This window comes from Eleutherodactylus coqui, chromosome 6 (genome assembly GCF_035609145.1).
Source record: "Eleutherodactylus coqui strain aEleCoq1 chromosome 6, aEleCoq1.hap1, whole genome shotgun sequence".
NCBI lineage: Eukaryota > Metazoa > Chordata > Amphibia > Anura > Eleutherodactylidae > Eleutherodactylus > Eleutherodactylus coqui.
This window is the reverse complement of record NC_089842.1, coordinates 50,113,289-50,235,184: the sequence shown is the minus strand read 5'-3', so window position 1 is coordinate 50,235,184 and position 121,896 is coordinate 50,113,289. Positions and strand designations below refer to the sequence as shown.

The following is a 121,896-nucleotide window of genomic DNA, read 5'->3' as shown; positions in this document are numbered from 1 at the left end:
GCAAGAATGGAAATCGTTATCAGAGGCGAGCCCAAGATTAATGTCCATGTCACGCAGGGTACACAACTGCTAGTCTGTTTGGTCATAATGCCAAGGGTTGGAAGCTGCCTCTTTACATGCTGCACCGCGCTAGTCTGTTTGGTCATAAGGCCAAGGGTTGGAAGCTGTCCCTTTACCACTCCACTTTCTGATTTATCTGACTTCTTGAACTCGCAGTCTCAGGTCACCGTCCATTTTTAAAAACGGCTTTTTGCTGATATTTGGCCTGTAGTATATAAGTTGTGATCAGACAGGTACAGAACAGGGTTTTGTGGTAAATATGGAGACGTGTGCTAGCAATACACAAGTGAAAAATAACAATCCATCATCCGGCTTAGAGTACATTTCCAATTTATTACCTATTATTTTACAGATATTAATATTCATATTTGTAGATCTGGCATCCAAACCATATTAGGTCAGCATTAACCCTCGTACTGACAAGCGGGTCCATCAATGTCTTTCTTTCCCTTCTGACAGCGAAGGGTTACAAAGCAATTAGAACCACAAACAGAAACTCCTCATTTGGAAAGAATATACCGTATATATAAAAAGATTAAAATAATACTCAGCCAGCACAAATTTTAGGCAATCATGATTTTTTTTTTGTAATAGAACTCTCTCATAGTCTATCATATCTCCCATATATACACAACAGTTTGTACATCCCTGTCCTTTAGGACAAAATACCTGAAGAAGGGAAAACACTTTAAAAAAAGAAAAAAAAAAAAGAAAAAATATTAAAAAAAAAAAAAAATCTGGGAAATGCGGCGTCATAAGATAATCATAAGGCCTGAGTGGGTTTGCGTCAATAGAAGCAGACAGTGTGAAGAAAGGTCCGACCACTTTTGTCTTCAAACTCCTGTAGTAGTTCATCTATCTCATTCTCCATGTCGTCTGTGTGTTGTATCTGCAAGAGAGACAGACATTGTTACAGGGGGCGCATGCACATGGCCGCAGGAAGGAACTTAGCAAGTTACTACACGTGTCTGCGCTGAAAGGCTATTAGAGACACTGGCAAATTTTTAATTTGAGCTTCCCCTACGGCCAGGCTCACACGAAAGGGGCGGATTCCGCATGCGGTAGGCCCGCAGTAGATTCCGGCTGTGAGCCTGGCTGGCAACCCCACAAACCTGAATTTTCCTGCATTACGGATGACCCTGGCAGCTCACTGTTGGTCATGCGTGTTTCTCATACAATGGTAGAGAGAGTATATCGAAAATTGAGAAAAAAAACATCCAGCGTCCAACTCATTGATGAAAGAGGTTGGAGGAGGATGTTAGGAATCATTCTAATGAACAAGCGGTGCAGTGTCAGGCAAATTGCAGCTGAATACAATGCAAGTGCTCTGACTAACATAGTTCCTTACACAGATGGGCTACAACAGCAGACAACCAGTTCCAGAGAAACAAAGGTGAGATCCAGTGAGCAAAGGAGCATGAAAACTGAATTAATAAGCAGTGAGAAAAAACACAAAAAAAAAAAAAAAAACATTGCTTGGTCACTGAATCTAGATTTCTGCTGCACTGTACTGATGGGAGGTCAGAATTTGCACAAGCAGCATGAATCGTTGAACCCTGCTTGTCAGGTGTCAACAGTTCCAGCTGGTGGAGGTGGACTAATGCTGTGGGGATGTTGTCTTTGCACACCCTGGGGCTCCTCTGATACCTGTAGATGGATGCCAAGTCCAACTGCTAAAGGCCAAAGCAATACTAGAAGAGTGTCCGATAATGTGGCCATTCAGAGTATACTACTGCCTGGGGGTACACATTTATACACAGAGGACCCACAAAACAGTTTTCCTGATTTTTAAGTAATTCACTTTATGTTAATTAATGGACTGAAAGCAAACATGTAAATGGGTCAGGCAATGACTGAGTGTTTCTACGCAGCCGGCAGATTAGGTTTTTTGTAATTTAATCAAAAGACAATTGCATCCACTAGAATATCATTACTACGACAGTCGTTAGGAACGAGATGATCGGCCCCGGTGACCAGTGAAGTTGTCTTATTAACACAATCATTGTTCTATTGAAGCTATCCGAGTGTATAGCCCAATTTACACGCAACCATTATCGCTCAATGTCTTTTGAGCGATCATCGTTGTGTATAAATGCTACCACAGTTTGCTTCTCAGCCCAACGATGATTTTTAGTTGAGTTCAAAATCAATTGTTCGCCAGCCAGCTGATAGCAGGAACCGCACACTGTTTCACCACTGGAGCGCTGATAACATTGTATTCAGCTGCAGTCTCTCCAGAGAACAAAGGAGCTGTATGCAGATAACAGACCACCTGCTGTTATCTGCCTACAGCAGATGGAGGCAAATGAAGGTGATAGCTACCAATGGGCAATAGTGGCCATTAGCAGCTTATGCAAAATGATCGCTCAAACAGCCAATTATCTATCTTTTGAACTAATTTTGAGTGACCATCTTTGTGTGTGAAGAAGGCTTAGGAAACCTGCAAAATCAGCTGTGATCGTAGGGAAAGCAATAAGTTGGCCAAACATTGAAGTATTAATAGGACTCCAAGAGGTGGGTCCTAAAAGGAGAAGCCTCCGCTATTGCATTCCTATGCAGAATAAAGTATTTGGATAAGGCTGGCTTAATGAAAACACCACATTAATTATCTGCAGCAACGCTCGGATCTAAAGCTGGGTTCACTTTTTTTTTTTTTTCTTTTTGCAATTTTTTAACTGGTTGGTCTTAATGCTATAAAGCTTTGTCTGGCCCTTAAACAAGAGCCTCTGGTAGAGAGATTGTGTCCTTGAGGGATGCCAGTAGAGGACAGAAAATTAATAGACTGTCCCAGTTCATAAATTAAGACAGGAAGGAGTTTTGGAAAGAATAGTTGTCCAGGATGCCAAGTCTACTGCCGGCCGTCTCGCGGTGCGCTCAGTAAAGTTGGGCTAATATACAATGTGATTTCTATCTAGCGGTAGAATAAGAGCATACAGACAGGGGGACTACGGTATTGATGGTCCTACCCCTGACTACATCTGCAGATGGCCAGACAGGCTGCCATATTCCACATTTACATACCAGCCATAGGTGAAATACAAACAAATGGAAATGTATGGATCTCCCCACAGGGGTTGTAGTGAACTGAGGGCGCATTCACACGAGCGCAGCATACTCAGGAACGACTCGCACCGTACAGCACATGGACATTCAGTCCGTGTGCCGAGCGGGGGAAGCACATCTACATGTTCTATTCTCGTACGAGACACGCGCGACAATAGAACATGCTGCAATTTTTTGTTCTCACACCTGTAAATACAAATAATGGGTTGTATTTGTGTGTGTCCTGTCAGTCTCACGTGATTTTCTCGCCTGTGTGAACACACTTTGTGTTTTTCATCTGCAGCCTACATAAACCACTCCCCTCCCCTGTAAGGGCTATAAACAAAGGTAAAAGCTACTAAAATAAGACTTTTGGTTTTTTTTTGTAATAACTGAAGAAAACCCCATTATCCCAGTTGTCGCATAAAAAAAATAAAATAAAAAATTCCGGTCTCAAACGACTGGATATGAATTGCAGATTCCACAATCAGCATCCGCACGGACGAACTGGGGTAAAATGCGGGTAGTGAAAGGCATGCATTTTCGAGTTTTGCTTGGTCAATAGAAAAAAAACCTGTTCTGTTCACGAGTGCCTGCAAGCCTCCACAGTCATACACAATAGAGTAAAGTGCCGATCGCAGGTCACCAGCCGGGCTCACAGCTGGTAAATGCAGTCAGGAAAAAAAGTGTAATCCCAGAACTTTTTTTTTTTTTTCGGAGATAGGGGGGCCAAAAAAAACGTGGACTAAAATCAAATTTAAAAAGAGTCATATGAACCACAAAAAGGTACTAATGCAAACTACAGGCTGCTCCACAAAAAGAGCTCTCACATAGCCCTATCGATGAAAAAAATAAAAAAAAATAAAATAAAAAAGTTGTGATTTTTTGAAAGCGGGAATGCCAAAACATCTGAGTGACCTAGACAGGGGAACCTCACCGACCCTCGGTCATGAAGGGATTATAATCATCTGAACATTTTTTGTTCACTTCAACTGGCGAACACAATAGAATATTTCTCAGCTGCGCTCAGTCTTATAGAGAGTAAACTTGCTGCGAGGGCTCATGCACACGCCGGATCGCTGCTCACTTCTGTAGTAGGGATGCAGGAAGCCTCTGCTGTACCTCCATATGCCTCAGGTTTCCTAAATGGTGACACGCTCGTCCCGAGGGATTCTGCTCTACAAGCACTGCTTCTAATCCCTGATGGAGGCCGCACCGCTCCGTACTAACGAGCCGTACAGACTGTGTGCACACGATTCTGCTGTGTATGTGCCCTAGGAGAGTACTGCGTAATATCTGAACGGCGGTCCGCCGGCCCACCACTTACATCACAGACTGAAAGAATTACGCTCAATTCCCATCTTTGTTTGGCTGTCAGTTACTCTTTCCTGTTTTTGGACTGGAAAAGAATAGAATAGATCAGTGTGATTCCCCATAGACAGCAATAATATAAAAGGGCTTCAGTTCGCTTCCGTTCCGTTTTTTTGAATGGGAAAATAAAGGACCCCTTACAGCAACATTTTTCCGCCCTAAAAAACTGAGCCCCGGCAGATTAATCCGTTCTATGCTTTTTTATCATTTCAACATTGGTGTCAATGGGAAAAGTAAACTGATCGGATTCCGTTTCCTTCCATTATATTTTGATAAAGCAGATCCGATTTTCTCTACGGAGAATGTGCACACGGAAAAAATAAATTAAATGGCAAAATAGACAGATCCGTCAAAAAAAAAAAAAGACGTTTAAAGGATGCATGGCAGGAAAGAAATAGATGGCTGTCAGTTTTAACCCATTAAGGACCAAGCATTTTAAAATTACAGTGGGGATTAAAGCTTCCTGCTTCTGAAATCAATCAGAATCAGGAGGGGTTGTCAGCTGTTAGTCACAGCTGATAACCCAGAGGAGGAGGGAGAAGTGAGTTTTAACCCTTTCTGCCTCCTCCTTTATTTAGTATACATTGCTCAATGAGCGCATTGTGAGAGAGAACGTGGAATTCTTTCACTACGCGAGCCGGCAGTCTGTGACAGTCAAGTGACCTCTGGCACAGCAGAGCTACAGGATCCCAAGACCACCCTGATCAACCTTGCTAGTGACTATTGTCACTACCAGGGGTGTTTTCCCCCGTAACTAAGGGTCCTATGGATGCCCCAGATACAGTGGAAATATGTAAAAAAAAAAGCAAAAGAAAAAAACAAAACATGTTAATGTCCCCCAGAGGTGTCATTTGACGTAATGCGGGACATAGATAGTAAAAAGAATTACATAAAGTAAAACAAAATTGCAGAATAAAATATACATAAAGAACATAACCTAAAGCAGATGCCAACCAAAACCGTCGCTATATCCGCCCTGTAATCCAAAACCATAAATATTATACATCCGAACGGCCGAAACAAAATGAGGAACCCGTTCCTATACTATGTTTTTTAAAATTAGTGTATTTACGCTAAAATAAACTAAAATGTTAAAAAATAAAAATATTATTTTTAGCTTTTTACCCCCAATAAAATGAAAAATCTGAAAAAAAACACAAAAAAACAAAAACAAATCGCCCTATATGTCACGGGGGAAAAAAACTGCAGTAAAAATAATTTTGATAGCTAAAGGAAAAAAAATAGGGCACTAAAACTACCACATGGGTGAAATCCCTAAAAAGTGTCTGGTCCTTAAGGGGATAATAATGGATCTGTCAAAAGGGGGGCGGGGGAATAGACACTTGGTGATCAGTTTTCTTACATTTTGTTAAAGCAAATTGATGCATAATGGATTAAAAATAGAATAAAAAATGTAAATCTGATAGTATCCGGCTGGTTTGAACGTAACCTAAAACTCACACAATAAACAAAACTTAATGAAAATGCATCTAGTTGCAGAATCACAAGTTGTGATATCCTTTTAAGCCAGCAGGTGGCTCACGTTTCAGCGAGCTTTACTGAACAGTTCTACTTATCAGGCCTCTTGTAAAGTTTTTGAAGAAAAGTATGAAAAGCATCAGAAGCCAAATTAAGGAGGTTTTCCCCCCGAGAAGCTCTGATACAATAAGCATTTCCTGGTCAACAAGCAAAACAGGTTACAGTCTGCAAACCGTATCATATTATTCTTGCAACAGCGTAACATGGCTTCAGGCTAAGGTGAACCCTTTGTAATTCCCGGATAGCTACATTGATTACCAATAAAACGTGATCTGGTTGTTATCCAAGTCACAAGTATAAGAAACCGTTGGACTGTCCATGTGTTGTATGGAGCACAGCGAGTCATCATCCACAGTGTATGAAGCAAAAGGGAATTCAATATTTCTTTATTGTATACATTTATATAGCACACACGTATTCCACAGCGCTGTACATCACCTATCCTCAATGGGGCTCAAAGTCCAAGTTCACCTAATAGTATGTGCTTGGGGTGTAGGGGGTAAACTAGATGACCCGGAGGAAACCCATGCAGATGTTGTCCTTGCTGGGGTTTGAAACTGGGATTCCTGCACTACAAGGCAATAGTGTTAACCACTGAGCCAATGTGAAGCCCCATAACCTGCAGATCCACCTTCAGCAGCAATGAAGTGACGCTGTAAGAGGTTTTAATACACCTTAGAGTAGGTTTCCATGGGGTGAAAATACTACGGATTGTCCACATTGGAGAATGTCCAGCAGATCTTCACCTATAGGTGCGGATTTAAACACGCACTGCATGTCCATTCTGCTGGCAATTTTACAATCTCGCCCATATATCTTATAATGTAAACGATGCAGCATTTCCACCGTATGGGGACATTATCGTTCCTTCAGTGACCAGAAGGCATCTGAGAAAGCAAAGTGGCCCAAACTATGAAGCGCCCTCCACCGTGCTTCACAGAGGGTCTTTCTCCTCCAAGCCCACCGTTCTACACATGAACAGTCCACCATCATCTCATCTGAATAGGGAACATTTCCCCAGAAGTCTTGTGAAACAGCCAGATGTCTCAGAAAACTTGATGGGTAGCAATGCTTTGCTGCTGTCTAAAAACAAAACAAACTTTCTTTGTGGAGCCCCTCCATGAACACCATTCTTATTCAGCAGTCTTCTAATAGTGGACATGTTTACAGAGGGTTTTGTAGTCTTCCATAGGTCTTTTGCTGCTTCGTGTGTTCTTTCTCACCTCTTTTAGGATTGCCTTGGGAGGGTTTAAGTTCTGAATTTTTTCCACTTGTAGTTATGTCTAAACCTACATTGATGTACATCCAGCTCTTTAACAATGCTCTTGCAGGCTTTTTCAGCCTTAATGGTCTCTACAGCACATCTTCTGAAAGAGGTTTGCATCGAGACATGGTTCTTGAGAAAAGATTTGTCAGTAACCAGGCTTTATGCGCCTTTATTTAATGGGCAAAGCACCTCTAAAACCTGCACTTGCAATCTCTTCTCCTTAACTGAAACACTTTTTGCCTGTTCGCACTTAGTCATTCTTAGAGGTTCCCTTGCTTTTTCTTCCTGCACTGCGGACTCAGTTTGCTCAATAAAAGATATGAAAGGTACAATAATTGTGTATTAGATTGTTTGTCTAGAATAAGGACTTTGATAACAGTTAGACCACATTTTATTAGCAATTAATGAAGAAATTCAGGTAAGGGTTCCTAAGGGTTCACTTTCTTTTTCTTGCAACTGTATAAGGAGACGTCTTCTGCTTATCCTTTCAGAATATTCGGTTCTAAAACCCCACAGTTTAGAAAAACTTACACATTGGCAAAGTTCACAAATTAAGAAAGCTCCTAGTGTGGCCTCTTCATGATTATCCTGGATGTCGACATTAATGACATGTACGGGTTGACAGGTTTCCTGTTCTCTAGAGTTCAAGTCTGTGGAACAAACAGCCCATAATGATACAATTGGCATTTCGTGGTCAACAAGCAAAACAGGTTACAATCTGCAAACTTGTCATATCATTCTGCAACAAATATCATGTAACCAATGCATGCAAATTACTGATAGGTTTACTGTCTGCAGGGGAACTGCTAAAATCAGACAATCCAGAAATACTGTCCAACTTCATTTCAGCAGCACGATCTTCAGGTGCAGTTTGTGTCTCATATACAGGACAATACGGAGCTGTAATGTGGAGGGTCACCCCATAAAAAAATAAATAAAATTGAAATTTTGCAATGCTCCAATGACCATTTTAAAAAGTCAATAGGCCATGAAAAACTGCATTCCTGTATACTGATCCGGGCAAAAATCTTTATACACTTACGGATTTTCTTCCCTAAACTGCCAGCAAGGATGTCCGCTGTTTAAAAGGGTTTTCTGGTCAAATATTGTTGCTGCTGCAGAAGTGTAATAGGAGGCTTTTCAGCACCCATTGATTTCAATGCAAGTGCAGCCTTTTAGGACACTTCCACCTCCAACTTAGATGACGACATCCGGCCCCGCTGTCAGATCAGCTAACTGCCAGAGATGTCAAGCCATGGGCCCCTATTGATCATCTACTGATGCTCTATTCTGAGGACAGGGCATCAGTAGTATTTGACCTGAAAGCACCTTTAAGAAAAAAACCAAAAACCCTCAATTATAACACTATGCAAAAAACAAAACCCCGTTGAGTGGCAGCTGCGAGGCTACACTGAGGATTTGGAGCTCTGTATCAGAAAAATTGAGCACTAACTGCTAAACATAAAGCAAGAAATCAATCAGCGCACCATTTTGGACCTAAAAACGTGGTATTAGTGGGGGGACCTTCACTTCAAAGGGCACATTGATTTAAAAAAAATGTAGACAAAAAATTGGATAAACTAAGTTTCCCCTTGGTAACTCAGTTAAGCAAGGACATCAGATTTGAAAGTCTTCACAATGAAGGAAGAGACATTCCTATTTTGAAGGGCGACTGGGTCACTTGTCTCCAAGATAATAATCTAAGATGCTGTGAGCAGCAATGTGTTCTTACCTTCAACTACTTGATCATAGACTCGCTCCTCGCAGGTGATCACCAGGTCAAAGTGGTCTTTACAGTTCTGAAACCTCTCTGGTCGTGGTTTGATCCTTTTGTTTCTGTCCAACATGTGTAAAATACCATTCTGTGTATATCTGAATTGTCTTCAATTAAGGAACCTTGTCGGTAATAACATACATGTGTAAACACTCATAGAAACCATATGTTACACATAAGGGCTACAGTATATGTAACATATGAGGAGCATATGTAGGATTTATAATGCGGTCATTGTGTGAGACCGCTCACTCTGGCAGGGGGACACTGGTCACATATTTCAAGGTTTGGACAAATCTAAAGTTGTGAAAATCAATGTATGGGTCCTCCTTATAAGAGTGCTATCAGACAAGTACACAGCAGTGTTTTCCCCTGCAAAACACAGATGGAGAAGCGCTGACTGCGGCTTGCACCTGCACTCGTCAAGATTCATTAAACTGACAAGCAAGGTGCCAGATGCAATTAGCGCAGCTCTACCTGTGTTTTGTAGGGGAGGAACACTGCCATATAATAGTATCTTAAGGAGCAGCCCAGCAATTAGCGCTATTGGAAAGCAGTGTTTTTACCCTGTTTTTTGCATGGGGATCAGAAACACTATATTTTCCCCTTAGGGAGATCACCTAGATGGTGAGTGAGGAGACTCAAATGGCCATGCACGCTCCTCTGGGTAATATGCAAATAAGGGAGATAGAATAAAACCTCTACAGTGCCACCTATGGGAAGGCAGCATTCCTTCAAGCTAAAGTCAGACTTTTTATACAAGCCTTTTAACAATGACTAGGAGTTTTAAAGCAAAGCCAGACTCCATGTCTCTGGGTTGAGGGGACTTTCCAGGGGTTACTTTCATCACCCCGAGGCTTCCCCCCTTTCCCGCGGAGACTAAGAGGAGTTTACAGCAGGACATTTTAAACTTGCTGTTCAGCTGTCCCTGAACGCCCAACAGCAGCGGAGAATGAGGAATTCCCCATAGCGGGGAGAGAAGGAATTCCCCTGCAGAGGAGAACGAGGGAATCCACATATCAGGAGAAGAAAGGGCTGCAGGGCTAGAGGGCTTCCCTGAGATCAGGGGGAAAGATGGTGGGGCTAGAAGATATCACCCTCTAGCCTCACCATCTCTCTTTTCTTGCTATGGGGGAATTCCTGGGAGAACCCCTCTACCCCCGCTATGGGGAAATCCCTCAGGGATTCCCTCTAGCCCCGATCTCTCCCCCACCCCACAATGGGGAAATCCTAAAGTGCAGAGGGGCTTCATCTGTCTCTCCTCCCAGAGCAGCAGCGCTTTTTTAAAGCTCCCAATCGTGAATGTGTGATTTTCACGCAAATTAAGCTCGAGATTTCTACGTGGAAAAATTCAGGCGATTTTTTTAGCGCAGTTAGACGCAATTTGCACACCCATGTGAACGAGCCCTTAGAGTGCATTAACTATTACCAGCTGAAAAGAGCCAATCCAGTGAATTGCAGTTCTCAATAGTAGAATTGCTTCCAGCAAGATATGTGTTACTCTGCTGGTATATCAAGCACTGCCCAAGCCTGGTTTGCATTTAAATTTTATGTGCTAATTTTATCAACTAAGGGGAAACACGGTCATGACCATCACTCATTGATTCATTCACTAAAGGCCCATTTAGACAACAATTATCACTTAAAAAGCAGTTATTTGCATATACAAAACAGCTGCTTTGTTCTCAGAGCCATCTCAGTGGTATCCTGCTCCGCCTGCATTAACTCTTAAGTAGCTAATTAGCTACTTAGAGTTATGTAAAAGATGATAGCTCAAAACAGTCACTCAAACTGTTTGAGCGATTATCTTTCAGTGTAAACGGGCCTTTAGACGGGTGAAGGGGACTTAAGGCAAAGCATGCAATCTGTGACTTAATTTGGTCTTTATTGTTACAGGGTAGGTCTACCTACAACCAAAGACATACAACTGTCCCTGACTTGTATTCTTCAGTCAAGTTGATAAAAATTACATTTAAACTAATTCTTAAATTGTATTTTCAAAGGGGGATTTCTGGGCACAAAATGGAAATTCTGAAAATGCTGAAATCTAGGAGGTACAGCTAAGTACCTTTTATCTGCCGCTCTGGACCCTCCTCTTCATTCCGTGCAGCCACTGTTCTGTCTCCGTGTTTACCTGAATCACTTCTGCAGTAAACACAGCAACAGACTGCTACCTACAACTTCCAGCATGCATAGAGCTCATCTCCAAACATGACCTTCCAGCACTCAACTGCACATGAGCAATACAGCACAGTGCTGCAGCTCCTGTCCTCCCATCATGCACTGCACAGCGCCAGCTGTTGGAGGCATTTTTCAGGCAGAGGGTCACATGACAGATGAAAATTAAGAAAGTCGTTTGACCGGGTACAGGGGACCTATTACAAAATGACTTACTGTAATGATGTACATTCGATTTTAAAATGTTAGTCTGTGCCCAGAATACCCCTCTAATTGAGAAAGCAGCATCCCATAGGGATAGTCACCCCTTCCAAAGAGATCTTCACACTTTGATTAAAAGCACAGGCTGATCCTTCAATTTTTGCAGTGAATGTGCAGTTTGCACTACTAGGAAAATGTACTAGGATTGATCCACAGATTTTATGTGCGTAATCTATTGAAATAAGTAGCAAGAGAGATTCTGATAAGCCATTACCATGTCCTAAAGTTTGTTAAAAAGGTTTTTGGCTTGCATGGAAAGAGTTTCCTGTGCCATCGCTAGGTGATGACGTGAGTACCTGCGACCTATCTGCAATGTCAACTGCCAATGGGGCATGGGTCGAATGGCTTCCATTGACTTCAATGGAAGCCGTCCGTGCGGAATCTGCACAAGAATAGAACATGCTGTGATTTTATTTCAGCAAGCAGAAGTCACAATCTCATGTGAGCGAACGTGTGAATGTTCTGTTCTTGTAATGGATGTGGAATACGGAGGATCGTCCACACGGGTGACGATAACAGATTCTGCAATTCAAATCCGGTCGTGTGAGACCGGCCCAAGTGCGAATTTTAAGCCATTTACAATCCACATCAAAATCGGCAGGAAGCTCGTTCATTTTGGCACAGAATTTACAGCGGCTTGCGATGCGAGATGCAGCCTATTCCGTCCTGTGTGGAAGGTCCCTTAGCAATATCATGAAGTGCCGCATGCTGCTGCATAGCTAGAAGATATTGCATGTGCTGAATAGGCCAAAGCAGGATCGGCATTCTCCACGTGTAACAACTAGGCAGTTCCAAGTTATTAGAACTGCCCAACATTTCCAGATGCCATGACCTGCGTGATGTCCAGTTAATGGATAAAACAGGTCGTGTATAAGGAACACAGAAGAGATTTCATGTAATGAAAGCCTAAAAATAGGTTTAGCCATGAATTCATTTATCACAACGTTTTCTGACTTTGAATGTAGCTGTAATGCACGGGATCAACCGCCGCTTCACTGAAATTGCTCCTCACCAAGGTCTAGTGGTGATAAATATAACGTGTTTCCATGAAAATAAGTACTACCCCAATAATAAGCCACACACTGATTTTCGGGGGCGTGGTCCTGAAATATAAGCCTTACCACAAAAATAAGCCCTAGCTACGCTACAAAACCCACACACAATATACTCACCTAGCAGGTTCCGCTTGGGTCCCTCCGGCAGGGCTGTGACAGGCTTCTGTGCAATCCTCAACGCCGATGGAGCAGCTCTTGTTGGTGATGAAGTTTGAATACCCCGCCTCCAGCAAGCGATTGTTCTGATTAGTTCAGGAGTCAATCAGAGCTGGTGCTCAATGAACCAATCACAGCCATTCATTGAATGACATTGAATGGCTATGATTGGTTCATCAAGTGCCGACTTAGATTGGCTGAGGCGGCGTTCCTGAACCAATCACAGCAATCACTTGCTGGAGGCAGGGTATTCAAGCCCCGTCACCAGCAAGAGATACTCTGTACACATTGAGGACTAGACAGAAGCCTGTCGGAGCGCTACTGCCTAGCGGGAGGGACCCCTACTGGCGCCTACTAGGTAAACATAAGACAGCCCTTGAAAATAAGACCCCATGCCTCTTTTGGGGCAAAAATTAATAAAAGACAGGGTCTTATTTTCAGGGAAACGCGGTACGTCATTAAAAAAATAATTAAAAAAGACCAAACAAACAATCATTATCAGGAAGAGTTCTCTAACTTTTGTAACAAAAAACAACACCCTCTGGGGGTCATTTATCAAGGGATCCGCACAACCCTTTTTGACATTTTTACATTTTAAGTCACCCATGCCAATTTTTAACAAAGTGAGACAAGCAGAAGGGTTAGCCCAAACATTTACTATAAATTTACATTACACACCAGCAGACATACATTTGAATTTGTGGCACAAAGGATAAGCAAAGATATGCTAAATTTATAAAGAGGCATGTCTCAATACTTTTAGTGCATCTTACTCCCCTGTACCCGGATTCAAGACTGATTGCAGGGAGTGACAGTTTTAGTAAATTCTCTGCTTTGTGTTTCAGTTTCACAATTCCACATTTTCAAGATCTCTGCTTGCTGTTTGCGAATGGGATCAGTCTTACTTACATACAGAAGTTGATATCCTTTCCTCTTGATGTCCAATTGACAGAGGTGTGTGGTTTGTCCTACAGCTTATTTCAGTGTGAGTGAAAAGTAACTGAAGTTCTTACTATTTAGGACTGATCAGGCAGGGTTCATTGCAAACAGCCAATTGCAGCTCTGATACATTAAGGCTCTGTTCACACTTGTGTCACGGCTTCCATTATGGGTTTTTTTTGCAGACAACGATTTTACTGGAAAGATCAGCACTGAATACCACAGCATGTACAGACTGCTATGGGCCCATACTGCCTCCAATCTTATGCAGAGGAAGTTTTTTTTTTGTATGAATCAGTAACAGAATGAAAGGCTGAAAAAAAAAGAAAAAAAGACATACATGTCCATCCAGGTCAGCCCATTACCCCCCAATGTTGATCCAGGGGAAGGCAAAAAAAAAAAAAAAAAAACCTCCGATGAGGTAGATGCCAATGTTCCCCAGTTAAGGGGGGGGGGGGGGGATCATTTGTTTAAACACACACTGCGTTCTGCAAACTCCTAGAGGTCCTTTTACATGGAATGAAGATGATAAAGTGTTAATGGCCATTAACACTTTATGCATATAGATCTCTGAATCTTTCAGTCGTTTAAAGGTTATCTTTGCGTGTAAAAGAAACAATCACCGATAGTCCCACTGAAATTAACTGGGCAAGGATTGCGCATCTGTGATCACCACTCCTTTCATTTGGGAGGCTTCAAGGGATTTTGTCATAAAATAAATAAATTTACTCACCTATTCCTCATTCCTCCCCTGTCAGTCTCCTTACCACATCTTCTCCTAGCTGAGCTTCTGCTGTGCTCAGGGTCACCTCACCGCACTCCGAATGACTTGTTATGAAGCTGGCATTCCTCACATTCCTTCCGGTCGGGTCAGTGAAAGTCAGGTCCCTGTGCTGTAGCCTTCACTGCCTAGGAAGGAGCTCTAATCTATTTCAGAGAATGCGTGCATAAGCAATATCTAAAATAGATCAGCACTCCCTCCACTGTCCTGTGAACTGTGACGTAAATGTACATTGGCTGGCAGGAAGAAGACTGCCAGCAATGTATGTAACTTCACAGGAAGGAGAAGAATCAGCCAGCTGGAGGTAAGGTGAACCCCCTCCTCTCCAAAGTGCAGGAGACAGGAGAAGATCAGTGAGGTGAAGATCTGGTAAGTAGACTGACTGGGCAAGAATAGGCAAGTATAGATTTTTTTTTTTTTATGACAGAACCCCTTTAAGTCCCCCTGTTCTCATGATCAGTGGAGATGTAAGTTTGTGGGATGAGTTGTATTATTCAATGTCACCATTTTGGGATACATATAAAACTTAACTTTTTTCTGGGAGATAGGAAATTAAACACAATTCTACCAATTTTTTGTGTGTTTTAAGGGTTCATCCAGTGGCATAAATATTTTTTTTTATTTTAAGAGTCAATAAGATGACAATAATATGGAAATATTTTATGTTTTACTACTTTTGCACAATAGCAGCATATTACATAAAAATAAAATGTAAAGGCTACCCTACACATGGCCGAGCACGATATCCCGCTCATGAACGTGCGATGTATCCATAGATGTGAGGCGTTTTTCTGTCAAAATGCCTCCCATCACTTCTGTAAGGTTGCAAAAGCCGGGCTGGAGGAACGTCAAGTGTATGGCGTGCAGTGCGTATTCCTGTTCTATTGTGAACAATGGGCGATGCATTACGATGACCGTGCAAAGATAGATCATGCCACAATTTTTTCCTGCACTGCATCAAACATGTATATGACTTAATTCAAAGGAATGGGGTTCATAAACGTGGGAGATGTGTGTGTCTCGCAATGCAAAAGACTTGCACGATTTTCTCGGTTGTGTGAAAGCACCCCAAGACTTATACATGTACGTTAATTTAGACAATGGGGCTTTTTTGTGACAAGTCCATTTTTAATTCAACCATATTGGAGTACACAAATTATTGATAATGTGAGAATACACATTATAGTGTGTGTTTATGTAATTCTCTTATTTTTATTGGTATGTTTATATGGCGGATTTTTTTTTGTGTGCATTTGCAGTAGAATTTCAGACTGTACAGGCTGGTTTAGACAATGATTCTCGCTCAAAAATCGCTCAAAGCAGTCTTAAGAGTGATAATCGTTGGGTCTACCTGCACTGACATCGTGCCGTTTTCGTTAACAAGTTTCTGATTGTTTTCTTTCAGAATGCTGAAAGACAATGATCAGCCTCAGCAGGAGTTCACAGCAGGATACCGCTGATACTATTGTTTCAGCTGGTATCCCGCTCTGAGAACACAGCCGGGGTATGAAGAACACAGCTGAGTTCTTTATACCCCACTCGAAGCGCTCAGCTGTATAACAGCTGGATGCAGAAGACAAGTGGCCCCGCTTGTCTTTTGCACATCTCGCTCGGAGCGCTGTGTGCTCTGTAGACACAGCAGGAGTATACAGAAGACAGCGCTCCAGCTATCTTCTGTATACCCCACTCAGAGCACAAAGTGATCGCTCAAAACTGTCAAACTGCCGTTTGATTGATCACCTTGACCTGTAAATGCACACAACGATTACTGCTCAAAAGGTCTTTTGAGCGAGAATTGTATCTAAACCAGGCATAAACCTGCAGTATAAATCCAAGAGTCAATTGGATTAGCCAAATTCAGTGGGGCTAATCTGCATGTGGCTACTTGACGCAGTTTCCATGGAGAAACAAGTGACAATCCTGGACACTGCAGTGGGATGCCAGGCATACAGTGCAGACGGCTCCCGTTCCCGACTCCTATACTGAATTATTTTAAATAAAAAAAGTTTAAATATATATTTGCTGGTAATTGAAGTAGCATATTTAAGGGACAGACTGATTTTTGAGGCCACTAGCAACTGCGTACTAAAAACAGATTTATTATAGTGTTCAAAGGAAGCTATACAAATCCATCTTCAGTGAGCTCCCCCTGGTGGTGGTTGCAGGCAGCCAGAATTTTGTAGTTCAGCTCTATTGATGATGGAAGAGCAGCAGGGGATTGGAGCTCTGAGACAAAAGTAATGAAGCTTCGCACATGATCTCGGACCGAAAAATGAGATAGCTTTCAAAAGTCGAACTTACTTTTAAGTTTATAAGATCCCACTCTTGTAATGCTGTATGCTACACTGAAGTCGGTGTAATCCTTTTTGAGCTAACCAGTGTGAACTCCAGGACAGCTTTCTCAGTCTGCAGATGTAAACAAGAATGTTTTCATTTACTGACAGCAATCAGAGATCATGAAAATTGAAGGTTTGAAAAAGACAAAAGTACATTATAAAATAGCGCAACTTTTCATTTTATTTATAGACTCCACAGAGCAGCGATATACGGCATGAATCCTCACCCTGACAGTATTTTAAAGTTGTACGGCAGACCCTCACCTCATCTGGCTGTCAATCAACTTGAAGTTGTAAGTTTTTCTTCTACAAGACGCAATAAATCGATGCGCTGTATAAAGTACATCTTAACTCCACACACAGAAATCTGTATATTTATGAACTACTTGAGTGGCTGAAGTAAACAGTTGTAGGATTGTTAACCCTTTCCAAGCCAACTTGTATCCTGGTTTTCCTAGGGGGCTTACTCTTTCTGCCGTTCTACAACGGCGCTATATGCTGGCTAAAGCCAGTACTGCATGACGTGACACGTTGGATAGGCTTCGACAGAAGAGAGGCTGGCAATAACATCGGAGCTGTGCAGCCTTAAATCATAATGTCTTTAGACGTCAGACAATGGATTGGAAAGGGTTAAAGGACATCTGCCAATGTATCTTTAACTACTAAGCCAGTAGCATGGCAAGAGCATCGAATGGGGTTTTGCTATTATGCGATCCTCAAGCCCTCCTCATGACTTTTGTAGGCACTACCTTCATACTTGAGCAGCCAATCAAAAGTTACACGTGCCAGGTTAAAGGGGTATCCCCATTTTAGCAAGTTAGCCCCTGTCCCAAAGGATAGGGAATAACTTGCTGACGGTTGAGGTACTGACATTTGTAACCCCCACCCATCCAGAGATACTGCCCCCGACACGTCCCTTAATTTTGACAGCGGTGCACATGCATTTGTGCTACCTTGCCATTTACGTCAATGGGAACTGCCGGAAATTACCAAGCGTTTGAACTCTATCTGCAGAGGTCCTATTGAAGAGAGTAGTGCTACAGCATGCATGACCAGCCACAGCTGTCAAAATCCAAGGGATGTGCCAGGATCTTTGGTTTGCTGGGGGTCTTAGTGGTTGGCCTCACATCGATCACCAAGTTATCCCCTATAACTTTCTGGGAATGGGAATACCCCTTTAAGGATTGCATAATGAAGAAGCCCGGGACCTCTCACTGACAGAGGACTGGAGCTTTAACCTAATTTACATATGCTGCGCAGCCGAAATCAGGCGCTGATTTAGTGTTTACTGCCGAGGGAGGTATGTTTAGGCTGTCGTCAATGTTTTTGCCTCGCTAACAGTTTAGTAGCTGAAGATAAGCTGACAGATGTCCTTTAAATTTATAGATTTGTGGGAGAATCTTGTGGTTAGAGGAGGACACGAACTTCAATTTCACAAAGAATTATTGCTAATTAAAGTACGCTGGCAGCTCCTTAGGTTGTATCAGTATGAATGACAGTCTCAAGTAGCAGCGATTGTAATAAAACAAGGCATCGTCCTCAGGATATAAGCAATATATATACTGCAGTCTATATTATGGAAGGGCTATTCACACATTGCTGTTATGTGTTTTACAGCAGCTTGAGATGTGAATATCCCCTAAATGGCAGAAGTCTGCTCAATGGTATTCTCACAGGGGATGTTGTGTGGTAAGTCCTTAACCCAATAAGGACCAAGAGCTGTAAATATATGGCGCTTGGTCCTGGGCTTTAATCCCACATCATCATAAATATACAATGTGGGTTAACCCCTTAGTGACGGAGCTTTTTTGCTTTTTTCCCCATTTTTGTTTTTTCCTACTCCCTTTTAAAAAATCGTAGCTCCTTAATTTAGCCATCGACGTCGCTGTATGAGGGCTTGTTTTTTGCGGGTTGAGTTGTATTTTTCAATGGCACTATTTATTGTACCATATAATTTACTGAAAAACTTGTAAAAAATTCTTAGCGGAGAGAAATGGAAAAAAAACGACATTCCACCATCTTTCGGTGCGTCCTGTTTCTACAGCACACAAATTGCAACAAAAACGACCTGATATTTTTATTCTATGGGTCAGTAAGATTGCTACGATACCAAACTTGTATAGTATTTTTTTTGCTGTAGTACTTTTATTTATTTTTTTAAGATATTTAATTTTTTTCAATTATTTTCTGCGGTCATTTTGTGCGCGTAATACCTTTTTTATTTTTTCGTCGACGTAGTTGAACAAGGGCTCATTTTTTGCGGGATGTCCTGAAGTTTCCGATAGTATCAATTTGGAATACATACGACTTTTTGATCACTTTTTATTGTGTTTTTTCTGGGAGACAGGGTAACTAAAAAAGTGTATTTCTGGCGTTCTTTATTTTTTTTTTTTCACACGACGTTCACCGTGCGGGAAAAATAATGCACTACTTTGATAGATTGGACTTTTACGGACGCGGCGATATCAAATACATTTTTATTTTATGATTTTGATTTTTTAATAATGGATATGGCAAAAGGGGGGTGATTTAAACTTTTATAACTTTTTTTTTTTTAACAATTGAAAAAAACTTTATTGATCTTTTTTTTTACTTTACTTTGAAGTCCCCCTGGGGGACTTTAACATGCGATGCCTTGATCGCTCCTGCAGTATGACGTAATGCTATAGCATTACGTCATACTGCTTTTTTACAGGCAGTCTATGAAGCCACCCTGTGTGGATGGCTTGATAGGCAGTCTGCTAAGGCAGCCCTGGGGCCATTCATTAGGCCCCCGGCTGCCATGACACCTGCACGGATCCCCCGATCTCACCGCGGGGGGGCCGTGTGGGACCCCCGAACAGCATTCGGGGCATTTAAAGGGTTAATAGCCGCGATCGGCCGAGCGCAGCTATTGCCCGCGGGTGTCAGCTGTAATAAACAGCTGATGCCCGCGCTGTATGGAGGGAGATAGCGGCGCTACCTCCCTCCATACACGTCCTGCAACAGCAGGACGTAGTTTCCCGATGGGGCGGTCGTTAAGGGGTTAAAAGCTCCTGAAATCTAAGAGAGGACCCAAAGGAGGAGATAGAAGAGGTTTATTTACTACATAGCGCTTAATGAGTGCTATGTAGTGAATAGTGGAAGCGGTAGTGCCGCTTCCTCTACTGGACCTGGTGATCAAATGATCGCTGGGTGCCCCTCCGGCTGGGCAGGACCCAGGGCCAGCTCTGCCAGTGACTGACAATATAGGGGTCTGTTTTTCCCTGTAACTGGGGCTCCTATGGATGCTTCAATTACAGTGGAAAATTAGTGTGAATGTCCCTCCCAGAGGTCTTCCATGATGTCATGGTGAACATAGATAGATTTCTATCTAGCATGTTTCCCCCCAAATAAGACCCTGTCTTCTATTAATTTTTGCCCCCAAAAAGGCACTAAGTCTTAGTTTTGGGGAAGGTCTTATTATACTTACCTAGCAGGCTCGGTCCAGGTCCCTCCTGCTGCTCCACAGCACTTCCTGCAGTCCTCAGCTGCTCATGCATCACTTCCTGGTTACGGGATTCATAAATCCCACCTCCAGGAAGCGATAGCTGGGATTAGTTCTTTGAACGCTGCTCAGCCAATCAATGCAGTCCTGGATAAACCCATGTGATGGCTGCGATTTGTTTATCCAGCGCTGCATTGATTGGCTGAGCCATCACTTCCTGGGGTGGGATTTATGAATCCTGTAACCAGGAAGTGATGTTGTATGAGCAGTTGAGGACTGCGGGAACCGCGCGGAACCGCTAGAGAGCAGCGGGAGGGACCTGGACCAAGCCTGCTAGGTAATGTATTCATTTTTTTAAATGTAGTGTAACTAGGGCTTATATTTTAAGCCTCCCCGAAAAGGAGGCTAGTGCCCAATTCCGGGCTAGGTCTTATTTTCGGGTAAACAGGGTATGTACACATGAGTTAATCATAGAAAATAAAATATATAAATAAATTTTAAAAACTCACTGCTAATGCCAACCCGAGCCAGTGCCATAGTCACCCTGTTGTCAAGAGTCTATACAACTTATATATTAAAACTACTAAAACAAAAAGAACCCATTCCTATACTTAATCTTAACATTAACGTACGCCTTTTAAAAACAAAAACTATGAAATTTTATAAAATTTCAGCAAAAAAAGGGTATTAAACATTCCTGTGTGTCACAGAAAAAGCACTAAAAATAGTTAATCAGCCCAAGAAAAATTTTAGAAAAATTTGGCATAAAACCACATCATGCAAAAAATTGCTAAAAAGAATCTGATCCTCTAAGACTGAAACATTCTGATCCTTAAAGGGGTTAAAGAAACAAGGCACTACAGGCAAAACATACACTATATTGTGTCCAGTTCCACTCTCTTATGTCATGCTACAGGCAGGAGGATACAGTATAGGCTTTTTTGCTCAGAGTGTTTGTTTCCAAGACCTCATCTAGAAGGAATTTCACGAGAGGCACGCTGTAGCAAGTGGTGCGCTGACTCTACTGGTGACGGGAAGCAGTGGATATTAGTTTCCCCACCGTGGGCTGCTGAAGTACTAGAATAGATCCTGCTTGTAAAGGGAACGAATCCAAGCAGATTATAGATTTACTAATATGCAGTTTAATACGATCCCCTAATATGTGTAATGATGCCAAACCGGGCCCGAGGGGAGCACAGTATGGCGACATTTCAGTCTGTCACTTATGCCGAAAAGTCTAGTGGTTTTGCAAACCCTAATTTTGTAGGCCAGACAGGAAAGGAGCCCTTATGTATACTCAGATGCACGCTCCCCCACCCTGCACATACTGATTGACTGGTCTCTCCCTGTGCACAGTAACACAGAAGGTATGTCTGTTACTATATCCTTCTACTACCCTTTGCCCGGGCAGCTTAGGGGACCTGACAGATTTTCTTTAGAGGGGTTTGCCCATTACTTAAAATTGCTTCACAATCCCTTTGTACTTCCTGGTTGCAACTGACTAGGACATGTGACTGCTGCAGCCAATTGCTGGCTATAGAAGGTCACTAATGTGACTGCTGCAGCCAATCGGTGACCTTCTATAGCCAGTGATTGGCTGCAGCAGTCATATGTCCTGGTCAGCTGCAACCAGGAAGTATAAAGGGATTGTGAAGCAATTTTAAGTAATGGGAATGCCCCTTTAAGCTACTAGTACAGTACCTGTAGACAAATCAGCTACACAGGTACAGGACAAATGTAAATCCCACATTTAAAAGAAAGAAAAAAAAAAAATAAAAAAAATCAGTCTTTAATGCAGATCTGGGATTTTGTAGAGAACCAGATGTTAGGATACAAGACGTAAAGTTAAAAGGGCATTCTGACCTGAATGAATTATCATCTAGCCATTATGAATAGGCAGAGGAGCCGTCAGTCTGCATTCACCGGGCAGGGAGAGACCGCAGCGGCCCTACCCTGTGACTCAGAGCTCAGCTCTGACTTCAAAGTGCATTTATTCTGAAATGCTGCGTTTCAGAAAAAAAGCACTTCTGTGGGCATTACACATCTCTGCCTCAGAATCATACTTCCAATGGCTCGGGTAGTATGAATCTGATGCTTTAAAAGTTCTCTTCCAGGAGTGGTTATATTGGACGATTCAACATTTCTCTGAACTCGCTACATAGTCGCAAATTTGTCTGCCCTATTGCTTTTTGTAAAGCACTAGTAAATTTCAATTGAGAAGTATAATCAGCTAAGAAAATTGCGCGAGACTTGGGTGTTGCGAGACGCATAAATCTCACACATATGAACCCCATTCTTTGGGCGTTCCCTTGGAACACATCGACCATCGTTTTCAATGGGGCTGAAAAACACACTGCACGGTGTGCAATGTGCATGCGAGGTTTCCCACTGAAAGTGATGGGAGGAGTTTTTGACACAAACACCTCACATCCTCAGAGGACATCGCATGTGTACAAGTGTGATATTTCACAGCCCAATATCGTGCTTGGCTGTGTGAAGTATAAGCAGCTGTGGATGATGCACGTACCTCAGATGTCCAGCTGTTACCCAGGGTGGAAGAGGGCAGCAGTTACAGGCAATTTACATAATGAGGCTCTGTTCCCATTGACATTAGGGGTCTGGTTTCCGTTGACATATGATGGCCAGATTAGCACTGTCAGATCTGCCATTCTTTCCTGTCAGGAAAACAAAAGGGGAAATCCGCCAAACACAAAGCAAGTGGGTTTTTTTTTTTGTTTTTTTTTAAACTATGAACGTATTCCTCATAAAACCATCATGATTCCAAAGTGCCATTGGGAACAGAGCCTTCGTAACCATCATTACAGGAGATCTGATACAAAGTGCCAGAAGTCGCCTCTCACTAGTCTAGTCTAGATTACATGCTGTTCCTTGGTCTTTGGGAATGTTATCCAATGAAAGTGACACCGATAACCAGGCGTTTGTAATGGGGCATTTTATTGGCCCAAAGTAATGTTGTACAGACATAGTGAGGTTATTTAGTAGCCACTACTGTAGAACGGCACACAATGCAGAAGTAGTAACACTTTACACAGCTGGAGATACTTTTCAATAGACCTACAGAGTTTATAAAACATTATATGCAAAAAGGCTGCGGGGTAAAGTAGAGATCAGTGATAGATCAGTAACACTAGATATTGCCGATAGGTCTATGAACTCTGCAAACTAGTAACCTCCCTTCCTCCACAGCGAAATGCAAGAAAGTGAAGTATATATGTCTCATCGTGCATCAATTGTACAATATTACAGTTCATCTTTTATAGCTATACGAGGGGGCGGCCAAAAGAAACAGGGATTCGATTAAAAAGAAACAAATTGTACATTTTGACACTTCAGTCTCCTTCACAGTACTCTGAATTTGAAGCTATACATTTGGCCAAACGTTTTTTTCTGCTACCCAAAGCATTTTTCCTTTTCTTTTTAAACTTGCTATTGACGCCTTGTAGTACTTATGTTTTTTTGTTCAAAACTAAAATCACTAAACACAAACTTCCACCTTTAGGGCTAAAACAGGCGTAGGTGTCCCATGTATTACGCATGTAAAATATGCAGTATTTTAAATCCCGGTATGCACCAAAATAGGAAAGGTCGTGCTTTTACTTCATGTGCGTAAAAAAAAAAAAAAAACCCGCAGATGTGAGTGGCCAATAGAAATAAATGGGCTTTTAGCACTGTATATTACGAGGGGCATATACGCCCGTGTGAGTGAGCGTATAGACCTTCTACAGGGCACCACCGTCCTTTCGTTTCCTGACAGTAGAGAAAGACTCATTTAAACTAGAGCTTTTCTATTATTTTCAGGCAGTCCGTATTCCACACGGGGTCTCGGAAAAATGACTGATCCTAAAGGAGAAATTGTGGCAGCGTGCGAGGCAGCAGATGTGTAAAGCCATTAATGAGGAGGAGATGCGGCTTCTCTGCTCCCCCTTCTGTCAGATCCTGATAAGGAAGGCGAGCCGTGATGCACCAGGATTTCTCCACAGCAACAGCAAGTCCATTGCCCCCCCCCCCCCCCCCCACCGCTCACCTGGACGGGTGCCGCCACCGTGCAGATGCCCAATACTTCACGCATTCTAATAAAATGCTTAGCTTTCATGGGCTGGAGTTAGAGTTTACACAAATTGGACAGTGATGGTGTATCCTTAGGATAGGCCTTCAATATCAGATAGGGGTGTTGGGATTTGGCTACCCTGACCAAACGAAGTAACTGAAGGGGCCGTGGTGTTGCCTACCATTTTTTTTCCACCAGACACAGTGCCATATATTTTGGTAGTGGCCGAGCCTGGTATTGCAGTTTAGTCTCATTCCCTGCAGAGACCAGGCACAACCAGTACCGAATGTATGGCGCTGTGCCTGGTAAACGATGAACAGGATGTACCATTTGAAAGAATATTGCATACCCTTCAGTTACGATTGTGGGTGAGCTGTCGGACCTCACTTATCTTTAGGATAGACCATCAATGTTGGATAAGGAAAATCTTCTTTAAAAACAAATATATCTAAACTGAAAAAAGTAAAAAACTAAATCAAAAAATAAAATGCTATTAGGAACCCTATATAAAAACTCCAATTTCTATTTTCATAGTCCTGAACTAGGATTCAGCTCCAGCCTTGGCCAGTAACCTTCAGGGTCCTAGTAATAGCAAAGTGAAAGTTTTAGGCGTAATTCCCAATGGTGATGTGTTTTTATACCGGCTGCATTGTGGCCTTAAAATTGCTTCACTGAAGAATAGCCCCGATTGAGTCCCAAGATGAATTAGCGTTTTCTCGTCCATTCCAATGGCCGTATCGAGTTAAAAATACGCAGCACGGAATTCAGTCTTTTCCGAGCACCGGATGCAGATTTTAAAAAAAAGAAGAAAAAAAAACCAGCTCCCACAGGAGTCTATGGGAACGTCCAGGGTTTTTCCATCAAAAGAAAGGTCAAGACCTCTCTTTTTAACGTAGCATGAAAAATGAAAAACCGGTGACTGAAAACGCTCACTAATTTGACATCTTGATGATGCAAATTTTTTCACATGCCCAAAAATTGCCCTTGTGAATGAATGCATTGGAATCCAATGCTTCACATGGTCGCGACTTTCAGCTAACATTTTATCGCGGCGCTTTGCCGAACGCCTGTGTGAGGGAGGCCTAAGGGGCTTATTACCAACAGTTTATTAATTGTAAAAAAATAAGTACCATAGCTAGAGTGCCATGCTTGCCACTACACCCATGTACTGCTGTCTTAAGGCCCTTTTACATGGGACGATTATTGTTAAGAGTTGTTCCAAAGCCCGCGCTCCCGCAGTGTTTTGAGTGATACTCGTGCCATGTAAACGCATGCAGAGACTTAACTGGACGAGAGTCATTCAGTTTCTGCATGAGGAAAACTGAACAACAAGCCATTCAATGTAAACAGCAGTCGTTGAGTTCTAACTGACTGCCTGCCACCCCGCCTCCATGCTGGCAGCGCTGTGAGAAATGCCAGTGATACTCATTTCTGTGTAACAGAACAGGAGCGAGCTTTACTGGGAAGAGCTGTCGGGCATCGTTTGCCTGGCAGTTCGTCCGGTGTAAAAGGGCCCTTACAGGGAATGTAAGTGGGTAATCAGGAACACACTGACCACTGAACCTAATAGTCTGACACTTCCTCTTCTGTAGTCCTCCTACTACTACCAGCATATTTACAATGAAAGGTGAAACCCATTTATAGATAATGCAGGATCTATCATTCACAATAAAGGCCCATTTACAACAGCAGATAATCGCTCAAAAGATCAAACTACAGTTTGAGTGACAGCTTTGAGCGATCAATTTGCATAAAAATTGGTATTTAAGTAGCTACTTAAATACCAATTAGGTATGCAAATAAAGCCTTAGCTGAAGGCAGCTAATAGCCAGAGGCTATTATCTGAGCTCAGATCCTTTGTTCTCCACGGGGAAACAAAGCTATCAGCACTCCCTGTGGAGAACTACTGATAAAAATGAGCACCGATTTTTATGTTGGACTGATTTCAGCAATCAGCCAAAAAGCTGACAATGGGTGCACATTTACACGCACCGATTATCGCTTTAACGATCGCCGATTAGCTTTTTTTTTTTACAATAATCGTCCAGTGTAAATGGGCCTTAAGGGATGGTCACAGGTCACCTCCTCCCCCTCCCTGTCGAGGTCGTAGCCTATGCCTAAAAGTCTCCCATAGAAGTCTCCCATGGGTCTGTGCGTTCTTTGAATGGCCCATGATGCTGCTGTAAACTACAACTAAGGCAACATTGCTGCCCCCATAGGCCTGTACAAAGAGCAGGATTTAAGAAGAAAAATGGAGGGAAAAAAAAGTTTCACTATCAAGTTTTAACTGGTTTTTAAAAAATACTACATTCCCTTTAATTCTGTATGCCCAAGCACAATGGAAAAATGACAGGTGTGGGTGCAGCAGTGGCTTTATTTGCACAAAGTTCACAAAAAAAGTTAGATACTTCAGATGACATGGCCAAAACTGGAAACAAATGTGTCTACCTCACAGCTGTGTGAAATATTTACTGTTTTCAGTCACTTTCCGCAAGCAAGAGATCTGCCACTCCTCTACTGCCAATTTATTCAAACATCTCCAATTGGGCATTTCCAGTTGGGTGTATGGACGGCGCTGGAAGCAAATAGGGTTGGTACTATAGTAGGCAGAGCTCACATTGAATTCAATGGGAACTGTGCCTGCAATACCAAAATTAGTCCACTGCACTACAGACATTACCTGTTTCCATCACCATCCGTACTGACAGCGGTGCCAGGAATCAGCTGATTGGTGGGGATCCCAGGTGACAGACCCGGCCGATCAGCTATTGATTAACTATCCTAAGGATAAGTCATCACTAGTAAAAGTCCTGGAGAACCCTTTAAGGGCTGTGGATAGATAAATCGTCTTTTAGAATACATTAACCCCTTATGTGGCCCTTCACCCTCCCCCATTTAAAAAAAATATATAAAAATCATAATTCCTTTATTTATCCATCAACGTCGCTGTATGAGGGCTTGTTTTTTGCGGAAAGAGTTGCATTTTTCACTGGTACTATTTAAATTACCATACAATGTACTGAAAAACTTTTAAACGTCTAAGTGGGGTAAAATGAAAAAAAAAAACACAACATTTCACCATCTTTCAATGAGTCTTGTTTCTACGGCGCACAAACTGCAACAAAAAAAAACAACTATTCTATAAGTCGGTATGATTACTACGATACCAAACTTGTATAGCTTTTTTTGCTGTACTTTTTCAGATTTTTAAATTATTTCTTCCGCCATCTTCTGCGCGCAATAACTTATTTTTCCGCCAACGTAGTTGTGGGAGGGCTCATTTTTTGTAAGATGTCCTGTAGTTTATGTTGTTGCCATTTTGGAATACATACGACTTTTTGATCGCTTTTTATTGCATTTTTCCTGGGAGACAGGGTGACTGAAAAAGTGCATTTCTGGTGTTCTTTTTTTTCGGATGATGTTCACTGCGCGGGGTAAATAATGCGCTACTTTGCTAGATCGGACTTATGGACGTGGCGATACCAAATATGTATTTTGTTTTATGGTTTATATATTTTTTTAATTATAGATATGGCAAGGGGGGGGGGGGATTTAAACTTTACTTTTGTTTTTTTTTTTTAAACAATAAAACTATTTTTTTTAAGCCCCCCTGAAGGACCACAACTAGCGATGCTTTGATTGCTCCCACAGTATGATATAATGCCATAGCATTACATCATACTGCAGTCTGATAGGCAGTCTATCAAGCCACCCCATGGGGAGGGCTCGATAGGCAGTCTGCTAAGGCAGCCCTGGGGCCTTTCAGAAGGCCTCCGGCTGCCATGACACCCATACGGCTTCCTGCGATCTCACGGGGGAGTTAAATGCCGCTGTAAGAATTGCCAGCGGCATTTAAAGGCTTAATAGCCGCAATCAGCCATGCGACCGATTGCAGCTATTGCCCGTGGGCGTCAGCTGTAATAAACAGCTGACACCTGCGCTGTATGAAGAGAGGTCGCCCTGCGATCTCTCTTCATGCATAGGCCGCTAAACGGCGCATCGTTGGTTAAGGGGTTAAGTAGACATGCTAAAACAAAGTAAAAAATTGTGACACATGATGATAGTAATGTTTCTTCATTCTAGCATCAGTGTCACAGCTGTCCCAACCCGAACAGCATTTGCTAAGAATGAAACATCCCAATGACACTTAACTTGGGGCATTAAACTCATGGTTGGATGCCAAAATACAGACTGAGACCTAACCAAAAATAAACAGTAACCTGTATAGGAGAGGCAGATTCACACCAGTGTATTGTAACCGTGTATACTAATACAGTCTTTAATGAGTATATACATTTACATACTAGATATGGATATAGGATATATTGCAAGTTACCTAGGAACTACAGAAGGATTTGGCATATGACAATTCATCACTAGAACCCTTTCAGGACGCTCCCTGTATAAAAGGCATTTATATCATAAATGTAGGAGTAGAACAATGGCAAGGTCGTAAGGTAAAGGGCTAAACACTAAAGGGTCCTCTCACATATGAAGGTGGCAAAGTGCCCTTATATCAATCGCAGCACTTTGCTACAATTATATTTTCGCTTTGAGCAGTAGCTCCCTGCGGCTGACCGCGTTTTAGCGTACCCCATCATTGTGATGAGGTACACCAAACGGGCAAAGATAAAACACTTGAAAAGTACAGCACTGGAAAGCCCCATCCAGCATTGCGATCAAACGCATGTCTGCAAGGACCCATTGATTTTAATAGAAGTGTTATATCGTGATTAACGTGGCATTCAAAGCACCACGTTAATCGCGGTAAAAAGCGAGTGTGAGAGGCTTTATGTCATTTCTTGTTCACTGACAGAAACGATTAGCACTCAGTGCACATGCAAGAGGCAGTACATTATAGTTACAGGTAAGTATGGTGGTCTTCATTTCCTGGAAGTATTGATTTCAGGTCATCCAGGGAAAATTATAGGGTCTGGAAGATGCCAATGAGACAAAACTGTCAAATCGGCCAGGTGGTCTGTTAAGGAGACCATTGCACAGATAAGGCCTTACACTATTACTGTATCGGGCCATCTAATGAGGCCTTGTATAGCCAGTCTAACTTTTCCAATTCCAATGCAAATTCCAAGGAAAATTAAAGGGTTTTAATTAATAATTTTATACTCCTCTATTCCTAACCAGGCAGTCTTCTTACCGCATCTTCTACTCGCTGATCTTCTCCAGCAGTCCCCTGGGTCACCTCCCTGCAAGCCGTCCGGGTCCTCCGCTTCTTGTTATGGCGCTTGCATTCTCCTTCCTGCAGGTCAGTGAAGGTTACGTCCCTGTGCTGTAAATTCACTGGCTTGGAAGGAATGCTGATCTATTGCAGTCACCGCGAACATGAGCAGTTTTTGCAATAGCTCGGCATTCCATTCTGTGAGCTGTCACATAACATACATCGCCAGGCAGGAAGGAAACAGACTGCCTGTGAATGTACGCAACGTCACAGGAAGCAAAAGCAATCAGCCAGCTGGAGGTAAAGTGACCCCGGGGGGCTGGAGGAGATGATCATCGGGGAGAAGATGGGGTAAGTAAACTGCCTGGGAAGAAATAGGTCAGTACAGAAGTTTTTTTTTTAATGACAGGACCCCTTTAAGCCTTTCTTATATTACAGAATATTCTAAGTCTGTTTTTGTTTGCAGAGGGCGGTGCTAAATGGCATTTGTATTTAAAGAACTAAAAATAAAATCTTGAAATATTCCAGTTTTTCACACTAGCCAGTGAAACGCATACAGTAGGCTGGCATTTCCCATTTTTTGCTGATCACTCGTGAGCTTGACTGTGCAGACTAGGACAGAATCAGCAGAGCTAGGAATTTAAAGGGCTTTTCAGATCTTTGACTCTTTTCCATTGCAGCCATTTTCGGTAGCAAAATTTTTTATCCAGATTCCAAAAGCCACAATTATATGAGGGCTTGTCTTTTTGCAAGACGAGTTGTACTATTTAGGACACCACTTAGACGTATCCTATAATGTTCGGCAATACCATTTATTTAAAATGTTTAGATTCTTTTCTACATAATAGGAAAAGGTGTGCTATTGAATTTTTAACTTTTTATATAAATGGTCTAATAGAGCTAAATAGGAAGATATTGGGGTCTTCACTGGGGCCCCACAGCTAATATGACAGATGTATGGAGAGAGAAGAATTACACATTAAGGACTCTTGCTCCACATTTAGCTACATTATTTCCACATCTCTTAAACAACTGATAAAGAACAGGGTGGGTTCACACCAGTGCTAGGCCTTTCTCTCGTTTGGTGTCCTCCGAGGAGCCAAACAGAAGCACATATGCTGGACAGACCCCACTGATTGACACAGTATTTTCACTCTATAAGATGCACCTAGGTTTTAGAGCAGGAAACTAGGAAAACATTTTGAACTCCCCTACAGCAGCAGTTCCCTCACTAGTCAGCTGTTTTACAGGTGCTGCTATGGAGCAGACCGGCTATCTTTAACACAGTGGGCTCCATAGCAGGAGCTGCCTGCATGTAAACAGTTAATTACGGAGTTCTCTCACCCCCAGCAATCAGCTGTTGGGCAGGCCGCTCTGCTCTCCTGCTGTGCCGCCCTTGTATGTGAACAGCTGGCAGCTCTGTGAGGATTTTCAATCCTTTTCAGCTGCTGGCCAGGTCCAATTTCGGCATGTTCGCTCTATAGGACACACTGACTGTTTCTCCCCACTTTAGAGGGGAAAAAAAAGTTTGTCTTATAGAGCGAAAAACACATTTTATAAATAATTGCGCCCAGCAGCTTCTGGGAAAATTTGGGACAACATGCCAGACCAAATAGCAAAGCATGTTGTACCATTTCATCAGGAATTTTATGCTGGATCTGCAGTAGGGGCTCTGAAGAGAGATTCCAACACAGATGTGAACAGCATAGTACATCCATGGCAGTTTCTGTCCTTCCAGGTACCTCAGACAGCGGTGTTCTCATTGTAGCCATGTTTGACCAAGATAGAAACACCCCTATAGGCTGCCTTCACACAAGGGTATATACGCTGGGCCGTGTGAATGCATTGGATTCAATGCATTCTATCAGATGGTCGGCGTATATATGCAGGTAAATAGTTGTGTATATACGCTCATGTGAAGGCAGCCTTAAGGCCAGTTTTAAGACAGCCAAGATACAACTGCAAGAGCCGGAAACCCACAACTTTTCTTCAGAATCTTAGCTTTCCATAGGGTCTGGGGGCTTTTAGTTTTAATACAAATGGATGTCTGAAACTGGTCCAAGTCTTCCTTAGGCTAGGTGCCCACACACAACTTGCATCGGACAGCACACAGACACTGCACAGTCACATGCATTAGCTTGTCCTATGTATATTGTACTCCCTTCAATGCAGTGCAGCCTCCTGTATATTTTACATATTTATATAGCACTTTACATCACTTGATGTCCCCAATGGGGCTCACAGTCTAAGTTCACCTATTGGTACATTTTTGGAAAGTGTATGTGTGTGGTGGGAGGGAACCAGAGTACCCAAAGGAAACCCACACAAACATGGGGAATACAAACTCCATGTGGGTGTTGTCCTTTGTGGGATTTAAACCTAGGACCCAAGTGTTCCCCCTAAGACACCACCTTAATGTTTAGATTTCTCCCCGATTTCTCTTCTATACTCTGCTAGAAATCCCATGATGCACCAAGCACAGTACTGCATGACTAGCTAGAGCCAGTACCGTCTCTGCCTGTTGGGAGAGCAGTGCGATCATCATTACCTTCTATATTCACCTAAATAAGCTAAAATACCATAAAAGTATGCCAGTCATTTCTTTCATTGTAACTGTGACAGGAGCCTCTAATCATCAGCAGTAATAGGAGTTTCTGATCCCCTGTAAAGAGCTTGTGTGGTAGAGTCATCATACAAGAATTACACTGATTGAAAAAGACTTCTTAAGAAAACAAAGCCAGGTAATTCTCAAGACTGTCATAATGAGATTACATGACCCATCTGAAATATTCCACGTATTTTCCAATAGGAAAGGCAGACTCTCACGAGCATATGGTAAAATGCAGCATTTTACCGACATGTGGAGCTGCGCTCACTGAGATAGTGTATGCCTGTGCATGACAGTATCTCATTCATGCTGTTATGCACCATCTTCTTGTTCGTTTTTTTTGTCCTTGCTTTGTTTCCTAGTGACATGCTTCTAAAACGCTGCACATACACAATGCAATTGTGTATATACATAATTTTCATACACACCCACTGAGAACAGGGCCCATTCGCATATAATACAGAGTAAAATAGAATATACTGTGTTCTTTATGCGCGTATTATACGCAATGAATTTACGCAAGTGTGATATGGATCAATGAAAATCAATGTACTTTCATTTACTCCAGTAACCCGATATTATGTGCACGTATCTAGCACACAATGGAATTACGCTAGTGTGCAAGCCTGCCCTCAAGCTGACACCATGATCGCCTGGAGAGAAGTCGGCCCCATAGATGTTTCATCAGCCAATGATCCCAGGAAGCTAGTACTTCGCACCATGCAATTGAAAGAGTAGGGCCAGTTTGAATGACTAACTGCAATAGCGACTAAAATATGTACGGTTGCATCAGCAAAATGAATGAAGACAGGTAATGAACTATTTGGTTTGGGCAGCCAATTAGATTTTAAAATAACTTCAATATGGTAGAAAGTAGGTACAAGTATCTGTAGTCCACAGCTGCTCACCTCCAGGAGTCAACCAGTCTCACAGGGAACGCACCAGTGCTTTTTTTTGTTGTTTTGGCATGTGGGGGGGGGGGGGGGGGGGGGAGGGAGAGGAGATCTCCCACATATGATGTCTGTATTGCCCAACAGTATATGGATAAAGGCAGTCATTCTGAGACACTCTTTAATATGTAAAACAAGCAGTGTGAGCATATGACTGCATCTTGAGTGCCAGTGACACATTCTATATACATTAGGCCTGCACTTTGGGAATCTGCAAAATGTATAGACTTGTTATCACCTCACGCTCAGAGTGTAGAGGTGCATTGAACGAGCTTGTAGTTCAGTTCTCATTAGTTGAGCAGACAACAATGTTATGGCTATGAATGAACATGCAATTACTGTTTATCATTGAAAAAAAGCTTCTGTGGCAATCAGATATTCTTAGGGCTAATTATTTATAGCATTACATGTCAGATAGGAAGAGGGTTTTAATAAACCTTAAAAGTTTTATTTAACCTACGTTTTACTTTAAGTGCCATTAGGGCACGTAATGAGTTCTATGACATACTGCAATACTCCGGTACTGTAGTATATTAATATTTTAATAAGCATACCTGAACACAGTAGATCAGGATAACTGCATTTTTAAAGAAATCAAAAAGGACTCTGTACAGACATACTTTTTCAGTGCTGATAGGCACAAATACCAGCAGCACTAACATGTCCCCCTTTTTTTTTTCCTCTTCTTGTAGGTTAACACTGACCTGGCAGTTTTTATAATGGAAGCCACAATGTTCCACTAGACACCAGAGGCACTGGATGGACACCATTGGAAAAGAGTGATGATTAAAAAAACGTAGCCTCTGTCACAGACTTCACCTGCACGCATGTCAGTGCAGAGACCATATGGCCTGCACACCTGCCATTCAGGCTCTGTACATAGGAAGACTGAAGGGAGCATATCACTTTTCATTTGCATGTCCCCTCTGTACTGAACTGGATGCAAAGAAACACAGCAGGGGACTCATGCACCTCAATTACCTATGTACCATAGACCAAGACTGAAAAATTTAGGAGATAAAAGGGTCGTTGCCAAATGCATATATAGCCCTTTACTGTTTGCAGTTCCCCACTACATCTTTCTTTAGGCTTCTTTACAGCTGACAGTTTCTTTGAACTTGAGAACTCCATTAAAATTCTGATCTGAAGCAGGCCATACTTTCTATCCAGCCTAGAGCCCACAGTTCCGGCTGTTGGTCACAGTGCATCATCCTGTTAACATACATGACCTCATTTTCTATAAAACTGGCTGTGGCAGGCAAAGAGGGTGGCAGAGAAAAGAGCAGTAGGATGGAGCACAGATCAGCAGCAGAGGACATCCTTACCCCCGGAGCATTTTCACATGCAGCTGAAATGCTGTGGATTTACCACAGTGCAGTAGAGGCAATGTGGATGAGATTAAGAAATCTAAATCAACATCATAACCACCCACCTGTGGTGCGAATGTTTAAATTCAGAGCATGTTAATTTACACTGACTTTTTACAGTGGCGTTTACCTCCAATGAGGTGGCAAAATCCACTTCAAAGTCTTAGCCGATTTTCCACTGCTACATATCTGCAATGTGAGAACGTATCTCAAAGACAGAAAACTGCAGGGATGAATGATATCTTACAAAAAGCTGGTTTGCCTACTAGAGAAGTTCTCATCCGACCTCATGCTGATACAGTAAAGGCACCTTTCACACACACCGCAAATGCTGCAGAATTTCTAGTACAAACCATGTGGATGAGATTTTTCAAATGTCATCCACAGAGCACAGATTTCACGGTATTGGAAATACACTGCAGATTCTACAGCATGTCTATTTATGTTGAGGATTTTAACCTGTTAAAGAGCTCGAAACCTCTGGATGGCCCTATTATGGGGCACGAACCTTGCTCTGATCATTCATTTTCCTGACTTTAGAGGCAATGAGCAGCTAAGCAATGAGCTTGTTTAATCGCCTGACTGTTGATTTCCAGAGTGTGAACAAGGATATGTACAGCCAGCCTATGGGGATGAACGATTGTAGATCCCCATAAAAGGATTCCCTTCCCATGTAGAATTAAATTAAATGACTGCCGATCAATACATGTCTTGATCAGCATTGTTACATTGCAATGAAAATTCTTGTCATCCTTTTAATAGGTTACTAAAAGGTTTTCCTTTTGAGAACTGCTCGTCAGGGTCAGGGTCTGCTCTCGAGCCTTAGTGAAATCAGCAGACTGAATCTGTGCTTGTGACCTGCCCTGACCTCCTTTACCACAGCTCTAGGGGTATACATAGCAATGTAATTCAGTCATTTATGTGGCATAGTACAAGGCGGCAAGTAATGAATCACTCACCCGCAGGAGTCAGCAGATGCCTTGAGGAGGAATCTGAAGGTGATGGGAAGGTGGAGCCAGCACTGGGCTCTGTTCTGCAGAGAGCTTGTGTGCTGGTGGATGCTGTGAGGTATCAAAGACACAGTCCTGACTGAACAACTTTGTATACTTCCGGCCACTATGCTGGAAAATCTGTGATTAGTGGGAGTAGTAGACGTGTCCAGCATAGGACGTGTTAAATGCAGGAGGAAATGGATTTTTTTCCTCCATAAAGCTGCAGCACGGTAGCAGGACTACTAGCAAATGGCCACATGACTGTAAGGTCTTGCCATCATTTGGAAATTCTTGGTCGTATTGGCATCTATTTCTGGTCAGCATCTGGAGCTTTGCTATTGTAGTCCTATTTTACAAAGCCATAAAAGCAGCCAGCTGCAAGGGCACAAATGGTGAGGGGCTTCCACCCAATGTGTGGAAGTCAAATTGTGACTCAGCCTGCCAAAATCAGATCAGTGAATTCTGATAAAACACAGAAGGATTTAAAGGCCTTTCTACACGGGACGAGTGTCAGGCAAACGATGCCCAACACTTGTCCCCGTGTATACTCGCTTCCACTGCAGCCAGTATTGCTGGCTCGCTCACAGTGTGGTGGAGTGGCTGGAAGAGAGCTCTCTCCCTGCTCCTCTCCATTCCCTTTAAGCAGCGGCCGTAGTACTGAACGGCTGCCGTTTACACTGAAGCATCGTTTCTCAGGATTTTAAGCATGCTTAAAACTGAACGATTCTCGCTCATTTGCTCAGTCTGTGCATGCTTTTACACTAACCAATTATCGTTCGAATCCCCACGGGTGCAAGGGGTTTTGAACAACCGAAACGATACTCATCCCGTGTAAAAGGGCCTTAACACCTGATGTGTATGATTAAAAGCAGTTGGGGTGTGATGCAAATGGCGATTTGGATCCACGCATCCATTGCACTTGGCTTATAGTTAAAATTAAAAGCTCCTGTCAATGAAGGATGCTACAAACGTATGTTCACATAGAATACTAGGGAAAGTTGAGCTATTCTCGGAGGTCCCCATTGAGGATCTTCTCCACTCGCCAACATGCAATTTCCCCGTGGATGCGAGGAATTTTTTCTCTCTCAAATCCATCTCGCATCACTTTGGGGTAGTAGCAATCGCAGAGTTTCGCCCATTACTTGTAATGGGAGACCTGACATCCATTGAAAACCACGGGCGCTGCAATGGGAGAGCACTCACAAAGACAGGACGACCCACGGTTTCCCACATCGGGGTGCAAGTCGCTCATGAATAGGGGTTCATATTCCCGCATCTCTCAATGCACAAATCTCATGTGATTTTCTTGTCTGTGCAAAGCCGGCCTGTCCCAATTTTGCCCTCCTAACCTTGCTTACACAAACGTTAGGCTAAAGTACTGCATCTCAACAAGCATTTCATTGCCACTCAGCTTTAGTTGTCAAGTAATTGCAATACGTTTGCAGATTTCTGGTGAGAGAATGACACACTATGCCTTTTTCCTGTGCCCCATCTGTATGTTCACATGCTTGAATCTATGCAGAAAAAGCTCTTCCTTGCCATGGTCCCAAAACCCCAATATTCTACACATTCCCTCAGTATCGTTTAACTTTAATAAGGCGATTTTTATTTTGCATCTAATCATAAAGTCCCACAGTTCTCACGAATGGACCCGTTGTGGTACTTGAAACCATCAGCAGAAGAATTGACATCACTGGGACATCTTGGTCTGATGGGATCTTGTCATGACAGCAATTGGGACGTGGGATGGAAGGTGGGGAGTTGGAGAGAAAAACTGGACTAGTGAAATAAAAAAATTACAATAATCAAAGAAACGGGACTGATCTTGCTTTCTTTCCTTCGATTACCTGCCATGACATAACAGATAATTGAAGTTAAAGGCTTATTGATAAGTTTTAATTACAAGGTATAGTAATTGTAAGTTGTCATATGTAGTTGGAAAAAAAAGCCAGCAGAAGAAGGCCTCTAATAAAATAAGGCAAAATATATGAATTTTCACATTAAAAAATAAAAATAAAAGTCTGTGCTTTTAGTCCCTACACCATCAACCCTTCATACAGAAGCTTAGCTTCACTGCAATTTGTTACGAAGAAATGCCTATGAGAGGACATGAATGAATATTTGCAAGGATGCTTCTTCTCGAACTATCACAGTGGTGGCGAACCTATGGCATGCGTGCCAGAGGTGGCACACAGAGCCCTCCCTGCTGGCACGCATCACCATTGGCCCCTCACCACATTAGTGAATGCCTGCAGGGGCCGCGGCTCCCCTATCTGCATTCACTTATCAGCGCACTGCTATCTGCGCTGATCCCGGCGCACACTGTGATGTCAGTGTGCAGCCAGCATCCTCCTCCCCCGTCATCTCCAACTTGGTTCCGCGAGAGCAGGGGGAGGAGGCATCCGGCAGCACACTGACGTCAGTGTACACCAGCGATCGGGCAGAAGAGGAGCGGCGCTACAATGAGGAGGAGGGGTAAGTATATGGGTCCTGGGGGCGGTCATTATCACTGCTGGGGTACTGCTAGGGGACTGCTGGGGGGGCATTATTACTGCTGGGGGGGCATTATTACTGCTGGGGGGTGTCACTATTACTACTAGGGGCCGCGTCACTATTCTTACTGATTGGGCGCCGCCGGGGGGTGTCACTATTATTACTACTGGGGTCCGCTGGGGGAGGGGTGTCCAATTATTACTGCTGGGGGGGTGGGGGTGTCACCATTATTACTGATGGAGGGGGGGTGTCACTATTACTGCTGGGGGCCGCCACTTATTACTACTGGGGGCTGCTGGGGGTTGTCACTATTACTACTACTGGGGGGCATCACTATTATTACTGCTGGGGGGGGCCGCTCTGGGGGGGGGGGGGGGTGTCACTAATATTACTGCTGGGGGGGCCGTCTGTGGGTGTCACTATTATACTAATGGCTGCAGTGGTATGTCAATATTATTGCTGGGGGGGGGGGTTACTGTTACCGCTGGGGTATGTTTACATGTGGCGGAAATGGGCAGGGCTGTTTCAAAATAGACAGGGTGCAGATTCTTACTGCCTTTTGGATGCGGAAATGCTGCAGAATTTTCCACAGAAATTTCCGCTGAGGACGTTCTGCAGTATTTCCGCATCGAAAAAGCAGTTAAAATCTGCACCCTGTTTTTGAAGCGGCCCTGTCCTTTTTAGAACGACAGGGGTAAAATCATACGTCGTGGTAAGCTCAGCCCCCTGACGTGTTGGCACTTTGCGGTAAATAAATGGGTTTTGGGTTACAGTTTGGGCACTCGGACTCTAAAAGGTTCGCCATCACTGAACTATCATGTGAGGGATGAAGTCCATGAACAGTTACTGGACTGCTTACGCCTACCTATAGCAACATAGTCTTCCTTTCTGGCCATTCTTGGCAAAGGACAAGTTCTTCCTGGTTGTTGCAGACCAGGACATGTGACTGCTGCAGCCAAATCATGGGCCACAGCAGTAGCCTTCTGCAGCAGTCACATGTACTGGTCCAGGAAGGGCAGAGTGGGTGTGAGGCAATATTAAGTCATGGGAAATCCCTTTTAAACTACTCATGTGTCGGTGACTCAGGGCCTCCTGCTAAAACATCTGTTGACTATTTCTAGGAAGAAAACATTCTAGATTTGTAATTTAAAGCTGTAACGGTTTATAGAATGTCCAAGTCTCTGCAGAACTGCAAAATGACAAAGCCTCTATTTTAGCACTTAAATACTCATGACTGTTTTTTCATTTCATGTAAGGGAGTGAAGAATATGACAGGCACACCACTTTATATGCTTCGCTGAAGTTCTGCAAACAATGGCTTCTTAAGATCACCCATAGCACCCAATTAACAAATATCTTATTTGAGGCCCTAATAACCAATGTTTCTGTTTTTTACCCCATCACCACCTTCCTATAGCCAGACCTTAAATTTTTCCCTAGACAGAGCCACAGGAATTTTTGCAGGATAAGTTGTACTGTATCTTTAATAGCATTACTTGGGGATATCCATCTATATTTTTTTCAGCCAAACAACAACGACAAAAAAAAAAAAAAAAGATTCTCTGCGCTCCTCAGACACAAGGAGCACGGAGAATTTTTTCTTTAATTGGCTGATTACTTATCAAGACCTCTGGTAATCCAGAGATCTTGCACTCCCCTGGACGCACCACCAGCACCCCTGGACATCGGACGTATCTAACATTCTTTCAAAGCAGACCTGGACAACAGGTGCAGGTGGGCTCCCCAAGTTGGGAATCCCCACCCTGCACCAGGTGAGTGTGCTATTTGACTATCACATCACCAGATCCATATTTTTCCAAGCATTATGGCGCTCTTCTGACCATCTATATTTTTTTGGGAAGATTGAAAAATATCCGCCAGTTTTTGGCTTTAATTTTTATAGCATTCAGCATGCAGAATAATGCAATAATGCGTCAGCACTATTCTGGCAATTCCAAGGTTTATTCAAGTTATTTTAGGTTTTGTACACCAAAATTACTTTAAAAAAAATTCTTTTGTGTCACTGCATTTCAAGAGTTGTAAGGTTTTTAATTTTTCAATCCAGAGCTGTAGGAGGGGGTTGTTTGTTGTGGGATGCCTTCACTGATCCTGTTTTTGAGAAAATTACTTTTTGATCACTTTTATGGCATTTTTTCAGATGATATCTGAAAGTCTGACTTTTTTTAATTTTCTTTTTACTGCATTTACCATGAGATACATATAATGCTTAATTCTGTGAATCAGTTGGACTATATCAATACCAAATTTATATAAAAAATTATTTTTGTATCACCGCATTCAAAGCCCCAGAACGTTTTTCCCCCCTGCCAATGTTGTTGTATGAAGTTTTTTCCCAGCAAGACGAAATGTACTTAATGCTACCACTCGGTGATTCATAAAGTTTCTGATCACTTTCATTTTTTTTGTTCGGCGAGATATGCAAAATAAGCAGTCTTGGCAAATTGTTTTATATATTTTCTGCAATGGTATTTACCGCACGGTTTAAGTAATGTGCTAATTTGGCATGGGGCATTACAAATGGGGCAATATCAAGTTTATTTATTTAACATAGTAATGCAGGGGAAGGGAGTTTCAACATTTTTTTTATCTTTGGTCTTTAGCTTTTATCCCACTAGAGGACTTGAATTTTATTAGGAACGACTGTTTCTGTAATACACTGCAATTCATAAGTATCACAATGTATTGCGTTGCCCTGTGAAACTCTACCGCATAGGTCTTCTGAGATGGCTTAATCGGAGGCCATGTTCAAGCAATTCATCAGCGCTGGGGGGTCCAATGGACATATTTGCGCTGCATTGATCATGGCGTGTGAAAGAGTTAAACAGCTGGGATTGGAGGTTTCTCCACTCCTAAACGGTAGAGGTGGAGCCCAGCTGTCAGACCGCGAAGCCTCCACTCCTTCTGACACAGGAAGCCCATGTTCGCCTTATTTCGTTGCGCTGTTAAAAAGCTATTCAGGCATCAGAATAGGGCCCCTTAATGACTACTGTAAGAAGGCATATGACTGTCACTAAGTAATTAAAATATAATGTACAAGTCATTAATAAGAAAACACTGTCTAGTTTTGCAATCCATGTGAAAATTAAATAAAATGTGTTAAAACTCAAGTAGAATAGATCCTGAAGGCAGGTATTTTTTACTCTACACTAGCTCATGCACAATGATTGTAAAAGTAATTTAACGGGTCAAATTGGCTGTGCATGTTATCACATGTGAAACATTACACTGGCGAAGACACATCTGACAGCATGTAATGCATAGCACTGGCTAGTACCAATCATTTAGCAAAAGTTACATCATACTTACCCAAAATAAACTTGGCAAGTTAATAATTTCATATTTTACAGCTGATAAGACTCCTTACCAATAATCCATGCCGAGAAGCCTAAAGGCTGCATTTGAACATCTAACACATAGGCTAATGGTTTCGCTACCATTAGACTAAATATTTGAAGCTTACGCCACTAACCAACAAACACTATTACAAGAAAAAAAAATTAGGTACATACACATGCATCAGAATTCTCTGACAACCAAGTGATACCACAATTATTGATGTTATACCTTCCTACTATCACACAGTTGAGCAACAGAGTGATTTACACCTTTGAGAGTTGAAACCTTTTTGGTTTAAATAAAATGCATTCCTGGGATACAGTTCTTTGTCTTTCTTAAGGAGATCATTGTACATCTGTTCATATGTGGTTTTGAAATCGTAAACATTTGGCTTGTCTGGTGCTGGACCCGGAAGTTTAACATGTGTTCCTGTTCCAAATGACCGGACATTGAAGGATCGTTTGCTGAAACAGACAAAAACAATAATACATTAGAATAAAGGAAACCTGGAAACGTCATTCTGCAAACAAATATAACAAAGAACCCCCTCCCCCCCAAAAAAAAAAACAGGAAACAAACTCACATGCATTGTAACACAAAACATTCATAAAATAAGTACTGCATCCTATGTTATATTGGGGGAACGTAAAACAATGTAAAAGAACCTCTCACCTCCCTATGGCCGAATGCCCATGGTCGGGTCGGATTCTGACTGTGAAATCTTGCAGCGGAATTGGGCTCGGTGCCCAACCAGATACATACTCACCTGTCTGGATCCGCCGCTAGTGTCACAGCTGGTGCTCATGCGCAGTGCAGGGCATAACACAGATCCGCAGCATTTTCAAAGCTATTTTGGAATGGCCGCGGATTGGACGGCTTCCATTGAGTGCAGTGGAAGCCGTCCGTGCGATTTCCCGCACCGAATAGAGCATGCTGCAATTTTCCCCCACTTGTGGATTGATTTCAGCTTGCGGGCAGAAAGAATCATTTAACATTGCATGCTATGGATGGACATTGCTGTGGAATTCCTGTAGGGTGTGTGACCGCGAATTCCGCAGCGAAAATCTGTTTGTGAGCATTGGGCCTAAAGCACCATAAACGAATATCTAAGATATGGTGCCGTGTGGGGAGGTGACATTTTTTGGTGATGTATTTTCTATACAAGTCTATAGGAGAGCAGGCAGACAGCAATCTGAAGAGTCAGACTTTTGTGCATCGCGAGATCTTCTCTAGTTAACAGTGCTGGAACCAGGGAGTGGGTGAGAATATTATTGTTATAATTAATAAATCACCTGACTCCCTGTCACCTCTCCTAAGGCCCCCTGCACATGGGCGGAAACTCCGTAGCGGGATTTCCCGCAGAATTTACACCCGTGCTTGCTGCCATAGGATTGCATGCATGCACGCAATCCTTTGCACACAGCCGCGATTTGTCAGCGTGAAAACACATGTGGTAAACAAATCGCGGCATGTTCTATCTCTGTGCGGGTCTCGCAAAGACCCACACAAAAAAGTCAATCGTGACTGGCCGGCTCCGCTCTGCGCATGCGCCGGCTGGGTTGCAGCCGGCCTGTCACAGAGCAGAGGAAAAGCTGGGAGCGGGTGAGCCGCAGGTCTCTGCAATAGTACGGGTCAATAGTACCTGGTCATCTGCAGGCAGCCTTACATCACCATAACTTTGTTTAAGGTTCTGTCTGTGGGATGAGGGGTAAATGTGACGTGCAGTTTAATAAAACTTTATTGCAAAAATGCATTTTAGCCAAAAAAGTAAATAAGTCAAAAGACTAAATATTCGAAGCTCCCAAAAAGGAGTTTACAGCCTTTATAGACTTATGAGAATTACTGAGAATAGTGTGATCAATTAGTTCCAGTAGGAGAATAGCATGTGTAGTGTTTTCCAGGCAATTGTTATTGTCTATCTTCAACAGCTAGTCAGCAGGAGTACACTGCACAGAACCCCAACCCATCAACTGTTGGGGCGCATGCCATCAGCACCACAACACACAGGGTAACGAAGTGGAGGCAGAGCTGTGCCCGCAGTTACCAACCATGGACACTACACAGGGGTTGAAGCAATCTGCTCTTCTCTATATGTGTTGCAGCGTTTCCAGCGAACACCCCAACAGCTGATTGGCTCGGGTACTGAGCAGAGGACTCCAGATGATCAACTACTGGTTACCTATTCTGAGCTCATTAGATAAGGATAGGTCATTAACAATTGCCTGGAAAACTCCTTTAACCCCTTGAGTGGCACGCCCGGAAAATTTCCGGGGACGAGCTCCACTGCTCATAGCAACATAGCCCGGAAGATTTCCGGGCTATGTATTACTATGGGAGCTGCAGAGCACAATGCCACAAGCTGTGACATTGTGCTCTGCCTGCACAGACCCACAGAGAACAAAGCAAGGGCTTTGAAAAACCAGCAGAAGATATTGCCGACATGTCGACAATGTCCTGCTTTGTTTACAAGTTGCCATAGAGACCATCGGCTTGTCAGAAGCAAGCCGATGGTCTTTGTGGCAGGGAGAGCTGGTTGTTAGCTGTCAGAGGACAGCTAGGTACCTGCTCTTACAGCAGAGATCAGAGAAAACCTCCGATCTCTGCTGTGTTAACCCTTTACATGCTGCCGTCTATGTGACTGCAGCATGTAAAGGGCTGTCACTGCAGCATGTAAAGGGCTATCACCATCGGACCACCGGAATGTGATCAGGGGTCCTGATGGGTCCCTGTGGAAGTCCCCTAAAGGGACAAAAAAAAAAAATTTAAAAAAAAAAAAAAAAGTTAAAATATTAAAAAAAATAAAAAAAACTCTTGTCTCCCTTTACTTTGTAAAAAATCAAAAATACAATCACGCATGTGGTATCCATGCGTCGTAATGACCCAGAGAAGGAAGTTAATACATTATTTAACCCCTTAATGACATGGCCCCTTTTTTTCTTTTCCCCCCATTTCTTTTTTAATGACATGGCCCCTTTTTTTCTTTTTTCCCCCCATTTCTTTTTTTCCTCCCCCCTGTTTAAAAAATCACAACTTGTCCTGCAAAAAACAAGCCCTCATATGGCCATGTCAATGGAAAAATGAAAAAGTTATGGCTCTTGAGACGCAACTGCAAAACTAGTTGAAATTCAATGATTAGACCATTTTAAAAAACCTGCCCTGGTGGGCACGACAGGATGGTAGGAAACCTGCCACTCAAGGGGTTAATACAAGAATAGATATCCCAGCAAAGGGAAGCGACACCACCTCTTTTACTTTGAGGGATCAGCAATTTTACAAATGGCAAAAACTCAACTTGACAAAAAGGTGACACTATACATTTGAAGCAAAACAAAGCAAATCTTGTTCAAGCTATAGTTTCCCTAAAATCGGCCTCTGTGTATTTGGAGCAGAAGTCTCCAGTTGTAATGGGAACAGAAGCTGTAGGTTGGCTTACGGTGTGAACATGCAAAACGCAACCAAGAAACCCATGCCAAACATAAAATAGTCAAAACTTGCATAGAGTAAGGGTCCTTTTACACAAGCTGATCAAGGCATTCAAACGAGTGCCAGTCATGATGATCAACGCTCATTTACCAAACCTTTTATAAGTACCGATTCACACTATGTGGGATGAATGATTGTTCACCCCCAATCATCGCTGTCTGCAGCACACCCCACGTTCATAGGGGGAGATGTACTGCGAACAATGATCGCTTCTTCAGCTGCACAATAGATCAGATAAAGACAATTAACAAGCCACATCATTGGACAATTGGGTGCAGCTTAAAGGGTATTCCACACCTTTTTTCTCGATCGATAACATACAGGTCCTTATTACATGATCGCAGATAGCCAGCGCTTGGATCCCTGTGGATCAGCTGAATCCTGGGGCCACTGTCACTGTGCGTTTAACAGGAGCTACGCCTACACTACCAACTGGGGCGCTGCGCTCTTGTCAGCACATTCTACTTCCTGCACTGACCGCAGCACTGGGATTCAACGGATTGGCAGGAATCCAAGCATCAAGTCCCTGCTTATCTATTGAATATCCATTTGACCACGTAGTGGTGAGACTATTTTTTACCTTACGGACCAAGTTTGTAGTCTAAGCCAAAACCTCAACATAGATCTAGGTGGTTTGATTTTAATGGCCCCACTCTGGATTACATATAATGTGTCATAGAACTTTTAGCGCATTTATTGGGAGAGGGACGCACACCAAAAATACTAGAAATCCTGCCATCGGTTTTGTTCACCATTCGGTAAAAAAAAAATTAAAAAATTACTTCTGATCAGCACGATTACAGCAATACAAGTTTATATAGATTTCTTCATTTTGTACAACTTTTACATACTAAAAACATGTTTTCAGAGAAAAACAACTGAATCTGCATTGCCACATTCTAAGACCTACATTTTCATACCAATAGAGCTCTGTGGGGTCTTGTTATTTTGCAGGAAGAATTGTAGTTTTCATTGGTACCACTTTGAGTTACATGCGACTTGGAATGCTTTTTATTGCGTTTTTTTGGGGGTGTGTACAAAAGAAAAATCGCAGTCCTGTCGTCAGCATGAGAAAGGCCTGCGGCAGGTCGAAACGTTGCTCTTGTGGAATATCTACAATATTGCTAGCAAGTTTCCCGTGTGCTGCTTGCATATATGCTATTGGTCTGTCGTCACTTTAAAATTTTTACAGTGTTCACGATGTACGATAATTATTATTTACAATGTTTGGGTACCTTGCAATCACACTGCAGGGTGCGATGAGTGACAGGAGCCCATTTCCTTGTGATTTGCTTACATGCTGCAGTTGCTATTGATTGTGGCATGTAAGAGCTTAGCCTCCTACACGGCAGGTATGAATTCCGACAGCGGATTCCCGCACGGAATCTGGTCCTGACCGTGGCCGGTGACCCCTGCGTAACGGCACTTTTTTTTCCCTGTACTGTGGCTGGGCCGGCCGTCGCACATGTGCAGCACAGATTTTGCCCACGTCGTCGCTAGGCGATGACACGGAATATGCGGTGAATCCGGAAATTACATTCTGGAATGGCCGTGGCTTGGAGACCTTGCATTGACTTCAATGGAAGCCATTTGTGCAAGTCCCATACGAAAATGAAGCATGCTGCGATTTTTCCTCCGCTTGCGGAAACCGCAATTGGTTTCCACAGGTGTGCAACAAGAATCGATTTCCCATAGCATGTTATAGGTGGCATTTACTGTGGATCCATGGTGCTGACGTTCGCCACAGATTCCGTAGCAAATATCCGTCCATGGGCAGGAGGCATTAAACTGCCGGAAACTGAGGTTTCTCCACTACTGCTGGTTATAGCAGGAGCCAATCATTCAGTAGTCAGCCAATCCATTTTACTAAGGCCCATTTAGACAATGATTATCGCTCAAAAGAGGTCTTCTGAGCGATAATCATTGTGCCATTTACATCACAAGATGATCGCTCAAATGTCTCTGCAGCCAGCTGTACCCCGCTGGGAGCGCCCGGCTGTTATACAGCCGAGCGCTCGGAGCGGAGGATGCAGAAGACAAGCGGAGTGTCCCCGCTTGTCTTCTGCATCCAGCTGTTCTCTGCTAAGTGCGCCCAGCTGTTATACAGCCGAGCGGTGTATGGAGAACAGAGCTGCACCACTCTGTTCTTCATACCCAGCCTGTCATCAGGGAGTGGGATACAGCTGAAACAATAGTATCAGCTGTATCCTCGCTGTGAATCCCTAAAAAGGCTCATCGTTGTCTTTCAGCATGCTGAAAGACAACGATGAGCGATGGCTTAACGAAAACTGCACGATGCCGGTGCAGTTACACACAATTATCGCTCAAAAGACTGCTTTTGAGCAATAATCGTTGTTTCTAAATGGGCCTTAAAAAGCATGTATGTGCAGGTTTAACGCCCATTAGGGAGGTTAGTAAAATGGCATATTGTCCGTCGCTAAGCGGTTAAGTTGCAACCAATTAGCCAACAATGTGGCTTGTTGTCTTATCGCATCTACGGTGCAGCAGAAAAAGGAAAAAAAAAAAAAAAGATAATTGTTGGTACTGGGTCTCCCAATGTGACCCTGGGGTGTGCTGCCGACAGCGATGATTCTCTGTGGGAGGGGAACGATCATTCTGTCCCACATAGTGTGAATCAGTCCTTATAAAAACATTAAGTAAACAAATGTTGATCATCATGACTGATCAGCTTGTGTAAAAGGGCCTATACTCAATGAGAGTTGGACTTTTTTGTTTGGTATGGGTTTCTCAGTTGCAATGGGAACAAAAGCTGCAGCTTGGCTAATTAAACGTCCTAAGGGCCCTTTACACAGTTCGATAACAGCCATTTGACATGTGCTCATCAGAGTTTTGACATTTAATAGAAAACCCCTTTGATTGTATACCAGTAAATTTCATAGCAGCAGTGCTTTATATAGCAGCTCAATCCCCTTCACTCAGAAATGGGACTAAGTAGCTCTAAGGCGACAAGAATAATGTTACTGTACTGAGAAGAGGCCGCAGTGTTCACCTGAGCCCGTCTCCTCAAACAGCTGATCAGCGGGGTCCTGAGCGGCAGACCCCCACTAGATATTGGTATCAATATACAGTCAACAATATTGGAGACTCAGAAAACCCATTTACCTACACTAACAGATTGCTTACGCATGCAGAGATGGAATGGAGAGAAAGAACTAACAAAAACATTTAAAGTCCATTTACTGTGCATTTAACAGTGGGTTCATTGATGCGCCTCCAACTAATGGGTGGGCCGCAGCTATGCCATTCAATGTGCAAATTAAAATAAACAGGCCCATTTGCCCAATCAGATGTGAACAGGATAATGTGAAGGAACATTATACACTACGTTTCTGACTGCGTTTATGCAGGTTTAATCTTTTAGCAGACTGAAAAAGAGAAGCCACAGGGAATATGAAATCCTTGAAAACCATTCCGCATTGTACTACTGAGCCTCAAAATCTATAACGCGGAACCGCCTGGTTTATCGATGACCCAATTGGAGAAGAACATTGTCGCTTTGTTCACACTGTAGAGCAAGATAAACAAAATGCTGATTATAAGAGCTGCAGATTTCACCCCACAACGACAACCTGCCACAAATGTATGGCGGCGGTATATGGAGTGGGCTCAGGAGCCAAGCCTACTTCCACACTGGCAGGTACTGGCAGTTTCTGACAGCTGACACCCGCTATGATTGGTGCTAGCTCCAACTGCAGCTCTTTAGATGTTGCTGACGAAGTTGGCAACACATCCAAGCAGCCATCTAAGGCTGGGTTCACACAGGGCGGATTTACCGCGGAAACTCCATACGGTATTTTGCTGCAGCAAATCCACCTGCGGCCACTAATCCCGGGATTGGCCAGCCATGTGGACGAGATTTGCCAAAAGTCTAGTCTGCACAGGAAGGCCAATCTGTCGCGGCAAAGCTGGTGCTGCGGCACGGATTCCCCGGTTGCAGTAGGTCTTTTTTTTTTCTATTGTGGCCACGCTCCTCTCTATGGGAGCGCTGGCCACAACGGAAAAGCATGCGGCCAAGCCACTCCAAAACCTGCAGCTAAGCACTGCGGGTTTTGAAGCTGCGCTTTCCCGGAGGAAATCTTGCGCTTTTGCTGCTGCAAAGCCGCGAGGTTTACGTCGGGATTCCACCCTGTGTGAACACCGCCTTAAAGAAGGTATCCTCCAGCCCCCATTCCCCTTATCACACAACTGCAGGAATTGCATGGCAGACCAAAGCCTAGAGAATGCTCCCAGGGCAACCATGTGTTGAAGTCTACAGTGTTCCAGTGACAGAGCTTAATAGACTAGTGGTCCATTTAGACACAACGAGAATCACTCAAAAGCTGTCTTTTGAGTAATTCTTGTTGCATCTAAACGCACTGACATTGTGCACGAATCGTTCATCGCTCACTTCCAAGTTTTCTTGAATTAAGCGATCAGCTGTTATCATAGCAGCCTGATGTTAACACAGTCGGCTGCACTGATAAGTTTCTCTGTGCCTATGTCCCGCTGTGAATTCACAACGGGGCATGGACTGTAAGCATGCAGAACAATACAGTAGTTTGTTTATGCAAAACAGCTGTATTGTTCTATTAGCAACCATGGCTGTGTCCGGCTCCGACAGCATTAACTGTATAGTAGCCATTATAAGGTATGCAAAGATGATCGCTCAAAACTGTTACTCAAACTATCGTTTGCGCGACTGTTGAGTGATGTTGACCTAATGTGATGAAATAAAAACATGAAAAAGTTTAATAGCCTTTTTTATTACATAAAAAAAACACAAACAAAAAAAAAAAAACACACAGCTTTCCCACTACATGAAAAGTCCAGATTAAAATATGTAATGTTTTATCCTACATGGTGAACGTTGCAAAAAATAAAACTAAATAAAAAACACTGAACGCCAGTTTTGTTTTTTTTAGGGCACCCATGTCCTATTTAATAAGTGATCAAAATGTCATAGGTACCCCAAAATGGTACCAATGAAAAACTACATCTTGGAACAAGCCCTCGCAGTCCAATCAAAAGAAAAACCAATTATGGGTCTCAAAATTTGGTAACAAACAAAAAGCACTTTAAATTTTCTTTTTAAATATATATTTTAAAAAAATTACAAATTTGGCATACAAATAGGGCTTATTTTTAGGGTAGGTCTTATTTTTTGGGGGAAACAGGGTAGCTTATGCTCAGGATGGATCATCAACAGTAGCTCAGTGGAAGACGAGTTATCTGGGACCCACACCAATTAGCTACTATCCAGGCTGTTTTGCTTGTGCACGGAGATTTCTGCAGGAAGTTGACAGCTCCACTGCTACTGTAGTGGTCAGGTTTGGTACTGTATGCTCTTCTCCCACTCATTTTAATCTGAACATGGCTTACAATACCAAGCTGGGCCACTGCCATGGGAACGGAGCTGTCCGTTTCCTGCAGAAATCAACAACGTGGCTCAGAATACAGCTGATTATTAGAGGCTCCAGTCCCACAGGTATAGTGAACATAATAGTTCCTCCTCAGTGACTGTATATGTATGGTCTGTAGCTTATTTAGGTCAATATATAGATGATATTTACATTGTCCTTCTAGCTGTTCTTGTACAGAACTCAGTGGAAGCTCTATCAAGATGGTGCCTAATAAGTATCAGACAGGAGGCTGCGCTGCATGGAAGACAGTGCAATATACACATTGTAAAGCTGGGTGTTACACGAGATGGAATTTCAGCGGAATGCTCGCGAAACGGCCGCACTGAACAAACACGAGAATTCCACTGGAAAAGCCAAGCTTCAAAACCTGCGGACTTTAGCCGCGTGTTTTGGAGCAGTTACGCTGTTGGCAATCCGCTGTGGCTTTCTCTCCCCATAGAGAGGAGACAGGCCGCTGCAGAAAAGAATTGACATGCTGCAGAATTGAATTCCACACCGCATGTCAGTTTTCGTGTGGCTTTGCCACAGCGTGTGAACAACATTTTTGCAAAATCTTGTCCACTTTGTTGGCTAATCCCGGGATTAGGAGCCGCGGGCAGAATTGCCGTGCGGACTTTCCGCACAAAAATTCTGCCTCGAGGAAACCTTCGCCAGTGGAATATCGTTGTGGAGTCCAACACGGCGCCCGCCAAAAACCCCACTCACTTCTCCGGAGCCAGCACATATACACCGTACAGCGCATGACACACCGTCAGTGGGCGATGACGTGTAATCATGCGTTACTTCTGCTGTGCTCACAGCGGAAGTATCGCATGATGGACGCCTTCCTTTGACTACAATGGAAGCTGACCACACGTTTTCCCACGGTAATTAGAGAATGCCGCGATTTCCTTCACGCTTCAGAATTCCGCAGCATGAACATTGAGCTATTTGGCTCAACAGAACCCAATATCTCCGGGATAACACAGCGGATTTCCACCACGTGATAGAAATCCATCCATGGGCATTAGCCCTTAGGAATTGCATGGTTTAAAAAAAAATAGACATTTCTTGTTATTTTAAGCTACCTTAGCAAAAAAAAAGACTAAGGCCCCCTGTCCACGGGCGTTGCGGTGTCCCGCGGCGAATCTCTGCCGCAGGAGCCGTAGCCCGGGAGCAGGACCTGGCATACTGTTCTCCGCAGGTCAGCCTATCTGCAGATAGGCTGACCGCGGAGAATCGGGGCAATTCGCAGCAAGCTGTGAATTGCCAACCGCGAGCAGAGAATCGCAATGATTCTTCGCTCGTGGATATGAGGTCAGTGCTTTCCATAGCAACTCTATGGAAAGCTTTATCCGGCATGATTTGCCGGCGACGAAATAACTGCCATGGACAGGGGGCCTACAATAAAAAAAAAAACAAGAATATTGAAATAAAAGCCAAGACATTAAATGTAGGCCAAATCGCCTAGCCCTACCTATAGCTAGTATCTCGCTGTAACATTTGTGTAAAAAAAATAAATAAAGAAAGAAAAACCCTTTTGTTTCAAACAGTGTACAAAGCAACCACTAATCATTCATATAATCCTTTTAAGCAGTAAATAATGAAATCCAATATGAATATATATTAAAAGCAGCTTCTACCATGTTCTGCCCAGTATTTGTATGCAAATGCTAGTCTGTCAGCTGATCAGATCTTTTATACAGGAATTCCTCATTTGTTAACAGCACACACCCTTGTAAAGACATTGCTACTTGTGATTAATGATGATTATTCATTGCAAACGATTGTTATGTGTAAAGTCAATTTGACGATTGTCAATCAACTTGTTAGATGAGCGACATATAACTGCCAATCGATATGATAGGACCCTTGGGCTGGTTTCACACGGCGAGCACAATATCAAGACGAGAAACCCCGTCCAGATATCGCGCTCGTCAACGTGCTTTTTATCCGCGGAATCAAGGCATTTTTCCTGCAAAACCAATCCGCATCGCTTCTGTGCCATGTGATGTATTTAAGGTCCTATTGAAATCAACAGTTGATTCATTCCAAGGAACGCAAAGAAAGAAAAAAAAAAAAAAAGCAACAGATCACTATGAGGGAAAACATTCTTTTGAATAGTCATATACACGAGCGGAGTTTATATTCACACAAGTTTTGCGAGTCTCGCAATCCAGAAAACATGTGCACGAGATTCACGCTTGTGTGAAAGTAGCCTTAGGCTACCCTTCAAACTAACATGAAAATTGTGCAAAATTTGTGCGTTGCGAGAAACACAAATAAAACCCATTCTTTTAAATGAGTTTATTCACATTAGCGATGTTTTCCTGCATGGCACCGCGATGCTATGTGGAAAAGACATCGCAGTATGTTTTATCTCTCTGCGAGATCACCCATTGTTTTCATCTGGGCCGGTGGCAGCTGAATAGCAAGCAATGGGAGAGCTCCACGATCCTCTGCTGCGATAGCCACAGCTGGGATTCCCTTCATCCCTGAAGTGATGCAAGGCTGTTTTCACATGAACACCTCACATTTCACTTTCGTTTTCAGACGCAGTTATCGTGGTAAAATTCGGTTGCGCGAGAGCGGCCTAATGGTTCACACGGGGCCGATTTTCCATGCAAACCCCTGCGGCATTTATAGTAACAGCAAAGTAGATGAGATTTTCCAAATCTGCAGAAAAAAATCCACGCAAAACCTGTAAGGAAATTGACATGAGATGCAATTTGCCACCTGATTGAAGACATTCACAAGGGCCAACGGCCAGAGAAATTAACGTTTATGCGCGACCGACTTGTATAGAAGGGCCATAAAGACCCTTTTGCAGTGGAAGAGTCTGCCAAGAATGAACCCATATCAACGATTTTGCAAGTCAGAGCTTGTTTAACTCCATTTACTAAACAGGAACCTCATGATTCTTAGTTTGCCAGAGCGAACAAGGTGGTGACGTCATTACCAACTCTTTCACGCTCGTGCAGTCTGTTTAGACAAGCAAATCGTCGGGAATAGTGAACTCCTCGTTCAAAGTTTCATTATTCCTGCGAGTTTAAACACAACAAGAAGCCAATGATAATTTTTATGCCAACTGAGCAAAAGAGAAGCGGACCATTCTCGTAGTCGCTGGCTTGTGTTTAAATTGAACGATTATAGTTCACTTTCATTCAAACGATATTTGGAATGATAGTCTAAACGCACCTAAAGGTAAATGCAGTTCCATTGATGTCGGCAGCCTATTTGCGGTTTATAGTGATATGCTGTTGACAGATGATTTTTGGTGCCCCAAAAACGAGTTTGCTTGTTTGCCCAGTGATCTGTGACACAGACAAGGGCAGATAACGCATGGTCGTCTCAATTCTGGACATGTGAAAGGCCCTTTAAATCTTTAAAAGAATGGTTTATAGTTGGATGTCCACACTGCCTTAGGCCGGCTGCACAGAGGAGAGCCGGATTCCACATGTGGGAACCTGCAGCGGAAACTCTGTGGGTTCCCGCAGCTCTGCAAACTCTGTATTGCAGATGCTCGCCGTGGGTCATGCACAGTATAGTTTGTTTTTTCTCTAATGTTATTTCCCGCTCAATCGCTAGGTGATGAGGCGGGTACCCGCGACTCATCCGACGGCCTCTATTGACTTCAAAGAGGCGGTTCTCAAGAGTCCGCAACAAAATGGAGCATGTTGCGATTTTACCTCCGCTCGTGGAATACGCAATTAGTTTCCACGAATGTGAAGGTAAAAGTGACTTTACATAGATTTCAATGCATGCGATTTGCTGCAGATCGTCCGTGTGGAAGCAGACAACAGATTCCACATTAGGAATGAGTTCGTGTGAAGCCGCCCTTAAGGCTGGGTTCACACTAGGCAGATTTGCCGCGCCGCGGCAAATCCGCTTGCAGCCGCTAATCCCGGGATTAGCCAGTCACGTCGACAAGATTTTTCAAAAATCTCGTCCACACGGGACGGCGAATACGCCGCAGCAAAGTTGGCAGAAGCCGGTGCCGCTTCAAAACCCTTGGCGAAACCGCGAGATCTCCGCCCGGAATCCGCCCAGTGTGAACCCAACCTAATAGTCCCTAACCTGTAATTGGGTTAGCAGGTACAGCCCTGCTTAATTTCATCTCACATTTTAACAATGCAGTGACAGCTTACAAACAGGAAAAAAAAAAAAGGAGCAGCAAGTCACCACTATATGACTCAGAGCAAACTACACCTAGTGAATGGATGCTAGTGCCCTCATCTAGTATTTATTACGGCTAGTAAGAAGCAACGTAGCATTACCTACCTGAAATATAAGCCCTTCCCCGAAAATAAACCCCAGCCACACTACATGTTAACACAAAAACCACTCACCTAGTAGTCAGTGTTCGGGTCCCTTGCACTGGACTGCGGTGCTGCTGCAGGCTTCAGTGTCCTCTGGCACGCAGAGCAGCTCTTCCTGGTAGCGGGACTTTAATGCCCCGCTTCCGGCAAGCGGATTGGTTAATCGAGCTCTGTGTCAGCCAATAAAAGCCGGTGCTCGATTAACCAATCAGAGCATTCGCTTGCTGGAAGCCGGGTACTCAAGCCCCGCTACCAGAAAGAACTGCTCTGTCGGCATGCAGGACGAAACGGAAGCCTGCCACAGCGACGGACACCAGCGCGAGGAACCCAAACGCCGGCTGCTAGGCAAGTATGATAAGACAGGGGGAAACAAGGTAGATAGCGGTATCCATCAGGTTAGTTGCATACTGCTGTATTCTTGGGCCGTGTTCTGTCCATGGCCCTTTAAATCCTATGGGGCTATGCACTGGGATGATTTCTTTGGCCACTGAAACATGGTGCATGGTTGCAGGGAAAAACCTACGACAAGCGCTATTGCGCAATTTACCAATAAATAGATTGTACAGTGCACTTTAATGTGCATTGCATGTCCTAGGTTGCCACCAGGGGCAACTGGCAGTTAATAATGGAACCAGTCAGCATATTTGAGCCACAAACTACAATACTGGGCTAAAAAGTGAGGAAACTGGTACCAGAGAGCCGCTTTTATACAACCCCAGGTCCCACTTTTTTAGCACTGTGCCTACTAGAAATCAGTGCTGGCACACAGTGTGACTCTTCAGGCGGCCCTGTGTGCATGCTCTCCTGTAGAGATCAATGAGAGAACACAGGCACACATCCTTCTCAAAAGAGTCACATTGTGCGTGTGCCGGCTTTCTGGAGGCACAGCACTGGAATGGAGGACACGGTATAAAAGCAGCTCCCTGGAACCCTTGATCCCTCACTTTTTAAGCTCCATAACAGTTTATGGGGCACAAAAGAAGCTTACAGGTTCCCTTTTAAGGCCCTGCATCACTAGCCTCAAAGTATTCCTTGTCAGAGTCCTCACTGTGTAATATACATCAAAGATAAATAAAGCCATTTCTCCCGACTGTGGCCAAAATCTGCATGTTTACTGAAAAACCATGTTTATTTCAATAGGGAAAGGAAAAGCTATTGCCAGGCTCTCTGGCAGTGGCTTCTCCACCCTGAGGGCTCTTTCCCAGGAGCGCATATCAGACGCAGTTTTCACGGTCGGCCGATATACGCTACCACCTGTGGCATTAAAGCTTGTGAACAGGCCACAAATCTTTGGCCTCCCGTTTGTGCACCCGTTCACATGGCATGGGCCCCAGGGCATATGCGCCAAGGTCACCATGCCATTGCCCCTTTCCCCTCCCTATCGCAGGATCACCTCCTCTCTCCTCCCCACTCGTGGCGGAGCTAAGCGCCGACCCCTCCCGCCTCCTCCCATTGATAGCTATGTACAAGAGGCGGGAGCTTATCTCCGCCCCATCCAGCAATGGGAGGAGGCGGGACGGCACTTAGCTCCGCCACCATCCCCTCACATTGCAAAGAACGAGCAGGGAGGAGAGCAGAGGTGAGGGTGGAGGAGAACAGAGGGAGGGTGTTTAGCAGCCACGCTGCTAAAACTCCCTCCCACCTCCGGCCACTGCCATAGGTCATGCCTAATCTTGCTTTTCCCAGGGTGGGTTAGGCCATTCAGAAGAGGTAGGTTTTCAGGTTCTTGTTGGTAAAGCTTTATCTGTTGAAGTAGCGAGTTCCAGAGCATAGGGGATGCACAGAAGAAAACTTGGAGACAACTATGTGAGGAGCTGACTGGAGGAGAGCTGAGAACAAGGTAGTTAGGACTGGAGATTACATGTGGGGAGGTATCAGGATATTAGGTCAGAGATGTATAAAGAGGACAGGTTGGGAACACCCATAGTATTGTGAACTGGATTCTCCAGACAATGGGGAGCAAGGGAAGGGACTGGCAGCAGAGTAACACGTGTATAAAGCCAGGCAGAGAAGTTGAGAATGGATTGAAGGAGTACAAGAGGGACGGATGGAAGACAACAGAAGGACATTGCAGTAGTCTAGACGAGAGAGAAGGACACATACTAGCATTTTTGCCAATTCAGAGTTGAGAAAAGATCATATCAGAGAGGTTTTTGAGCTGGACGCAGCAAGTCGTGGCTAGGACTTCTATGTGGGGTTTGAAGGTGGGGGCGGAGCCAAATTTACATCAGTACTGGGAAAAGTATGGAGCCATTAGTTGAGATGGATAAATCTAGTGGGTGGTGTTGGATAAAATTGGCATAGAAGACAGTTCAGTTTTTCAAGTTGTAGAAAGTGGGATAAGGAACACATATATATTACACACACACACACACACACACACACACACTTTTCCTCTAGGATTATGGATAACATCTGCCAGGAAGCAGATTTTGGCGTCATTGGAAGAAAGATGGCACTGAAAGCTTTCGGATTCTATGATCTGTCCTAGTCCAAAAGGTGGAGAAGAGTAGGGGTCCCAAGACAGAGCCGCTGGGGACACAAATAGAGGGGGAGATAACAAATGTTTAGACAGCAATGTACGAAGAGATCCAGGAGAGGGCCAGTAGTGATGCCAAGGTAGGAAAGAGTTTGTAACTGAAGGGAGCAGTTGACCATGTTGAAAGCAGAGGATAGGTTTAGAAGGATAAATGGTAAGTTTCAAGGGGGACATACTGTTCCTGGAGTATAGATACAAATGGAAGCAGTGAGATAGGGTGGTAGCTGGACAGAGCAATGATTATGGAATGGCTTCTTAATGATGGCCAAGTGTTTAGGGAATGAATGGAAGACAAAAAGTGAAAGGCCAACAAGATGGGTTAGGGCTAGGATGAACTCAGGATGATAAGGTACCATAGGATTGGGTCAAATACATATAGTGAAGAACACTTAACATCTACACTAAGTTCCCATAGAGTTATATTGGCCCAAATCAGGCAGCAAGATTGACACTAATAAATTGCAAAAAAAAAAACAGAAAGGTGTAGTGGAACACAAGTTTAACGATGTTCACTTATAAAAGCTTTTTTTTTTACAATTGAACCTTAAGGCTGGACTCACACGAACGGTTTGAATTCGGCATGCTGGAGGCCTACTGCGGATTCCGTCTGTGAGCCCGGCCAGTTGCGGATCCAATTTCTCTGTATTGCGGATGACCATGGTATGACTTTTTTTAAAATTTCCTGCTGCATATGGAAATGCTGCCTATACAAGGGCCGAGTACGATATGCAGAGAAAGAGCAGAGCGCAATTTATTTCTTCTGCGTATCGGTATCCAGTGCCCACACGCAGGTGTGAATGGAAGAGTGAAAGTCTACAGACTTTCATTGCCCCCATTCATCGCGTGATATGCATGGAATACACGCATGCGTAATACGCAGTGACAATACACCCATGAAAATGAGCCTTTAAATCCAGGAATCTTAGCTACAGCTATTTAAAGACGACACCATAAGCTTGTCAGTAGCCTTTACAGAACTGGAGTGACGGGCGTTCGAAGTGAGGATGGGAACACTAAGGCCCCCTGTCCACAGGCGATTCCGCCGGCGGTGAATTACGCCGTCTGAAGCTTTTCATAGCGTTGCTATGAAAAGCGCCGGCCCCCTGTCCACGAGCGGAGAATCATTGAGATTCTCTGATCGCGGCCGGCAATCCGCAGCATGCTGCTAACTGCCGCGATTCTCTATGGTCAGCCTATCTGTCAGATAGGCTGACAGCAGAGGTCTGTCTCCCGGCTCCTGCTCCGCCGCGGGATACCGCAATGCCCGTGGACAGGGGGCCTAAATTCACATCTGTAAATTTTTTGTGGATGTACAGAAGAGAGAGGGAGGGGGACAAGCCGGCAGCAGAGGAGATCTGTGATTTTCCTGTATACCTTCTCTGTCCTAGAAGAGGGGGTGGGGGTGACATGAATGTTTTTGTTCATGTTATTGCTCTCCGATTATTACATAGGGGTTTCTTTTTTTGAGGAGTGAAATGAGAACTTGCTCATCTAAATCACTTCTCTTAAACCATTTAACCCCAGGAATCTAAACTTTTGTTGGGGGGGGGGAGAAACAAGATTTTTTCCCCCTTTCACAAGGCTTTAAATACAGCTATACATCTCTGTATTGACAAATAAAAATGCCCTGGTCGTGGATTGTGGGGCCATATAATTAAAAGGAAAAAAAAAAGTTTATATTGTACACAAGTGGTAAAGTATAATAAAACCTCTATAAACTTGGTGTTGTTGTAATGACCCATAGCAAAGTTAACATATTAGTATCACACTGTGAACCCATAGAAATAAATCCCCAAAAACAATGTTGAAATCGCTTTTTTCCATTACCCTCAGATAAATAAAATTAATGAAAGTTCTTCAATACATTGTATGTACTTGATATCAGTTCCTATAAAAACTAGAACTCCCACAAAATATCAAGCTTTATACAACTACACTGACGAAAAAATAAAAAGTTATGGTCACTGGAATACAAAAGAGGGTACAATTTACTGGCTCTTAAAAGGGTTATTGCCATCTCCTGAATCCTATTTCAAGGTGTTGGAAAATCGCAAAACAATGCACTCACTAATAAAAGGTTTATTTCCAAAATGCTCCTTTCTCCTGATATTGATTGCTCTGCCCTCTGGTTGTTTACTGCTTGTTACCAGGGAAACACACCACCTCTCCTATGGAAAGAAAGAGCACAACAGTAGTTGGTGGCAAGGCTGAAAGCTAATGCGCATGTGTTCCTGAGAGATGAAAAAGTGTGCAAATGCAGACCTCCTCTGCAACATCCTTTCCATAGAAGAGGTGGGTCTGTTTCCCTGGTAACAAACAGTAAACAACCAGAGGACAGAGCTATCAATATATGCAATATCTGGAGAATACCCCTTTAAGGCTAAAATTTAGTTAGGTCACTAAAGGATTAAAAATGAACTTAAGCCAACTGAGTTCTGCGTCAAATGTTTTTACATAAAACATTAAAAATCTACAATAAAAGACCAATATTTTTGGGAGGGTTTTCCAATATTAACCTAACTGCTTGCGGGCACTGACGCACACAGACTTGTGTGTGGCCAGCTTAATTGCGAGTTTGAAATAAGAATCCAGAAACCAGTTTTTTCAGTAGCTCCAAAAATGGGTTCACACAGGGCGGATTTGCCGCGGTTTTGCAGCGGCAAAACCGCCCGTGGCCGCTAATCTCGGGATTAGCCAGCCATGTGGACGAGATTTCTCAGAAACCTCGTCCACACGGGACGGCTTATCCGCTGCGGTAAATCCGGCTGAGACCGCGGCTGCGGCCGCCGCAGCCACGGTTTCAAAAGATGCAGCATGTCTATTTACTTTTTTTTGTTTGTTTATTTACGTCGCGGCCGCACTCTCCTCTACGAGAGCGCCGGCCGCAACGGTAAAGCATGCGGCCGAGCCGCTTCAAAGCCGCCACGGCTTAAACCGCGGCGGTTCTCCCGGCGGCAATATCGTGGTTTTTGCTGCGGCCAAACCGCGAGATTTCCGACGGGAATCTGCCCTGTGTGAACCCTGCCTTAGGTTTCTTTAAAAAAAAAATAATAATAATTATATTATATACATACAGTTGGTCCGCTTACCATTCACTTCCATCGAAAAAAAACAAAAACCAAAAAAAAACAAACACACACAATACTACAGGACAGAAAAATGAAGACAAAAGATTGCAAGGCTATGAAGACCGAGACAGAGAAGTTACAATTATGCACAGCGTTGCAGACAATGCTGGAACTACATAAGTAGCATTCAATTGGTCTCATGAAGGCCCCCAAGGCTGCCATGAATGGCTGCCTATTAAGATGTGTCTGCGACATCTTAAATGAGCTTTGGCCCAGAAAAAACGTTGGCGTTTCTGGATTATGTCGATATATGGCTTCTTCTTTGCATGATACAGCTTTTAACATTTATGGGTTGCACAGTGAACTGTGTTCACAGAATGATTTCTGGAAGTATTCCAGAGCCCATGCAGTGACCTGAATTCTAGAATCATGCTTGCTTTCAATGCAGTGACTCCTGAGAGCTAGTAGGTCTCGAGCGTCCAGAATTGACCGTTTGACCCATTTGCTCACTTGTACAGAATAAAAATTGACTCCCTAAAAATATTCCCCCCCTCCGCGCCCTTTTCGGCAGCCCCCAAATCTTAGATAAAAGTAATAATGTGAACTGTGTGGTATTTCTGAAGACACGGGTAATTATGGAGGCTGGTTGGGATGGGTACATGGGGCAATAAAACCGGGTATCCCCCTTCCTCTCATACTTTTTGGGGGGTATTTTTTGACCTCAGTGGTGGGTATGGGGTGTAAAAAGTGGCACTCCGTGAGTCTTCGTCAGCTCGTTGAGGTTCGGCGGTCTCACACAGAAGGCGCTCAACAAGTTGCTCCTGGAACTGCAGGAAGGTGAGCGTTCCCGGGGCTTCTTGTAAAATACGTATTACAGGTAGCGGTATAATTAACGTCAGGCTCACGCAGCCGTAGGTGGTTTCCGCTTGCGGAGGACCGCAGCGGATCCCAGCTGTGACCCTGCGTGCAGCCGCGTAATGTGCAGCGCATAACTGCCTATTCACACAGGCACTCATGCGCAGTACACCTTTTTTGGTTTGTATTTCCCGCACCGTCGCTTAGCGATGACACGGGTACCCGCAGCCCATACACAATGTAGTTGCATATGGGCTGCGGGTATATCTGCGACCATAGAGCACAATGGGCTCCATGTTGCAGGTAGCCGCAGTAAAATAGAACCTGCTGCGTTCTCTTTTCTGCGAGTGGATTACACAATTCCGACCCACTAATGTGAGCGGAATTGTGTAATCCAATGCGATTGATCTGCGTATTACCGCGGATCAGACGCATGTGGAATCTGTAATTCCTATCCTGTCATGTGAGACCAACCTATGTTCGCTACTTTTTTATGACGTGACCGCTCAACGAGGCCACCGATCACTGCTTCAAGCACTCAGCGACCGCAAGGAGATTTTACATTTCCTGGGCTCCCCGACTCCTGCGCATGGGTCCGGCGGTCGCATGTACAGAATCTGGGAAGCTTCACAGGAGGAGGATCGCGTTGGGGTTCAAATACGGAGGCCTCTGGTAAAAAGTTTCATCTCCTCTCACCCATAACGCTGAATGATCTGGCTGAAACTGAACAATGAACGAGAAACACATGATTCTCGCTCGTTGTTCAGTCGTCTGCTTGCGTTTAAAGTGAATAATTGTCGTTTAGTTTCGCGCGTTTGAACGATTATCTGCTTTACTAGGTCTTGTAGATTTGTATGGTCAACATACATAGAGACGGATTAGAGAAAAAAAAAACATTTGCACTATTTTTATTTTTTATTTTTAACAGCGTTCACCATGCGGTATAAGTAACATAATAAAATTAACCAAGTCGATACGATTGCAACCAAACAGGATCAAAAATAAATAAAAAATAGCATCACCACACTGAACACCCATTTTTTTCCCCTCATTTTCCTGTCGACTGAGCTGCACAGGAGCTTTTTGGAGAGATGGATAGAGGAAAGGAAATGCAGTTTTTTTTCCTAAAATTTTATTTGCAACGTTCAGCAATCCATACGTAAAGACCGAAAATTCCACACTAAAATCCACATGTATAAGCGCAGGTTATGGAGTGGAAACCTTTTGGTGTAGACTGCGGGCTAATGCCGCCCGTGTGAAAGCACCCCGATATCACATTGTTATATGGGAATACAAATTGCGACTATAAAAAGTCAGTTTAGACCTTCCGATTTCTTATTTGAAAGGGGGAATGATGTCAGCTTTCGCTCACAGTCTGTTTATACAGGCCGATTCATTGTTGGGTCGTTCAGTGAATGAGAACGACTAAAACAGTATTTTACCCCTGAAGGACACAACCTTTTTTTTTCCCTTCCCAGTTTCGTTTTTTTCCTCCCACCTTTAAAAAAAATCATAACTTTTATTTAACCATCGACGTAGCTATCTGAGGGCTTGTTTTTTGTCGAACGAGTTGGTACTATATAATTTTCAATGGTACTATATAATGTACTATATATTTTTTTGTTAAGCTTTTCAGCACTTAAGTGGAGAGAAATGGGGGGGGTAAGAAATTCTACCACATTTGGGGGGGGGAGGAGGGGGTCTTGTTTCTATGATGTGCACAATGCAACAAAAATGACATAACTTTATTCTATGGGTCAGTAAGATTACTAAGATACCAAATTTAAAAAAGCTTTTTTTGGTGTACTACAAGATATGTCAAGCCACGATAGGCAATCTGCAATGGCAGCGACGACCCCCGATCATCGATCAAGGCATTTAAATACCGCTATCAGAATTGACGGCAGTATTAATGGGTTAACAGCTCTGATCAGCGGCACAGCTTATCTGCGCTGCTCTGGGCGGTGTTGGCCGCGATCCCCCTCCATCTATATCCTGAACCTGCAGGACGTAAATGTACGTCCTGCAGTGTTAGGCCTCATGTCCATGGGGACAGATCTGCAGCTGGTGTTCCGCACGCGTGATCCGCGCCCCCATAAGGATGCATTGGACACCCGCAGGTAGTTAAATACCTGCGGATGTCATTTTCCCTTGAGGCGCAGATTGCGTGTGCGGGAAATCACCCGCAGCATGCTCCATTTTAGTGCGGGTCTCCCGCAGGCTTCTGTTGAAGCCTATGAAAGCCATCCGGATCCACGGCACACCCGCAGCTGAATTCCTGCTCTCCGGCGTGGGAGAGCCGTACAAGAAAAATAAAAATAAAAAAGCGCATGGCGCATGCGCACGGCGCGCTGCCGGCGTGCCAAGCACATCCGCCGGGCCAAAGAAAGAAGATCCGGCCGCGACGCAGGGAAGATCCGCAGCGTCCGGACAGGTAAGTAAATCTTTTTAGGCCTCATGTCCGCGGGAAAGGAGGGACCCGCTGCGGGATTCTGCATGAAGAATCTGCGGCGGGCCTGATTTTCCCCGTGGACATGAGGCCTTAAAGGGCTTAAGGGGTGATTACTGAACGAACCAACGATGATTTTTATGCCTCCATAAAATGAACGATAAACGGAAAAAAGAACGATTTATCGTTTGGCGTTTGATCACTGGCTGCATTTACACTCAGCGATTATCACTCATTTTCATGAACCATTCCGTGTAAAAGGGCCTTAAGTGGCAGCCGTTAAATTTATACAACCCAGGCTTCTGTTATAAAATATCCCAACGAAAACATCAGGCATAAAATGGAAAAAAAAAGGGTGCAAGGATTCTTTTCTGAACCTTTGGTACAGATGTGCGTCTCAGCCTTGTCGCAGGCTTTACTGACACCATCATGACAGTTTGGGTCAGTCAATCCCTCGAACAGAGTGTCCCACTTAACCCCTTAATGGTGCGGCCCCGCCCCCCTCCCCATTTAAAAAAAATTAATTAAACCGCAACTCCTTTATTTATCCATCAACGTCGCTGCACGAGGGCTTGTTTTTTTACAAGTTGTATTTTTCAATGGTGCCATTTAATGCACCATATAATGAACTGAAAAACTTTAAAAAATTCTAAGTGGAATAAAATGGGGAAAAGAAAAAAAAAAAAAGGACATTCCGCCATTTTTCAGTGCGTTTTGTTTCTATGGCGCACAAACACAACATGATAACTATTCTATGGGTCAGTACGATTACTACGATGAAAACTTGTATGGTTTTTTCCTGTACTATTTTTAATAGTACAGCAAAAAACATTTTGCTGTAAAGACATTTAATTTTTTCAAATTATTTTCCACACCCATCTTCTGCGAGCAATAACTTAATTTTTCCGTCGACGTAGTTGTGCGAGGGCTCATTTTTTGCGGGATGTCCTGTATTTTACCTTAGTACCAATTCTAAATATATACGACGTTTCGCTTTTTATTGCATTTTTTTTGGCGCTCTTTATTTTTTTTTTTCAGACTACATTCACTGTGCGGGGTAAATAATGCACTACTGTGATAGATCGGACTTTTACAAACGCGGCAATACCAAATATGTATTTTTCTTTTATGATTTTTTTCATTATAGATATGGCAAAAGGGGGGCGATTTAAACTTATTAATTGTAAAGAAAAAAAAGTAATCAAACTTTGACCTTATTTTTACTTTTTTTTTTTTTTTTTTTAAACCTTCCCTGCGGAACAACAGGATTACGTCATAATGCGATTTGTCAGGCAGTCTATCAAGCCACCCCACAGGGGCGGCTTGCTAGGCAGTCTGCTAAGTCAGCTTTGGGGCCATTCAGAAGGGCCCCGACTGCCATGACATCTGTACGGCTTCCTGCAATCTCACGCAGGGGGGAAAGGCGATATGGGACTTCCAAACATTGTTCGGGGGGGGGGGGGGGGCTTTTGGATATGAGATGGGTCTGGCACTAGCCCACTGTGACTGGCAATTTTCTCAGCATGCAAGAAAAGAAGAAAAAAAAATGGAAGTGGGCACATTGTTTTGATGCACAAATACGCAGGTTTCTAGTCTATTTATAATAATGTATTTGCGTTGGCCCATTTCAGTGACTACTATAGGACATGCTGCATATTTATTTCACCCATCCGAAAGTCACGCGAAATATACGCAGACGTGAGTGAAGGCATTGAAATCAATAGGTTCTATTCACGGTGTATTACGCAGGAGCAGTAAAGTGCGCGCTCGACCGCTGGTCCATTCAGTAACCGTGTCACTGCGAGAGGAGAGGAGATCCAGCGCTGGCATGCGCAGTCTTCCTGTCAATTGCGTATGGGCGGCGTTGATTACATGCCTATAGAGAACAATGTGCTATCTCACGCATAATACACAGCAAAATAGAACATGTGTTCTTTTTTTGCACACGCAGATTACGTAATGCTCACACGCAAGTGTGAGAGAAGCTGCGTACAGCAATGCATTTCACTGCCTGCGAATTTACCGTGTAGCAAACATGCATACTGACTGATCAGCCATAAATCGCTGACCGGATCTTTTACGCAGACCTAAAAATCATCGTTGTGAACAGGCCGTCAGTCATCTATAAACAACGACCTGTTTACTGTGAATGGAGGCCGGCAGGAACAACCTCCATCCCGCTCCGCCTCCTATCACTAAGTAATGATCACTCCTGTGTAAAAGCACAGGACAGATCATCGCTGGGACACTGCGGTGCTTTCCAAGGGGTTTTCCAGGTAGAATACTACTGATGGCCTAGACTCAAGATAGGTCTTCAATAGTTGATCAGGTGGTGTCTCATTATTTCCATGCCTGCAGTTACAAGCGCTGGCCACTACACAGAGGTCGGAGCAGAGACTTCTGCTGCTTCCACTGTGTAATTGCAGCTCTGTCAGTGAGCGCACAAATTAGGCCGATCGGTCTGGGTGGAGGACCGTGGCCGATTATCGGTCATCAATAGTATTCCCCCTAGAAAACCCCTTTAAAGAGTACCTTCACGGTCAAAAAACCGTTGACATGTCAAACGTCTTGATTGGTGGGGGTCCTGTGAACATGTGAGCACTGTTGCCCCTTGTTCTAGCGATCAGTTGGGGTCTCAGCAGCGGGACCGCCACTGATTAACACTTGATATTGCTATGTCTTTTTTTTTGTTAAAACACAGTTCTCTGTTAGATATAATTAGCGCAAATCAACCTGCACGCCGATCGGTCCTCCAAAGGCCTCCCCCGCACAGGTGCTTTTTCCTGCAGCGCTTTCAGCACCACCCTAATCGCGGTATAACATGAAGACAATATGGCCGCGATGTCTGTTCTATTTCTGGGCGTTTCACGCTCCTCAATGATGCGGCCAAAAATTAAAGTAAAACGCAGCAAAGAGCTCAGTTTTAAATCGCAGCACTTACTGAGGCCTCATTTCCACGGCTGTATGTGCAAGGCGCAGCATGAGGATTGCAGGGTTTAACCGCCGTGGGTGCGGCTATCGCTGCCCATGACAGCGTATCTCACGCATGCGGTCATGACTATATAAATATATATTAAAAAATTTTTTTAATCCCCAGCTCTGTCCCCTCGCGGTGTTACGTATGCACCGCCACATTGACAGCGTTGAATACGCAACCCACAAAGAATAGGACTATATGTAATACACACTAATGCAAATGGCGCAATGACAATCAATGTACTTTAATTGACTTAATTTGCCATGTATTACGTGGGCGTAATATGCGGTAAAAATCACACCGATGTGAATGAGCCCTTAAAGGGGTTGTCCCGCAGCAGCAAGTGGGGTTATACACTTCTGTATGGCCATATTAATGCACTTTGTAATATACATCGTGCATTAAATATGAGCCAAACAGAAGTTATACACTTACCCCCTCCGGTGTTGGCGTCCCCGTCTCCATGGTGCCGACCGAAGCCTTTTTCTGCCTGGATTAGACGCGCTTGCGCAGTCTGCCCTCTTCTGTCCCGCTCTGGCGTGCTCGCGCCGCAGAGGTCTTCTGCCCCTTCAGCAGGACAGAAGAAGCAGGCAGCGCAAGCGCGTCTAATCCAGGCAGAAGGCGGCTTTGGTCGGAGCCATGGAGACGGGGACGCCAACACCGGAGGGGGTAAGTGAATAACTTCTGTATGGCCAATATTTAATGCACGATGTATATTACAAAGTGCATTAATATGGCCATACAGAAGTGTATAACCCCACTTGCTTTCGTGGGACAACCCCTGTAAAGCGCTTTTAGATTAGCCGATTTTATATCTTTCAACAAGCGAATTCTGTCATCTTTGGCTCTCGAGCGGCTCGTTCACACAGGCAGGCACACCACCCGCGCGTTCACACAGGCAGGCACACCACCCGCGCGTTCACACAGGCAGGCACACCACCCGCTCGTTCACACAGGCAGGCACACCACCCGCTCGTTCACACAGGCAGGCACACCACCCGCTCGTTCACACAGGCAGGCACACCACCCGCTCGTTCACACAGGCAGGCACACCACCCGCTCGTTCACACAGGCAGGCACACCACCCGCTCGTTCACACAGGCAGGCACACCACCCGCTCGTTCACACAGGCAGGCACACCACCCGCTCGTTCACACAGGCAGGCACACCACCCGCTCGTTCACACAGGCAGGCACACCACCCGCTCGTTCACACAGGCAGGCACACCACCCGCTCGTTCACACAGGCAGGCACACCACCCGCTCGTTCACACAGGCAGGCACACCACCCGCTCGTTCACACAGGCAGGCACACCACCCGCTCCTTCACACAGGCAGGCACATCACCCGCTCCTTCACACAGGCAGGCACACCACCCGCTCGTTCACACAGGCAGCGAGAAATCTTAAGTGAAAACGACTGAACGAGCGCCATCTAAACCGAGCGGCAAGTCAGTGCGCCAACGACGGGTCTGATGCTGCATAACACGAACCGAGCGAAACGATCGCCATCCGTGGGCATTAAGGCGGAACAATTATCACTCACTTTCATGTTAAATGGATCCTTCTTAAAAGCACCTTTACTGCCGTTCAAATCTGCTTACATGGGCATATACTCCCCCACAGCGCCGGCCTATACCGCCCATACACCCCCCCCACAGCGCCGGCCTATACCGCCCATATACCCCCCCCCACAGCGCCGGCCTATACCGCCCATATACCCCCCCCCCCACAGCGCCGGCCTATACCGCCCATATACCCCCCCCCCCACAGCGCCGGCCTATACCGCCCATATACCCCCCCCCCCACAGCGCCGGCCTATACCGCCCATATACCCCCCCCCCCACAGCGCCGGCCTATACCGCCCATATACCCCCCCCCCCACAGCGCCGGCCTATACCGCCCATATGCCCCCCCCCCCCACAGCGCCGGCCTATACCGCCCATATGCCCCCCCCCCCCACAGCGCCGGCCTATACCGCCCATATGCCCCCCCCCCCCCCACAGCGCCGGCCTATACCGCCCATATACCCCCCCCCCCACAGCGCCGGCCTATACCGCCCATATACCCCCCCCCCCCCACAGCGCCGGCCTATACCGCCCATATACCCCCCCCCCCACAGCGCCGGCCTATACCGCCCATATACCCCCCCCAGCGCCGGCCTATACCGCCCATATACCCCCCCCAGCGCCGGCCTATACCGCCCATATACCCCCCCCAGCGCCGGCCTATACCGCCCATATACCCCCCCCAGCGCCGGCCTATACCGCCCATATACCCCCCCCAGCGCCGGCCTATACCGCCCATATACCCCCCCCAGCGCCGGCCTATACCGCCCATATACCCCCCCCAGCGCCGGCCTATACCGCCCATATACCCCCCCCAGCGCCGGCCTATACCGCCCATATACCCCCCCCAGCGCCGGCCTATACCGCCCATATACCCCCCCCAGCGCCGGCCTATACCGCCCATATACCCCCCCCAGCGCCGGCCTATACCGCCCATATACCCCCCCCAGCGCCGGCCTATACCGCCCATATACCCCCCCCAGCGCCGTCCTATACCGCCCATATACCCCCCCCAGCGCCGTCCTATACCGCCCATATACCCCCCCCAGCGCCGTCCTATACCGCCCATATACCCCCCCCAGCGCCGTCCTATACCGCCCATATACCCCCCCCAGCGCCGTCCTATACCGCCCATATACCCCCCCCAGCGCCGTCCTATACCGCCCATATACCCCCCCCAGCGCCGTCCTATACCGCCCATATACCCCCCCCCAGCGCCGTCCTATACCGCCCATATACCCCCCACAGCGCCGTCCTATACCGCCCATATACCCCCCACAGCGCCGTCCTATACCGCCCATATACCCCCCCACAGCGCCGTCCTATACCGCCCATATACCCCCCCACAGCGCCGTCCTATACTGCCCATATACCCCCCCACAGCGCCGTCCTATACTGCCCATATACCCCCCCACAGCGCCGTCCTATACTGCCCATATACCCCCCACAGCGCAGTCCTATACTGCCCATATACCCCCCCACAGCGCCGTCCTATACTGCCCATATACTTCCCCACAATGCCGTCCTATACTGCCCATATACTCCCCCACAATGCCGTCCTATACTGCCCATATACTCCCCCACAATGCCGTCCTATACCAACCATATACTCCCCCACAGCGCCGTCCTATACTGCCCATATACTCCCCCACTGCGCCGTCCTATACCAACCATATACTGCCCCAGCGCCGCCCCACAGCGCCGTCCTATACCGCCCATATACAGCCTCAAAGCGCCATCCTATACTGCCCATTTACCGCCCCACTGCTCCGTCCTATACTGCCCATATACCACACAGAGCCATCCTAGACACAAGCATGGATACATGAAGAGTATAACCCCCCCTCCATAACACAGCGCCTCATACTCGGGCCTGCCACGTCCTCCAGCGCCCCCCAGATGCATCAGCGCCCCCTCCTCCATGACAGACATCTAGGGCCGCACAGCCGCCGCCGCCCGTCAGTTACCTCAGGATATTGTGCGCCTCCATGCTGCGGTTCTGGTTGCTTGAACACACCACAGCTACCCGGAGCGGTGTGGACGGCATGGCTACAGTAAGACGATGGCCGAGCTTCCTCCTCAGCTCCACAAAACCCGTCGAGAAGAAAAGCTTCTCCCTACAGCCGCTGGTAGTAGATGGCGGCACTTCCGCCTGCGCTCCGACACCACAGGAACTAAAATGGCGCCGGGGAGGCGGGCGGGAAAGTGACGCAGATAGGAGATGTCAGGGACGACGAGGGGTGGGAGGCCGGAGTGAGTCATGGCTGGGAAGTATGAGGCAATGTGTGCTGGCCTGGCCGTGTAGTCACAGCTGGCGGACCGGCTCTACCGGGTTGTGCCCTGTGGAGAGGCGGCAGCGGCCATTAGCCCTCAGTAATGGCGGCACGTTGCATTTACAGCCGTTATGTTGGTATTAACCCTTGCCGTTCTCGGCCGGACCCGTTTGTGTGGTGATTTTTAATTATTTTTTAACCCCTTAATGACACAGACCTCTTATTCCCTCATATTCAGCTTTTCCTCCCACTTAAAAAAAAAAAAAATTTAAAAATTATAGCTTACATTTATCCGTCAGCGTGGCAGTCAAACGGCTTGTTTTCTACGGGCCGAAGTGTATTTTTGAATGATATTTTATAATGTACTGAAAAATGTTTTTAAAAGGTGAAAAGAAAAAAAAACAACCAAGTTCCACCATCTTTCGGAGGGTCTTGTTTCTACGGCGCACTCGCCGCTACAGAATTGACCTGATAACTTTATTCTGCGGGTCCGTACGATTACTATGATGACAAATTTATAGGGTTTTTTTTTTTTGGCTTTACTATAATTTTTTTTCAAAGATATTTAATTATTTTTTCTATTGATGTTCCGCCGCCGTCGTCTGTCAGACGCTTAGAACTTTTTATTTTTCCGTTGACAGTTGTGCGAGGGATTGTTTTTTGCAGGACGTCCTGTAGTTCCTATTGGTGCCATTTTGGAGTTTATGTGACTTTGGCCGCCTGCAGACGAGCGGGTCGGATCCGGCAGCGAGAATTCTCGCCGCGGGACCCGACCCAAGAGCCTGCAGGGACGAGCGCGTACTCACCCGCGCCTGGCGGCCCCGGCTCTTTCATGTGCCGGCTGCCGCGCAGCTGGCGCATGCGCAGACCGGAGCCGGCGGCCGGGTGAGTGCGTGCCCCGCACAAAAATAGGACATGCCGCGGTTTGTTTGCCGCGCGAGATTTTGCACGGCCGTCTGCATAGGAGTGCGTATTGTAATGCACTCCTATGCAAACTTTCAGTGGCAGAAATCCTGCGGGAAATACCACCGCGGGATTTCCGCCCGTGTGCAGGCGGCCTTTTTGATTGCTTTTTATGACTTTTTTTTTTGGTAAGAGGGTGACAGAAAATGCGCAATTTGGCGTTGTTTGTTTTTTCTGACGACGTTCACCATGCGGGGTAAGGCCTGCAGACGGCCGGATCGGATCCCGCTGCAAGAATTTTCACAGCGGGATGCGAGCTGTGCCCCTGCAGTGAATGCTGCGGCTCACCTGCTCTGCCGTCTTCTCCGCTCTGCTATGTGCCAACTGCCGCCCAGCCGGCACGTCAGAGGTGACGTTTCTGTGTGGGCCTCTGGAGGCTCACAGAGAAATAGGACATGCCGCGATTTGTTTTCCGCCCGTGTTTTCACGCGGTCAAATAGCGGCTGTCTGCATAGGCTTGCTTTATCTAATGCAATCCCATGGCAGCGGGCACGGGCGGAAATTCTATGGGAAATCCTGCCTCGGAATTTCCGCCCGTGTGCAGGAGGCCTAAATAACGTGTTCCGTTGCTAGATCGGACTTTTATGTACGCAGCGATGCCAAATATGTTCCTGATTTTTTTATTTAGATTTTTAGTGACGGAGCTTTTTTTGCTTTTTTCCATTTTTGTTTTTTCCTACTCCCTTTTAAAAAATCGTAACTCCTTTATTTATCCATCGACGTCGCTGTATGAGGGCTTGTTTTTTGCGGGACGACTTGTATTTTTCAATGGTACTTTTTTTTTTGTACCATATAATGTACTGAAAAACTTGCAAAAAATTCTAAGTGGAGAGAAATGGGAAAAAAAACCACATTCCGCCATCTTTCGGTGCGTCTTGTTTCTACGGCACACAAACTGCAGCACAAATGACGATAACTTTATTCTATGGGTCAGTACGATTGCTGCGATACCAAACTTGTATAGTTTTTTAAGATATTTAATTTTTTAAAATTATTTTCTGTCTCCGTTTTCTGCGCACAATAACTTTATTATTTTTTGGTTGACATAGTTGTGCGAGGGCTCCTTTTATGCGGGACGTCCTGTAGTTCCCGTTTCTTACCGTCTTTGAATACACACATCTTTTTTATCGCTTTTTATTACATTTTTTTTCTTGGAGATCGGGTGACCAAAAAAGCGCATTTCTGGCTTTGTTTTGTTTTTTTCGGACGACGTTCACCGCGGGGTAAATAATGCATTACTTTGATAGATCAGACTTTTACGCATGCGGCAATACCAAATACTTTTTTTTTTTTAAATTAGATTCTTTTATTGCAAATATAGCAATAGCATTACGTCATACTGCATTCTGACAGGCAGCCTACCAAGCCACCCCATGGAGATGGCTTGATGGGCAGTCCTACATAAGGCCCCCAGCTGCCATGACACCCGCATGGCACCCCTGATCTCACCGCGGGGGAGGGGGGCGTATGGGACTCTCGAACATTGGTGGGCGGATTTAAATGCTGCTGTCAATTGACAGCGGCATTTAAAGGGTTAATAGCTGCTATCGGCTGTGTGGCCAATTGCCTCTATTGCTCACGGGTGTCAGCTGTAATAAGCAGCTGATGCCCGTGCTGTATGGAGGGAGATAGCGGCGCTATCTCCCTCCATACACCTCCTGCAACGGCAGTACGTAAAAACACTATGGCGCCCTTACTAAGGGATTAATAGAAGTATGGCAGAAGGGTTCTTTTTTTAAACTTTTATTACCTTTTTTTTATATACATATATATATATATATATATATATAAAATTAATCTTTTTAAAGCTAACTTTTATATATTTTTTCTTCTTTAGTCCCTAAACAGCCGGCAGCTACGATCTATGGAGCAATATCTATTATCTATTGGTACCATTTTGGGTACAAAGGACCTTTTTAACAATTTTTATTCCATTCGTTTTAAAAAACGAGGTGACAAATAAACAACCATTCATGCATTTGTTTATATAGTTTTAATACAAGTTCACTGTACAGGACAAGTTAGGCCGCCTGCACATGAGAAGGTCGGATGCCGGCAGCAGAGTTCGACTTGCTGCCGGGCCGCTGACCCCGGCTCACCTGTCCGTCTTCTCCTCTGCTGCTGATGTGCTGGCCGGGACACATGCGCAGTACAGATGACGCTTTGCCATCTATATGGTGATGATGTGGCTGCGGCAACTATTCTGCAATGATGATTGCAGAATGGCCGTGGGATGAACAGCTTCCATTGACTTCATTGGAAGCCGGCCGTGCGTAGTCCGCACAAAATCACAGTATGCTGTAATTTCTCCCCCGCAAGCGAAAAATCGCAATAAATTTCCGCTCATGGGCAGGAAATCAAGTATTCTCATAGCATGCTATGGCCTGGATGTGCTGCAGAATTCGAAGGCGTAATCCCGCTCCAGTTTTCGCAATGCAAATCCGCCCATGTGCAGGAGGCTTAAAGCTGGCTGTCCACTGGCAATTTGTCATAGCGTGATCCGCGGCAATATTTTGCACGCATGACATGCTATCCATAGGATAACTGGAAAGCACAGCCTAATGTGCACGAGCAGAAAATTACTCGTGATTTTCCGCTCGTGTCTAAAAATCGCCGCGTGCTGCAATTCTCCATGATGAACCTATCATTAAGATAGGTTCTTTACGGTGACATTAGTGCTCTCCCGCGGCGGAATATCGCTCACGGTATCCGTCTCCCCATGGATACTCAGCCTAAGGCTGTCTTCACATTTGCAGCGTGGATTCAGTTTTCTCCTCCGTTGGGGGGAATTCTCTGGCCAAATAGATCTGACTTATTACAGAACTGAACAGCGGAAAATGGACTCCATTGAGCATAATGGGATCCGTTCGGTTTCTGCTCTATTGCCCAGGATGCACCGCTATTTTTTCCCAGTATTTTGTGCCAGATCTATGACTAAATCAGAGGGTCCAGCGCCGACGTGATGGCAGCCTAACGTAATATTTTAATAGTCCAGACTTCCGGACACTCAAATTGGCCAGCACATGGACAGCCCGCGCAATTATCTGTGTAAAGAAGACCTCAGCAGTTCTAAAGGCTCATTTACTTGGGCCTATACAATGATGGATTACGAGGTCTCATCACCTGAACTCTGAGATTGAAGAATCAGACGATTCATCAGAGTTTTCGTTTCCTGCCCCCGATGACGAGAAAAAATATTACTTCTCAAACCAGGATTTAGACGAGCTAATTACTGCGGTACGTAACACCATGTTATGGAAGTACCATAATCTAGATCTGTACAAGATGAAATGTTCGGGGGTCTTAGAACCAGATGCAAGAAATGTTTTCCAGTCAATGAAAATTTATTGAAAATGATTCTAGATGAGTGGCATAGGCCAAGATGGTGCTTCTCCATTCAGAAAGAATTCAGAGAGAGGCTTTTGTTTTCAACAGAGGATGCTACCCTTTGGCATATGATTCCAAAGGTAGATGTGCAGGTGGCAAAATTAGCGAAGAAAACGTTGCTTCCATTTGAAGATAGTTCCAAACTTTAAGATACGATGGAGCGGAAAATGGAGGGCTTCCTGAAAGGGGTGTGTGAATCTGCAACCACCGTTGTTGAAGCCAACATAGCCGCCACATCCGTGGCAAGATCTCTGTGTCTGTTGCTTGACCAGTTAGAGTCCCATCTTCATTTGAGGACGTCTAGGGAAGAAATCCTCTGGTGTCTTCCATTGATCCAAAAAGCTACGGCTTTTTTAGCCAATGCGTCAGGGGAATCTGTCAGGTTAGTGCAGGTCTAGGGAACTTCGCCAGGAGAGCTCTGTGGCTCAGGTCATGGGCGGGGGACCCAACGTAGAAAAGTAAATTGTGCACAATCCCCTTCCAGGGCGAGTATCTCTTCTGCCCAATCCTGGATAGAATTCTGGAGAAGGCGGACAAAAAGATATGGTTCCCGAAAGAATTTACTTCCGAAGAAATCGATACCCTTCAGGAGAGAATATTATCCTAGAGGGAAGAACAAAGGAAAGTCGGGTAGGTGTTCTTACCCGAAAGGGGGCAGAGGGAAAGGCTCGGGCTTTCCTTCCAGGCTTGACCCCAGATAAAGAGTGTACTGTGGGGGGTCGACTCCCATGGTATTCAGGGAATTGGCTTCGGATTACTAAAAATTCCTGGATATTGAGGATAGTCTCGTCAGGTTATAAATTAGAACTGTCCTCTAAGCCCCCAAAAAGTTTTGTGTAACCCCTATGCAGTCTCCCCGCCTGCAAGAGCGATTGGAGAAGGGCGTCCTTGGTTTAATAAATCTAGGAGCTATTGTACCTGTCCCTGTGCAAGAACAGGGCCAGGGTTATTATTCCCCGTTATTTTTAGTCCCCAAATCAAACTGCTCCTTTAGAGTTATATTAAACCTAAAATCACTTAATACTTTCACTACCGTTCAAAAGTTTGGGGTCACCCAAACAATTTTGTGTTTTCCATGAAAAGTCACACTTATTCACCACCATGCGTTGTGAAATGAATAGAAAATAGAGTCAAGACATTGACAAGGTTAGAAATAATGGTTTGTATTTGAAATAACATTGTTTTTACATCAAACTTTGCTTTCGTCAAAGAATCCTCCTTTTGCAGCAATTACAGCATTGCACACCTTTGACATTCTAGCTGTTAATTTGTTGAGGTAAGCTTGAGAAATTGCACCCCACGCTTCTAGAAGCATCTCCCACAAGTTGGATTGGTTGGATGGGCACTTCTGGCGTACCATACGGTCAAGCTGCTCCCACAACAGCTCAATGGGGTTCAGATCTGGTGACTGCGCTGGCCACTCCATTACCGATAGAATACCAGCTGCCTGCTTCTGCTGTAAATAGTTCTTGCACAATTTGGAGGTGTGTTTAGGGTCATTGTCCTGTTGTAGGATGAAATTGGTTCCAATCAAGCGCTGTCCACTGGGTATGGCATGGCGTTGCAAAATGGAGTGATAGCCTTCCTTATTCAGAATCCCTTTTACCCTGTACAAATCTCCCACCTTACCAGCACCAAAGCAACCCCAGACCATCACATTACCTCCACCATGCTTAACAGATGGTGTCAGGCATTCTTCCAGCATCTTTTCATTTGTTCTGCGTCTCACAAACGTTCTTATTTGTGATCCAAACACCTCAAACGTGGATTCATCCGTCCACAACACTTTTTTCCAGTCTTCCTCTGTCCAATGTCTGTGTTCTTTTGCCCATCTTAATCTTTTTCTTTTATTGGCCAGTCTCAGATATGGCTTTTTCTTTGCCACTCTGCCCTGAAGCCCAAAATCCCGCAGCCGCCTCTTCACTGTAGATGTTGACACTGGTGTTTTGCGGGTACTATTTAATGAAGATGCCAGTTGGGTACCTGTGAGGCGTCTGTTTCTTAAACTAGAGACTCTAATGTGCTTATCTTCTTGCTTAGTTGTGCAACGCGGCCTCCCACTTCTTTTTCTACTCTGGTTAGAGCCTGTTTGTGCTGTCCTCTGAAGGGAGTAGTGCACACCGTTGTAGGAAATCTTCAATTTCTTAGCAATTTCTCGCATGGAATAGCCTTCATTTCTAAGAACAAGAATAGACTGTCGAGTTTCAGATGACAGTTCTCTTTTTCTGGCCATTTTGAGCGTTTAATTGACCCCACAAATGTGATGCTCCACAAACTCAATCTGCTCACAGGAAGGTCAGTTTTGTAGCTTCTGTAAGGAGCTAGACTGTTTTCAGATGTGTGAACATGATTGCACAAGGGTTTTCTAATCATCAATTAGCCTTCTGAGCCAATGAGCAAACACATTGTACCATTAGAACACTGGAGTGATAGTTGCTGGAAATGGGCCTCTATACACCTTTGTAGATATTACACAAAAACCAGGCATTTGCAGCTAGAATAGTCATTTACCACATTAGCAATGTATAGAGTGCATTTGTTTAAAGTTAGGACTAGTTTAAAGTTATCTTCATTGAAAAGTACAGTGCTTTTCCTTCAAAAATAAGGACATTTCAATGTGACCCCAAACTTTTGAACGGTAGTGTACATGAATAATTTTACATTTAAGATGGAGACAAAACGTTTCACAGTCCCATTCATAGGTCCCGCTCACGTTATGTGCACAATAGACTTGAGGGACGCATATTTTCACATCCCTATCCGTACAGCATCTCAGAGGTTTCTTAGATTTGCTGTCTGTGTAAAGGGGGTCATTTTTCATTTTCAGTTCATTAGTTTACTGTTCGACGTCTCCTCAGCCCCTAGAATATTTACGAACGTGATGATAGAGCCAGTCAGGTTCCTTCGGAAAGAAACATCAGGATCATTCCATATCTGGATGACCTTTTATTAATTGCGAATAATACAACCACTATGCGGTCTCATCTAGAGCAGACATTGAATCTCCTCAGGGATTTGGGCTGGATTGTCAATCAGAAGAAATCCAGTCTTACTCCGGAGACCGAGAAAATATTCTTGGGAATTCTCCTGGACTCTAAAAGAGGTCGGTCATTTCTACCAGAAACTAAAATTTCCCATACTATTCTGGCGATTCGAAAATTTAAAAGGGAAGAGATGCGCATCCTAGGTCAGATGACGGCTTGCTTACCAGCAGTACCGTGGGCTCCATTTTATTCTAGATCCCTACAGGAGAAACTTTTGTCATCATGGGATCATTCTCGGGGTTCCCTGGACAAGAAATTTGAATTACCACAGTGGTTAAAAAAATCCCTAGACTGGTGACTTTCACCCTCAAATCTGAGGAGAGGGGTTCAGTGGTCCTTATCTCCCTGAGTCACAGTGACTACGAATGCCAGCAGTTCGGGTTGAGGAGTCCAGGTAGCAGGCGAAGCATTGCAGGGCTCCTGGTCAAAATTCACCAGCGCCCGTTCCTCTAATTTTAGAGAGCTGAGGGCGGTTATGGAAATAATTTTGTGCATGGTGTAAGCCAGATTTTCCGGAAACTGATTACTCTGACTATGTTAAGATTTTAAATTTTCTTCAGGCGGGGCTAGATAAGGCTCTTAGCCCTAGAATGTTACGAGTACAGACAGCAGCTCTCAGTGCTCTGTTTGATGTCAGACTCCTGGAAAATAGGTGGATTAAAAGGTTCGTAAAGGGAGCAGACAGGATAAAACCATTTGTAAGGGGGTTGACACCCATGTGGGATCTTAATGTGGTTATGGAAGGACTTTGTGATCCTCATTTCGATCCCATTCTAGTAAGGTAAGGTCACCTTTTTGATTTCCATTACATCTGCGAGAAGAATTGGCGAGTTACAGGCACTTTCTTGCATAGAACCTTTATTTAAGAGTTTTAAATGACCATGTAATATTTACAACTACTCCTGATTTTTTACCAAAGGTCGTGTCCCCCTTCCATATGGGTCAAGAGATAGTGCTACCCTCCTTCTGCCAAAATTTTAGTAATAAGAAATACCAGCGACTACATAATTTGGATGTCCGTAGAGCAGTTAAAGCCTACTTACAAGCTTCTCAGTCTTTTCGAAAATCAAAAAAGTTTTTTCTCCAATTTCAGGGTGCCAATAAAGGCCGGTCGGCCTCTAAGAATACAGTTGCTAGATGGATCAGGTTAGCGATCCAGGAAACTTACAGAGCCAGAGGCTTGTTGGCTCCGGAGGGGACCGGGGCCCACTCTACGAAGGCTCTCGCCACCTCTTGGGCGGAACGCAGTGGGGCCTCGGTAGAACAAATTTGCTCTTTTTGCCTTCCACTTTCCCCAACATCAGCATCTTCTCCAAGGTATCCTGTCTTCTCATTATGTGACCAAAGTACTTCAGTTTTGCCTTTTAATATCCTTCCCTCCCGTAAGCAGTCTGGCCTTATTTCCTGGAGTATGGACTGGTTTGATCTTCTGGCGGTCCAAGGCACTCTCAGCATTTTCCTCCAACACCACAGTTCAAAAGCGTCTATTTTCCTTCACTCAGCCTTCCTTATGGTCCGGCTCTCACATCCATAGGTTACTTTGGGGAATACCATTGCTTTAACTGTGCGGATCTTCGTTGTCAGTGTGATGTCTCTGCTCTTAACTATGTTATTGAGATTGGCCATTGCTCTCCTCCCAAAAAGTAAACGTCTTCTGATTTCCTGGCTGCAGTCCGCGTCTGCAGTAATGTTTGCGCCTAGAAATCTGAAGAGGAGGTAATTGGCAAAAAAAACCTTAGCAAGACAAGGCTTTTGGATTCTCAAATTAAACAAAGGGTTCCAAAGGGTTTGAATCATAGAAATGATCTACTCTACATTCATTGATTACAGGTTCCATTCCTTATTTTTGTGTATTTAGATTTTTTTTTTTTTTTTTAAATATATATATTTTTGCTTGACTGTATGCTGGGGATTGCGATGGACATTGCTATAATAATGCCTTGCTTGTTCTTTTATCAAAAATTTTTTTTTAAATATCTATACCATATATACTCTAGTATTAGCCGACCCGAGTATAAGCCTAGCTATAATCGAGTATATACTAGGTTTAAAAAAATGCAATACTCACCTCCCAGACGGCGTTTGTGTCCCCGATGGGATGCTCTACCTGGCGGTGCGGCAACCTGCTTCAAGCTTCTCCCTGCTGTCATCTCCCTGGCTCAGTTTTGAATTCCCCAGCCATCAGCGCTGTGATTGGATCGAGCGCCAGCCAATCACAGCGGGTGCTTGATAAATCAATCACAGTCATTCAGTGATGAGAGGGGCTTTTTTTAGCACAAAAAATGTGCTGAAGAACTTGGCTTATACTCGAGTATATACGGTGTGTGTAAGGGTATATATATATTTTTTTGGGGGGGGGGGTTGATTGCATGGTGGGATTTCCTGTGGACATTAATATAATAACGCGTTAGCAAGTTTGAGAGACCTGTGTGCAGGCTGAGCTTCTTAGGATGATTCAATAAAAGTCAAATTTTCTCTTATTCTTTGGATGCTGGATACTAAACATTTTTAACCAATACACTACAATGTCATGTACAGCACACTATACTGATGTATATACACTACAATGTCATGTACAACACACTATACTGATCTATATACACTATAATGTCATGTACAACACACTATACTGGTCTATATACAGTACAATGTTATGTACAACACACTATACTGAGCTATATACAATACACTACAATGTCATGTACAACACACTATTACGATAAAAAAAATAGAGATTGGAGCTGCAGGAAGATTATTTGCATATTCCCTGTGCATTCTGTGAAGAGCAAAGAATCACCGTAAGCTGGAAGATTGCTGGGATTAGCTGGGTCTAGCTTTTCGGAGGACATCGCCAAACCGAGTGCCTGACGGCGTACGAGATTGTACACTTAGTGGTATTTTACCGGTTATATATCTTCACTACAATTCTTGACTTTTAGAAGTTTGAAAGTGGACATCAACTAACAACATGGAAAAGGAGAGGAGCCAATTGGTGAGCTGCAACGTATGCTTTATGTTTACAGAACTACCAGGGGAAAGGCTATTTTTCACCTGCCAGAAATGCAAGCTTGTATCTCTACTGGAGGAAAAGGTGCGTAGTCTTCAGGAGAGAATAGCTACAAGGAAGATGAGGATTTTGTGGACAGAGTAGAAGAAAGTCTTCAAAACGTTGAAGGAAAAGAAATGTGCAGTGTAAGGCCTTATTTAGACGGGCGATTTTTCGCGCGATTTGCGGATCGCATGACGGATGCGCATCCGCAAATCGCGTGACCGGTGCACGCAAGTCGCCCGCAAATCGCCCGAAAATCTGCTCCTAGCCGCATTTCATTAGAAACGGGCCGGAGCTGTCCAGCGCATTGCATTCAATGGAGACGGCAATACAGCCGTCTCCATTGAAAGCAATGCGCTGCGGGCGAGCCCGGGATGAATTGTCGGTAAGGGCTTAAATATATAAGCCCTTCCCTGCAATCCATCCTAAAATGTGTTAAAATAAAAAAAAATTGTATACTCACCTTCTCCCGGCAGCCGGAGCTCCGCGTGGCTGTCCTGCAGTGGGTGTGAAGGGGGTGTGAGTCAGACCTGCCCCCTGATTGGCTCAGCGCTGAGCCAATCAGAGACATGCCTCACTCACACCCATTCATAAATTCATGAATGGATGTGAGTCAGACCTGCCCCTGATTGGCTCAGCGCTGAGAGGCAGCAGTCACTCACCCATTCATGAATTCATGAATGGGTGTGTGAGTGTTTTCAGCCTCTGATTGGTCAGGGCTGTGACCAATCAGAGGAAGATCATTCAGCAAGCGGGGATTTTAAAGCCCCGCCGGCTGAATAGTGCCAAGAAGCAGTTCAGGAGAACTGACAGCGGCCGCGGCTGGACTCCGGCTGCAGCGGAAAGGTGAGTATACATTTTTTTTTTATTTTAACACATTTTAGAACGAATTGCAGGGAAGGGTTTATATATTTAACCCCTTCCCGACAATTCACCCCGCGCACGCCGGCAGCCCATTGCTTTCAATGGAGCGGCTGTATTGCCGCTCCATTGAATTCAATGGGCAAACATCGTTCTTCTCTGTCACAGCTGTTACAGCTGTGGCAGAGAAGAATGATTTGTCTTCTATATGTTCTCAATGGGGTCGGCGCTGCTGCCGCCGGCCCCATTGAGCGCATATAGAGAAGAGAACAGGAATCGCAGATCGCAGATAGGTGCGATCTGCGATTTTTTTGTTCTATAATTTATCGGACGAGCGCATAAAAAGCGCTCATGTGTCCGATACCATTGCAAAGCAATGGTTTTATAAAATCGCCGGACACATGCGCATGCGCAAATCGCGTGAAAAATCGCCCGTCTGACTAAGGCCTAATTTGCAGAAGCCGAGGAATGGAAGCATGTGACCCAAAGAAGCAGGAAGAACATGAGTTAGCCAGAACCCATACTGCTTGGGAACTGGTACGAGGTTCTCGCGAAGGGGGAGCTGGTACTGGTTCCTGAGCAGAAGGACAAAGAGGTACAACAAGCAATGACTCCATCCACAAAGAGCAGAGGAGAAAGGTACAGCAAGAAATGACTACCCACAAAGAGCAGAGGAGAAAGAGGTACAGCAAGAAATGACTACCCACAGAAATCAAAGCAGCGGAGAAAGATGTACAGCAAGAAATGACTCTACCGACAAAGAACTGTGTAGGAAGTGCACAGAGTCCTCTTGAATTGTGAAAAAGAAGTGCTGTTGTGAAGAAGAAGAGAAGAGTGGTGATTGTAGGGGATTCCCAATTGAGAGGAACAGAGGCCACTGTCTGCAGTCCTGACACCTCATGAGAGGTGTGCTGTCTTCCATATGCACAAATCAAAGATGTGTCTGATAGGCTGTGAAGACTATTCTGTCCTACAGAACACTACCCATTCCTACTAATACATGTAGGGACAAATGACACTGCAAAAAAGGACCTTGCAACTATCTGCAGAGACTTTGAAGACCTCGGAAAAAAGGTGAAGGAGCTAGGAGCACAGGTGGTCTACTCATCCATCCTCCCAGTGGATGGCCATGGAATAAGAAGATGGAACAGGATTCTAGAGGTGAACAACTGGCTATGTTGATGGTGTCATTGGCTACGTCGATGGTGCCGTCAGCAAAGATTTGGATTCCTAGACCATGGAGTGAATTACCTATATCATGGACTGCTTGCTAGAGACGGGTTGCACCTTACAAAAACAGGTAAGCACATTTTTGGTCGGCGCCTTGCTTCACTCATTGGGAGAGCTTTAAACTAGAACAATATGGGAAGGGAAGTGAAAAGCCAGGTAAAAATATACAGCTAATTAATACATTGGAGACCCTAGCTATTAGAAATGGAAAGAAAGAAGAAAGGCAAAAAATTCAGAAGGCCAGTAGAGGAGCAAGAGACACCGATTACAAACTACAATGTTTTTATACAAATGCACAGAGCATGGGAAACAAACAAGGAGAATTGGAGATCCTAACACAGGAAGAGAAATATGATGTCATAGGCTTCATGGAAACTTGGTGAAATGATACACATGATTTGAATACAAGGCTTGAAGGATACAACTTATTTATAAGAAACACCTAAAAAAGGGAGGAGGTATTGTGTTGTATGTTAGGAAAATATTCATCTCCACAGAGATTCAAGCTTCAGAGCATGGGAGTTCTGTAGAAACTGTTTGGGTAAGAATACAAGGAGAGAACAACAGAAAGGACACCATTCTAGGCATTTACTATAGGCCACCTGGACAAGCAGAAGATATTGATGAACTCTTTCTACATCAGATGGCCAAGCTTTCCAAAAAGCATGACATGGTGATTATGGTAGATTTTAACTATTTCAGCAACATGGGGGTTACTGAGTACACCAATGGTCGCTTTTACTCACACACACCCCTTTTCCTTACTTCCACCTGTCCTTTTACATAGCTTGCTGGTTCAGGTGGAAGAGCTGGCCTGGAGTATTATTGGACCGATCTACATCACAGAAGCTAGCAACCTCTGTGACATACACCTTCCATTCCTTAACATACCTGTGGGGTGTTTTTCCTCTTGTCTCAGGCACCAGACTGACTGTCTGTTGCCCCCTACAGGCCACTCTCTGCAGTGTACCCCTACACTATCCAGACATTTATTGGGAATCTTTCTCAGGTAAAAGTAATGGATCCAACAAATTCTTATCCGCTCTTGCGATAACTTTATCTTCCAAAAGGTTGAAGATAAAACAAGGGGATCTGCTATCTTGGACCTAATTCTTACCAACAGGGAGGAAATAGTTGAGGAAGTAAGGGTGGTTGGGTCCTTAGGAGGCAGTGATCATGCTATCCTTGAATTTTGGATAAAAAGAAAAAGAAGACCCGAGAAGACTCAGACCTCAAGGTTGGATTTCCGAAAGGCAGATTTCAATGAACTCAGAAAGAGGGTAGGAAGATTCCAATGGCTGGATGTTCTTAAGGACAAATGCGCAAGAAGGTTGGGAAATATTACGAAATGAGATTCTCGAAGCACAATCATTAACAATCCCTAAAAGAAGAAGAATGGGAAGCATTTAAAGAGACCAGGATGAATGACCACAGAACATGCACACATGTTAAAAACGAAGAAAAAAATGTTTATCAAATGGAAAGAGGGGGGAATATCTAAAAAAAAAATATATATATATATATAATGGGGTCTGCAGAAACTGTATGGCAAGGGTCAGAAAAGCTAAAGCTAACAAGGAATTGAGGCTTGCAACAGAGGCCAAAAGCAATTTAAAAAAAAAGGAATTTGGGGGTATGCAAAGCAAAAGAAAAGTCAAAGATGTTATTCGATGCTTACAGGATGAAAATAGTGAATTGGTTAAGAATGATGTTGAGAATAGACAATATGCTACAATGTCATACAACACACTATACTGATCTATATACACTACAATGTCATGTTCAACACAATATACTGATCTATATACACTACAATGTCATGTTCAACACACTATACGGATCTATATACACTACAATGTCATGTACAACACACTATACTGAGCTATATACACTACAATGTCATGTTCAACACAATATACTGATCTATATACACTACAATGTCATGTTCAACACAGTATACTGATCTATATACACTACAATGTCATGTTCAACACACTATACTGATCTATATACACTACAATGTCATGTTCAACACAATATACTGATCTATATACACTACAATGTCATGTACAACACACTATACTGATCTATATACACTACAATGTCATGTTCAACACAATATACTGATCTATATACACTACAATGTCATGTTAAACACACTATACTGATCTATATACACTACAATGTCATGTTCAACACACTATACGGATCTATATACACTACAATGTCATGTACAACACACTATACGGATCTATATACACTACAATGTCATGTACACTACGAGGGGGTGTTGATAAGTCTTTGACTTTGTGGGGTTTTTTTTGTTTCTATGGTAACGAATGTTACATCACATGAAAGCCTTGTGTGTCTAATATATGTTTTCAAAATTTTGTGTTTGTAGCTTATGGGAACAGTGATGTAGGCACGCGGAAAATTAAAATGGCGGAGTATAAGGCGATATTCACAGCAAATGAGGAGTCATAAAATTTTTGTTTCTGCAAGGAAAGTCCGCGAAGGATATTCATGGTGATATGTCGCAGACATTGGGGGATCAATGCAATTCATATTCTACAGTAAAGAACTGGGTTGCCAAATTTAAAGCGGGCCACTTCAGCACCAATGATGAGGAACGTCCTGGACGACCGAGAGAAGTTGTTGTTCCGGAGATCGTCGATGCTGTGCACAACCTCATACTGGAGAATCGGCCAATTTCAGCTAAAGGAATAGCAGACATCATGGGGATTTCTCGTGAACGTGTTTGTGTCATTATCCATGAACATTTGAACATGAAGCTATCTGCAAAGTGAGTCCCCAAATGTTTGACAACAGATCAGAAAAGCATGCGAGTGAAAACTTCCCGGTCCATTTGTCAGCGTTTCCGGACTGATAACTTCCTGGATCGACTGGTCAATATGGATGAGACCTGGATTTATTTGTATGACCCTGAAACCAAGGAGTAGTCAAAAGAGTGGAGGCACAATGGTTCTCCTCGCCCAAAGAAGTTCAGGGTGCAGAAATCAGCCACTTAGGTGATTGCGTCTGTGTTCTGGGATAAGGAGGGCGTGCTGCTAGTGGACTTCCTTCAAAATGGTTCCGCCATCAATGCAAGGTATTACATTGAACTTTTTGATCAATTGAAGGCAGCTCTGAAGGCCAAAAGGCACGGCAAGCTGTCCAAAGAAACCTTGTTCCTGCAAGACAACACCTCCGCTCACACTGCACAAGCGACCACGGCAAAACTGGTGGAGCTAGACTTCCAGCTGGTTGACCACCCACCTTATTCACCAGATCTAGCTCCCTCCGACTATCATTTGTTTCCAAACCTGAACAAACACCTCAAGGGTACCAAATTTGACACCATTTCTGATGCCAGGGCTGCTACGGATGACTGGTTTGAGGCACAACCGAAATCCTTCTTTTTGCAAGGCTTACAGAACTAGGAATACCGATGTAAGAAGTGTGTTGACATCAGTGGAGAGTATGTGGAAGAAATGTAAAGTTTCATCTTCCTATCTCGTTTCTTTCTGGGTAAAGCCAAAGACTTATCAGCAGCCTCTCGTATACTGATCTATATACAATACACTACAATGTCATATACAGTACACTATACTGATCTATATACAATTCATAATACAGTGTAAAGTGAGTAATTTACATTAGTGTCAAAGGGTGCTTTCGGAATCTGCTTTGCTCAATTCAGTTTACAAACAGGATGAATTACCACAGCATGTTGCGCTATCGCGTCATTTATAAATCTGTGAACCTGTCCAGAAACACCCCTCAGTATTGTCACTGGGGTCCTTTTGGGCGCAATTCCGTACAACATAAGATGGATCCTTTCTTCCAGAGGGGTGCCAAACTGAGCAGGAAAATGGAAATCGCCTAGTGCTAGTGTGAACTAATCCTTACATAAAGCCCTCTATACTCAGTGCCATATACAGCACATAACTCTGAACCCATCATACGGGTCATACGGCGGTTCAGCGTGCGAGCAGTAACATTTTTTTTTTTCATAAATGCAGTTTAATGTTAGTTTTGAAACCAAAAATGACCCTGTTTTAAAGTATACAACCTAGCATAGGACAATTTATCAGTTATGCACCCTAAGCTGCTTACAGTATAGAATTAAATGCTGCAATGTCCTAACACTGTGTACGTGGGGAACGACTTCACTGCATTTCCCCCTACAAGCACTAGATGGCAGTAACTTTTTGCAAGTAGAAGAAGGCAGGATTTCTGCACAACACATTCATGTCCTCTCTTATAGATGAAGTTCAACCAATAATTTGTGCCACTGATTCCCTGAATCATGGAGGTTTCACACCTGCGGCTTCATTTTTCTGCTCTTTTCAGGAAACCATAAAGGGTAATCCCCGTAGCCGATAAGCCCAGACCAGGCTTTTAATTCTGCTACAGTATGTCCTTGATTTTATTCCTGCCTGTTTGTTTGTTTTTCTCTCTTGTCCTTTTTATTTTTGCCATCTTTTTCCATTTTTGGTTTATTTACCTGACCTGGTCTTATTACAGTTATTAGATGCCCTATTCATGTTTGTTTTCTAATCGCCAGAACAAAGAGCCGCTGCAAAATTTTCATAGAATCATAGAATGGTAGAGTTGGAAGGGACCTCCAGTGTCATCGGGTCAAACCCCCTGCTCACTGCAGGATCACTAAATCATCCTAGACAGATATTTGTCCAGCCTTTGTTTGAAGAGTTCCATTGCAGGAGTACTCCCCACCTCCCATGGTAACCTGTTCCACTTATTGATCCTCCTCACTGTCTAATATCTAATCTGTGTCTACTCCCTTTCAGTATCATGCTATTGCTTCTAGTCTTTCCTTGTACAAATGAGAATAGGGCTGATCCCTCTGCACTGTGACAGCCCTTCAGATATTTGTAGACAGCTATTAAGTCTCCTCTCAGCCTTCTTTTTAGCAAGCTAAATATTCCCAGATCCTTTAACCGTTCCTCATAGGATATGATTTGCAGACCGCTCACCATCTTGGTAACTCTTTTTTTTTTTAAAGTGGGGAACCCAGAACTGGACACAGTATTCCAGATGAGGTCTGACTAAGGAAGAGTAAAGGGGAATAATGACCTCACATGATCTAGACTCTTTGCTTCTCTTAATACATCTCAGAATTGTGTTTGCCTTTTTGGCTGCTGTATCACATTGTTGACTCATGTTCAGTCAATGATCTACCGTTCCCCCTGAAAATAAGCCCTACCCCTTTTATCAGGGGTGGGGTGGCTTTTGAAATGTAAGCGCTCCCCAAAAATAAGCCCTAGCTACACTAGGTTGAAGTGGAAAAAAATTAATACTCACCTAGCCACTGGCGTCTGTGTCCCTTGTGCTGGTCTCTTGTGCTGTGGCAGGCTGCAGTCCTCAGCGCTGTCAGGATTCTTGAGAGAGCGCTGTGATTGGATAGAGCGCCAGCCAATCAGATTCGGCGCTTGATCCAATCACAGCGCTTACTGGAGGCGGGGTATTCAAAGTCCCATCACCAGAAGAGAATCCTGTCAGTGCTGAGAACTGTAGCAGCGTGGGGACCAGCGCAAGGGACACAAACGCCAACAGCTAGGTGAGTAATGCTTTTTTTACCATATTGCTTATTTTCACCTAGCTGCTCGCATCTGTGTCCCTCGCGCTGGTCCCCACACTGCTGCAGGCTGCAGTTCTCATCATAGACAGGATTCTCTTCTGGTAACTGGGCTTTAAATACCCTATCTCTGGTAAGCGCTGTGATTGGATTTTCGCTTCTGGTAAACACTCGATGAACCAATCACAGCGCTTACCGGAGACAGGGTATTCAAAGCCCTGTTACCAGAAAAAGAGAATCTTGTCAGCGCTAAGAACTGCAGTAGTGCAGGGATCAACGTGAGGGACACAGGCGGTGGCGGCTGCGTAAGTATAAGGCTTGTATATAGTATATATAGTCTTGTTTTCCGGGAAACACATACCCAATTACCTGACATGATCTAGACTCTATGCTTCTCTTAATACATCCTAGAATTGTGTTTGCCTTTTTGGCTGCTGCATCACATTGTTGATTCATGTTCAGTCTATGATCTATTAGTATACCCATGTCTTTTTCACATGTGCTGCTGCTTAGCCCAATTCCTCCCATTCTGTATGTGCTTTTTTGCCTTTTTTCCCAGATGTAGGACTTTGCATTTCTCCTAGTTAAATACCATTCTGTTAGTCGCTACCCACTGTTCAAGCTTTTGTAGATATTTTTTAATACTCTCTTCCCTAGTGTTAGCTATCTCTCCTAGCTTTGTGTCATCTGCAAATTTGATCAGTTTCCCATCAATTCCCTCCTCCAGATCATTTAATAAAAATGCTAAACAACACCAGGCCCAGGACAAAGCCTTCTGGTCCCCACTCGATACATTCTTCCATTTGGATGTGCAGCCATCTATGACCACTCTTTTCTCTCTCCTTGATGCACATTGCCATGTGAATGTATTTAGTAAGGACTCGCTAATGCTTTATTAAGGGACTTGTCCAGATTGGCAGGTAGCAGGTAACTGTAAAATAAAGAAACAAACCACTACCCGTCATTTAAAGGGAACATGTCATCACCTTTTTCAGTCCCGTAAACTATGTCATGAGACTCATAGGTGACAGGATAGGGGGTTCAGAAAGCTACGTTTGATACTCACCGGGCGCCCCGTTCCTGGGCAGTGTCCCTATGAAGTTGGCATGTGCACACAGTGCAACTCTTGTCAGATGGGAGAGCTCATTCACAGAGCCATCTGAAGAGTCAAGCCACGTGAATACACCAACTTCACAAGGATACGGGTTGTCAAACTTATTTTCACCGAGGGCCACATCAGCCTTATGGTTGCATTCAAAGGTCTGATTGTAATTGTACGTCTGTATAGTAATTGTGACCGCCACAGTGGCTCCAGTAATAAGTGACCCTCATAGTAATCCCAGGAGTAATAGTGACCCTCCTATTGGCCTCTGGTCGGGTAGCATACCTACAGGTATACCGCTCACACAACCTGTAGTTCCTGTCCGGCAGAGGCAGTGGTGGGTCCCCTTGTCATCTGCGGTGCCTCTATTGGCAGTTTCAGTAGTCAGCCAGGCAACAACATTAAAAAGATTCATGTGCAGGTTGAAAGTCCAGTAGTGATTGCCGTAAAAAGGTGTATTGATGGTCACTAAGGGGTTAATATGAGGGAAACTTTCTGCAGCTCATGTAGTGCATTCAGGAGCCTTCCAACATGAAGCCAAAAGGCTGCTAGGTGCACTTCATGGGATTACAACTACATAAGATCTATTTTAATACACTGCTTACTCTTCTTCTATGGCTCATAACCCATGAACTGAATATGATAAATTAGGGCTATGAATTAATTCAACTTACTCCGAGCACACACGGCCGTAATTCACTGTGTGCCACGCGTGAGGTGTCACACAGCAAGTATGCAATGACATTACATACTTGCTACGTGCTTCCAATTGCCATTCGCTACCTTGGAGTGTATGTGCATGTAATACACACCGAGATAGAACATGCTTCTATTTTTCCCCAATGTTTCCCTTCACTGCCCCGCGCCGCCTCGACCCCCGCAGCCCCCCGAATCTTCAGGGATGAGCCAGCAGGTACTCGAAAAAGGCGATACTCTCTCGAGTATATTGCCTTACTGAGTATGCTCGCTCATCTCTAGTCTCCTATGATGTCATATAAGACCTCTTGGAGTCATTCACATTGCTTTTTTTTAATTTCACACTTTTCCCCTTTAGCTGGGGCATCCATTGGAGCCTCGGTTATAGGGGAAAACATCCCCCTGCAGTGACAGAAGTCACTAACAGAGTTAATTGGGGTCTGCTAGGACACTGCAGCTCTGCTGTAATAGAGGAAACCTGGCCGTCACACAGAGGCGTAACTTAAAGCTCCTGGGCCCCAATACAAAATGTGTAGCGGGGCCCCTAATTATAATGTTTTATTAATAGTCTTGGGCTCCCTATATGGAGAAGAGAGGCCTTATGGGCCCCCTAAACCCCCTGGCCCGGGTGCGACCGCATCCCCTGCACCCTCTATAGTTACGCCCCTGCCGTCACATGATTGCTGGGTCGTATAGTGGAAGTAATACTTCCGCTTTCACTTCTTAGCTCTCATTGAGCACTATGTACTATGTACCCGGGAAAGGAGAAGGCAAAAGCAGTTAAAAACCGCTTCTCTCTTCTCCTCTGGGTTCTCAGCTCTGACTAACAGCCGAGGACCCGACCTGCTTCTTCTTGATTGCAGGAGCACAGACTTTAATCCTGCGCTGTATTTTTGCTATTGGCAGGAATTAAAGCCCGGAAGCAAGTGCCATATTTTTGACTGGGCTTGGTCTTTAAGGGGTTGAGGCCTCTTGCACACAACATATTTTGGGCTGCTTGCTGTCCATGCCAATCCATGGCCCCATTACATGCCTACAAGAACATGCACAGTGACATTATTTCACACGGACTCATAGCATGTCTTATATCTATTCATTTCACTAACGAGAAATAGGACATGCTGATGTAGCTCAATGTGCTGCCTCTGTGGGAATCAGAAAGCACACAGACTTGTGTCCAAGTGCCATCCATTGGGCGTTTACAACTTGAACACACGGCTAGTGTGCACCCCGCCGTAGAGTGAGCAGGCACAACACTTAGAAGATGGTCATACACCCTGGAATCTGGCGAATCCTGGGGACATTCCCACTAAGGCCCGCTGTAGGGCCAGAGAATAATCCGGTATGTTTGACTACAAGATGGCCAATCCTCCATTTACGCTGCCAGACAAACTGAAATAAACATGAATGCCCGGCTGATACGAACATGTATGTTTGTGGGGTCAGGAGAGAGAGCTGCCTGTGTATGAACAAATTAGTGTTAATCTGATTATATACAATTGAAATGTATGCTGTATATTCATATCTTTGTGCTAGAAGTCCCCCAGAAGAGAAAATACCTCCTGCCTGTGCTCATGCCCTTGGGTCCACCAGCAATATGTCTGATATAATATTATTGAGGTGTTAGGTTCTATTTACATCTGTACCACAAAATCCCTAACGAAATAGCGCAGCATGTCGAGCTGCTTTGTCTGGGGAAATGACGGTCAGAATACCAGAAGCCAAACAGGACCCCACCATAGTCAATGGGGTCTGTCCAATACCAGCGTGTACCAGAAACAGCAATCCTGATATGTTTGGCTCTGAACAACAGAAATAGACCTAAACTGCAGGGTGCAGGTGTGAATGGGGTCTTAGATTAAGGAGCCAAAGACTGCAATGTAGCCCAACAATCTTACAGTCTAGTAGAACTCAATGCGGTCACGTTGCAACTCACATGTTTCTGCAGCCCTGAGCTTGCAAAACACCCAGCAAGTTTGGATTTTCTGCAGGTCGCAGCAACTTGTCGGTCGTAACACAACTACATTCTGTGTGATTGCAGGGCTACACTGCGATCTTTGGCCTCATGATCTGTTGTGGCCAAAATTCCTAAACATATGGCAACCTCAACAGGATATCCAAATGGTAGTGTTTGTTTATCCATAACATAAAGCAGCAACGTTTCAACTCTACAAGTGTCTTCGTCAGCTCTGTAGGGTCGTAACGTTGCTGCTTTATGTTATAAAAGGATAAATAAACACAATCCTTTGGCTACTCTGTCAATGCCGTCACATAATTATGGATTGCGGACTGTGTGCCAGTGGATTTCTGGGACAGGCGGCTGATGCATCCGGTTTCTGACCTTGGTTGGTTATACTCATTGGGTGCTGCAGACATTTTTAATCTCTACTGTGTTGCACCCAACATCGCCATGTAGGCCTTACCTTTAACGTTGCTCCTCTCTGAAAGACAATTAGTGTCAGGTGATCACAGCCCTAAGATAAGCATGGTTCTTTGAAGGATCCTTAGCAGAGAACTGGGCCGTACAATGATCATATCGTGGGGGGGATCCTGCAAGAGTGCAGTCATTACTGAGACTTCATTGAATCAATGGGCCGACAGTGTTATGCTTAAGGGCATGGGGACGCCCCTTTATAACATCCATGTGTCTCCAGATTTGTGTAATTTAATGCATCGGAGCAAAATAACAAGATCCCTAGTCCTACGCAGGATAGACATGCCACTCACATGAAAACTAATTTATTTTCAGGTATAATAGTATAGAGAAGGCAGTTACTTGAGCGAGCATCGCTCTTCTTGAGTAACTGCTTACTGGTCCTTACTGGGGAAGAAGGGGCGGTAGTGGGGGGGGGGGGAGAGTGAGAAAGATCTCTCCTCCTCCCCCCCTCCCCCGAGCCTGCTCGGGCGAGAATGCAGTTACTCTAGAAGAGCGATGCTCGCTCGAGTAACTGCCTTATCTGAGCGCGCTCGCTCATCTCTAATAATAGACCATCGGGAAAAAAAATCAGAAACAAAAACACCTGTTTTAGAAGAGAGAGAAAAGCCCATCAAACATTTTTGACATTTCCCGTCCCACTCTATCTTCAAAAACTTACATTATTTATTTCTGGCGCTCAAACATGTGACACCAGACAGATGTAAGATGACTGATGGGAAGATGAACGGTTTCTCGTGATGTTGTTTATCAAAAAATTGTACTTATTTTGCAGGACACATTATTTTGAACGCAGACCTTTTCTTTATGGTTGAATGTTTCAAATATATCGGATTTTGTTCATGGCTGATGCAGGAAAAGGTTAATTAATGTAAGCCATATTCTCCGGCGCAGCTCGCATGGCACAGCACGTTACACGGCGTGTTCTCGTGCGAGACCTGCATTGGAGGAGGAACTATTACTAATTTTAGGGATTTTTTTCTAATCTGTTTTTAATTTTGATGATAAAATTAAAAAAAAAACTATTCCCTGTACACAGTCATGGGGAAGACTGTCTTGTGTGAGCTGCTATTAGCACTTAGAGACATGCGCTACAGCAGCTATATGGACCGTAGGAACCTATAGAGGGGAAATGGTTCTAGACATGTTCTGTGACCTGTGTACAGGACGTTGTGCAGGACTGGGGAAGAGGGGAGCTGTGACCATCTCCTATTGTGAATGGTGGATCCTGTGTTATATATAAAGGCGTAGCCTTTCTTTAATCTTGGCTGTGATGATAATGAGATGGCTGCTGAAAAGTTTTCTCTACCAAACAGGAAGTGTCAGGCTATTATGAGGCTCTGTGATCAGTGTGAAGACTGCAGGATTTTAGGATTTTTTTTCATAGAAGATTTGAACAATAGGTTATTTTCTGATTCCCTATTCTATTTAAACTGCTTGTATCACAAAGAGAGACCCTTTTCTGATGGCAGCAATCAGCTGATCTCCATAAGTTTAGCATCTCGTACCCATATGCACAGCTGATTCTGCCTGGGGAAGTACTCAGGAGCTGTACATTAATGACTGTTCATCTTATGATTGGACAACCACCTCTACAAGAGTCACTGGCTCATCAAGAGGCGGACACCAATGTATGACATGCATATACTCGAATAGAGGTTGTATTTGTAAGACAACTTTTTTAAATGGTCACTGTGCAATACCTTCAACGAACTTTGCATAAATCAATAATACAGGTACAAATAGACTTAAGTTGCATTACATAAAGTTTTTTAGCAGAAAAAAATGAATCTTTTCTCACTTATTGGGCTTCTTTGTCCCCATCCCTCCACCATTCTTGGGACTGCCTCACATGAGCGTTTGGGAATTGTGTATTGCGCTGTACCAATATAGCAGCTATGTTGCTGCTTACACAAATTGTGTATATTACGCGTGTAAGAAAAATCACATGTTCTATCTTGGCGTGTATTATGCGTGCAGACAGTCCAAGATAGTACGTGGCAATGGGCGGTCCTCCTCCCGTACACAATGTCATGGTGCACTGGCTGCGTTCTGTGCACGTATATCTCAAACGGTCATTCATTCTGAAAAACTGCTGTAGTCCATCCTGGCAGACAAGACAGACTAGCAACTGACTGACAGATCAGATTACAGGCTAGCTTATGGACTTCATAGAGGTTTACGGAGGAGTACCGAGATGCTGAGAGAGAGAGAGAAACCATGGCGCACACACAAATATGATACTGGTAATAGTCTAATAGTGTTTTGCAGTATCTCACAGTTAGTAGAATCACATCTCCATAGCTCAGTACTGCTGTATAATGTCCTCTATGCTACTGCTACTTCTCTGTATATGGGAGATAGTCACAGGGGAGCAGAATCTCCTCTTCGCTGTGTGCAGTGTATAGAAGACATCACAGCAGCTTGCCTACACCCACAAGCTCAGGGGAAACTGAGAATTATGGTATCTTCACATGAGTCAGGTACGCTGCGGATTTTCTGCAGTAGAATTGGCTGTATTCTCTTTGTAGTTTGAAATCCGCAGCGTAAATAAGCAGTTTGCGGATTTGGAATCCACAGTAATTTTTCAGAAAAGCTGCAGATTCTTTGTAGAAAATTTCCGCACTGTGAAGGACATTTTTGAAAACTTCTCTTCATGGCTTTTACTGTAAATGCTGAAAAACTTCCGTACAAGAGCCGGGCAGCTGAGAGGAAAGCAGGCGGACCCCATTACTGTCAATGGGGTCCGTCCGACGCTGTTTGGTTCTGTCCAGAGATAAAACCATTCGGTCATGAGGATTCCCCTGAAAGGAGCAGAAAAGCAGAATCCCTGCTGCAGATAAGAACCACCAATATACTGCAGCAAAATCATATCAAATGGCCATTTCATAAATTCTCAGTCATTAAAAACAATAGATATTCGTTATTACTTAAACCTAAGATGACAGAATGGCCTATCCTTTTATTAATTGCTCCATTTAAGAGTAATTAGTTTGCTCTCCTGGTGCAGAATGTAATCTGTTCAAAGTAGCTTGAAGACGACTGGGGTCATCCGGTGGCTGGCAGTGGTTAAACCCCGGCTAGGGAAATAAATCTTTCACATTTTTTAATTTTGCTTCTGTTATGCATTGTATTATCTCTGATGATTTCATCAGCCGGCAAAGATGTATTGATTCAATATTTGTTTTATTTATTTTTTCAATTATATCAAAATGCTAAAGCAGTTAGCCAAGATTAAAACATTTCTGAATTCAGTAGCAGAGAAGAAATCCATCCGGGATGATTACATTAATTTGCGTCTTCGAGCTACAAGTCAAGGTAAGAAAAAGATGAGTAGGATCTCCCGGGCCCCTGCGTTCAGAGCCAGTGGGAGGATGCAAGGTCTGCTTTTATTGAACCCTAAGGGCTCCTTCCCACGGACGGATTTCCGCCGCACAATACGCGGTGGAAATCCGCTGCGTTGCCCGCAGCTATTAGGTTCTATTGAACCTAATAGCACAATGCTTACGGAATTCCACCGCGGAATTCCGCACCGTAAAATCACCCGGACTCACCTGCGGCATGCTCTATGTACCGGGGTTGTACACACGGACGGCTTCCATTGCAGTCAATGGAAGCCGTCCGTTCATGCTATCTTCCGCTGCAGCACAGCGGAAGATAGCATGAAACCGCCTCTCCACCTACTGCAGACGCCTCATATGACACGGCCGGCGCGTCACGCGCTCTATTGTGCATGCGCAATAGAAGCATCATGCGGGATACTTACCTGGGACGCCGGATCCGCAGGTAAGTATTGGGGTCTCTGGGGGGGCGCCGTGACGGGCTCCGCCGCGGAATTCCGCGGCGGAGCCCGTCACGGCCGTGTGAAGCCGGCCTAAGGCTCTACGGCTTTGTTGCTGAGTCCAGTAAAAAAAAAATACAACTGATCGGAAGGGTGGGGGGTTCAGAAAAGAAAAATAATATGTGACCTTATTATGCCCTTGTGAAAATTGCCGTACTGTGAACTCACACAGCCCTAGGGGCTTCTTCACACAACCGTATTTGCGCGTGCAAATCTACCTTATTCATGGCGCAAATATGATGAACTGTGGCTAGCGTGTTCGCACATACGGGCGTGTGAAGGGGCCCTTATGAGTATTTGGACCCCAAAACAGAATCCTTTTTTTTTATTTTGGTGGGGGGGGGGGGGGAGAATAAACACAATCCCTACTATATATAAATAATGTATGTACATCCACTTATTGAGCAGAGGACAATGCATGTTTAAATCACATAATAAATGTGGCGCACGGCATGTAAGCCTGGTTTTAGTGTAAATTGGGTCAGATTCTGACGCATTTAGTTTAGTAAATGTTCCCCATTAGGTTTAAATCCCAAATTACAAAATCTCTGCCTCCTGTTAGTGAATAACATTCTTGTAAATAGACTGAAAACTTGTTTGCTTAGGGCACGAAAGACAGAATTTTTTTTTGGCAATTGTCATAAACCTTCCCCATTAAAGGGTTTTTCTGGGCTATTTCAATAGCTAAATGGCTGCGAGTCCGCTGCTTGATACCCCGACCAATCAGCTGTTTGGGCACTCGCTGTCACTAGCAAAATACACAGGGTAAAGAACTGGAAGCAGATCGTTCCAACCTCTGTGCAGTAGCCGGCGCTTCTAATTGCAGGCACAGCTTTCATTGAAATGATTACCGACAGGTCATTAATAGATAATTGGTGGCGGTTCGCTGATCAGCTATTGATGCCTTATTCTGAGGATGAATAAAGATTGCCTGGAAAATACTCACCTCTCTTCCCAAGACAATCCCGGTCTCTGCTGACAGCAGAAGCTAGGTGACCTCTGCAGCCGATCAAAGGCTGTGCGTCGATGTCCCAAACTCCTGGCACCAAGAATGTGAGCGCTGATGCCAGGGGAATGGGTGGTAACGCAGCAGCCTTTGATCAATGTGAGAGTCGGTCCACTTTTTACCTGGGGAAGAAGAGAGATGAGTATAGTGTCTTTTGTGATTTTTATTTATTTCTTTACTTTTAAATGTCCTAGATCCAACTTTGCACAGTGAAATTAAAGGGAACATGTCACCGCGCACATAACACTGGGCAAGAAAAGTCATAATCCATTATTATTATTAAAGGGTTTAAAGGGTTATTACCCACTTGGATACTTTAACCCTTTGCAATCCAATTTTGGATTCGGGGTTTCCTAGGGGGCTTTCTCTTTCTGCCATTATATAAGCTAGAGCCAGTACTGCAGTATGTGACATGCCAGAGAGGCCACCGACAACAGAGCGGCCAGTAATAGATGGTAGGAATACCCTGCTGGACGTCTTTCGACATCGGAGCTGTACAGCCTTCAATCAGAATGTTGGAAGATGTCAGACAGTGAATTGGAAAGGGTTAAATGTGTTATAGATGCGGGTTCCACCTCTGAGACCCTCATCTATATGGGGCCCTTTTGCCTGGCTCAAGTGTCTGGTGGGTGGATCCTCTTTCCCCCACAGTCCTTTATGACTGATATGATGGGTTCTCCATGTATGTGCAAACAGCATCTCCGACTTTGGGATCAAGGTCATGTTCACCTATTGACTCTAGTACGGACTGTAGAACATACCATCGTACATCTCACTACAAGGGATGTCTGTTCAGCTTTCCTTGATCACAACCGGTGATTGCAGCGGTCGGACCCCCAGCCATGAGCTGACTGTGAGCTGCCTGATGAGATGTTTTAGTTCTAACCATATACCAACCATATTCTAACTGTATAAATGTTTGGAAACTGCCAACTATGCAATGCGATTTTTTTATTTTTTTTGTCTGGCATGATTTCCGTTGACAGATTGCTGAAATGGTATAGAATGTAATTAATATGTTAGCGATGCGCTCCGTCTCCCAGCTGCCTGCACGTCGCTTGAATACATTATCGGAGGACACTAATCTGGAACGTAAGACTGTACAAATCATGTTATGCCCCGTGCTAAATGGCTTATGCGCTAAGAAGATTTAAAGTAAAGTGCGATCTTTGATTAGTGTTAGTTATGCAGTCAACAAATCTAAAATCCAGCATCTTTGTACTTATATTTAAGACCTCTCTGGTGTTTTTTAATTTCTTTTTATACTTTATTACCCGATACAATTTAGAAAAAGGTCCCCATTTGCTAGCTGGAAACTGTCAGCAAGCTGCCATTAACAGAGAAGTTCTTTTTATTACATGCCCCCACTTTAGTACATTCCAGGGGGGTTGCAGTGCTGACTAACACTATAGTACCTTATACATAATGTTAACCCTTTCCAATCCACTGTCTGACATCTTCCTACATTCTGACTGAAGCTTGTACAGCTCCAATGTCAGAAGACGTCCAACAGGGTATTCTTACCGTCTATTGCCAGCCAATCCGATGTCGGAGCCTCTCTGGAGCACACACACTGGCTTTAGCCAGCAGATGGCACCGTTTGTATAACAGTAAAAACAGAAAGCCTTTTAGGAAACTCTAAATCCAACATTGGATTGGAAAGGGTTAATCAAACCATTTGGATGCCCATGGGTTGGTAGCCTAAGTTGCAGTGGCTTGAACTAAAAGCGACCAATCATTACTGTGTCGCCTTGAGATCTCACACGTCATTAAGGGCTTTGGGGCCTGTAATGTTTGGTCGCAGGCAAAACTAACCATGTATTCCTAAATTTAAGGCCGGGCTCACACGAGTGTAACTGGCATTGTGCAGGCAGCGAGATATACGCACACAGCACAGTCCGTATGCAATGACATTGTGTGCCGCTCATCGCCATGTACTATCTTAGCGCGTATGCTCGAGTAACATGCGCTGAGACAGGACAAGCTACCATTTTTCTTGCGTGCATATTTTGCGCAAGTCATGGGAGCAGAAACATGGCTGCCTATGGCAGATTGGTACTGTACCGACACACTTGTGTAGGCCGGGCCTAAGGTGTACAGGGCATAATTAGAACAAAAAACATTTATAATAAGAGCCGTCAGCAGCTGATGTCCTTCTCTGCTGGGCGTAATTGGGCCGCTCTCACACAGCCTGCTTTTTACCACGATTAGCGTGACATTTCAAATGCCGCGCTAATCGTGCTACAGCACTCCCATTGAGTTTAATGGGGCTTTGCAGACCTGCGCTTGATTTTCGAGTGCTGTCTGCTCAATTTTTGCCCCCGATTATAATGCTTTTTAAGCACCTTAACACCCATCACAATGATGGGGTGCATTAAGAGACGCTGTGGCATGTGTTCAAAAATGCTGCTTGAAATCGCGATTTCGAACGTGGCTTTTTGTGAGCGCATGTGCGAGAGCAGCCTTAAAGAAGACCCATCACGGAATAGAATCAGCGGGGCTGGCTGCATGCTACTGCACTGATGCCTTTTAGTTTGTGTGTTTTCATATTTCTCTTTCTTCACCCAGACAACTCTTCCTAGATCGGGTTACTGGCACTCTTAATATGTCAAGTGGGCGGTCCTTATCACTCACTCTCAATGGGTGATGTCAGGCTCTCAGTTAAGTCCGACATCACCCATTGAGATTGCACAGTGGGGACAGCCTACTTGACACATTAAGAGTAATTATTGCCAGACCTAGGAAGAGGCGAAGAAAGCAGCGAGGAAAACAGAAACGAATAGTCAGTCCCACTGATTCTACCCCAGGAAAGGTTTGCTTTAAAGGGAACCTGTCACCAAGTTCGGGCAGCATGAACCCAGGACAGGTACGCCCCTTCGGCCCATCTAGGCTTTATTGCATTTCAGAAAAAAAAACATACTTAACAGTTCGACTTGCAGTTCAGCTCTCAAGTCAGAGAGGTGGGCTGCGTCGGGCTGTTCCCACCCGTATCATTACAAGTGACAGCAAGGGCTGTCAGCCTTGATGCTGCAGGCGGGGAGAGTCAGGTGTGGCCTGCCTCTTTGACTTGAGAGCTCTGAGTCAAACTTCTAAGCTTAACTCATCCCTCAGAAGCAGCTTGTTGATATTTTTCATGTGCTGTAGATATGAGAGTGAAAAAACAAAAAGGTAATGAATATGTTAAAAAAATGCAGATGTCACATTTGGTGACCATTAAATGGGCTATGCCCATTAGAGGAAAGTCGGTGGGACCAGCTAATTATGTATGAGGCTGTTTCCAACTTTCTTCCAATGGCAGGGCAAGAAGGATTTGGTGTTTGCCTTTCTGAATATCCGATCCTTTCTTCCCAGAGGAGATAAGCTACTGCCAGAGGGGTTTGCAGCCACTTACTCCCCTCCTGCCATTGAAAACACATGAATGATCTGCCCACCAAATAGGGGAGTCGTGAGAATAGCTACCGGCCAAGCCATGCACCTATGTTAGGAGGCGTTAATCAAAGCTGGAGCATCAGTGCAATAAATAGAAATCACCGAAGACTTTCCATCTTGTATAATAATATTCTTTATTCTCTTTTTTTTTTATAGACTCTTCAAGGATCTCCTCGTCTCTGAAAGGCAATTTCCTTCGAAGTTATTGCTCAGTACTGCAAGTATTACACACGATGTATAAATAATGGTAATATGCGCATTAGAGGTGCCGTTTCATTGCGAATAGAATTTTTTTTAATGAAAAAGGAAGAAAATTGTGTGGCGGCCCCCAAACCTGTATAATTTCCAATGAGTTATGTAATAACTCCGTGTAATGGTACACATAAAATGATGACGGACACATTTGTTTTTCCATCTATGGCCATATGTGGTCCTGATCAGCTATGTTGTACGGAGCCATGTGCAGTGACCCAGTAAGTAGGACATATCTTATTATATCTGACACCATAGACAACTACCGACTCTCCTTAACTAGAGGACATATATAGTATGGCAATACCTATGGCACAATGTATACAGTGGTGCGGTAAAGCGAAGTCAAACTACACATAACCAACATGTATCATTAAAAGTTCTGATCGCTGACTACAGCTTCTAATCCAGAGCTGCACCCCTTTATATACTACAGACTGACATATAATCTATATATGTGCCCGCCCTGTGTTATCTGACCTCTGTATAAAGCTTTATGCTAATATGCTGAGATTGTGTAAAATATCTTATTCTATATACCTAAATCTAACTACTATGTACATTAGAAATCTACATTGTAACAAAGACGTCCCTTTGATTGAGGTCAGACGACAGATCAAATGTTATATTAATAATGTTATCTAATATAAGCTAAAAAAATACATTTACCCCACATGTGTGCGGTGAGGGCATGTCCTTTATAGAACCTGTTAGTTCGTCATATATATATATAATATTATATATGTGTGTGTATATATATATATGTGTGTGTGTGTGTATGTATGTATGTATGTGTGTATATATATATATATATATATATGTATATATATATATATATATATATATATATCATCCTTAAATCAATGGCTGTTCAATAATGTTGATAAGAACTGGTGGCTTTTACAGGGGTGTGTAAAAGTTTTAGGCAGGTGTGGAAATAAAATAACACCCAGCCAATGTTATTAAGAAGTATCTTCAGTGTAAAGAAGAACAAGGAGTCCTGGAAGTGATGATATGGCCCCCACAGACCCTGATCTTAACATCATCCAGTCTAGAAGGATTTATGGAAGGCTACATTCCATAGAAGATCTGTGCTTAGTTCTCCAAGATGTTCGGAACAACCTCTCTGCCGAGTTCCTTCAAAAACCGTGTGCAAATGCACCTAGAACAATTGATGCTGGTTTGAAGCCAAAGGGGGAGTTGCACCAAATATTGATGTGATTTGGATTTCTCTTTTCTTCGTTCACTTTTTGTATTTTGTTGTTTGACCAAAAAAAAAAAAGATTAACCCTTCTATTTTTGAAAGTATTCTTACTTTGCAGCATTTTTGCCTCACCTGCCTAAAACTTTTACACAGCCCTGTATCTATTAGTCTGGTCATACACAGTACAAGTGTTTAATTGATTCAGCAATTCTGAATGATACAAGTATATCCTATCAAAAGAAATAATCTCACGTGCCGGAATTTCGCCTTTAGAGAAGGTCGTCGGATAATGCAATCAGTTTTTCCAACACATGAAAATAATCTCTACTACTTACTGTCAAAACTAACAGCCAATGACCTGAAAGCCAGAAACTGACGAGAGAATATTGCATTATTGGGTCCTAATGTGAATATAAGGGTGAGTTCAGACGTAGCTGATTTGTTGCAGATTTCACCTCTTCAATCTGCTTCAGATCCGAACCAAGACCCACCCACCCCCGCACCCAGTGTGAATGCCCCCTTGGTGAGTAGAGAATCTGTGCAATCCGCACAGTGTATGGCCATTCTCTGAATTGCCTAAACATGTGCAACTTAAATCTAACTCCTACATTTGCCAATTAAAGCAACCCTCAAAGAGGCGAGCTATTGTAGAGCTACAGGTCAAAGAGAATCGGGACCTGCTGGAACTTGTAGTTCTAGGACAGCTGGCCAGCCTGAATAATACTCATTCCCGCCTTTACTTGTTTGGCACATAAGTATAATCTGTTATAAAGATAGAATATCCTAACTTCACAGTGATGTTGTATCCACTATGTAGCCATTCTAGGCAATCACTGGACACAAGTCTGTTAATATACGAGTCCATGGATGAAACACACCAACCTACAGAATTGAAAGTATCATGGCCCCCTCTTAGTAGAAGGGTGCATAAAGGCGGGGTGCATAAGATTTTCCGTAATGTAGGCCACTAAGAGGCAGATGATGACCAGCATCACACATATAGACCCCCCTACAGCAGTCATGGCAATGACAATATCCTGCATCCCCACAGGCTCCACACTAAAGTCCACACATTCTTCCGTAGACGTCCTGTTAGCGAAGAGGGTCTGCAGGCAGATTCTGTACCTGACGTTGTCATGCACATCAGTTAGGAGGTAGTCTCTACAGTTCACACCTAGCTGGACGCTGTCGCACTGGAAACGAGTAAAAGTGCCATTCCAAGAGCAGTTGATCAAAAACCCTCTCAGATCCGTAAGAGCTTGCGGCTGCCATTGTAAGAGGACACTGCTGTTTCTTAAGACATTGGCCAACAAAGATCTCCCTGACTTGTACACAATGCATTCTCTTTGGTCACAGCGGAAGTCACTATCCGTAGTTCTGAAACAGATGCTCTTCTTGTAGCTCTCCTGCCCTTCACTGAACACTTTATAGGGGCAAATAGACTCATTTGGCAGGAAGTTGCCTTGTCTAGTTATATTCACCGAGGGAGCTCCTCTTTTATGGCGTTGAAACAGTGTAGACGAAGATGATGAACCGCTACTCGGAGGTCCATAGACTCGCTGCCAGACCCCAAGAGCAGCCGTGGGTCTCCATTCAAAGAGGCAAAGAAGCAGCAAAGACTGGAAGGTCCCAAAGTATAAATTGACCATGGTGACTAATGGAAATCCACCGCATCCGAGGCATACAACCATACGGGTACCCTCCAATAATACAAACCTGTGTCCTAATGTTCCTTTAAATGAAGGTCACTTTTCATGGATGATGCACGAGTGGATTGCAAGAATATGGACTTCCTCTGTAGCTGCAGCCGTCTCTTCATCTCCTACAAGCTGTGGCATCTTCCTACGGCCATGAATGGGGGGCAGAATCCAGCAGCCCTGTATCCTGGTACCAGGCACTGCATGGTGCTCGGGTGAGCCTTCTCCAATATACTGTAGCCGCCACGTTTTGGACATATTAACTTGAAATAGGTCTGCATCTCCTCTTGATGTTGGTTACAAGCAGCGTTTTTTTTCTGTGCAGCCTCCTCCTGATCGCCAATAGAAAAGCAGTAGCTGTTAACCCATGCCTAACCTGCCTGCAGCACACTACTGTAGATCCACAGTGCTGGAAAGCTGGCAAGACACTGGGATCCGGGACCATCTATAACCAGCTATTTCATTTCTAATTAACCCATGTGTAATCTGAGTAGCTGCAGGGCGATCAACAGCTTCCTGCTCCGGATACTTCTAATGATCTGCAAAAATAGATCATCTTTCAAGGAGAAATACGTCAAGAAGCTTTAGATAGACTAAGTTACTTTGGGGAAAATGTTGCCACTGCAGAATACGGCTGGGTTCACACGGGACGGCTTTGCCGCAGAAATTCCGTGCGGAATTTCTGCTCGGCAAATCCGCCCACAGCTCCTAATCCCGGGATTAGCTAGCCTTGTGGACGAGATTTTGCAAAAATCCCATCTACACGGGGCGGCCAATCCATCGTGGCAAAGCCGGGCGGAACCGGCGTTGCGGCCTCACTTCAGCCGCAATGGTATACTGGCGGCTGAACCGCTCCAAAACCTGCAGCAAATTGCTACGGGTTTTGAAGCCGTGGCTCTCCCGCAGAAATCTCGCGGCTTTTCGGTGCAGCCAAGCCGCAAGATTTCCACGGGATTTCTGTCCCGTGGGAACCCAGCCTACTACATAGTAGAATCTTACTTGCATTGTATTCATATAGGTTTAACACTAATCCCATTAAGGTGCTCTTGTGTTTTCACTGCGTATTACATGGATGCGTGATATGCGGTGAAAGGAGTCAATGGACTTTCATTGATCCTTGCACATGTGTGTGTAGACACTGCGTGTAGATACACAGGAGAAATAAATCGCGGCATTCTCTATTTCACTGCGTACCACGCAGCGTGAAACCCATACATTTGTATAGGCTGCATAGGATACGCTGTCCATACGCAATACATTGCGTAGGGGGCGGCAATTCATACGCAACCCCATCATGAAACAGAGCCGGGAATTAGAAAATAAAAGACAGTGTCACAAGGCGGATATCCGCGTGCGAGTGATATGCGGGCGTGCTCAGTGCACACACAGCAATAAATGGTCTCTGTCTGCAGAGCCGATGTTTACAAAATGGGTAAAATGTAGAGGTGAGCGAGCATACTCGCTAAGGACAATTACTCGATTGAGCATTGCCCTTAGCGAGTATCTCCCCACTCGGAAGAAAAGGTTCGGTTGCCGGCGCAGGTGACCGGTGAGTTGCGGCAGTCAGCAGGGGGGAGTGTGGGGGAGAGAGGGAGAGAAGAGAGAGATCTCCCCTCCGTTCCTCCCCGCTCTCCCCCGCCGCCCCCTGCCCGCCGCCGGCAGCCAAATCTTTTCTTCCGAGCGGGCAGGTACTCGCTAAGAGCAATGCTCGATCGAGTAATTGCCCTTAGCGAGTATGCTCGCTCATCTCTACTAAAATGCCCTTTATGTCTCATTGGACATTCTGGGAATGGGATTAATGTTTTTAAATAAGTTTATATACAGACTGAATTTTCGGGGTAAGTTAAATATTGTGTTCAACTTGAAAGTGTTTCCCAGGACACTAATTTTTGCAAAAAACAACCTTTGCGGCATGTCCTATATTTTCGCTGGTTTCCCCTTATTTTTTTTATTTCCCGCTCTGTAGCTTCATGTTCAATGCGTATGAACACCGCACATACACAATGAGAAGAACAGGGTCCGTTGTGGTAAAATAAAATATGTCGCATTCTTTTTTTACACTCGTAATATTCGCAAATGTGAACGGATCTATTCATTGCCTATTATGCGATTAAACTGCGCTCGTGTGAGCCTGCCCTTAATGAGCAAATGTATTGATTTATTTACTTTTTGTGTAGCTGCACAGCAAATGCTTAGTCTGTAGTCATATAATCCAACAATCATAGCCAGAAAGGCAGTGAATTCATTTAGGCCTTTATTTACTGGATGATTAATGCGGCTTAAACCGACCACAAGATATCGATCTATTGACGATCTATATGACGAATGGCCAATTCAGAAATAAGAGAAGCTAGTTCTGTTGTCTGTCTGCCCTCCAGCGATAAACACTTTGATGCCGCCTTACTCCTTCATGCTACTGCTGGGTGACGACATCACTTGAGCATTAATAGGTTGTGGCACTGATGGACAATCCTCAGTTGGGTCACATCGCACACAAGCCAGGTAAAGCTTCATTCACATATCTCATTTTGCAATATCATTTCCCTAGTTTGACTCCGCTATAGCTGCTGAATAAGAACCATTCCCGTAACACTGGACCCAGTGCCATGTTAACACATGGGCTTGATGGGCACTTGCCGCAGGGTCCCACAAGCACAGGGGCCCCATACTAATCTACGTATGTTAACTAGAGATGAGCGAGTATACTCGCTAAGGCACATTACTCGAGCGAGTAGTGCCTTAGCCGAGTATCTCCCCGCTCGTCTCTAAAGATTCGGCGCAGGTGACAGGTGAGTTGCGGCAGGGAGTGGGGGGCAAAGAGGGAGAGAGATCTCCCCTCCGTTCCTCCCTGCTCTCCCCCGCCGCTCCCTGCCCCCCGCCGGCCCCCGAATCTTTAGAGACGAGCGGGGAGATACTCGGCTAAGGCACTACTCGCTAGAGTACTGTGCCTTAGCGAGTATACTCGCTCATCTCTAATGTTAAAGGGGTGGTCTCGCGAAACCAAGTGGGGTTATACACTTCCGTATGGCCATATTAATGCACTTTGTAATGTACATTGTGCATTAAATATGAGCCATACAGAAGTTATTCACTTACCTGCTCCGTTGCTAGCGTCCTCGTCTCCATGGTTCCGTCTAAATTCGCTGGCAGCTTGCTTTTTTAGACGCGCTTGCGCAGTCCGGTCTTCTCCATTCAGCACGAGCCGCTTCAGTGTGCTCCCCGCTACAGCTCTTCTGCGCATGCGCAGACGAGCTGTCACTGCTCGGGAGCGCGCTGGAGCGGCCATTCTGCACCATCCTCTGTTAGAGGAAGGTGCAGAAACTGGAGCTGCCCAGCGGAGAAGCCCAGCCCAGCCCAGCCCAGCAGCCCCGAGAAGCCTCCCAGGTAAGTGATGGGTCGGGGGGGGGGCTGCCGCTGCGCCGGGCTGCGCCGGGGGGGCTGTCGCTGCGCCGGGGGGGCTGTCGCTAGGCCGGGGGGGGCTGCCGCTGCGCCGGGGGGGCTGTCGCTAGGCCGGGGGGGGCTGCCGCTGTGATGGGGGGGCTGTCGCTAGGCCGGGGGGGGCTGCCGCTGCGCCGGGCTGCGCCGGGGGGGCTGTCGCTAGGCCGGGGGGGGCTGCCGCTAGGCCGGGGGAACTAGCGCTGGGCTCCGGAACCTAGCGCTGGGCTCCGGGGCCTTCACCTGGGCTGAGGGTCTAGCGCTGGGGAGCCGGGGGCTAGCGCCGGTTACCTGCTGTCTGGTCGGCGGCTGCGGGGCGTCTGGTCGGCGGCTGCGATGCGTCCGGTTGCCCTGGAGACACAGCTGGCGGCGTCTCGGGAGCGCGCACGTCGGGCTGCAGCGAGCGACGGGGAAAGAGCCGGCGGCCATCTTGAGGAAACTTTTATAAGTTGCTGAAACGCTGGAACGGTAAGTACGAACCAGCTAGAAATGTCATTTACAGGGGGGCTTTGTAATGTATGTTTAATGGGGGGGACTGGGCAAAAAAAAAAATTAACTGCTTCCTCGAGACATCTCCTTTAACCTTTTAATGCACCTTGTATCGTATATGATAATGTTGTGCGGCAGGATATAACCTTGGCTCCAATCGGTCTATGCCATGTGTGAAGGCTTTAATTTTGTCAGCTTCTGTTTCAATTTCAAAGTACCCATAATTCCTTTTGAAAAATTACCCATAATTCTTACTGTAAATTATCCATAATTTCTATAATAAGACAGATTTCCTGCTGAATGGACATGTGGGTCATCCTATGAAGCGTAATCTATCGGCTCATTACTTCCTAGTGTAAAGTAGCCTGGCACTATGAGCAAAGAGACGTCTACAGTGCATGAAGAAGATGGACCCTAGAGACTTAGACTTCCGGTTCTCTGGTCTAGGTCACCGCTCTCTAACTTGCTCATCCGCTTTGTTCCTGAGAGTAGTTGTCATAAGGACACCAATACACTGTTTTGCCTGGGGGCCCATAATGCTGTTAAGACGGCATTGGCTTGACCCGAATGGTGCCAGAGAGACCCTTAGACTATATTGGGGTCCACGAGTCTTCTGGCATGCAGCTCATTTTCCCAAAAGAAATTGCACAGCATGCTGCTCTACTTCATCCTGGATCATGTGCCAAATCAACACTGGAGTCTCCGAACTAAGCCTCAGACGCAGGTACGAGCATGTCCTTGACAGAGAATCCAAAACTATTGGTTGGCACTATGCTGGTAGAAGAGGCATCATGTTAGGCAACTCTTCCTTTTTTTGCTTCCATAGAAATTAATGGGTGATTTTTCACAGTGGAATTGCTTAAAAATAGACTATCCTGTGATTTTATTTTTTTATCTTTATCTCACACTATTGATGTGAGCGAAAAATTGCTCACGTAAGTTAACCCATTGAAATCAATGGTTATTTTCCCATGCAAGTTCCATCCATATCGCAATAGGACAGAACTCGTGCAGGAAAATCATTCGTGTAAATACACCCTCGTGAGTGCAATTTCTATCCGAGTTTCTCAGACTGATATCACACTTGTCCGTGTAACTACAACATAAGGCAATCATCCTGTTACAATCTGTAATACAAGAAGGAAGCTGCAAATTTAATCTGGTTCCGAAAACATTTGCTGCAGTTATATTAGGACGCTTTCACCCAGGATGGAGTATTCCACACGATGCTCCGGAATATTTCGCCATGGAGAAAAAATCCGCACCATTAAAAATGGCAGAATTCTACTAGCAATTTGCATAAAAATCTCCATTTAAACTTCGATTTCGACAGCGGAATATTCAGTCCCGTGTGATGTCATCTTTACCAATATATTGGATTCCAGTCTTACATGTGGACAATCTTTGTGTCACTGTGAATGGGAGTAAGGTAATTACTTGAGTGTGTGCCGTAGAATATATAGGACATTGGTAACTGGCAGAGAATGGTTCACCCCTTTAGGGGCACACCGTGAAAATCTCCGGGGCTTGCTGCACTGACTATACAGTTAAACCCCGGAAGATTTCTGTGGACAGTTCTAGTGCTGAAATGTGCAAAGCACTGAGCTGTTATCTGAAATCTTCCAGGGTTTTAATTGCATTGTTAACTCATTTAAATAAAAACTGCCCTGTGAGGCATGGTAATAATAAACCTGCCACTGAAGGGGTTAAAATGTTTGCAAAGCATTTTCCAGTTTTATCCAGTTCCCTGTAGGTTTGCTTGTTCTTTGTGCAGTAATTGCACTATCTTGCTGATTCAAAATGATTGACATATCAGTTTTCCTCAAGGATGTACTCTGGAAATGAATGCTGCATTAGAAAGCTTCTGATTTCTCAAGGCCAGCCAGGTTTGTGATGAAACTTTTTTTTTTTTTTTTTGCATTCATCATATTATTTATACTTAGTCATTTAATCATCCTCATGAACGTCCTGGCAAGGAACTGCTACCAGTGTATTCATGGTCCCTTAATAAAATATTAAGCAATAAACAAGGGTATGTAAAGGTGAAAGCCTTTCCATCACTAACCGCACTGCTACACAATGCAGCGTCCTTGGCCATACACTGGAGCCAAGTTAGACAGGAATATAGGTCATTGTCTAACGGTGACACGTAACATTATAGCATCCAAAGCAAGGAATGAAAAGGATTGTTCAGAAGACAATAGGTTTGGTTGGTCATGCAGAAACTCAGCAAGGCTGGAATCCTCTTCAGTAAGAAATCCTCTTATGTGGATCCTTGCCATATAATTGTAGAAAATAAGCTTCTTTGCAGAAATACTTTGATGTCTGCTCATGTCTCAATGCTCATTTGCAGTTCAGGTACATTTTTCTAAGAAGACACTTCTAGAATACATTGTAGTTCGGTGTTACTGTATCAATAGAATGAGATGTTTAATGATGTTGCATTGATCAACAATAGTGTAATATGATTTTATTGTATGGTTAAGCACAATGATCGTTACTTCGTAGAGGCTGCCCTTGCTGTTGGATTGGATCTGCGTAAGGCATGGGCTCTAACATAGGTTCTTCACCTGTTCTCTTTAGACCAGAGTTTCTCAAACATTTATTACTGAAGCTGGATGACAGCCATGCACTTGCTCTAAGGACCAAATAAACTTCGGATCCCCCCGTGTTTAACCCTTTACATGCTGCAGTGAGTGCGACCACGGCATGTAAATGGCTGACAGAGGGAGGGGGCTGTCACCCATCGGACCCCCGCAATGTGATCGCGGGTTCCCACTGGGTTGCTATGGTACCCGGAGGCTTGGAAATAGCCTACCAGCTATAGTGGCCTATGATACTCAGTCTCTGGCTAAGCCTCATAGACTTACTAATGCACTACTATACTGATGTATAGTAGTTAGAGATGAGTGAGCATGCTCGGTTAGGGAAATTACTCAAGTGAGCATCGGCATTTTCGAGTAACTGCCTGCTCATCCGAAAAGATTCGGGGGCGGCGGGGTGAGCGGGTGGGTGGGAGAGAGAGAGAGAGATCCCCCTCTCCCGCTGTCCCCCGAATCTTTTCAGATGAGCGGGCAGTTACTCAAAAATGCCGATGCTCACTCGAGTAATTTCCCTAACCGAGCATGCTCGCTCATCTCTAATAGTAGTCTATTAGAAGTGTAATAAAAAATGCTGATAAGTCCCCCAGAGAGATAAAAATTAAAAGTTTAAAAAAAAGTGAAAAAATAATAAAAATGACTTCCCCCCATTACTATGTAAAAAAAAAACCACATATTTGTATCACTGCATTCCTAATGACAGTAGGCAAAATTAACTATTTTTGCTATCTCGCCTTGCAAAAAGAATAGAAAGAGATCAGAGTGTTGCATGGATCAACAAATGATGGTGTTGCAAAGTACAACTCATCTCGCAAAAAAAAACCTTTCACAGCACCATTATCAAAAAAAAAAAAATAACGTTAGGGGCCCTTTGAATGCAGCGCTAAACAAAACATACATTTAAAAATAAGTAAGTGTGAAAATGTTGCAAGAAAAAAAAAATCTATAAATTTGGTATTGTTGTAATCGCGCCGGCCTGCAGAATTAATGCAGCATATTATTTATACTGCATGGTGAACACCCTTAAAAATAAAAATTAAAAACCTGACGGAATTGCAGATTTTATTAAAAAATGGAAAAAAGAAGCAATCAAAATGTTATATGTTCCCAGAAAATTGGATAATTGAAGACTAGAGTTCCTCCTGCTAAACACAAGCCCCCAGAGAGCTCCGTCGATGGAAAAATAACACTGCCATGGCTCTTGGAATATGGTGACACAAAAGCAGATATTTTAAAAACATTTTGTGTACAAAAATAGCAAAATAGAAAATTTTATAAACTTGGTATTGCCGTAACTTATAAAAGTTATACATTACATTTAAGGTCATTAAGGCACAAACAGGCTTTGTCACTAAGGGGTTAATAGCACATTTCCATAAAACTGTGCACTGTTGTTGAGGTGGTGGAGCTCCCCACTTTACAGCCGACGCTGCCCCCCCCCCTCCCCAATTTTGTCCAGTCTGGTTTGTTTGGAAATTATGAGCTCTGCAGAGAAGAGTTCAGGAAGGCAGCAGCGCTGTTAGAACGTGGCTGAGCTGCGCCGTCTATAAACAGCAGAAGCACTGTTTCTGGATAAAGGAAAAATCTAACGCTTTTTTTCTAAGCTCAAAAAAACTGCTTGGGATTGCTTCAGACCTGGCATTTTTTGGAATAGTGCCATGATTTTTCGTTAAAAAAAAAACAAACTCACGGCCAGATGTTTGCTGTAAGTCAGTACTGAATTATGAAACTCACTGCAAACAGTGCATTAGCGTGGCTTTTTTTTCGTTGTGTTTGTTACCTCTTTTGGCGTTTTTTGTTTTTTTTTTCTTTCTTTTAAGCCTCAGCATGCTCTAGGTATGGTGTTTTATTTCATGTGTTTTTCCAGCCAGAAAAAATGAATCTCACATATATTGGAACAAAAAAGGACACACAAAAAAAGCTTGTAAATCACATGAAGGTCATGGCACTTTGAAAGTGTATGTGAAGGAAGCCTGGGGGACTTTTCACACAGCAGGAAATGTTCCACAACAGTATTGCAGAATAGAATCCTAGAATGGTAGAGTTGGAAGGGACCTCCAGGGTCATCGGGTCAAATCCCCTGCTCAGTGCAGGATCACTAAATCATCCCAGACAGATGTGTATCCATTCAATCATAGAATGGTAGAGTTGGAAGGGACCTCCAGGGTCATCGGGTCCAACCCCCTGCTCAATGCAGGATTTAGTAAACCATCCCAGACAGATGTTTGTCCAGCCTCTGCTTGAACACTTCCATTGAAGGAGAACTCACCACCTCCCGTGGTAACCTATTCCACTCATTGATCACCCTCACTGTCAGAAATTTTTTTTTTAATATGTAATTTGTGTCTCCTCTCTTTCAGTTTCATCCCATTGCTTCTAGTCTTTCCTTATACAGATGAGAATAGGGCTGATCCCTCTGCGCTGTGGCAGCCCTTCAGATATTTGTAGACAGCTATTAAGTCTCCTCTCAGCCTTCTTTTTTGGAAGCTAAACATTCCCAGATCCTTTAACCGTTCTTCATAGGACATGATTTGCAGACCGCTCACCACCTTGGTAACTTGTTTCAGTTTGTTGATGCCTTTTTTAAAGTGGGGTGCTCAGAACTGGACACAGTATTCCAGATGAGGTCTGACTAAGTAAGAGTAGAGGGGGATAATGACCTCACATGATCTAGACTCTATGCTTCCCCTAATACATCCCAGAATTTGTATCTTTTTGGCTTCTGCATCACTTTGCTGACTCATATTCAGTCTATGATCAATTAATATACCCAAATCTTTTTCACATGTGCTGCTGCTTAGCTTAATTCTTCCCATTCTGTATGTGCTTTCTTCATTTTTCTTCCGAAGATGTAGGACTTTGCATTTCTCCTTATTAAATACCATTCAGTTAGTCGCTGCCCACTGTGCACGCTTTTCTAGATCTTTTTGAATACTCCCTCTGTCTTGAATGAATAGCTAAGCACTAGCTGTAATTGGCTGAACACTCAGCCAATCAGCACAGCCCTTTCAGGAGGCAGGGATTTTTAAATCCCCGCCTGCTGAGAGTGCTGGACCGCAGTGCCGGGGAGCCAACCAGAGGACCAGAAGTGAGTAATTTTTTTTTTCTTCTTTTTTTAAGTAGTTAATGATGATTTTCAGAGAAGGGCTTATATTTCAAGCCCTTCCCCAAAAATCATACTGTGGGGGTTGCCACAAACCACTACTTTCAATGGGACCGCCAGCAGCGCCGAACCCATTGAAAGCAATGGTATAGCATGCTGCACTTCTGCCACAGGTGTCACAGCTGTGACAGCTGTGGCAGAGGATTCTTTCATCCCCGCGGTCCCCGCGGGGATGAAGGAAACTCCTGTGACAGCTGTGGCAGAAATCTGCGGTATTCTCCCTATGCTCTCAATTGGCTAGCGCTACTGCCGCTGGCCTCATTGAAGACACTGGCGATGTTCCAGCGTTTTTCAAGCGTCTTTCTTGCGCTGTGAGGCGAGTGTTTTCACTTGCTCTCGCAGCGCAAGAGAGCATAAAACGCCAGTGGGTGTCAGCCCTTTTAAGTATCTAACTATTATGAGGGTCAGACTGAAAACTGCAGCATTTCAGGATTTTTTTTCAATCTAGATTGTGACATTAAAAATAAAAAAACACAAGTTAAAATATGTTTAAAGAGTAAGCTTTTGACATTCATAGTAACGTGTCAAATGCTTTGATCAGTGGGGTTCCTTGTGCTCATTCATTTCAATAAGAACTTGGCCTGCAGTACCATGTCTGGCCACTACAGTGGGAACAGAACTGACTGCTTCCTGTGGAAATTAGCTCCGTGCACATGCCCCTCTGGCCAGAAGTTTACAGCGCCATTAATGATACTTTTTATTATGTGGATCATGGACTAAAATGCTCTTTCATCTTTTTTCTAGCTGTTTTAATTTTGAAATAGAAAAAAAAATAGCAACATATAACTAAGAATCAGCTAAATAGAAATATTATTACTTGATGGAGGACAGTGACTCAAGGAGTTACCCTGTTTCCCTAAAAATAAGACCTAGCATAATTATTCAGGATTTTCTGCGGAGGCTTGAAATATAAGCCCTACCCTGAAAATAAGCCCTAGCTGCATTACATAAAAAAGGAATACATTACCTAGCAGGCTCGGTAATGCCACTGCTCAGCCAATTCATAAATCCCACCTCCACAACACAATGGCTGTGATCGGCTGAGCAGCGGTCAAAGAACCAATCAGAACCATCGCTTCCTAGAGCCGGGATTTATGAATCCTGTAACCCGGAAGTGATCATCTGTGCGGGGCCGAGGATTGCAAGAAGCACATCAGAGCAGTGGGAAGGATACGGACCGAGCTAGGTAAGTAATAAGACATCCCCAAAGTAAGACCTAGCGCCTCTTTTGGGGCAAAAATTAATATAGGACAGGGTCTTATTTTTAGGGAAACAGTAGTTACTAGTAATATTTTTTTTAAAAACTATGATTTTGATATATGAACTTCTTGGTGCATCCAGCTTGAAGATTGGATGCAGTCTTTCCTCTTACATGAATATCTGTGGCTAATCACTGTTACTTGTACATCACTCTATAGTCCATAGGGATGCAAAGAGCAGGTTGTTCTAGTTTGCTTCCAAGCTCCGTGTCTACATTACTCACCACTTCCTAGAATACGTCCCCCCGCTTCTGTCTGACTCGCACTGGAGAGTTGTGAATCAGCCTGCGCTCTCCTCCTCGCACACCTCAGGCGAGTGTCTCCAGCGTAGGTTCCTTCCATTCAGCTGCCTCCAGTCTTTATGCCGTAACACTTCTTGCTGAGACGTGATAATACTGGCACCTTCATTACAATGTCTCCTCCACATAACTCTTCCCAAGCGCTCATCTATATGCTTTCCACACAGTGCTCACCGATCACAAACGCGCTGTGCATTTCAGAATACATTAGCTTGTTAGAAGGGCGCACATCGCATCCTTGGGTAGTCAGAACCTTCATTTAATGCTGTAGAGCTGACTTCTTATACATAATTCACAAGGGGAAACAAAACAAAAAATGGGGAGGGATTTTTTTAAATCATTTTTTTTGAGACCATGTAATCCAGATCTTGTTTCTGACCACCATCTTCCTGTGCTTTTGGCCTGGACTTCCTGCTGGACTGAAGGGCTTATTCATACTGACAAGTGCAATTTCATTGCAAGTGTAATATGCATTAGACATCAGTTTTTGTAATCCGTTTTTAACATGCGTGAAAAAAAACGGAAGGTGGCAAATTAATATTTAAAACTGCCATTGAACTCAGAAAAAAGAAAAAAAAAATACTCACATTCCATGCAATATATATATATATATATATATATATATATATATATATATATATATATATATATATATTTATATATAATTTTTTTTTCAATGCAGCCATTGACTTAAGCGAGCGATTCTTGTCCGAGAATCGCACCAGAATAGGTTATGCTGCCATTTTCTGGTTTTTTACATTGACCATTGTCCCGTAAAAAAAAAATGCACAAGTACTTTTAATGGGAATTTTGCCCTAGTTTTGTGAACTTCAAACTCGGACCGAACTCCGATGTTAAGATCGTCCATAGGGATGAGCGAGTATACTTGCTAAGGCACTACTCGCTCGAGTAATGTGCCTTAGCCGAGTATCTCCCCGCTCGTCCCTAAAGATTTGGGTGCCGCCGCAGCTGACAGATGAGTTGCGGCGGGGAGCAGGGGAGAGCGGGGGGGGGGGGGGGGTAGAGGAAGGGAGAGAGAGATCTCCCCTCCGCTCCTCCCCGCTCTCCCCCGCCCCCTGCCGGCCCCCGAATCTTTCGGGACGAGCGGGGAGATACTCGGCTAAGGCACATTACTCGAGCGAGTAGTGCCTTAGCGAGTATACTCGCTCATCACTAAAAATTTTCGTCTATGATGCAAATAAGTCCTACATGTCTATGTACCACCAGCCAAGCTGCTCAGTGAAAAAGGAATGCTAGATTAGTTCACATCTCATTTTTTTGCATATTTTAGCATTAGGAAACTGCCAAACATGTATCCCCAGAAGCCCGCCATACAGTTACATATGTTGCTTAATGACTTGCACTGTGAAGAAATGTATACTGTTTGTCAAGTGTGGTTTGGTTTTTTTTCCTCTGTAGAAGCAGCAGGCGGTATAGAAAAGCGGAACAGTCTAAACTTTTCCATATAACAAGAAAATAAGGTATGCCCCCACCTGCTGTCGCAGCATATGTCAGGGGGGTCGCTCGGTTAGCATACTTCTGGTCCATTATATTCTATGAAAGGAACGTATGCAATAGAAACGTGATTGCTAAAGCACAGCATGACTAGGAAATTCTTCAATAGGGAATCGGGGAAAATCTTCCTAAATGCGGCCAAAACCTGCGGGGCAGCAATTGTTCATAATTTAGTCAAATAAAATTTTGCAAAGGAAAACAAAAATATATGTGAATGAAGCAAATTAAATCTAACTGTCATAAAACGAAATTACACACCTCAGAATGGCATTCTGTTATAATATTCCAGTCTATGGTACGAAGTGGGTATGTGTATAAACAAAAATATATGCAGTCAGGTGCAGAAGTATCTGGATAGTGACACCATTTTTATAATTTAGCCTCTATATACTGATACTTACAAATCCATCTATGTGATTAACGTGCAGACTTTTCAACGTTTCCTCAAGTCATTTAACAGAAATATTGCAGGAACTGTTCAAGAATTACGACCAAAAGTAGTTGGAGAAACTTGAAATTTCTATGTCACCCTATGGATCAACTTTCGCCATTTTCATTTATCAAGTACAGCTTCTTTTAACTGGCAAATAGTCAATACTAGAGTTGAGCGAACATACTCTGCCGAGGACATTTTTTTCTATGCTCTCATTTGGCAAGCAACTGCGGAGATAGCATATTACTGTACAATGATGAAGTGAATACATACACCTGTAATACAGCGGGGCTCAGTGATATCACACCCATGTGCGGTGTCACTGAGGATCTGCCGATACCTGTAACAGTGAGTGCCAACACTAGGGAAGCATGTGATGCTATTGTGGGTATTGTCCCTATGAGGCCTGTATGCCCCAGTTCCTGGTGCGGTGTGACTGGTAGTAGGCGGACCAAGATCCACTCGTGTACAGAGGTGTGACCCCTCCCCCCCAAGGCTCGGCTGGCATATTTGCTGTCAGCCGTAGCCAAAATGTTAGCCTAGTGGTGCTAAGGGACCTCATGAGGGAGGACCCACTGCGCTAAATAAGGGAGAGGTCCTTGTGGATCTGCTAGCTATCGCACAGGTGGGCGGGTTCATCGAGGATGCAGATTTCAACCTGCAGATGTCTGGGGACCAGCAGTCCCAGCTGCAGGAGGCCCTGCCCCCCTTCATATCCGCCTTCACTGGGAAACCAGGGTTCACCCAGTTAATAGTTCACCAGGTGAATATTGGGAGCTACCCCCGGGTGTGGTAGTCCACCTATCGGGTTTACTTAGAAGTGCAGACGAATATGAAGTGAGAGGTTGAGGAGATGCTACCTCTGCGAGTCATTCAGAAGTCCCAGAACGCATGGGCCTCCCCTGTAGTCCTAATGCCCAAAAAGGACTGGACGACCTGGTTCTGTGTGGACTACAGGAGGTTGAATGTTATCACTGTGTCCAATGCTTATCCGATGCCCTGCATTGATGAGTTGTTGGACAAAGTGCCCGGTATCTCACCACAATAGATTTGAGCTGTGGGTATTGGCAAATACCCATGACCTAGGAGGCACAAGAGAGATCTGCTTTCATGACGCCATTCAGACTCTACAAGTCCAAGGTAATGCCCTTTTGGCATGAAGAATGCTCCAGCTACTTTCCAGCGCTTGTTGAATCAGCTGCTTGAGGGGCACGGGGAATATGCTGTCCCATACTTGGATGACATTGCTGATTACAGCCCTACTTGGGAGGAACACCTGGAGCACCTGTTGGAGGTGCTCAGGTGGATCCAGGCAGCTGGTCTCACCATCAAACCTGGGAAGTGCCAGATCAGCATGCAAGAGGTGCAGTACCTAGGGCACCATGTAGGTGGGGAAACCCTGAGGCCAGAGCCTGGTTAGGTAGACACCTTGTGAGCCTGGCCCAGCCCCAAAACCAAGAAGCAGGTCATGTACTTCTTGGGTACCACCGGGTAGTACCATAAGTTTGTACCCAACTACAGTGCCCTGGCCAAGCCCCTCACTGACCTGATGAAGGAAAATGTGCCTCAGGTGGTGATCTGGACCTCAGAATGCGAGCAGTCATTCGTAGCCCTAAAGACTGCTCTGTCCGACACTCTGGTCCTGCAAGCCTCAGACTTCACCAGGAGGTTTGTGGTGCAAACTGATGCCAGCGCTTATGGCCTTGGTGCTGTCCACAGCCAGGTAAATGCAATGTGAAAAGAACACACTGTGCTTTGCCTCAGCCGGAAGCTCCTGCCTGGAAAGGTGGCATACACCACGGTCGAGAAAGAATGTTTTGCCATAGTCTGGCTTAACTTCATGGTGGTCATGGATCAAAACCAGCTCAGCTGGTTGAACCAGGTGGCCAGAGAAAATGGCAAGCTCCTACGCTGGAATGTGGTGCTGCAGTCCTACGACTTCACTATCCAGCACAAGAAAGGAAGTAGACAGGTAATGCAGATGGACTGTCTCGTCAAAATGAGGCAACAGGGGCGGGAAGTGATCTGTAGAGATCAACCACCATCGCCCATCCAAAAAGGGGAGGTTTGATATTGATACAGTGTCCTCCAACTATCCATACCAACTCGCTGCTCAGGATACTGGGAAAGATGAATTCAGTGTTCTAAACTCCCTTTCCTGCCTCACATCTGAGAGGCCTCTGATATGTATACTTCTTCAGGAAGTCTTTTGATCATGATGGCAATAAAGTTAGCTAGTGACAAGAGGATATTAATTGACCCTCCTGCCAATGAGGCTTAACACCCCGGGTATTTCCCTTAACAGCTGATTTTGGCAGTGTGTGTGTGTATGGGTATTGCAGGGCACTGGGCAGCTAGAACGGAGCAGGGGGTGATCTGAGCTTTTGGTATGCATGCGTGCAGAAGCCTTGGGAAAGCTGGATACAGATCCACCTGTATTCCGATGACTCCACGCTTGCAATCCTGCTATAGTGATCAAAGCTCTGCTGTGACAAGCAGTCATAGTGGCGAGAGCGCTCGGAGCAGTCGATCTGTGGCAAATCCATGATAGAGGCAGGATCAATCCCATTCGTGACACAGACCATCAGTCTATGAAAAAAAAATTGCACGTATAAAGCACTGCATTCAATTTAATGGGTGAGAGTTCTGTCACTTGCAGACTTGGACCAAACTTGGATATTAAAGTTGCCCATGTTAATAGACCCTAAGGGAAAAGTTCAATCAGGTTGAGGTCAATCCCCTGCCATAGCTGTCACCGCTGTGTCAGGGGAGCATGATGTACTCCCTATGTTTTCAGTGGGGCCCCATTGAAAACAAATGGGTGATTGTGCAAATTATTCTTAGCGCTGCAAGGGTTGAGTGAAGACATCGTAAATGAGAATGAAACCATTGAAAATCATTGGTTTCACTATCATGCGTTTTCACTCACATTTGCATTGCAAGAAAGCCTATTGCCAGTGTGAAGCCGGCCTTAAACCTCATTTGCCACTTTTCTGCCCAAGAACCCAACTTCTATAAATCCAGTTGCAACTGCATTGTGTTATTACTATACATAGTTTTGTATCATTTGTAAATCTAGCTTTTACTATGCAATAAGTCTACCAATATATTAAAGAGGGCCCAATACTGACTCCTGTGGTACCCCATTGGTAATGGTGACCCAATCAGAGCCAGGGTTGCCGCGTTCTACACCGGATGGCTTGAGTCCTGGGGGGCGCCGCTTCATCCAGGGCATGTTTGAGAGAGGTGTTGTAATGTGCGGCAGCCAGGTTGGGGCAGGAGAGGAGAGAGATAGGGGACAGAGAGGACTGTAGGGACTCAGCAAAGTCCTGGGTGTGAATGGCCTCAAGGTTCCTGTAGGTATGGTACCGGTAGGTAGGTGGGTCTGGAGAGATGTTAGGGAGCGTGACAGAGAAAGAGAGGAGGTTATGATCCGAGAGCGGGAGAGGGGAGTTAGTGAAGTTGGAAGCAGAGCAGAGACGGAGGAAGACCAGATCCAGAGTGTTGCCATCCCTGTGAGTGGGAGAGGCTGTGAGTTGAGAGAGACCAAGGGAGGAGGTGAGCGAAAGAAGCTGAGAGGCAGATGGGGAGATAGGGTCAGTAGTGGGGATGTTAAAATCACCTAAGATGAGGGTTGGGATTTCGCAGGATAGGAAGTGGGGAAGCCAGGCAGCAAAGTGGTCCAAAAACAGGCGAGGAGCACCTGGGGGGCGGTAGATAACTTCTACTTGCATAGACAGTGGGCGGAAAAGCCTTAGCATATGTACCTCAAATGATGGAAAAGTGAGTGAGGGTATAGGGGGAATGACCTGGTAGGTACATTTCGGGAAGAGAAGAGCACCTACTCCTCCACCACGCCTGTCATCTGGTCTCGTGGTATGGGAGAACTGCAGGCCATTGTAAGACAGTGCAGCATGGAAGGCCGTGTCAGACGGCTGTATCCACGTTTCTGTGAGAGCGAGCTGATTTAAAGATTGAGCAGTAAAATAGTCGTGGATAGTGGGGAGTTTATTACATGCTGACTGGCAGTTCCAGAGCGTACATTTAAAGTAGTCAGGGTAGGGTTCGCATGGGCTAGCAGTTGGGCTTGGGGATTTTCTTAGTGAGTCAGGTAGGGGGTAATAGGAGCAGTGGAGGGTGGGCCAGGATTGGGAGAGATATCACCAGCTGCTAGTAGCAGCAAGATAGCAAGCGTGAGCAGATGGTTAGGAGATTTATGGGGGCGACTGTTATGTTTGTTAGTGATATTAGGGGGTTTGAGGCTAAGTAAGAAAGTAAAGAGTGCATGTGAGCTGTGCAAAGGGGAGGACAGGAGAGAGGGGCTAATGTGAATATTGCGCCCCAGAGGTGGGCATGTGACAGAAGTTCTGAAACTGAGAGCAAGGATTAGAACAGAGGTGACAGCATTAGCGATAGCTTTGAAGTGTAAAGCATTTAAAGGGGTTGTCTCGTGAAATCAAGTGGGGTTATACACTTCTGTATGGCCATATTAATGCACTTTGTAATATACATCGTGCATTAAATATGAGCCATACAGAAGTTATTCACTTACCTGCTCCGTTGCTAGCGTCCCCGTCGCCATGGTTCCGTCTAATTTCGGTGTCTTCTTGCTTTTTTAGACGCGCTTGCGCAGATCCGTCGTCTCCCTTCGGCTCGGCTTGGCACCATCAGCGTTTTGGCTCCGCCCCTTGTACGCGTCATCGAGCAGCTCCGCCCCCGTCACGTGCCGATTCCAGCCAATCAG

The 121,896-nt window shown here is 44.4% G+C and overlaps 2 protein-coding genes across 2 annotated transcripts; both read right to left on the bottom strand.

The window, feature by feature from the left end:
- Nucleotides 1-373: 373 nt before the first annotated feature.
- On the bottom strand, nt 374-70,078 carry SSU72 (SSU72 homolog, RNA polymerase II CTD phosphatase). The gene is made up of 5 exons (XM_066606795.1): nt 69,860-70,078; nt 41,558-41,701; nt 9,012-9,151; nt 7,811-7,929; nt 374-949 (listed from the first exon to the last, which is right to left on the bottom strand). The coding sequence occupies exons 1-5, from the start codon at nt 69,937-69,939 to the stop codon at nt 848-850; spliced, it is 585 nt and encodes a 194-aa protein (XP_066462892.1). The 5' UTR covers nt 69,940-70,078; the 3' UTR covers nt 374-847.
- A 32,693-nt stretch (nt 70,079-102,771) lies between these two features.
- FNDC10 (fibronectin type III domain containing 10) lies at nt 102,772-104,287 on the bottom strand. Its single transcript, XM_066572694.1, has one exon. It carries the CDS (start codon nt 103,951-103,953, stop codon nt 103,162-103,164), a length of 792 nt encoding a protein of 263 aa, XP_066428791.1. The 5' UTR covers nt 103,954-104,287; the 3' UTR covers nt 102,772-103,161.
- Between the last annotated feature and the right edge of the window lie 17,609 nt (nt 104,288-121,896).

Coding starts and splice junctions, on each gene's coding strand:
- SSU72 (XM_066606795.1), bottom strand. CDS start 69,939: ATGCCGTCCACACCGCTCCGGGTAGCTGTGGTGTGTTCAAGCAACCAG. Junction 9,152..41,557: donor CTTAAGAAAGACAAAGAACT/GTATCCCAGGAA, acceptor AAGACAATTCAG/ATATACACAGAATGGTATTT. Junction 950..7,810: donor TTTGTGAACTTTGCCAATGT/GTAAGTTTTTCT, acceptor TCTCTCTTGCAG/ATACAACACACAGACGACAT.
- FNDC10 (XM_066572694.1), bottom strand. CDS start 103,953: ATGGTTGTATGCCTCGGATGCGGTGGATTTCCATTAGTCACCATGGTC.